The following is a 144,179-nucleotide window of genomic DNA, read 5'->3' as shown; positions in this document are numbered from 1 at the left end:
TCACTGCCATTCGTCCTCCATACCGATGCCTCAAACCAAGGGCTCGGGGCAGTTCTATATCAACGACAGGATGATAAACTCCGTGTGATAGCCTACGGTTCCCGGACACTGACTGCCTCTGAACGGAATTACCATCTCCACTCAGGAAAACTGGAATTTCTCGCTTTAAAATGGGCAGTCACAGAAAAATTCAGAGATTACCTGTATTATGCACCTACTTTCACTGTGTTTAGCGATAATAATCCGCTCACTTATGTCCTGTCAAGCGCCAAGCTCAACGCAACCGGATGCAGATGGGTAGCGGAGCTTGCAGATTTCCATTTTACCATCCGATATCGGCCAGGAAAAGAAAATGTGGATGCTGACAGTCTGTCAAGAATGCCCGTAAATATCGAGATGATAATGGGACAGTGTACCGAAGAGTTGGCATCAGATTGTGTGGCAGCGACAACTCAAGCTGTTGAGACTCAAGACTCCAGCTCACCATGGGTCTGTCCAGTACTTACCTCTCTCCAATGTACAGCAGTGAGTGAAGAGACGCACAAACCATTTTCAGGGGCTGAGATTCGACAAGCACAGCAAGATGACAAGAACATTGGTCCAGTAATGCAGTGCAAGTTGAGGGACCAAAAACCAACAGGACGTGGACTGAACAGCTTCAGTATGCAAAGCAAGTGTCTACTGCGTGGATGGGAAAGACTTCATATTGATGAAGATGGCATTCTCCGCAGGAAGACAACAAACAAAACACAGCTGGTATTACCTGAGAGCTATAAGACCACTGTACTGAAAGAGTTGCATGATGAGATGGGCCATCAAGGCATTGATCGAACAACATCACTGATAAGAGATAGGTTCTTTTGGCCTTACATGCAAAAAGAAATTGAACATTATGTGGCAAGGACTTGTACTTGCCTGAAACAAAAGACACCATGCAAAGAAACACGGGCACCCCTTACCAGTATCGTCACAACGCAACCCTTTGAACTTGTGTCGATAGATTTTCTTCACTTGGACAAATGTCAAGGTGGATACGAGTATATATTGGTAATCATTGATCACTTCACTCGTTTTGCACAGGCTTACGCCACCACCTCAAAGTCTGCCAAAACAGTCGCGGATCGAATCTTCAATGATTATGCCCTGAAGTTTGGACTGCCGACACGGATACACCACGATCAAGGCGGCGAATTTGAGAACCAGCTCTTCGCCCAGCTGAAAAAGAACTGTGGTGTACTAGGATCGCGAACGACACCTTATCACCCGCAAGGAAATGGGCAGGTCGAGCGCTTCAACCGAACATTGCTGCAAATGCTAAAGACACTTACCGATAAACAGAAGACAAACTGGAAAGAATCCTTGAACAAGCTGCTCTATGCATATAACTGCACACGATGCGAGGTAACAGGTTTCTCCCCTTTTTACCTTCTATTCGGAAGGTCACCAAGGTTACCGATTGATCTCCTGTTTGGCATCACCTCTGAAACAGGGAAAGCAGACCATCGAACATACATGGAGAAATGGAAACGAGAAATGCAGGAGGCATATGGCATAGTACAAGAGAATGCAAAGAAGTCAACAGAGAGAAGTAAAAGACATTATGACGGAAAAGTGAGAAGCTCAGTGTTGCATGCTGGTGATCGTGTCCTTGTTAGAAATATGACACCTAGAGGAGGCACTGGAAAGCTCCGTAATCATTGGGAAGAGAATATCCATGTTGTGATCCGCCAGGTTGGAGAAGACATTCCAGTCTATGAAGTGAAGCCTGAGCAGGGAAGAGGAAGATCAAGAATCTTACATCGCAACCTGTTGCTACCGTGTGATCACTTACCCTTGGAATTACAGCCAAAAGCAGCGTCTAAGCAAAAGAAAAGGATGCCGGAAACAGCTGCAGAAAATGCAAATCAAGAAGATGACGAAGATGAATGTGGGTACTATTACAAGCCAGTAGTACAGCCTCAAGTGCCCAGTGTGGACAGGGCCACTGAACATGCTGACACACAAGAGGACAGGGATCGAGAGACACCAGTGTTAAACTCTGATGAGCCAGTGGTTGAAGAAAGGTCCACAACAAACACAAATGAGTCTGAGACACAGCAAGAGAATGAGCTACTGGAAGATGATAATCAGAGTGAAAATGCACAACCAGTTGGAGAAGCACAGGACGAGATCCAGGATCTTCCGTATTCAGATTCAGGCGAGGATGACAGAGAACAAGGACATTACTTAGGGAGGAGAGAAAGACGAGCCCCTAAATTCTTCACCTATGACCAACTCGGGACTCCAGCATGCTATAGTGCAGCACGTGCAAATGAAACGCTCTACCAGTATCAGCCCATACTATATAGAGAAGTTCAACCAGTGACCATGTGGACGAACCCATTGCAAGTTTACCAACCTTTATTCATGCAGTGATACTAAGTATAAAACAGATCTAGGCTGTTCAGTACATAGAGGGACTGTTTGACTAAAAAGAAAAGATCACTAGACATAGTAGAGTCATGTATAGGCAGTACATTCATATTTATCGTTAGGCCAAAAACAGTCACTACATTGCTATCACCCTCAAGACACAGTGAAGATAACTAAAACATACCAAGTTGGGAACCCTTAGTTCATAAACGCTGTAATGTCGGGACGACATCTAATTTTGCAGGGGAGTGTGTGATAGATTGATTTTATTAGGAAGCTGATTATTGATATAAATTCAATAGGCCATAAAAGCAGTTATAGGGACATAAAAGCAAATGGAATTCATTTATTGTCGAACAAAGGGTTAAAATGTTTAAACTATAAGAACCAAAGTCCTGTGAAAAAGGCTAAAGTGTTAAACAAAAAGGGTTAACAGAGTTAAAAACCTTTTTGTTAGAAGAATAAGGATTTCCACCTAGATGAGCTAATCTGTGATCGACTAGTATAGCCTGTTAAAGATTCTCAATTTGGTGATTGATTAGTCATACCTGTAGAGGCCGGATAGGGGAGCTCTCGGCCACGGTGCCATTCTGAATGAAGCTGCCACAGAGGAAACATCGTGTCCGAGCAACTTTATTAATATCTCCCCTTTCCAGGTACAGAATGAATGTTTATGCTCTGTGAACATTGGAACATGTTTGCTAAGTTGTTTTGTTGCCATGTTACTATTATTTTGATCGTTGGATCCATAATTGTATACTGTTATGTAGCTAGTTAAACCATACTGTTATGCAGCTAGCTAAACTCCGTTCTTCCAGTGGCCGGCACGGAGCGGCACAAGGTTAGCGCAAGTGCAACAGATGTTGTGAGCATTGTGACCGTGTTTAGTTTAGTAAAACACACAAACCGAGTATGAGGTTGTTAATGTGTATGTGTGTGGATTATTTTCACTATGTTTATGGGTGTGAATAAGTACAAATGTATTTGTGTATTCATTTCTACAGCAACTGTAAATAATAAGAAAAGGCATAACATTGTTTAAATATTGTATACTGATGTACTGTTGTAAATTACTAATTATAAAGATTTCTGAATGAAGCTGCCACAGAGGAAACATCGTGTCCGAGCAACTTTATTAATATCTCCCCTTTCCAGGGCGCAACATGTGCAGCTCTGTCGTACAAGATGGATGTGAATGTGAGGTGCACCCTGTTATCATGGCTCTCCCTCTCTCTCTCTCTCTCTCTCACACACACACACACACACACACACACACACACACACACACACACACACACACACGTGCTTGCCGGAGGTGTGAGAACCATCATAATGGTGTGTCTTGCAAACCCAGTCATCACGTGTCACTTCTGACAGTCGCTGCTTACCTCCTCTGCTGGCGCACACAGGCGTACATGCACCCGCAGTCATTGTGTGCGATTGTTGTCACAAAGGAGTGAGGAGAAGCCTGACAGGTTGTGATGCCAAAACATGACGTGTTCTCACGCAAAGCTGCAAAACACAGAAGCACGTGTGACATTTAGAATACCTGGAACATGATACAGCCACACTGAGAAATTATTTGTTTTAATCTCCCTCTCCTTGTATTTAGAACACGTGCCGCATCTTTCACAGAAACACATACAATATTTTCACATCTGTGGATAACACTCAGCGTATCTCAGGTGTTTGGAGCAGCTTTCCATGCTGGCATCTGCGGAGCCCGTGTCTGGCATTGTGCGTTTGGTTAGAATGGCGTTTTCTCTGCCATCATCCCCAGTCATCCCTAATCCTGTGACTGCAGCTGTACACACAATGGGTAATCCCATCATGACTCAATTGTGTGAGGAAATAAAGACACACGTTGGCTAAGTAGGGGAAAGTTATTTGTTGGAGCTCAAAGGGGATGGGGTCCGTTGTTGTGTTCTCGCCGGGGAGGAGTGAATGGCATTAAACGTTTCACCTGCCAGTGCGTCCTCTTCTTGGACGGGCTCCAACATGCCTCCTGCTGCTGCTACAGGCGTAGGGAAGGTTGTTTTTTTTCTTTCTTGCCATGAATAAAAGGTGTTACTCTTTTCAAAGAATTCCAGTTGCCGGATAATACAGACTAATGCGCGCGGCGTAACGCTAACAATACGCCTCACATTGCAAACATTGGCTTTCCTCTGCGTGAAAGGGCTTTTTCATCTGGGCCTTTTGCAAAATGCATCATTTCAGGCGTCAGACAAAAGTGAAACAGAATATTGTCGCTAGCAGGTTATGTACTCTGGAAAGAAAACTCCAAACCGTAGCCAGTAATTGCAGCACTGCAGCCGACAATTTCACAGAGGGACTTCTTGTTTACAGAGGGGAAACCACGCACAGCTTGCAAGTTCGGTACAACCACAGGCTGTCTGCACTGATGCCTGTTTGTGCTTTACAGAGCCACTGACCATGCTTGTATGTGTCAGCCTGCCATGGCCTCTATTTCTGCTCCTGCTTCACTGAGTCCTGTGCACTGGCTCAGATAATGAACAGTCCAACCCAAGGGGGACAATTAGCGTCTTAATGTGTCTGATCTGATAGACGCTTGCTCTGGTGAGTGGAAATCCTGCGGAGGAGTGAGCGCTGCCATTGCTAAGGCCGTCGCAGCCGGCGTCGTGACACAGAGAGGATCAGACTTAAAACACGAGCCCCTTGTCGGACCCTGCTGCGCCTCTCAGCTCGACATGGATCATGAACCCCGCTTTGCCTTTTGGGATTTGCTGTCTGAAGTTTATGTTTTTTTTGCTCACTTCACCCCCTAAAAGATTCCTGCTGCAGTGAACACTCGAAGCTGGCATTTGCCTCAAGGAGCTGAATCCAGTGCGTTACCTTTTGTCTAAAGACACCCTCGACACACCAGCCGGGCGAGGAGGCCGGGCAGACGCTCGGAATTTTAATCAAAAAGAGAATATTGAATTTGTAGAATTTTAAAATGCGCCTCTCAAACAAAATGCTCCCAATCCTCTTTGATATGGAAAGCTACTACTCCTCCCCACCCTCATGAATTAAATTATTTTTCCTGTCTGTGCAGTGGAGTAGCCCAGGGCACTATGACCCTCATTACATGAGTTGCACATATAAGAGAAAAGACGCCGCATCTCTTTATTTGCCATTTCATTTTGATTCTATTTATTTTCTCCTGAGTCTCGGCTGCACAATGAGTCCCCAGCGGGGCAGTGACAAGTGGTGCTCACTGCTGACAGCATGTTAAATAGGTTGTGAGGAGGTCCTGACATATTAAAAAGTATATAATATATTCATATAATTATATATTAGAATGGAGCTACTTGAAAATCATACCAGCCACATTTTGTGTTGGAATCTGAGATATTATTATACTACTATTATACTACTATAACTCCATTTGTCTTTTAGATTGGTTCCCTGTGAGCCTTACTATCATTTTCCATTTCTCTCTGCCAGCAGGTGAAGACCCAGCCAAAATGAAGACTTGATTTACAGCACAAGCAAAGGTTGTCTGCCACTGTGTAAGAAAAACAGAAAGAGGATAATGCATTTGATTTTTGTTGCTTTCTCCATGTGGTGAAAATGGTGGATGGTGCAACAGCCAGAGAAAATACGGAATCTCAACTCGCAGCAGAGGAACCCAGTCGTTGGAGAAGACTGAGACGGCGAAGAGGGAGAGAGATAGAAGAGGTCAAATAAGTGAGAACCATGGACGGACATTCACTTAGTGAAGATTGATCCAAGAATGCAGAGAGTTCAGTTCAGCATCATTGTTACTACATCAGAAAGTACCAAAAACCTGTCGACTTATCGATGTGACCAGGTGTCGTATCTCTGCCTCTATCATAGCATTGAAAACAGAAAGCCAGAAACCCAGAATGTGATGGTGCAGCCAGGTCTGTAGAGCTGAAGTGATCTCTCCTGTGGGGTTGTTACCACAAGTGACCCTTTTTATGCAAAAGTGGTAATTTGATCCACAGTTCTTATAAACTATTGATAGAGCAGCTTTAAATGAATTAATGCCGTGGGTTCTCAAATGGGGGTCTGAGGACGCCCAGGGATCCATGAAAGGTTGAAAATATCTGGGATACGGGTAATCTGTCTTGACATGGTGAAAATATTGGTAATACGTGTGTAATATATTTCTAAGACACTTCTCTTGTGCTGTTCGTTTACATAACAAAGTAAAGTGTAACATTTATCAAAGTATTCCAGGGGGCATAAGTGAGGGGTCCCCAGAATATGTTCCATCTTGTAGGAGGTCCTTGGCAGAGGAACAAATTGAGAACCTCTGTATTAATGTCAATATTAGCTTTAAAAGAGAGAAACAGGGCTTTCTTCAGCAACTCCCTCCGTCTGTCAGTGAATAACACATTAATTAGTGGATAGATAGTAACTGATTACACGTAATGTATAAGTCAACATAATCATGCCTTTAAAATCTGGATTTTAAACCAGTGAGAAATTCTAAAATCACAAACATATAAGAAACACAATTTAATTTTTCACAGTGAAAACACACATCACAGCATTTGGATGTTTCTCATTCTATGCACCATGGCACCATATTGGCCACATTTGAAAGATTTAGCGATTCTGTCTGTTACTTTGGGGCTCGGCGTGACCTGGTTTCTATTGCTCAGGCTTCTTTTGGTCCCTTATGAGCCTGTGAGCTCTCTCCAAGCCACAGCTCAGCGTCTCCTTGCTCTTCCTTAATCAGGACTAAAAATTAAAGGTGACCGGTGCTGTTGCCGCCAGCGCCCCTGTGGGCTGCTTTGCCTCAGGAGCTCAGTCTGCCAGAGTCAGGATCATGTTCTAAATCACTTCTTGTACCGCTGGATGGCTTTTGGTAATCTTTAATTTCCTATTGCTCATATTTGCTTCCTTGCCTGTAAGTCTTATTTAAATATTCTGGGTTCTTTTTTTCATTTTAACCTCAAATTCTCTTTTTAATAGTTTTTTTCTTCTTTTGCTCTGTCATGTGCTATTACATGAAATATCACCACTCATAATGATGTTGTCTAAAGTGGGATGCAGAGCAGGATAGCTATTTTAATGCTTTATAAAATCCCACTATGATGAACATTAAATTGTTATCGTTAGAGGAGATTGAAGGGGTTTAATGACATTGGACGAGGTGAGCAGAAGGCAGTTATGTTTTTTTTAGTCCAGTATGTCTGATCCTCCAGGTTGTGACACTGGAGTTTCTGTTGGCGGGAGCATATGGCGGCTCTTTACGCTGGTTTGTGGACCCTTTAATTAACCCAGTGGTCCAAATGAGGTTACTGCTGTGAAGGAGAGAAAAATAAAATGAAAAGAGCTGCAGAGAGCGATATAGTGTGTGTCGTGTGTGTGCGTGTGTGTGTGTGTGAGTGTGAGTGTAAGTGGGGAAAAATGGGGCAGTAGTGGGGGTGGGGTATCCTGCGTGAAAACAACGTTATGTAATCCAGTGGTTTATTATGTAAGGGATCAATAGTGTAACAGTAAGAGGACTGCGGTCCCCCCCCCACCCAATATCCGAGCAACACATGCTTATCATTGTTCTCCTCTGAAGTTCACGGCTAATTGTTTCTCAGGAGAGGTGCCCAGCATCCTCCGCCGCTCCTGCAGTGGAAACAGAGATGGTGTTGCAGGCTGTGTTGTCAGACAGGCACAGGAAGGACTGCACGGCTCCATGAGACAGGTTCCCCCCTGTGCTTTTTAACATTAAACAGATGGGTCACAGTGAATGTTCTAATGTCACTGAGATGAAGTAGCAATCTTTTTTCTTCACCTCTGCTCATTAAATCATGGCATGTGCTCTACGATTTATAAGCTTAATGATTGCAGCCCTTAGCCAGCTCGGAAAAAAAATGTCACGTGGGTGCGAGCTGAGTTTCCAGCTCCCAGACAGAAGCCGACATGTCGCAACATCGGATTTAACAATACGGCGACTTTACTGTTCAGCGTTGGCTCTAAGGTGGCAGGACGATAGCTCTTTTGTAATTCTTGGATGGCCCTTTATCGGCACGACGCTATCGTTGAGGTCACTCCATCAAAATAGCAGGGGCACCCGCACAAGGATCAAGCAAGCAATCGATTCTCTATCTACGTGGAAGACACTCTTGTTTTTATACAGCCAATCAAACTGATATTGATTGATTCAGCCTCGGGAGGCCGGTTTGAAACAAACACGAAAACAAGTGTAAGTGTACGTAATGCCTAGTTCAGAAAATTCAATCTTTACAAACGAGGACACACATTTTCCTTTGCCAAACAAACATTCATCTGGGTAAGCCCTTTACTAATATCAGTTTGTAGGCCAGTTATTATTATAATTATGACAGAGCATAAAAACTTTCCCGGGAAATGTGATTTTCAATTGGATTTGATGTTGCTTTGGTCAAAGTGACAACTCACTGTGTGAACTGACATTATGAAGCTTTGAGTTGGACATTTTTGTTTCAAACTAGACACCCTATAGACTCTGTATGAAAGTGTTTACTGAGGTTATAAATCAAGTGAGAAGTTTTCATTTTCTCATCGACTTCTATAGAAACAACTTGAAACGACCAGTGGAGTCTCCCCCTGCTGGTCATTTACAGTTTCCACATTGGCTTCACTCTCTGGACCTGGAGTCGACGGTGAGGTCCTTCTGTTTCACAGCTAACAAAGCATTGTTCCTGTGCTCAGGTTTAGCCCGTTAGCTTCCGCCAATTTTCCTCAAAGATGATTTGTCTTTATTTCAATAATAAAAACTAATTACACTAAGCATACAAATCATTTGGACATTTTTTTCTGTCTGCTGGAAGGGATGACTAATCATCACCTTGAGCTTAGACAGGATAAAAATACACAGTCTATACTTTCCAATGTATATAATTACCCCACATACTGGGTACAATGCAGCGAAGCACTGGCATTTGACTGCAGCTGAATGTCTATATACAGTAAGTGTGTCAGAAAGCCGACATGGTGCACTGTGGAACTCAACATGACACCTGTCAAGACGGGGAAATGGCTGTTCCATGTTTTCCAATTCCCCTGCTCCATCAGAACGGCCTTGTTCCTCTTCTCACTGTGGAGACAGCATCACAGGCTTTCCCTCTTCTTACGTTGCTCTTTCATTCTCACCCTCTCTTGTCTTATTTTCACTCCTTTGCTCTCTCTTTTTTAACATCTCTATTTCATTCCCCTTCTCTCTCTTTTTCAATTTCCTGGCTTTTTGCTCTGTCTTGCACTTTGTCTTGTTGCACTGTTTCCCCCTCTCTCTCTTTAGCCCGGGTTCACCTCCTCCCTCTCTGCTCGGCTGCTCCGGGATCGTCCCTGATCATTCAACATCAAAAATATCTTCCCCTCACTGTTGCCCTGTGTTCCCCTCATCTCGACCATGTAATATTAAAGTCAATGGGGGACGGCTCTGCTGTTTTCAATGAGCGCCCGTTTCGCGGGGAGAGGAAAAGAGACCGGGAGCAGGGGAGGGGAAAGCCATGTCACCCACAGCAGAGCCAGCGAGATGAATGCACTTTGACTAAATCTTCCCTTTAGCCACTTATTATTATTCACAAACTCCAAATCCGGCTCTACCACAGAGCTGCATATGAACTGCATATAAAATGTGAGGGACGCATTTAGATGGCTGACAAACACAGCTTTTTAAAGGAGAGTGAGAACAATGCCCCGGCCTTTCTGATTGATTATGCACATGATTAATGCTGAACATCTGCCATACATGCAACAGATTGCCAAAATGTGAATGACAATTGTATATTTTTTTTCTTCTTCTCCTGTTTCAATTTTGGATCGCTCATTGAATTTCACGCTCCTGCTTGACGGGTGACCAACTGTTTTTGGGACTAAATGAACCTGGTACATTCACCCGTTATAGAGAAAAGCATAAGGGGGGGCCGCCTGCTGGGAGAAGAAACACAGACTTTTATTATGGCTCCCTCTGTAGTGCGGCCCAGCGAGGCCACATAGCAGCACATGTGCAATTAACGCAGGACAGATGGTCCAAGTTCACATCAAATCAATGCTGAGGACGAAGTGATGGGGAGGGGAGCCTGGGGTTGCCCCATGGCAGCGCCACGGCTCCACTGTCACCGATGCATGGTTCAATTTGACATGTTTGATCAGGTGACTCCATGCAAGTGCATCCAATTTGAAATTGAAATGAATGCTGGAGAGTATTTACAGTTACCCCCTCTGTTTTTATCACGCAGGTGGATCTGCATTACAAAATCTATAATTCTATGCATTATACATGTGACAAGCCATTAGTGAAGACAGGTAGGGGTACAGCCAGGGGGGTTTAATGAATTTTTCAGATGATGTTGATAGGAGGATTTGCATCCGTGGGCGGTGACATTGTGTTTGTTCTAGAAAATTGGTTGAGATTAAGGTCCAAGGTCATGGTGCGCCTGTGCCAGCTGATACTGTTATAAAGAAGAAAAACATCTAGTTATTCTGTATGTGTTGTGATCCTGGTATGTCGTGGAATTAATTTGTCTCCGAACTAATCCTGAGCTTGTTAATTTCCATGCTAAAGAAAAACATAATACTGATTAAATGCAAATATGACAAGGTGAGTCCCACAGCGCGGCGTCACAGCAGTGAGATTGTACTGTATTGTTTTATTATAAGACCATACGTGAGCATACAGGGAAATGAACATGCAATAAGCAGGAGAGGGAAGATGCAGCTTTAGGTCGTGTCTTTAGTCCTTTAAGAGGCAGTGAGACCTCGAAAAATGCATCTTTTGAATCTGACAACTTTATGACCTCTTCATATGTCTCATGTCACTTATCATATAAAGTCAGATGATAGGGAATCATTTTCTGATCAATATAAGTTGTAGATTGTCTCTTTAACTCTATTATTTTCAGATATAAACATGTTTTATTGATTATATTTGTCTTGACTTTGACCCTTGGCTGATCCACTCCAAGATGTAAACACAAACGATCACACACACACGCACACACACACACACAGATATACAAACAAAACACACAGTAGATATATGTATCTTATACAAATATGAGATACATGAAACTGTACTCCCCTCTGCAGTATCAACCATTTACATGAATGATATATGGCCTCTTCCTCTCACACAAAACTAAATTATCAATCTAACTCAGAAACACATATTTAGCATCTAGTGCATGTGAGGCTTTGCCAGCTTGCTGTTATTCTCAGTACAGCCCTTGTCAGACATGGGACACGTAACATTGTTGGCTTCATACATTTATTTAAGTGACGGCTTCTTGTCACTCAGACATTGTTGACTTTTACAAAACAGGGCGCAAACTTGCACGATACTTTGCAACTGCTGGATGCAGCAGAGATGGAGCGATGAGGCGCCGTCAGGACATTATTTAGAGTTGTTGTGCATGCAGCCAAAGTAGAAAGCTTTTACATGCACAACTGCAACACACACACAAACAAGTTGAAAGCTGTAGCAGTGAAACCTTTTACACGCACGACTGAAAAGGTTTCACACATGCCAGAAAAATGACAATTTCCTCTCACACACATATGAGACCAAACTCGTTCACCTACTATACTGACAACCTCATATTTACAAGTGAAACTTTATACTGTTGTTAAACTTTCACAGTCTTGGTAGATCTAAAAATATTCATAAATTGTTCTAGTTGTAATCTACAGACAGCTTTATGTTGGGGCTACTGTTATTCAAGAAGACATGGAAAGCTTGTAGCTCTGGACACTGGAAAAATCATCCCCACAAGATAATGTGCTTCAGAAAATTATTTCTCGCAGACGAGGGTATATGACAACCCCTCTTTTGTTGGTTTAAATATTTTTTCCTAAAAAATAAAAAATATCATCTGTCAAAGCCTTTTCTAACAATGACAATAAGAAATCACTTAGTTCCATTCAAAATCCATAGTGACTGTATATGTCTCCTATATGTGCATTTGTTTTTCAGTTGATCTTGCTGAGCACAGCCGTGGCGTCCCGAACATAAACAAAAGGTAAGTGATCAATGCCAACTTTTTTTTTTACTGTAATAATGCATATTCTTAATGACGTCATGTTCTGTCATATGATGATGAGTTATTGGTTAATCTAAACAAGCTGTTAATCAGCCCTCTAATGTCATTGGTTGCAAAAGTAGATCCATATTGTGGCTACACTATATGAGGTAATCTGTGGCTGTGTACAATGATTTAAATACTTAAAAAGTGTCCTATGTGTGCGCATGTTTCTAATTTGCTGGATTTTGCTGAGCACAGCAGCACAGTCCTGAACTCAAAGAGAAATCGAGGGATACAAAAATAAAGGCGTTTTAACCTCAGGGTTTCACTGGATTGAATGTAATTGGTGGACAATTATTGACTCTTTTGATTTATTAAATAATATATGCAAATTTATTGCAAAAGTAACTTTACTCTATTAATATTTGATACTGACCTGCCACTGACGGCTGAACCAAAAACTTAATTCCAGACTCTGTCAGCGTTGGATTTGATTACGAGTCTGTTCCTTCCTCCGAAACAATGGGAAAGACATCGGAGGTCATAAACTGGTTTCTCCATTTGCCGCAGACTGTTAATATTCTCCCAGAGGCTGTAGTTTAAAATCAAACAGCCTTCACCGGGAAGAACAGAATATTTATATCTCACCCTCTGCCTGCGCTGCATCAATGCTGAGCAGCTGTGATTAGAACTGAAGTGTTGCGATAATGACCTTGCTTGGGGTACTCAACAAAATATTAATTAGAGGTTGCCATGTTTATGAGTCAGCTGTGGTCGTTATGCAACTCCGGCGAGCAAACACGGCCGACTGTTTTGGACGTGAATTCACCAAAACCACAAACGTGTGAGTTTTTTTCCATTTCTTTGCACACAGAATGGAGCTGCTGCTGCTACAGGAGCCAGATCACTATCAGCCGGTACAATGTTCTCTCAACACATATTCGTCAACCGTGTAAGGGCTTTGTGATGAAAAATCAATAGTGTAAAAAAAAGAAAATGTCTATTCACTGCAATAGGTTTAATAGCAAGCTCTCTGCCTGAGTCCATCATCCATGATTTCCTTCAGAGGAAGGGGTTTGCAGGGGGGAGGAGGGGATAACGAATAGGAACATCCTCGCTAATTAACTGTTTCTGTTTCCCTAACCGAAGCCTGCAGTCTCTCGCTCTCTCTCTCTCTCTTTCTCCATCATCCCTGCCCCTCCTTGCCTGTACGGCAGCCCGGTCTGATTTGTATTCCGGTGGCCTCCTCTCCTCCCTGTGTGTGACTCTGCAGAGCAGGTGTCCGTGGCTCGGGCTCAGACAATGATAGCCCACTGATAAGCTGCCTTGCACGGACTGGTAGATAGGCACAGACCGTGTGTTTGCCGCTGATGAGAGTGACGTGTTTTCAGTTGTGCAGGGTCATATGAATGCAGGGAAATAAACATGCAAACCCCCCATGGACGTGTATAGTACAAACACATACACGGCCATTTGTAGCAGTGCAGAACTTTAAAAATGTTGACCTAAATTCATACATACAAAGAAGAATTATGTCAGTCAGCTGCCCATTAATAGAAATGTCCCAAATCCCTTTAATGCCCTGCTGTAAAGAACTAGTTTGACTTTTTGGCAAATACATTATTGTGCTCGGTTACCAAGATTTCGATGATGCTGTTTTCATTCTTACCTCTTTATGACAAACATGAAGCTGCATCAGCCAGTTATCTTAGCTTAGCTTAGCATCAGGACAGGAAACAGATCCCATCAGCCCCAGTGGCAAGGAGGCGCCGCACTGAGGAGCTGTGTAATCGATTCCATCCCTGTCTTCGAGCAAGAGCTGGTGTTGTTTATAGCAGTCAGGGGATTTGTCTTTTCATGGGCGATTGTTTGTTTGTCAGCAGCATTACACAGAAACTACTGAACTTTTTTTTTTTTCACATTATCACAGATTTTTCATCAGGAACTGGCCCATTTGGGGAACTGATGTCTATGAGTGTGTGCGATTTTGGTGCAGCTTGATTCGATTTACGGAGACTGTTGGGCCTTAGCGGAGGTGTACGCTCTTCTGCCTTCTTTTTCTTTGGCCCGTCCCCTGTAGAATGGTCTTAGCTCGTCCCTTTGATCTTGTCACACGACCGTACGGCAGTTTCAGTTTCTTGACTGTGGTCGGTAGATCTTCACACGAGTGTTCTGCAGCACCTCATTTCAGCTGTTTAGATATTCTTGAATCCATCAGTGCCTACAAAGCTCACTAATTAACTAACTGAAGTATAAGTTGTTGTTGGCAGAACATATTGCTATATTCCAGTTGTTTCCTATTTCCAGTTTGTTTACGTGGCGGTCAAACCGTTAGTAAGAGACAGCAGGAGGTCCCAATCCTGTGCTTTGAATGTTTTTACATTTGAATCACGGACTGTACCTTTAACCCCTCTGACACCTTCGCCAGCAGCGGCGGTGTTATCTTTTAACAGATGTTGGACTTATGGACGGATCCCACAGGTCGAAGCGGACCAGCGTTCCTCAGGTGAACTGTTCTGTATGTGGTGATATTTTGCAGCCTGATCCAGGCATCCGGCATGATACCACGGCGATTATCTCCTGTAATCTTTAATAACATCCCAGGGAGGAAGACCGAGTGCAATAAGCTGCATCTGCTCTTACTGGCCCTGGCTGAGCAAGGTGAGGTAGAGGGAGAGAGAGAGATGTAGTGTTAGAGCTAATAGGAAGCGCCCTGTATGTTCTTCATTTTACAGACAAACTGACTAACACCACATTTACTCCGTTCGCTTTGACAGTTCAGCAGGTACAACCTCATGGTCCTTATTTCCCTCTAAATTGTATAGCTTTTTTGAACATTAGTCAAATCTTTGGGTGAACTAATGCTCAGAAATTAATTAACTTTGGTCGTAGATGTTTTTCTTTTCATTAAGATGTGAGGTCTGTGAATTGTAGCTTTAGGATGAATTATATTAAAACAAATTTAGTGTTTATTCCTAGGTTTATTTTCTCCCAGCTGAGCTTTACTATAGATGTCAGTGTGTATCTGAGTGTAAATGTGAAGGGCACCAAAGAAACGGAATATAGAAGAAAATGGGAGAAAAATCAATAAAATACGAGAAACTGCAGTGTAGTTACTGAACCTACAGTGAATTACAACATGTCTGAGACCATTTATCATCTTTAGAGAAGTTTAAAGTTGATAATTAATATCGGAGAGGTCCTGCTTCCATTCCCAAGACACGCATGAAGGTCACTGATATACTTACATTTTACCGATGTGAATGCACAGATAATGGCTGGACGATTGTTCACATACATGCGTCTCACATTGTCAAGTTGTGATTTCACGGCTCTCTGTGACTTTGATGCTGATCACTATAGAGGAGCAATGCAGAACTTCTGTGGAAACTTTTAAAAATAAATGACTTTGCCACAGTGACAAGAGTGAAATGTTCTGTAACAAAGACCGAATACCTACATAGATATAGTTACATTTTACATTGTCAGAGGGTAAAATTATTTTTCAACAAGGTAATCTAAACCTAATACAGTGAAGTACTATGTTACCAAATATAAGTGACGCACATTTATATTTTTATACAGAAGGAGTTTCAATTGTAGCTGTAAATTCATTGAGTAATTCCTTGTTAACTGAAATATTTTATTTTGCGACATTAAAAGTCAAAATTCAGATAAAAACAAAACACATGCGATGACATTATGAATAACCATTTCAGAAACAGAGCCTCCGTGGTGCATTAACACTGCATGCTTTCTCTAGCTAGATGATACAAATCTAAATATGTGCAGGTAAAGTAAGTTCAATTGAGTCTAAATTTGTTTGACTCAGAAATTGTAGTCTGAGCGTCCTATAGAAGACTACAATACCCCTTAACTTTATATAAGATGTTCTTTAAAATAGGTTCTGGGACTGAAAGTGTGTTTTCATCTACATAGGACCTATGTAAAACTTCCCATAATGCAGACTAGTGTGGCGTGTGCCATGACATGGCAGTCTGCATGCTGTCTGCATCATCAAGCACAAGTATTAAACTACTGGTATTGATTATGATTTTTTTGCAGAGTGGAGGGTGTGACTGGGGCGTTTGCAGGTGACAATAACGTTTCCGGTCTCACTGATGGGCTCATGTTTGTCTGCCTGTGAGCAAGGCTAGAGATTCATGGCGGCCATGGCTTCTCCATGTCCGCTGCATCCGGAGAGGATATTTATGTTGACAGCGCTCCCTCTCCCACCAAGCCCGGGAGGAGGATCACACAAGCTGTCACTCAGATTGATGTCTCCCCTGATGGCACAAGTTAAAAGGAAAAGGAGGAGAAGGTAATGACGACGGTATCGAGGATGGAGAATGCTCCCCAGGGTTAGAGACTTGTAAAGATGATATCTCGCCGCCGTCTCATTGGTATTCGATTCATCGCATTGATATTCACATACATACACAAAGCATTGCGGTATGTGTTGGGAGTTGCACCCAGAGCACTGTTGTGTAGGGCAAAGCTACTGGATCGCACGGAGGATTTGTTGGAACGTTCTTTGATGTATAACATGCTCAAGAGGAGAGGAACAACATGGTGTCGGGAAAAGCTCAGTCAGACACTGTGGATCAAAGGAAAGGGGAAATAAAACAATGCAATATGTGTGACCTCAATGTATATAGTTGGAATATGTATATTTGAGATGTGGCTTTACAGAGTGGGGGTCTTCCGGTCATATCTTCCAAATGGGACATTGTGTTTGTTTGCAGTTACATTAGGAATGAAATTTCCATCTCCGCCTGCTTTGACATCACTAATGATTTGTTTGGCCTTGCGTCGTGCAACAGGCAAGTGCCGCCACATGATCACGAGAGGAAAACCTAATCTAATTTCTGTGTTCATTTACAGGGCAGATTGTTCAAATGGAGTAATCAGTATCTCCTCTGCCCCCTCGCCGCTTCTCTCCCCCGTCTCGTTCCCATGCTCGCCCTCCTCGCCCTCCTCGCCCTCCTCGCTCTCCGTCTGTTTTCGGCCTTATTCATTACTTGAAGAATGCATTTGAAGCCATGCAAATGAGAACAAGTGAACAAATGAATGTTTCATGAATGCTTTTATGATGAGGAAATGCAAATGAGGATGAGTGAATGAATGAATGTTTAATGAACGCTTGTTTAATGAAAAGGACTTATTAACTAGAGCGCTGACTTAGCACTGCGCCACAGCCCGGGCCCACTACGCTTGAAAGGATCGCATTATATTTTGGCAAGGAGGTGATGCAGTGCATTTAGACGAACAAGCGATCGCTAATCAGTCGGACCTGATTGACAGGACAGAGACATATTGAATTAGACTTTAACTGTCAACCCCCCCCCCCTCCGCATGCCCTCCATTTGTTTTGGATGTTATTGCACAAACATAGAATCTGATGGAGTAAATTTGGATGGGCTGTTCCAACCGAGACACATTCTTTTGGCTTCTGTGGCTGAGCTGAGGAGAGAAACCCACGCGTGGCGGAGATCTATCATTTGCCTCATTAGATATTGTTGTCATATTTCCCTTCATCTAACACAGAGAGGAAGAGATAAATAATATTTAATTTCAAGCTCCGCAATAACATATGTGAGAGAGTAAGACTTGCGTGTGTGTGTGTGTGTGTGTGTGTGTGTCTAATGCTTCTTTTAACTCCGCATGTGTGATTGTGCAAAGGCATCCAACCCATGCATACAAGCGTGTGTATGCATGATGAATGTGAGTATAACTGTGCTGTCTCTGATTTTTCCTTAAATTACCTCTAATGATGAATTTTAAAGTCAATTTGGTGCAGCACGTCTCTTAATGGGATCCTCCTCCAGCCTCCATCACTCTCTCTGGACCAGTTGACTAAACCCAGCTGGAACTGGAACGACACTCAGTAGAACACACACCTCCGCCATGGCCCAACGGCCCTACACAATTGTCTTGTTCTTATACTAGACAAATTAAAGACACAAGGAAGTGCTCTGATAACTTAATGATATATTGGTCATGAAACATATTTAAAGAAATATTCATGGTCCTGACGCTAGAGCTGCATCTTCACTAAGATTGAATAGGTTCTTCCAAGGGCCCATCTCTTCACTAAGTTTAGCAGAAATCAGTTTAGTACATTTTTCATTATCCTGCTAACAAATAAACCAACAAACATACACAGATTAAAAAAACAAACATCCTGGCTGATTCCTATTAGTTTGACTTTAATAGGCTAGAGAGCGAACTGCAAATAGAGCAAAACAAGAATGCTTAGAATAATTTCACTTATCGCTAAATTGATTTATGAATACAACTGGTTTCCTTCTGATGTGTAAAGAAATTATGTTAAATCCATAAGACACAATGAAATGGCATTTTCTCAAATGCAATCCTTCCTGTTGGGGAACAGGGTTTGTCGGTGGGTGTATTTGTTCGAAGGGGCTGAAGCGTGATCTCACTTTAAAATGTTGCCCTTTCAAGGTTACAGGTTTGATATTTTTACTCGTACCACTCATACGAGCTCCACTGTCCACACGAATCCATTGCATCATGTCTTCGAGGGCTGTTCCTGTGTGTGGAGACGTGAAGCAGGGCTGCCAATGTCTTTATGATGGCAGCCTTGTAACCTCATCTTGGAGCGCGGCCGTTCTGCTCTATAAACATTTATGCCTTCGCGCATGGTTAAACGGCAAATCAGTTTGTTTCAAACATAGCAGTGCAACAGTTTCTTATCGAACATTAGGAGGGTTTAAATTGGTGCATTTTCAATTTTTCGCATAAATTTGAAAGGGAAAAAAAACTCTAAATGTTGGAAATAAAAGGCATTTGGCCAAGGTGGAAAATGTGGTTTTTCAATCAATGCAAAAAGCAACAAAGAGGAATAAAAAACGATTTGGTGATTAAAATGTGATGCACTGTACATGAATCACGTGACTTCACTCAGGTCTAAACATCTGTGTTTGTGTGAAACGGTACCCTTCCTCAATTAAATGCATGTAACACCTGACTGGAACAATTGTGTGACTGTATCTCGATTTACCAGCTGATAATTGCTTAACAGTAGATGTATAGATTTTCTATTGCTGAGTTTCCTGAACCTGAATTTGTGAAACACTTACTAAACCTAACTATCATCATTAACCTGCACTGTTGCCCCTGCACTCACAGCTATTATGCAGCCAAGCAGAAGGTCCCTCCCTCCTGCTGACCGAGAGCCAAAGATCCCGCGAATCCAAGGTCGATCGGATCCAAACCTTCACAACACAAAAGACGCGTGTTTGGTTCGCAACTTGGAATCAACTCTGCTTTGACCCTGACGACTGTTCACATCAATCCAGAGGTACAGGGTGTTTGTTGAAGGAACGATTACGATACGTCAGCATTTTGTAAAATTACCCGAAAACAGTTGGACGCTTCAACGTCCCGCCCTTTAGGTCAGCCAGCGGACGTCTAGTAGCAGGGTGGCACTGTTTTCTAATCCCTTAATGATTTTAAACCTTTTATCCATAAACACAACCCCATTATTCCAATAACTGTCATTATCCCTAAAATAAGCTTATAGCGGAGAGAACGCGCCGAACGGAGAGGACCACTCTGTCTCCTATTTGACCTTCCACACCCACAGCAACACTCCCCCTCCACCGCTCCAGCCCTCCCCATCCATCTCCCCATCTCCTCTCTCTCCCCCGTCGCTACAGTTGCATTAGGGGGAAATGGGGCTTAACAAAAATATTGTCAAACTGCCTGGAAAGCCGAGGGGAGGAAGCTGGGCGAGCATATCCAAATAGCCTCCATTTGAATTGCTAATTTGAGCTCCAAAATAAAAAAAAAAGAAATGTGTTGACAGAACTGAGAGCGGAGCAGTGGAGAGAGGGTCCTTAATAAAGCAACAGTGTTAACTCTTGGGTGAGTGGATTCAGAGCAAGATTAAAGCGTTTTAAAAGCGGGCAGACGCTGGCTTCTTCTGGGGACCACTCTCACCCATACACACCTCTCTCTCTCTCTCTCTCTCCCTCCGTGTCTCTCGGTTTCCCACTAATTCTGTCCCTTCAGTCGCCCGCACAATCCCCTTTTCTCACAGCTTGGGCTTTTGGATGAGACTCGCCACTTCCTCAAAGAGCATACAAATGTGTGAATGTATGCGCCGCAGAGACAGAGAGCAAGCGGGCAGGAGAGGGAGGGAAAGGGCGAGCTTTGTTAGAGATGTCTAAATTGGGTTGCCTTTGCGGAAATCCACTGATCTCTTTCAAATGAAAAGGAAAACATGTGCTTTTGTGCCACTAATAGGATGTCCACATACCATGAAAAGGTCTGCATTGTGTCTGCGTGTGTGTGCATGCACATGTGTGTTTGTGTGCGTTACGGTGTGTAGTGCTGTTCTGTGTGCTCACGTGTGCAGATCCTCCCGTGGATGCATGTGGGTCAGACAGGAGGGACCCGCACATCAAAACACATAGTTACTCATGTGGAATAGGAGTCAGTCACCAGTGGAGACACACAAACAAAACACACACACACACACACACACACACACACAAACACACCGTTAAAGTACCACACATGTCTGTACCTTCATGTTTACTTTACAAGTCATTGGTGCAGTTGTTTGAGGGGCCGTCGAGTATCGAGATGAGGGTTTTAGCTCCGTATCAGAAATTATCTCTGTCCATATTGAAAACACCCAAAAATGCATATCACATGACCATTCACGTACACACATTGTCATGCCAGTGTAAAGACGAAGCATATTGGCTATTCTGCAGTTGGTTGCTTAGTTACAGAAAATACTACGAACGAAAAACCGCAATGGTGAAAGGTGAGAGCCCGGATTTCTTTTTTAGGCGCGTCGATGAGGTGGAACTGATACTGATAATAAGTGTTAGCAACGGATAAGAAACAACCAGGAAGCGAACGTGCATGGCTGTGGCGTCCTTTACAAAGCGTCTCTTTTTGTCTGTCCATACAGCAAACCTTTCAATCTAAAATTGGGCCGACAGCGTTTCCAAACATCTCCATTCTTGCCGCTCGGAAACTCGTAATTGTGTATGGCAGGTGCGAACATAGCAGCAGCGATGACTTTTAAAACTAAAAACCGTGAGGTGTCTTGATATAACAAAATATGAATGCCTCTGTGTATTAACATTATTGCCACTTAACACATGAGCTGTGTTTAAATCATCGTTGTTTTTTCAAGTTAATTTCGTAACTGCCCACACACTTTCACGAGTCATTTACGTTGTCATTGTTGTTAAGCAACACATCCACCAGGGGGAAGCACTTGGTCGAGTGTTTCTGACAACAACAATCGTCGTAAACGGTGCTGATCCAACGTACAACTCGCAAATTTTCCCCTCAAAAAGTAAAGACATTGTTTAAATGTCTTTCTTGTCTCCTATCACCGTCTCGCTTGGACTATTGATTGAAAGAGTCGATGCAGTTTACAGATTTAACTTTGACCCACTGTACTTGCCATAGTCCTGTGCAGCCATGGTCTTTCCTGGGAGGGGTTATAAACCACATATGTGGTGATTACTTTCAGTTATAGCTCCAGATAAAGTGGCTCAGATGATTTAGCCCAACTGTTGACTTGTTTGCGGCCTGTCATCCGAATGTCGGCGTTTCCTGCCCCACTGGAGCCATTTTTAAAGACGCTGTCACAACATCTCACGATTCACTTTGCTGAGTCCGACGTTATCATAGGCAATAGAAAATAAGGCCCGAGCTGAAAAAAAAAAATCAAAGCTATGTTGAGGACAGCTTTGGTTAAACTGTCGCCTGGAAATCTGTTTCAGGTGCCTTGATGTGTCTTGAATAGGAACCTGTCAGCAGATCACACATGATTGATGGATGATTTTCCGCATCCGGTCTGTAATCACAGGTGTAATAGCATGGCAGAAAAACTGTCCACATTAAATGGACACACATGCTCCCTGACACGGGCAGAGTGACACGCTACTAAGTGACTTGCTGTCATGCCAGGAGTTTGATGGAGGGTTTGTATCAATCTTGCTGGCTCAGAAAGTGTTATTTTGGCACCAAAAAAAAGGAAGCGGCCTTTTCTGAAAAAGAGGAGTAACTCTAAAGTTCTACATGTTCTGTGTTCTCAGCCGGCTGGTGTGTCTTTATTCAGCGTCACCTTTCAACTCTGAGAGCTGTGTGAACCCTGCAGCTTCACTGTGACTTCTGGGGAAGCTGGGTGCACACCGGGGGGCCAGACGCATAAAAAAAAAAAAAAAACTATGTGTGCCCACAAAGACAGAAAGATCCAAACTCATTATTTTTTGTTGGAATTACAAAGCTGCATATATCTGCACATATAAATCTGAATCATTGTCGAGCTGAGTGCACATCACTTGTTTCCATATCAATATGCAGGTGCCTGCTCCAGCTACTCATTACACTGTCAGTAAAAGGAGCAAAGAAGTGACTGTGTCACTTCAGCATGGTTTTCCACCAACACCAGTGCAGCTGCTGTCATTACATCATGACCATTAAACACGGCTGCAGCTATTTATAGCCTCTCTACCACCAATACATCACATGTACCCGTAAACCCTCATCAGCGGTGATCCCTCATCATTATTCAACACCAGGAAGGTCAATGTTTTATTCACAGCACTCATGTCGAACTTCACAGATGAACTCCATAGACTTCACATGCAATGGAAACCTTCTTAACACCTGGATATGATGGATACAATGTAGATAAAGAGTATGATAATTCAGAAATATTCAGGGGACTGAGTGTGTGAAATTTAATTCAGATCCAAATAAAAATCTGGATCGAGTGAATTTAAATGTGGTTTCACAAGCTTGGGGACGGTTGGGGCTTTGGTGGTGATATGCTCTCTACTGAGTGCTACTCTAGTCTCCTTTAAAAGTAAATTTATAAATTCCCTTTTGTCTGATATTTTACAGAACTCTAAATAGACTGTAGTCTAACAATAGTAACACAGTGAAACATTTATAAGTCCCTCTTATCATATTGTGCAATTTCTAGTAAACCATGCTTACACCTGAAGTATGCCAGAGGTGCACATACTATACTTATACATCATTTATACATCTGGCCCTAAGTCAGGAAGACAATGACATTTACGTTTACATTGGACACCAACATTCAGCTATTAACCCAAACAATAGTCTGAATAACACACCATCATGTAAACACCTTTCTGATGACCATAACCTGAATAAGGTCATATTCGGGAATAAATAATAATCCAATTAGGAAATGTGGAGACTGATCTTAGTCACATTATGTAGACATGTAAATGTCTTATACGAATTATAATGTCGACAGCTACAGTCACCAACTGCTTGATGTCATAATCGTCAGACTATTATCTGTCATTTGGAATATTTGGAATATTCTTTAGCAACTCATGTAATAATCAATATAATGTCTTATTCAAAATGCAGTAGGTCGACAGTCAGATTTTGATTGTCCATGTAAACATAGTCAGTGTTACCACTTTGGTTCTTAATAAATATTACTTGTATCTGTAAGGATGTGAATGCTTGTAAGAAATGAAACATCCCCACATAGACCCGGACACATCCACTTTCTCTTCAGCTTCTCCCGTCTGGAGCCAAACAACAAGAGCGACATGCTAACCGCATCCAGCCGCTGACTCACATTCACCCTCACAACAAATTTCTCCACACTCACATATCCCATCTCTGACATATCACTACCAAATAAATATTTCTGCGATGGGATCAAACTGAATATTGTGTCCGATCACAACATCACTTGAAACTTACGTGGTCTGATCTTGGAATCTGTCTATGAATAAATCAGACTGCTCACATATCATTCTGTGTTGGTGCCAAATTGAGGAAGAGACGACCTGTGAATAAGTTAGCGAGAGTTTGATTTCACTTTTGGATCATGGCTTCGATGAAGATGATGATATTTAATTTAAAGATGTGGCAGAAGAGCAAGTCTATAAATGTGAGGAGAGTGAGTCTGACCATCTGTCCAAACCAGGAGACGAATAAATCGGAAGAAGTAACAGATGATGCAGAGGAGCCTGCTGATGGAAACTCAGTAGTGAAAGTAAATGAGACTTAGAAACAGAAAGATAGACGGGTTTACATGTGGTATTATTGAATTTGGTTTGATATTTGATTATTGGATTATATTAATTTAGACAGCAAAACAAAGACTGCAAACATTACCAAACCAAAACAAAAAAATGATGCAAAAATACATGTGTATTGCTTTTAAAACTCTAAACAAAGTCATTCACATTAATATCACTTATTGCAAGAGAAGGGTGAAGTCAAACACACATCATCAGTTATGTATTACACACTCAGTACAGCTGTAATGCAGCTTATGTGGCATTTTTTATTTAACTCTATCCAGAGCGTACTGTGTGGTGGCGTGCAGCTCATCCAGGCTAAAGTGGAATGTAATGTAGGTCAGGTGTGTGAGCTGCAGTGTCGGTTCACAGCGCTGACCCAGTAACAAGCCCTCCGTCCCATTTGCTGTCAGCCCGCCTTACCTGGCACACGAGGTTATGGCCGTGTCACTCAGCAGCCAGAGGTTGAACGAGGCAGGAGCGTCCAGATGCGTCTTCATCTGCATGATCAGCCAGTGAAGGCAGCTGGTTCTCAATGTAGGGTCCAGCAAACTTACAGGTCTTCTAAAGGTCTTACAGGGGATCAATAATGATTTTAAGATTTCTGTTTTTGCAGGGTGAAGCTGGTAGGTAGGTAGATAGGTGTTGTTTCCATGTGGTCTCACCATAGACTATTTAAAGATGGCAACACGTCTCCACCTTCTCCCTCTATCCAGATGTAACCAAATTATTCTAGATACGGACGTTAGCCGTCTTGCCTCGGTGATGTCATTTAGAGCCCGAGTGTGCATAGTAGTGATCAAGGATGTAGTCATAGTATCGAGGTCTCAGCTGTCAATCATGGAATTTCAGCCCATTTTTGTAACATCAAACAAGTTTATAAAACCAAACTCACCAGAAATAAAAGTGAACTTGTAAAAACATCAGTGTAATAAGAACTTCCTAAAATAACAGAAATCCTCTTTAAGAAACATTAATTTGGCTCATATCACATCCACTAACATGGAGGAGGCAGGATTTATGATGGTCTATACTGCAGCCAGCCACCAGGGGGTGGTTAAGATATTTTGGCTTCACTTTTGGGGAGCTGTCATATCGTCCATCTTTATAAACAGTCTATGGGTCACACACATCTTTCTTGACCCCATTTGTACAACATGATTGATGTTGGGGCTCTGAGACGACTTGTTTAACTTAACTGATACCAATTTGCCGACTATAACAACACAAGTTGAGATCATTGAAATACTTTTATTTTCTTTATTAAGTCTAATAATTTCACAACATAACCAAACAATTTGCTTTTCGATTGGTTTTGGAACATGAGACTAATTTACGGGAGCACATTGTACACATTTAGCTGAAATGAAGCCACGTTACGTATGATGTAGTTAAACATAACTCTTGTTACAGTGGCCTAATTGTTGCTATAGTAACCTAATTGGTTACTCAAGAAGAGTGCAAAGAGAAAAAAAACACATAAAATGTTTATGTTATTTTTGGAGCAACTAGCCTCTCTCTCGCCTCACACAGCATCTTTGTCTCCCTCTGTGACCAGTCTTCAACTCTCCATGCCTTTGACACATGTGTCTTTTTGAACTTTTTCTCACTTCCATCTTAACATTGAAAGACTTTCTTCAGTTTCTCTTTGTCTCTTTCACTTACTGCCCCATCTGTGGGGAGCAGGAGTAGCCGCATTGCGTGTTTCTGCTGATCATAACTTGGCACTTTTACTTATTCCAAACTGCTACTGCTCCTCTTGCAGTTGACTCAACCTGGCTGTGAAAATGTTATCTGCAAGATATGGGTTGAGAAAAGGTAAAATCAATTATAAATGTTACATTTGTATTGTGTTATAAACCGTCAGCAATTCAACCGAGCAAGATCAGGAAACGGTAAACTCTGTTCAAAGATAAGCAGCAGCCATTACAGAGCCGATTGTCCATGTATCCATCATCTGAGGATTGGAGCCAATCTCGGTGGACATTGAACAAGAGGCGGAATGCACCCTGGTCAACAGAACATCACAGGGTTGACATACAGAGTCAAACAACCATCCAAACCATCCAGTTTAGAGTCACATATTAATCTAACTCCAATCCGGAGAAAACAATTGGTCTATAGGTTCAAACCCAGAACCGTCTAACCTTACTACCAGGCCACACTGGATGCATGATCAGTGCATGTGCATCGTGGAACTTCTTGCTGGGCATTTCAGCGCCTATGGTATCGGGTTAGAGCAGCCACACTTCCTGTATGAGCCATGAGTCTCAGGTGTGCCTCTCACGTGAGCCACACTGCTCTTCTACAGAGTCGGAGTATCGTCTATTTGCTCTTCGTGCTGCGAAAGACTGTAAAAATTATCTTTGACCAAAGTTTTAATGTTTATCTGTTGAATATGTCACGAGCATAAATATATGCAACACTTCCTTTAACTGTTTCAAAGTAAAAGCACTCTCGGTCTTCTGGCGACTGAATTGATTTAACAAGGTTTGTATTGTTATTGCAGGGCTGCATAAACACAGCCGTGGTAGAGTACTTGCGTTTAGGCCAACGTTTATTCGAGGAAATACAGTAGTCATACCAGAAACCTCATGTAGCAGCCCTGGTGCAGGCACGCAGCAGACACACGCTCCACATGTAAGCAACAGACACGCACAAGACGCAGCAGATCAGCAGCACAGCCATCACGGGCTACACATGCACCCAGTATGGCCCAGGCATTACGCTAACCACTGCAACACTGTGCCACCCAGTACTATCTGTCATAAAGGTATTCTATCCAGTTAATCCATCTGTCCACATCCATTGTCTTCTGCCATTTAGTCCCTCTCCCCAGCCACACTCTCCAGGAAGAGGTACGATGGGATACGTAGTCCCTCCAGCGACTTTGGGGTCCACACTAAATACGGTCCAAACAAAATACGATCCACAACTCACATTTCTATGCTGCTTTTGTTTTACTCTTGTGCTTCTTAAAAGGTACATCAAATGATGGCCTGCATTTCCATCAAAGGCTGACTACATTCATATGTTATTACATGTCTATATGTAGCTTATTACATATGAATGTATTTCAATATAACATATATAGTAATTAAACTGTATTTCCCACATAACTGTTATGATGCAGACCATAAAATACCCATATTTCTGCTGTACGGGAGACAAAAGTAGATTTTTCAGATGAGCAGCAATCAAACCCAATGTCTTGCAAAAGGTCAACCTCTCTGAGCATCCCAGCATCAACGTGAAAAGGTAAACACGTGGGGGTTGTGTGTCCTTTTCCCCATACCTGTTTTTTCTCCTGTGAAAAATTGAATTAGCAGGTGGTACATTAAGCAGCTTATGTTTAGTTTATGATGATCCCCCCCCATCCCCATGTTTTTTTTTTTACTTCTGCTTCCCGCTCCCACTCTTCCTGATGGATGTCGAGCCTTTTCCCCGAGCTGCTCCACCTTACTCCTGTACCTGCCATCCCGGCTCTGTGTGTTTGTCGACTTAATGCTGGAGCAAGGCTCTAATCTGCCATTAAGACAGGGAGGGAGAGGCTTACTGGTGTTTCTCTTACAAATCCACTTCCAGAAAACCCCGGCAGAGATGCTGCACCGCATCCCGACGGATTAGTGATGGGGCTACCACTGACAGGAGGAGTGTAGAGGAGAGGAGATGAGAGAGGGGAGGGGGGTGGAAGGAATGATGTGATGGAGGAAAGGTGAGGATAAAAAGCGGTGGGTGGATAGAGGTCTACAAGGACAGCCAGAGATGAACGTGTGTGTTCAAACAATGCATTTGTGAGTGCTTATGTGGGAATACACAAGAGAGGGAAAGAGGCGTAAAGGAAATGACATAGGGAGGAAAAGCAGAGCAAGAAAGGAAGGACGAAAGGGAGAACAGGAAGATTGTGGTGCTGTGTGGGAGCAGGGGTTGTGGGCTGTAACATTCAATAGTATCCACACGGCGTTTACTTAATGTTGTGTGCAAATATCAGTTTTTGACATCCCCACTCTGCGTCTCAACCCCTTTCAACCTGTTCAAATATACAACAGATCTATCCCTGCGTTCTCCCTCAATCCGCCGCTCTCCACCTTCAGCCTTTGCTTTTAATGATAGCCAGACTGTGTGGCCCTCATAGTGTCACTGCGGTGAAGCCCAGGCATGACTAACACCTTTCTGAAGGCTGTCCATCTGTGCTGGGAACACCGCGGAGCCGGAGCAGGGGTCTGAAATGGAGCAGTCCTGACAGGCAGATGGCTCGGCTCCTCCGTGCCAGGACTGCTGCGCCCAGTATCCCTCCGCCCCCCCACACCTCACCCTCTCCTGGCTCGGCCCATCTGTGGACTGGCCTTGAGGGGAATGAATGTTGCCCACCTGGGCTGACCGGGGGCCCTGCTGCAGTGTCAATTCTGTTCTGGTTCTTTGTAACAAGTCAGAGGTCCATCGGAGCCTGAAACCAACTGAGTGAAGGAGAAGCTGCCCACGCTCATCCAAGAAGTTGCCCCTCTAAAGGTAAGTGAAGGGCTTTTTTATTTTTTCTTCTTCTCTGCCAAACACTCTTGGATTTTCATGGGCAGTTTCCATGGCTACGGAAAAGTAAGGGACCACCTGTAGGCTCGCCTCTGATGTAGAAAGAGGAAAAAAAGGCAAAAAGAGACAAATCACCAGATTGCAAACTGATTGACTGAGAGCACCCTGGAATAAATCCAACATTTTCAGATGCTCTGATGTTTCGGGGCATTTGCAGGCAGATAAAAAGCTCCTGATTCAGCAGACAGCAGCCTCTCTGGATCAGGCAGATAGGAGCTCAATCACAGCGGGCATGGGCAGCAGATTTTAGCCCAGGTCAGAGCAGCCTGAACCCCTCAAAGCAGCTCGCTCGGCAGACTCCTCTCCTGCCGGACATCAATCTTCAGAGCTTCTGTCTCGGCAAAGAGCAGATTTGATTTCTCCACTGAACAGAGCTCAACCCTTGACCTCCCTCCCCTCAAAGCCCTGGTAGTCCCAAGTAGTTGCTATGGTTACTGTAAATGGGGTGGTGGTGGTAGTTGCCGCTCCGCAGGATGCAGAGCTGCGGTGAACATTATAGGAATGGATATAAATTTGTACAAGCCCCTTGCGTGGTGTAATTGAATGTAGTCAGGAGAACCGCCCATGTCAATAAATCACCTATTTATTTCTGGCCTTGAACAAGGTGAGTGGGTGTTCTACGTACCAGCACAGTGTGCAGAGGTGGATCCTGTACACAGTCATGTCTGAGCACTCTCCAGTCATGTGCAGGCACAGTAGTGTGTGGGTGTGTGGGTGTGTGTGTGTGTGTGTGTGTGTGTGTGTGTGTGTGTGTGTGTGTGTGTGTGTGTGTGTGTTTGCTAGCGTGTACTGTATGTGTACGTACATGTGTCCGAGCATGTGAGTGTGTGTTGACTTGGTGCCAGTGGGTTCCTCGTGCCAGCGTCGCAGTCTGGTGAGGCAGAGGAGCATGTCGGCTGCACAGCTGCGCGCGGGCAGCTCCCATTGGCTGAGGTTAACGAGGTAGAGAGCACATCTGCATCGGAGCAGGCCACGGATGAGTGAGGCCACAGCCGAGGCTGTCATGCTCCCTCTCTCTCTGACTCGCCTGCATGTGTTTTTGTGTGAGTGAGACATGCACGACTGTGGCCCTTCCTTTCTTATGTCAGGAAGAGCGTCAGTATGTCAGTGGAAGAGAAATGTTAGTACAGATTGTTTGCGTGAGTCAAATATTCAGCATGGTCGGACTCTGCTTCTTGAAATATTATCATGAAATGCAAATACCTGTTAAATCTTCTTTACAATTAAATAAATAAAGCAAAAAATATAAATATAATATAATAAATATATAATAAATATAATTATATAATAAATATAGTTATATAATAAATATAATTATAATATATATATATATATATATTTATAATATATTATAAATATATAATAATATAATAAAATAACATTTTAATAATGTTGTTTCCTTTGACAAAACAATCCCAATTTAGGGTCCACCTTCTATTATTTTCCAGACTGTTGACCATTTAAACATTTAACAACAAAAAAACTTAAAATTAGGCTATGCCGGCTCATCACTATTATGACTTCTAAACTGCACTGTTGGATAATTAAGCATGAAACAATTTCTTGACCTTGGAAGTAACAAAATAATCTCAACTCAAGATCCACTTACTTGCTTTTCATCCACATCACATGGTCTGCATCGGTTGATTTCAGTGGCTGTGATGATTTCATCCATTTAGCCTGGTTTCAAATGATTCGTTTAGTGACCTCACCAAAACAATGCGCACTGGAACGTGTCTGAATGCTCATGTGGCCAAAATTAGCGAAACACTTCTAAAAAAAGAACCGCGTTTTTGTCTTATCAAAACCGCAATTACAAATCTTGTCTTCAGGCATCTCAAAATAATTGGTCTGTGTTAAGATGCACTGTAGTGACCCAGTTGTGAGGGTTTTTGTGTCAGCTGCTGTTTGTATTGTGCAGATAAACAGATTTGAAACCTGGAAATGCACCTGTCCAGGTTTTGATTAACCTTTATGTGAGGTACTCAGAGTGGTAGAAAGTAACTAAGTACATTAACTAAAGTACTGAACAATTTTGAGGTACTGTGCTTAACTTGAGTATATCCATTTTCTCTTTACTTCTTTTCCACTATGATTATCTGACTTGGTACTTTGCAGGCCTATAATTCTAAATAAAAAATGAGAGACAAAATCTAATGCTGCTGAATTGGTAGAATGAATAGATTCTGTTGAATCCTAAAATGCAAAGCCTATTTTAATGTACTTTTTTCTTATAAATGGGAATTTTTAGTTAAGGAAATCAAATTTTTAAATTCTGCTTACATATTAGTGCATCAGTAATAAATATCCAATAATATATGAAGTAAATGTATAATATGTGTAATATACCCTTTATTCACCCTTTATCTTATCTGATAATATGTCTGTACTTTAAAAACTATGAAAGCAGGACTTTTACTTGTATTTTTACACTGAAGTATTTACTTTAAAGTAAAGGATACTCCTTCCACCAATGGCTGTTTGGATAGAAACCAGAAGTTCTGTTCCGCCAGATCCACGTTAATGATAATTATTTTTTGTCTTTTACCTTTACATTTATCTTCATCTTCATCTGTGTCCTCAAGTAATTTGATAGTCACTCAAATCATAATGTGATGATGACCTACATGCTGATATGAACATGTACATTGACCTACTGACTAACAAAGTCTGCAAAGCCAGAGACGACAGTGGGTTCATCTTCAGGTAAAATGACCATTAGTGATGTTTTGCTGCTACTGTAAGAACTACTGAAGATTTGATGTTGCACGTCTCTCCTCTTGATGGTGGCAGGACGTGGTCAGTGCATGTGTGATGTTGGGAACTCTTCTGCATCTTCAGCAGGTATCTCAGCTTCTTGGACATTTCGCCCCTTGACCTGTATGTCTCACCTGAGTGGAGCAGCAGGGACTATATTAGCCTTCACCTGCAGAAGGGTTTAAACTGCTGGCTCCCCTCAGCCACAGCCATCTTGATCTGCTCCATCCCCCCCATGGCTTCCTTAAGTTGTTTGGGTTCCAAACACATCTTCTGCATAAAGTAGCTCACTGATGTTGCTGGGAGGCCCCGGTAGCTGACTTCGACAAAGGCTGCGTGCCATCCCTTGATATGCTCATCCTCATAGATTGTGGTACTTTGCTGTCTTCTGACAGAGAAATGTTGTACTTGTACTCCACTGTTCAAAAACACACCTGAATCGACATGGAGTCTGGGTAATATCTGAGTCATGTCCCAATGTGGCCTTTAACAGTAGATTCAAAACCTAATCTCTAAAAGACATTTGGAATCCCTACTTTTCCTGAATAGATTTTCAATGAAACAAACAGAAGCAATTATCTCGTGGCAATAAGGCGATAGATCCATGTGCAAACTGCATTGGCAGAGAGGGAGGAGTGATGATGTGATTCTTTCGAGTGGATTTATAAATAAACCTGGATTCAGTCACTTACCTATTTTTCCAAATTCAACATCGACCTAAGAGGTGATGTCTTTTTATTGTGGAAATTTTACCCAGTGGTGTGTGTTACAGCGTCAGATGCCTGAGCAGCATACGGTGGCTGTGTTCCTGGTCGAGTATTGTTCTGCGTCTAAATGAGGTTTCATGCTTGTTTATGCATGTGTCATCCTCGGCCCCACTACGCTCTGCTGCTAAGTATGAATGTGAGTGAACTCAGTCATGCATAAATATGTCTTTGTGCTTAATGGTGTTGCGGTGCATAGTGGTGTCTATCTAGGACAGCACTGCGTATTGATTGTTGTTTACACAGGGTATTTACATTAGAAAGCCCTGGAACAATAGCGGCCTCCAGCGGCCTCCACATGTAGATCCAGTAGCCACAGTTTTTTTTTTTTTTTTTAAATTGAAACCCGTCGTCCTTATTGTCTGTCTCAGCCAGTGAATGTAGAATTAACAGATTAGCCAACCATAGGGGAGAGGAGAGGGAAAAAAACGCCTACATCTTCTGTTTGATTTAGAGACGGAAAGACAGTGAGCGTGTATGAATTTGTATTAGTCTATTTGAGGATAATGACTGAAATCGTATGCACATGACCTGGTGAATGCGAGCCAGCCTCGGTGATGTGCGTCTCCTTTTTTTCTGTTGTTCCCCCTTTTATTTATTTCTTTACGTATGTCTACATGTGTGTGTGTGTGCGGCGAGAACTAAATGAACTGAGGCGTGTGTGGAGGACGAGACGGAGAGACAGGCAGACAGAGAGAGAGAGAGAGAGCTAGAGAGAGAGAGAGAGATAGCAGAGAGATGAGAGGAGAAAGAGAGAGAGAGGGCAAACATATTCCTCTTTACCTTGGATTCACTGGCTGAGTCACTGCAGACGGAGGGCATTTTTCATGCTGCATTGCTACACGGTTCTCTTTACTGCATTATTTTTTATGACACTCCTCCCCAAGGATGCTGGGATCTTAAGGAGGCCCCTGACTGTGATTAATATAACAGGCTATACTGCTACTGACTTACATTTGACTTATTCTCTTACGCCATTATGTTGCGTCCTCATCCTTCATCGGGGCGAGTTCTGGCGACAGCTGCACGTACCGCTACAGTACAGACGACTCAACCCTCTGTCTGGCTCTATTTCTCATTTCCCTCTCATTGTCTTCTCCCTCTGTCACTCACTGCCTCCCTCTGATCCTATTTCTCTCCTCCTCCCCTCAGACACACACACACACGCGGCGTCTCCCCCAATCTGGCTGATTCCTCACGTACACAATCTTTGTGTCTCCGTTCCAAGTAGGTTGCGACTATCGTACTTGGCTGGCCGGCTTGAATGAAATCCACCTATCCGTCATCAAACCTCGCTTGTGTGTGCGCGGTGAAAGTTTCTGGCATAATTACACAGCGGCAGATCCCTTCTTCATTAGGATTTAGAGTTTCGCTCTGAAACGATGTATCACAACACCCCCGTGGAAGACAAATCAAAACTGGGTCAGAGCCTCAAAATATCAGAAGAGGAGCCTTATTATCATTCCTGTGTATTGTCAGGATTCATATATTGCCAGATAAAAACTCTCTAAACAATAGGTTGGCATGTTGAGGATGCAGATGAGGATGTGGTGGGAGGAGAGTGCAGCAGCCTCTGTGCTGGTGTGTGCTTGTCCAGAGCTGCCTCCATCGTCTAAATAACCCATCATCAACGTTTTGAAGTTACTCCTGCTTGACGATCAAAGCCTCCGGCCTGGGCCCTGCACCACTTGAACTCCCCAAATCTCCAGTGAATATCTCGGGGGGGTAACCCCTGCACACGTGGAAGCGAGCGTGTGTCAGTGTGCCTCTATTTGCATCTTGCATGCATGTGTGCCATGTAAAGTACGTGTGGGTGGTTAAATATATATGTACGTTAGACACGGAGAGGTGTGCTGCAGCCGCACCCATCTGTCTGCAGGTGCACGGGAGTGCGATGATGTAAAGATGTGGATGTGTGTGTGTGCCTGTCAGGCCTGTGTGAACGGGAGGTCTGAAGGCATTTGGATGCTCTTGATGGAAAATCAAATGCTTCCCCGGCTCCCTCGCCTCGACTCCCAGCGCTAAAAGACAAGCTCCATCTGGGTGCCTTACCGCAAAATATACCCATCTCAGCGCATCACTTATCTGGGATTGAGTCTTAACATCTTGTTTCCCCACGAAAGGAAAAAAAAAGGGAATGCAAGGAACACGGAAATTTGACTTGTTTACAAAGATTGTTCCCCCTGTTTAAAAAATATGAGGTGAAATAAACTCCACACAAACAATGTTGTTTTTCATTTACCTTGACAATAAATATATTTTTTACCCTTGTTAAATTTCTATTTCTGGTCTATTATTATTGGATACATACCTATTGATTTACTTAGAATATATTATTACAAGTTAAATGATAATGTATTTAAAATCAGTGCACGCAGGATATATGTGCATATATCTATTTTACCCTGCTATTTAAATACACTTTAGTTTTATAAATTTGACATTTTATAGTTTGTATAAGCTATATCATACGACACGAATAGTGTAACTGCGTGCGTGTGTGTGGTCCAGTTTTTACTGAGGTCGTCGGGACCATAATCTGTGTCAGATTATAGGATCTTTTTTTATGGGGACAAAAACGGAGTCCACATCTAAAACATTTAATTTTAAGGTCAAGACATGGGTCAGGTTTTTTTGGTTAAGATCAGGGTTTGGTTAAATTTAGATTCGGATTACATTTGGGTTAGGTTAGGTTAGGTTACGGTAAGGGTTAGGGTTGGGGTTAGGCACATAGAAACTATGGTTATGGTTGGAATTAGTCTCCAGGAAATCAATGTAATACAATGTAATGTCCTCTAAAGTCATGTGTGTTTGTGTGTGTTTGTGGGTGTGCAGTGTCAGTGGAGCAATTGAAAGGATTGTGTTGCTGGATGATTTACCAAAAAGCCCTGGTACCTTCACACAGTGGTCAGCTAACGTTCTTCATTCAACTGATGTCAAAGGATCTGAGCTTTGGCCTTTTTCTGTTCAATAATTAAAAGCTGAATATCTAGAATAATGTAGGTTGAAGTTGCTCATTTTAGCTGTACTGGACGTGATTGAAAGGCCAACAACATTTGTAATAATATTACTAATCAATAACTGATGTGTGAACTGAATTGGAATAGTGTGAACCTTTCCTTCTCTTCCTTATCTACCAGTAAGGCGTGGACACAGCATCACTATATAAAGTCTTGTAGCACCACTGGAGTTTACAAATACCATGTAAGTGTATTTATGCAGCTCTTTTTCAGCGCTCCAAAAAAACTAAAAGTCCTCTCAAGATGGACAGTTTTGCTGTGTAGCCCGGAAGGACACGACAAAATTCGGAAGGCTTGTTTCTGAAAGTGAAGACGCACAGCCTAAGCCTGTGCCCCCCCCCCCCCCACCACCACCACCTCCCGTCCCAAGTGTACTGTCTTCAGTTTGTCCCTCTTTAATGGATCCCTTTAAAGAGCATCAGGGAAACCCGTTTCCTCCTCTCTGGATTCATTTGACACTTGTGTATGTGTCTTGGGATTTCATGCATTGAAATGTGCAGCACACACCCACACCAGCACACACATGCACACACGGAGGCGCATTGTGGTGAAACCAGCACACGTCTGCACACACACGCATACACAAACACACTCCCTCTATGCGGTGCAGTAAATACAGTGACTGTCTTTTTGGCTCCATTTTCTCCAGGGTGGTGACAAGTCTTTTTTCCCTCTCACATGGTTGAAATGAAATCCAATTATATCTGTAATGGCTCTCCAACTCCTCTTCTGCTTTGAAGGAGTCAGCCTGCTTGAGTCACCACTGTTGAACCCAAATGTGCTCAGCAAATCAGTGATGCGCAATGGTGCAAATGTGCAATGGAGACAGATGCAGTGTGTGTGTGTGTGTGTGTGTGTGTGTGTGTGTGTGTGTGTGTGTGTGTGTGTGTGTGTGTGTGTGTGTGTGTGTGTGTGTGTGTGTGTGTGTGTGTGTGTGTGTGTGTGTGTGCGTGTGTGTGTGGACTGATGCCACTTTTTTAGGGAGCTAGCATCCAGAAGTGACTGAACCCCAGTCAAACTTTGTTCCTCCGCTGAGTGTGATGCATGTTACGGCAATGGCTGTCTATTTGCATATTTTAATTAAATAGCTGGAATTTGGAATTAATCACTTCCTAAATTTATGGGGTAATTATATGGTGTTTGTCCTTGACGTGGCAGCATCACCCACCCATGAATAAATTCATCACAATCCTGTGATGGCAGACAAAGTTACTGACACTTGCAAACTTTGTTTCCTCCACTTACCCCTCAATTACCCTTTTTTTACTTTCTCTTCTGACACTGTAAATCATACACTGTCACAGTGTCATGTGTGGGTGGAAAGATCACGTACAATACTGTGCTTGTGTGTGTGTGTGTGTGTGTGTGTGTGTGTGTGTGTGTGTGTGTGTGTGTGTGTGTGTGTGTGTGCGCTGGGATTTCTAACTACCTACTGCACTCGCTAAAATAAAGGGCCCCTTTGACATCCTGGACGTGAGCGACGTGTCGTTTGTTTCCATAGCACCCTGAAGAAGCTGTGCTGTGCTCAGAGATGGTGATTGAACCGAGAGTTTGTCATCTCATTGTTTTTACATCTTCACATAAGAGCCTACCATCACTGGGTGATTGACAGCTTGGTCAGTTTTCCATAATAAAATGTGACATCTGATTCAAGCCATTACAATATAGCACGACAGCAGGAACGAACCAAAGAATGGAAATGGCCCATGGAGCTGCGACAACACGACAATGTTCAAGATGTTCAGACTGGCATGCGATATCTGTAAACTACTCTGTATCCAAACCGTGTGCAGGTGTAACCACACTGTGTCAGTGCTGTGTTCTAATTAAGAGTGAAAGTTCAGCAGATGGGTATAAATCCGTTGCTTTCACCCTCCCAGAATACAAACTGGCACCTGTCATTGTCCATCTGCTTTCTTTCCCCTCTCTTGTGATTTAATATCAGCCCCTAATAAAGCTTCATACCTTGGATTTAAGCTTGAACCACGTAAATAGAGTTATTCCATGCTGCAGTATGGATGACGTTAACCTGTTAAGCACGCACATTTTAACCTGTAGTTGCCCTTAGTGCACTGCATCTAACTATCTGAGTTGAGATGACTGGTCTGAGATGCATTGCAGTATTTGTCGTAAAAGCTCACAACCAACCTCCCAGTTCACTGCTGATGTTCACTGCATCATATCCTAGGTTAGTTAGAGGACACAGAAGCTTTGTTACACTCAACAACAGTGAATCTACTGTATGTACTGTACATGTTTCTCCCCGAACTGAAAAATGAAAGACAAATTCAGTCTCGTGGTTACTTCAATATTTCCATGGTTTGATTGAATTGAATTTTATGAGCCAGATTTTATCCAGATGAATAAACTGGTGTTGTGGCTTTCAACCTCAGACGAGTCACGAGTCACTGCAAAAGCAGAAAACAGAGAAAAACACAGCAAAGTGTGGCACAATTCACAAGCTAATTTTAAAACCCCAGTGAGTATCAGCCCTTTATATGTATTGTAGTAATATGACTGCATTATTCTTCTGCTCATTCCATTTTTGGGCTAATCCTTTCACCTTTGAGTGACAACCAAGTGGTAAAAAGAAAGGGCAAACAATACCACTCCTACTTGTATTGTTTGTTCTGTATTATTTGATGTTTCTGGGCTCTCTGTGCTATTTGAACAAGCGGTAAACACGTTCATCATTGATATAAAAAGGTGATGTGGTGAACATGTTAGCAAATGTTAACCTTGTTACACATCCAGCAGACTCACGCAACATTAGCTTTCATTTGCAGTCATATTTGAATCTACCACATGAAAGTTCATCCAATATTTACTTCCTATTACATCTATTTTTTTCTTCAAACATATCCAGAGGGAACTATCCAGCTTCACCATTTTCACCAGATTACTAGTTTGTCTGCTTTTGCTGTTGAAACTAATCTTGTGTCTTTTTGTGACTCTAAAGAATGGCAAGAGCAGTGAGAACAATAAAATGAAAACGTGAAATAATGGCTTTAAAATCTATTTGATGTTACACAGACGTAGAGGTGAAGAAAATGGGATCTCTCTCATTGTAAAGACCAGTTCATGCTTCTGTGTCGAAGCTACGCCGCAGCCTGCACGTAGAGGTGTACCCCACACGGAGCCCTACACAATACCCTGACGTGCACCTCCCCAGAAACCTATCAATGCGTAGAGGAGACGCGGACCGCAAGAGCTGTGATTGGTCCGCTGGGTAGGATTGCATTTCTGACAGTATCACAGCCCTTTTCTGAATTGAGTTGAAGGAACGAACACGATCGACGTCTTTCTTTTCCTCTTCGTTGCTGTTCTTTAAAAACATAATTGCTCTTCAACATCAATCGGCTCCAACTCCAACATGATCCGCTTAGTAACACTCGCCATTGTTCTGAAGTAAACAGAGACGCCAGGGAATTTTTCAATAAACGGACCAGAAACCGGAAACACCAGCATAGAAACTCTACCCACACTGTAGCACCTCAAAATGGCATCTTTTATTGTTGCATGAATACTCATCACTGGATGATTGTATACCAAAGTGTTAGTCTGGCACATCTGAGTGGATGAACTATGACAGTCAGAACAATATGTTTATTTCCTTTGATTATAACAATAATGTTTTTTACGAAAGGTGCTTTGTCCCCTCAGGAGTTTGGCCTGTTGGCTGAGTGCATCATGATTAACCGTGCTACAGGAAATGAAGAGGCCTGGGATGAGACTGATAAAAAGGAGAGGACCTTTTCAGCGGTTAGGGTCAAGGGTCACGTGGTATTTATTGATGTCAGGCTTCTCCTTGCCAAGCCTCTCTGAGCACTAATCACTCACACACTGCTATGACAATATGATCCAACTTGATTAAACAGTCCATTAGCATAAAACCCTGAGCAGGCTGAGCAAACAGTCTCCTCTCTCCGTGCTGATTCTGTTTCCTTGTGTCAAGAACACAGCTGAATGGCCTCATCGGTCTTTAGCAGGCTGCGGAGTGTGCTGAGGAGCAGGAAACACACACACATATCAGCATAGTGTGTGTAATAAACATGTTTTCTGCCAGTCAAGTCCATGTTGTGTTGTGATCCAGAAGCACACTCTGTCATTGGAACCAGGAACTAGTTATTGATCCGGCTTCAGTCCGAGGGGTTCTCAGAGGGGCCACCAGTTAACCATCTCTCCTCTGGGAGATGACTAATCATTCGCCCGGCTGTGGCGATGTGAATTTTGACTGCGCTAATCTCTGGATTGAATGGAGATTAAACGCCATGTGGGGTGATGACTCTCCCCTTTGTCTTTTTTGTCTGGATGGGGATCTGTTCGCATTATCTTATCGCTCTGCCTCATTTCTCCGGGGCAGTTCCCCTTCGTTATCAACGCGCCTCTATCTACATGGAAATCAAAGCCTTTGCAGAAGAGGAATACGATTAGGGGAGGGAGGGGCGAAAAGTCAAATCTTTCCCCTCTTGATTTATTCTAATAATACACCACAGCAGCAAACCTACGCAGAGCTGACAGACTGAACCACAACAAGCAGCGCTCCGGGTTGTCGTGAAGGTGGATGGATGGGCGAACAAGGTGGCAAAAGAGCGATGTGGTCATGTGTAACTTATGAACCATTTCATCTGCAAGACTTCGTTTTGTCTGTGGGCCTTGAAAATGAGGATTAACTCTCGCCTCACAGAACCCAGCTGCCTGATTCCTCTGCTGACACTGACCTCCTTTGTTTTTTTTAATGACCAAAGAGTAGATGCCTGCTTACATTTGTGTGCGTGTGTGTGTGTGTGTGTGTGTGTGTGTGTGTGTGTGTGTGTGTGTGTGCGTGTGTGTGTGTGTGTGTGCGTGTGTGTGTGTGTGTGTGTGTGTGTGTGTAAAAGGTAGCAGGGCGGGTTACATGCGGGGGATTAGAGCCCACACAGCAGCCACCCTCCCCAGTAAACAAATGTACATGGTACTGCACAGTGTGTGTGTGTGTGTGTGTGTGTGTGTGTGTGTGTGTGTGTGTGTGTGTGTGTGTGTGTGTGTGTGTGTGTGTAAATGTAAAACACGCCACTGCTGGTAACACCAGACAAAAAGAGAAAGACTGAGTCCATCTGTGAATGCGGCGGGATTAAGCTGCGCTCAAGCCAAGAGCTACACGTCAATCAGCCACTAAGTGTATGTGGGGGTGTGTGTGTGTGTGTGACATACACAACCTTACACCCACATTCACACACGTTTCTTGTCCAGCAGTGGGGGAGGGAGGACCCCAACACTGTTGTTTTCATTTGTAATCTGTGGGATGGAGCAAAGCCAGCGATACATCAATCACACTCAGAGGCTGCAACACACACACACACACACACACACACACACACACACACACACACACACACACACACACACACACACACACACAAACACACACACACGTACACACACATACACACACACAAGATTGAAAAACAACTTTTTATGGCATGTGAGCTGCTTTTGCACCCAAGTATGAATCACACATGTCTGACATCTTTTTTTTTTTTTTACCATTCTGAGACTGAATGTGTAAAATTCCCACCCGATAAGAAAAAAGAAAGAAAAGCTCCATCCTCACTATATTATGTGCTGGAATGGCGGTCCAGACACAAATGCCCCCAAAGCCCCTCGCCCTGGTGCTGTCTCTTTTTGAGACGCTTGTTGTCACACAATCAGGCCCCCCCGCTGTTCCCCATAATGCACCAGCACTTCTGCATGGCACCCTAGTGGGGGGGGCAAGTCTGCAACCACCAGCGTGTAGAGGCTGCAGCCATACAGTCACAATGAGGCCAAGGCTTTCATAGAGTTGTGTGTGTGTGTTTTGGGATGGTTGGGGGCTCGACCTGGATGTAGTACCCCTCCCTCAGTGGCCGAGCGTGAAGGTGGGGGGTCATTATGCCCCCACGCGCCATGTGTACAAGTGATTGAAGTTGACTCTCTCTCCCCTGCACCTTTCACCCTCATGGCTGGAGGGGGAAATTGAAATCAATACGGCCTATGATGAGGCGACTGGAGTGGGACACGGGCTGAGGAAGGAGGGGAGGGGGGCTTTGGCTTGACGGCTGGCTGGTTAAAGGGGGGGACGATCAATTCCCCCTGACGGATTGCTGTTTGGGGATGATCACATGACGAATCTCGGCTACTTATTTACGTCAAACTAAAACGGTCTCTGTCCACACGAGCGTTTTGGCTCCTTATGAGTTTTAATCCTCGTCCATACTAACAAGATTGAAAACGCATGTGATGTGTCCGCTCACGTGCACCGGGCATGCATGTGCAGGTGTAAACAGGAAGCATTTGGTTGTCAGCTGCAGAATTGTCACAGATTGCTTGAATAATAGGTTGTCTCCTACGACTAACAACAGCAGGGTCAGCAATGCTCGTAATTGAATAGTCTGGTAGCCGAGGCTAATGACAGTTGTTTTCTTCTGAATGGGGTCATTGATAGGAGCCTGACGAATCAGCGAAGGTTAATTTGTGACCAATCAGCAAGTGGTTGCAAGCTTCATCTTTTCCAAACATCTCGGTCTCTTCTCATCCGGATGAAAACGCAGCCCCGGAGTTTTCAAACTAAAACGGGGCCAAACTTCTCAATTTTAGCGGCTCTACAACTTCAGGGCAGTGTGGACGCCAGGAAGTAAATGTGTGGACGTAGCCTGGGACTTTGTCCAGTGATGGAGACTCGGCTCCGTTTGCAAAACATCCTCACACAAGCCTGGGACATCAACATCTTTGTTGTTGTGAGAAGTGGCAACTGGTTCCTCCTCCTCCTCTCCCACAATCCTTTATTTTTTTTTGAAAATGTTTAATCCCCCCCTCGTCCCCCTCCCCCCAATCCACGCATTCTCCCTCCAACGCCCCCCCCCCCCCCCCACCCCCTCCTCCTCCTCCTCTCTCATCCACATTATTCTCTCCGTGCATTTTAATTTTTTCTTTTTTCCCGTCACCGGGGGCCCAGTTTCCCCGCCCACTCCCCTCATTTTCTTTTTTTTTTTTAGCCTGGAACTAGAATAGTGGAGCCAAGAAATAGTTAATCTCTCCGGCTGCTGCTGCTGTGATTGGCCGCTGTACGCAGCGCTTCAGCCTCCTTGAATGAGAAACAGGGGTAACCAGGCAACTTCAGCGCCGGAGAGAAGAAGAAGAAGAAAAAGAAGAGAGAGAGAAAAAAAGGAGGACGAGAAGAAGAAGACAGTGCTTTTTATGCGGGATCTTAGAATTAAGGAGGAATTCCAAACATGTAACAGGCGGAGGCAAATGTGATTTCACCTTGTGTGTGTCCGGCAAATGGAATTAACAAATGGATTTTCTTAAACGCGCTCTCCCTCTGTCTCTCACTCTCTCTCTCTCCCTCCCTCCCTCCCTCACTCACTCACTCCTCTCATCCTCTCTCTCTCTCTCTCACTGGGGGGAATAGGGCGCTCAAATGAAGGAGACACAGATGTGGATTAAAACGCATAAATGGCACAGAAAAGCGTCCACTGAGAAAAGGTGAGTGTCTCACTTTCTGAGCTGTTGACGAGTTTTTGTCCTTTTCCCCCCCACAAACTGTAGAGATGTTTAAAGATTTGAAGCAGCTCAGCGACGTGACAGATTCGTGGATTTAGGATGCGTTACTGGCCGCTGAATGGAGATGGGCTGCGGACCGGTCTCCGTGTGGATGACTGAGACAGACATGTAGTGAAATAAACAGAAACGAGAGTGAGCCTGCGAGTGAGATCATCGATGCCGCTGTGCTGGGTTTGAACGTGCAGTCCTTTACCGAGCAAACGCCGGTCGCCTGTCAAATAACCCGCTGTCCCACATTGAATTGCGCACAAACCAGGGATGGTCATTTGGCTTTGAGGTGATATCGATGCATAACCTGCACCTTTATGTTATTTTGCCTCACAATCGTAAAGAGACGATTATCATGTTAAGGAGAGACTGAACCATGTCTGTGCCCCCCTCCTCCCTCCACACATATTCAAATGTCCTGCTGCAACAGCAGTAAATCATCTCCAAACGGCTGCGTGTGAACTCTGATGCTGGCTGAATGAGTGACTGGTGACACGATGGCATGTGTTGATAAATGTATTGATCTGTGCGGACAATCGGTTAGAAAATGTCCAGCAGTCTGCGCTGGCGGGGTAAGAACCTGTGGATGGACGCTTGGATGGGAGCGCGCAGCGCAGCGCAGCGGCACCGGTCTGACCGCGCTGAACCTCAGTCCGCCTCCGTCCGTGGTGTGTGAACAGAGGCCTGTGCACGAGTCCTCTCGGTTCAAGATCACGGGTCATCGTGGGGATAACACAATCCTGTTAATTGTGGAAGAGTCTAGTGCTGGAGAGGGAGGGGGGGGCGTCTAAACTGCGTCATGGTGTGCAGCTGTGATCATCTTTGGATTTTCCTGATTAGAAATGGTTGCATTGGAGCGGCCGGTGATCCGGTTTTTCGCTGTGGAAATACACTTTAGAGCCAGCACTGTGAAAAGACATGCATGTTATTGAGCCATATCATCCCAGTTGAATCTAATTTTTTAGAACACGGGATTCTCAAAGTGGGGTAAAGGGACCCCCAAGGGTCCTCGAGGGGTTGGAGGGGATCCCTGGCAGAAAAGGGGAATCTGTCATTTTCACTATATTTAATCCATATGTAACACACTGACAAAATGTTTGGTCCCATATTTCATAGAATTCCTTTCATAACACATTGAAAGTTAAAATTGTTAATGGGGGTTTGTGATGTAGTCTGAGGGGCTCTTGAAGTGCAAAAGTTTGAGAACCACTGTTTTAGTAAAAGTTAAAAAAAGAATGGAGTCAGAGCCTTGAACCATTTCCTAAATTAACTTCAGAATAAGCTATTCATTGACTTTCTCATCTGCATTTTTTTAACCTCTTCAAACCCAATATTGAGGCGATATCACCAGTTCAAATGCACTGTTTAGTTTTGGACCATATGTCTGTCATGATGCCTTGTGTTTTCTGCTTGAGCGCTCATGAGTGCAGGACTACATACAGTATCGCAGTGGCCTTGGCTATAGCCGTGGAAACAGCTTTTAAACAGTATCTGCTGAAAGGCCATGGCTCACCTACTTCCTGTTGGCCCAAATGACGAAAAGTCATGTTTGTGTTGTGTCTTGGCGGGACAGCATTAGCTTTGTGACATCCATGCCAAAGTTCACCGGCGACTTCTGCCAGTCGGCCAAACTGCCTTTAGTAATCTCCTTACAGAGGATGTTCTGCAACAGATCCTAAGCTGCACTCACTGGCTTGATTGTAGGACACATGTGTTGCGCGTGCAAACACACACACACACGCACACACAAACACACACACACGCACGCTCTCACAGCACGATTTCCAGTTGTCATCCCAAGACAGTTCTCTGCAGCCCAGTGTGAATTGTGGGGCTTAAGATGGAGCTGAACAAAACACTAGAGAGCATTAACTTCTCCTGTAAGGGCTGCTTTGTTAGGTCTCCCAGTGGATCCCAGACACTTAATTTAGCTCCTGACAGCAAACGCAGCGAGTGGATATGGAAGCTGCATCTTGTCTGATTAAGGGCACGATGCCTTTTTCCCCCTTTTACAATTACTATAAAATATTGAACGCTGTTGGAATATGTCCTTTTCGTGTTATCTCAGAACAGTTACAGCAACGCGGGGGACAACGTTTCAGCTGGTAGATGTTTTGCACTCCTTTAAAATCTTTGGGGTTGTCTCGCCCACTTGCTGTAGTGTTGCTTCTTGCCTTTTGTCTTGCTGAGAGCCTGGTGCGTTATCACAGTTGTTGTTTCCCCTTATATCGCTGTGGCACCACCTCGACTTGAACTCCCCGAGGGTTTCCCAAGTGCTCCGAGATAATGCCTCTACTGAACGGGGGGGGGTTACACTAACTTTAATGTAGCTTTTTCCACATATGACACACAATTGCTGGAGGGGTCTAAATCTTTTATAAATGTGTTTTTAATGAGCCTGAAACATTTATGTCTGAGTTTTCATTTGGCCTTATCACATCTAGTCTATTCATCAATGAAGACATGGCCCCTGGCAGAGGCAGGTCAGAGGTGAACTTGGTTCCTTTTTGGTGAACAAAAGGGGGAGATTGCTCAGATAGTGATGCTGTGTGGAGTGAAGAATGATGCACATCCTCCACCGGGGTCTAATCAACATGACAGGTGCATCTGAAGTTGAGAGTGCAGTGGGAGGGCTGTGGCAACTAAATGTGTCAGTAGCAAAAACTCAAGCTACAAAGACTCGCACTGCAAGCTGTGATCGTAGCTAAAGAAAAGGATCTCAGATCTCCCGCATCAGAGGCAAAGAAGTAGTTTGACATGTTGGGAAATACCAGTGTAAGATGGGACGATCTTAACAGACACCAAAGTGTAGAAACAACCCCTTGCTGTTTTATGGCGGCCATGTGACAGGCTTTTTCTTATCAATGTCTTCTTGGAGTCTTCGCTGGTTGTCTTGCAAAAAGTCCCAGCTAAGAATTATTCCAGCATATCATTTTGCAGTCAGGCCGAACACGAAATACATTTTCATGTTGCGTTTTGTGCTTGACTTTGGCCGCTGGATCAATATTTGCAATATTTACTTGAGTAAACACAACCTGCAAATATTCGCCCGCTCTTTGCTAGAAAAGATGAGAAGAGGAGGGGCTATCTCTTCCCACCATTTTTGTTCATTATCAACCATGGCTGAAGTGACTCTGCGTTGTACCAGTTGTGGAAACCCCAGAGAGGCGAGTGCCATTGTGTGTGGGTCCATAAGACCATCCGTAGGCACACACAGCTCAGGGAATTCAACAGTCTTCTCCAGGAGCTGCGTCTGAACGACTACCTCCGGCTGACCAGTTTGATAACCTGCTAGCTCGGAGTGGAGCCAGCATCTGTCGGGTGGATGTTGGGTGATCACGAAAATTTTGGGCTGAAGTTTACATTTTTTTTAAATCAAGCTGGTCAAGTGAATGACACAAATTTCACTTATGTCTAAACGCAGCATCATTTTCATAAAAAACATTTTTGTTTGGTCTACAGATTATACAAAGATATAAAGTGTTAGCTGCAGAAGTGTTGGTAGGTAGATTATTTTTAATCTTTTGCCATGCTAGCTGTTTCCCCTTGTTTACAGTATTTATGCTAAGCTAAGCTAACACACTGTTGGCTCCAGCTTCATATTTACGGCATCATGATGACGGTAATGGTCATCTCATTTAGCTAAAAAATTTGATTTCCCAAAATGTTATCATCCTTCACAGAAACAATATTTAGCTTGATGCACCTCAGACAAAGAAATATGGTGGAGACCATCTTCACTAATTACCCTTAGTCTCTGGAAACAACATCAACAGTTATGTAAGATAAAAAACCTGAAATGGCAAATAGTTGAATTATAATTTTCTCTCTATGTATTGGCCTGACCTTTTTAATTAATAAAATTGGAAACTTTTAAAACTGAGTACAGCCCCTCCACATAAATGACATTGTCTTGCACAATAAATTTAAACGTTTTTTTCACTTCATAATGAGAATGTAAATTGAGACTCAACCTTTAATTCTTGCTGCAAATTAATTCATTACATTTTATTTAATATCCACTGAGAAATTATGCAAGTAAAATGGACGTTTCTAAATGGTTTCTAAAAGTATCACACCTTATTAAAATGCAGTTCAATTAGTATCATTTAATTGTATGATGAAGTAAGGGAGACACAGTGAAAAAGTTCAAGTTATTTTAAAGGAGCACAATTGGTAGTTCTCAATTATCACTAATTGCCGCTAATTGCAGCCAATGCTTATTTGATGTTTCCATCAATCCATATCTAATTCAGTTAATTGTAGATGTATGTAGAGATTCTGCAAAAACAGCAGTCAAGCATCATTGACTTCAAGTGTTTTCCCACATTTATGTCCCTGATCGCGCTGACCCCGTTGAGTTGACAATGTGGCAGCGACCTCACCACCATACAGAGTGTTACTGGAATCAAATGGGCCTGTGAATTGCCAGGCGATCACACAATTACTTCCATTGTGTGGAGCTTGGTGGCTCGTAATCCCTGCGCCTTGGCCTGTAACATCTGGTGAGTGAGTGAAGTGTTCAGCGTGAAGCCAGCAGTGTCGGCCCGCCTCCCGTGTTCAACCGGAGCAGCCGTCACTGCCCGCTTCACTTCCAGAGGACTGGGCATCTTCAATGCATCAATGACACCAGCCATCACAAGGGACATGTAGCATGCCAAACCAATGATTCATTAGGACTCAATTAACTGGGAGGCATGGGGCGCCCTGCCATATGCCTCGAGCTTCTATGGCAATCTGTACCCACTGCCTACGACTGTACTCTCAACTGTCTTTGGCACTGTACAGCCTGTACATGTGCTGCACAGTAACGGCACAGTGGCTGTCTGCAGTCTGGTCCTTTACACACAGCCAGATTCTTTACTATTAAAACAAGTCGGTGAGGTTTAGCAGCTCTGTGTCCAGCCGCCCAGCTCCTGAGCTGGAAATGAGTCACAATGACCTTCAGCTCAACTCGTGGTGCGCCAGTTGGCACCGTATGAAATACTCATCCATCTACTGGAGTACGAGGCTGCGGAGCTCCAGATACTGTAAATCTTAGGAGGCAAGAAAGGCCCCCGCTCGATATCGACTTCACTTTGCTTGCCAAGAGGCGGCGTGCGCTGCCGACAAGATCTATCCACCCTCAAATCTAGTTTGTCTTCTTGTCTGTGCCAAGGTAAAGGACCCCCCCATCCTCACCCCCATCCTCTGTGCCCCCCACCACCTCATATCGCTGCTCCACAACCTGAGATTAATGAAATGAGATTCGAGTAATGAACAGGCCTAAACAGAACAAGGGCAGTGGACACACCCCACTGCAGAGATGTGATGTGATGTGATGTGGCGTCATATGCACATACATCGCTGTCCATGCATGTCTGCTGTATATAATATGCATTAATGATTGACACATGCACTTTCTTAAAGGTCAGTAGTTTCACTTTGACATCACGGCTGCCAATGGGTTTTATGTCACATCCATCCAGTCATCTATTCAGCTACACCACTTATTCCTTTGAGGGTCGCAGGAGGGGGGAGCTGGAGCCAATCCAAGCTGACATTGGGCGAGAGGTGGTGTACACTCTGGACAGGTCACCAGCACCATCACAGGGCCAACACACAGAGACAAACAAACATTCTCACTCACATTCGCAACTTTGGTCAATTTAGAGTTTTCATTTAACCCAGTCCCAGTCTGCATGAGTTTGGTCTGTGGGAGGAAACAGGAAAGAGCCCACGCTGACACAGGGAGGACATGCAAACTCCACGTAGAAAGGCCTGGGCCAAACCAGGATTTAAACTGGGATCCATTTGGCTGAGGCAATAGTGCTAACAACCACACTTCCTTGCTGACCCTTTATGTTACAATGACATTCAAATATTGGTTGTAGCTTGTCTTAACGTTCACGAAGCTTCATTTTCAGATAGATTTGATGAAATAGTTCAGATATATTATTGCAATCGCTAAACATTGGCCGCAGCTTGATTCCTACAGAGGACTGATGGCTCCTCCCCACACATCCCTCTCCAGCATTGTTAGATAAAGAATTGGGGGATGAAGGAGACATAAATCAATTAGAAATCAACCACTCATCTCTGACCATTGTTATAAAGTGTTAGCTATAGCAAGCTAGCCACAAGCTAGCAGGCTAACATGTCAAGTGCAGATGGGATTGCTCTTCAGGTCATCCCAAATCCCATTTGATTGGATAAATTCATGTGAACGACCCCAAGTGCAACATGAGTCATCTGATACATTTAACAGAAAGCTACAAAAAAAGCGATACATGGCGATATTTAAAAATAATTATTTCTAATTTTGTATTTGAAATGCACGAAGATATAATAACACAGACACATAAAATAAAAACTTATGAATTTTAAATAAAATATATACATGAAAAAATAAGTATTTGATGGACCATTTAAACTTTCATTTGTACCAAGAAATCTAACATCTGAAACTAACTATTGAAATAATTTTATAGAGGGAATACAAATTTTTAATTGAAATAGAAATAAATGTTTTAGTCTGTGGTCGTAATCATGATCAGGACAACATATCATGATTCTGTCCTTTGACTTTTGAGAGACTTTGTGTTTTGATATTTTGGGGAAGACCTTTGTGGACTTGCGGTTTCCTAGCGTTTGGACATTGTGTTTCCTTACTTTACTTCCTGTCTGTCTGACCTTCCCGATCATGTCATTGACCTCACCTGCTCTAATGTGTCACACCTGAGTACTATTAGCTCCGCCTCCTTTTGTGAATGAAGTCTCTGTGCTCCACACTCTCCTCTGTCAGTCCGTTCACCCTCATGGATTTACTCTGTTTTTCTGTTGACTTCTCTGTCTCCTGCGTTCTCTCGCCTGCCTTCAGAGAGTAAGTCTAGTTTTTGTGTTTCTTTACTCAATAAATAATGCCAAGAAATGATAGGTCAAATGTCAATATACAGTGTTTATCAGCAAGCCACTATAGTGTTCATCAATATCAATTATCTGTTTGTGCATAAATGTATACATTAATCCAGAATTTGTGTGTATAGTTTTAATTAAGGAAAAAAGGACAAACACCGTTTAACAAGTTATTAGAAATATAAATCATAATCTTCAAATGCTTCAAACAAATAAATTGAGTTCACGTTTCCATTTTAAGTGGCTTGTTTTGAATTTGTGGCTTCAAGAAATGAAGAGTCAAAGCATGTTTTTTTTTGCAAATTAAAAGCAGAACTTTTCCAAAAAGATTAGTGCCAGCAGAACCAGAGAGAGGAAATCAAGTCAGGTTGGAGCAGCTCTTGCCCCAGTTGTAGGCACGTGCAGCCACCCAGCTGCACTCCTCCAGCATTTTCACCGCATTACCCAGAAACGCTAACGTTCCTGTGACCCAATTTATCAGCCTCTCCTCCCCATTCATCTGCTCTCACAGATGCTCTACAGGAGGCTGCGTAGCATTCATCACCTTTTGAGTGGTGAGGTCCTCCGGTCTCATCCCGCCGGCCCGTTCTACAACCCTATTCCCCACAGGGAGGACAGCAGCTCCATATGCGGCTGACGATTATAACAGTGTGGCAGGCTGGCAGCAGCAGGCACTACAGTGGCTCGGAATGCATTTGTGCATGCATTTCTGTTTGTGCTCCATAAAATATGCAATCAAATATGGGCTCAGCAAGGTTTTTCCTCTTCTGACAGTCAATTTAAATATTGTTTCTGCCACATCTCCTTCCCTCAGTACTTCTTCAACCCCCTGGAGGTAATTGAGATGTTTAGTTTAGCCTAGAGGAACTATCAGACTCAATTCTCATGTGATTTCATATCCCCTGATTCATGTTTTTTTTTTTTCTTACCGAGCACTGTGCCTTTCCCATGTTTCCACCATTTACAGTTTTCAGTAATCAAACTTAAAATGACAGCAAAACTTTGCTTGCTCCCACGCAAACGACAACTCTTTTTAATGAAGCTTAAAAGAGGTTTCTAATATTCACTATTAGTCCAGCATCACACATATAAAAGCCCTATATCACAATACAGTTGAATAGTTGAATAAACACCTATTTTCAACATAAACTAAACATCATAACATTCCCAGAGGAAGGATTGTTGGATTTGAGTTTTGTGTGACAGATATTTTAGTTACCAAGTGCATACTGAATGAGATTAGGCCAGTTGGTGGTCACTGTTAGTATTTATTTTAGCCAACATTGAAGATAAGGAGAATGGAGCAGCAAAGTCAGTTTTCTTGAAACTTTCTTGAAAACACTGAAAAGATGTAGAAAAAAACATGAATAGTATGAAAATATACAGTGGAGTTGCCTTTGGTGAGCCCTCAGACACCGAAGTCATCGCTCCTTAAACCTGTCAGCTGTATGCTGCTGATTGGAAAAAAAGCAAAGTTAGTTTTGTGCGAAACATAATGAAACCAGAGATTCATTTTTGATCAATATAATAAATGTGTTAAGGAACATGTCTGCCTGGGACACTGAAAGTTAGTCATAGTTATTGGCGCTGAGAGAAAGATCATATAATGACGTTGTATTAAATGCAGTGCAGCAGCGCAGTATTTGTGATTTTAGTATTAATATGAATTACCGACTATATTCTATATCTGTTTATACATTTTACACTACAACAGACAAACACCAACTCACTAAATGTGTCTTCATCCATAACATAGACATGGCATCACTTTGAGTAATGTTTACAATGCAGGTCCTCAACATTAGGTGTAGCAAATAAGTAATTTATTGCTGTTAAACCTTGTTCACACATGCAAGAAGAGATGATCCAAATCTTTCCCTGTCATATTATAATAGTAGTGATTATTTCACACATAAATCTTGTAACTCCAGCCTCCTACAAAAAAAAATAATGATGAGCCTTTCTTTTGAACAGCTCTCAGAGAGGAAGGGAGTCATGAGTTCCGGCTTCCTCCAAAGAGCCGCAATTCTCATCACTATTTCATTTGTTCTAACATAATCACCTGTAGTGACTAAAGCACCATGAACTTGTGTTTAGGTGATCAAAGCTTATGTTCGACTAAAGTGATGAAAAGATAATGATTCTAGTTAAAGAGGTGAACTGAAGCTCAAGACACAAACAGTTTACAGCCAAAAATGTGGTGTGCAGTATAAAATAGCACATTCTCCATTTGAAAAAATCTCACAGCTCTCATAATGTATGTGGCAAAACCATTTAGTATACATCTGATTTCTAAGGAATAGGACTAATATCACCATATCTATTAACTAACTAACACTGATTTTTTTTATTGCTGCATATATTTATTAGCGATCTCTTGTGTAGAAAATAATTTAAATAGAGTAAAAATTAACCCAGAGCAGAGCTGGGTGAACCTTGGAGGAGACCCTGAGGCAAAATTAAGTTGACTGAGTAATCAGTTAGGAGCAGCGCTTCTCAAACCGGAGAGTTCAGGCCTCATGCTGGAGGGACGAGGATGACCAGAGGAGAAACATGGAGTGAAGCTAAGTTGAATGAATATGGTTTATGTCGGGAAAACAAACAAACACGAGTCAGTTGATGATGCTATCGTGCTGACATTTCACTAAAATTCCACTCGGATCCTTTTGGACAATTCGTTTTTTTATAAGTATTTCCTCTATCATTGTTAATGATTGATTAAAAAAATTTGAGAACTCATATGTGGCATTTTGACCTCGTAAAAATGTGATAAAGAACTAGAATAACTCCACCAAGGACCAACAGTCCCCTTACATTCAGTCAAGCTGCAATAAATTGCATACACCCCACAATATATGTTCCCTAAATATACCAGATTTTTTTTCATGAAGATTCATGAGTTATTCACTGGGAAATCAGTTTAAAAAATCAATATCTCGCAATGTTAAAGAAAGTGGAAAGAAATTCCTGAACCAACCCCCTTAATCGAATTCGCTTCAAAATTTAATGGCTTCTCTCTTGGCCCATTGCCCACCATTCCACTAAGTTTCGAAGGAATCCGATTGGTTTATTTTTTTTTAATCAAACAAACATACAAACTAACCATTAAACAAACAGACAGAGCTGAAAACATTAACGCTTTGCCGGAGGTAACAAGCAATACATGCACACAACATCATCCTACATTAGAGCAGATTCTAATCCCTTTACAAAATGAGGCCTCGAGATTAGGTAAGGATCCAGGTGTCACTTTAACAGCCTTATTATTTCAGTTTATAATGTGAAACAATGAACCTGGGGCCCCTTAACTAAAGAGCCCAGCCACGTCCCTGAGTCATAAGCAGCTCCTCGGGGAGCTGACCCTTGCCTTGACCTCCATTGAGGAAACCATATATCTCTGGATTCGGTTTGTTAATGCGTCATTATTATTTCCCATTTATAAATGTCATTAGGAGAAAATGTCGAGGGGAGGCTATATTTATCTGTATGAGCTATAGAATCTGGCATGTAAGCAAAATGTAGGGTGAATAGTGAAGTGTTAGTGGCTGATGGCATTTGATTTCTTTCTTCCCAGACTGACTAACTGCTGTTGTTCTCATTTGGAGCGCTCTACTTTTATTTTAATTAAAACGTGCCTGCAGGTAACAGATTCCGTATTTTTGTGATGTGGAGCTGCGCTGAGCGTCAAGCATCTGGCACAGCACCAGCGGTCAGCATGACGTCTCCTGATGAGACCCTTTAGATCGCTCCTCATCAGAGCGTCACAGTTGGAGTTCAGCCTGATGTTTTACTCTAATCAGACATCAAGTGTCAGATTCAGAAGGCTTCACTCAGGCTCGCGTGCGGCCCTCGCTTCAGGTTTACGCCAAACAACGCGAGCGGCTGAAGAGACAACATTTGGCGCCGCTCGTGTGCGTCTCCGCGATCTTTGCGAGTTCTTGACCTTGCGTTGCCATTGTTATGAGAGTCAGTCGAATATTTCACTTATCATTAGCGGCATGATTAGCTGCCAATGGGCTGTGCCTGGCATGGTTTAATCCTCCGGGTCTCCAGAGTGCGATAACATATGAGATGACAACAGTTTCACACCCAGTTTCACACCTCCTGTGGTTCCATACGTCGCAGCAGCCTAATCACTCATGTGAGATTAATGAGAGACGTTGGGGTGTGGTGGGACATTCACTAATCACACCCACACACATTTTATTGTAGTCTGGGAATAGACGGCTTGTGTGTGTGTGTGTGAGAGTGTGTGAGATTCGTTTAAACTACAGTTTTACAAGGTACTTGGTTCACAGTGGGAGACGTGGAGCTACAACAAAGGTGTTCTCAGGAGAAAAGAAGAAATGGTACTTTGTGGAAACCGTGATATCTACAGAATACTCCAAAATCAAAATGCCACTAATCAGGATGTTGTCATGCAGCTTATTTTTGCTGTGCTTTGAGAAGCTTCTACAGCTGCATTTAAAACCCGTCTGAATTATCACAGAATAGACTATTGGATATGTTAACTTTTCTTTGTATGTAATGCCAGTCTCTCCTGTAAGTATTTACATTTTAAATGGATTCATAATTTTCACAATGTCTGCTACATTGCAAATTATGTCAAACATAGAAAAGGGCATTTATCAATGTCATGTACCATCAATAGAAACAATAGCTACTAATACTCCTTTTATACCAAACTCAGCTGGTGCACGCAGGTTTTTTAAAAGTAGGTAAACTCACAAAAGAAAAGCAGTTGACTCCTTTCATGTTGCCGGTCGGGGAGTTTGCCTGAACAATATAAAGAAAAATATCAATGTTGTATGATGTTCACAAAATGTCAAAAACAATGAATTCACAAATTCATGGCTATTTACACACCAATGCCAGAAAGTCAAATAAACAAGTTCACAGGGGTGAACGCTGCCGATATGAGCCGTAGCCGACGAAAAACATAATTTCACCTGTGAGTGAATGCCAATTGTAACATTCCCATTGCAGACAAAAGCCAGATGTTAGTGGTGTTTTTTTGACCAGTGAAAAGGGGCTTAACCAAACAGTTTCCACCACTATCAGTGAAAAAACACAGGCTGCCTCACCGTGATGTTCAAAAATACAAATCCACTCCTATCCCCCTCCCCTTGATTGTCCTCCAAAAATATATTTCTCTCTCCAGCAAATTGAATCAAACAAAGCACTCGCTCTTTTTTTCAAACCCTTCTGCATAATTTTCACACAGTCCCTTAGTCGGCTCAAAGTGACAACAATAAAGGGAATAAAGAGTAAAGCTTGATTTAAGTGACTCCAAAATATGTCACACTGCTTTCTCATTGTCATTAAGTGAAACTACTCCCAACAGTGTGTGCGTTTGGCGTGTCACATCACGACAACATCGATAAAGCAGTTTGACAGTGGGAAGGCAAACAAAAAGACGCTTGTTTCGGTGCTTCCCTTCAGCTTCATTACTGCCGTCTTGCCGGCTGCAGGTTGTGTTGTTGTGCTCAGCGGTTTTGATCATGGCAACTTTCATCTCAGCCACGCTGGATCTTTGTCTCGTTTGATAGTCCCGTTGCCAGTCCACGGTGCAGTCTCTTAAGACATGAATGCAGTCAGAACAACAAACAGTTACTCACAGTCAAGTTTCATAAAGAGGCTGCCTTCATATCTTAATTATATCCATGACCCACGTGCAATTAAAGAGCAGTCCTTTTGGCTGTTGGTTTAGTTCAAAGTGAGCACAAAGAGAGGGAAAAAGCTAATTGTCTCATTAATTACTCTCTGCATGAAATAATGTCCAAACCAAGGTATCCACTGTTCTTTTGTAACTCACAAAAGAAGGCCGGGAAGGGGGTGGCAGCGAGATAAAGCATGCTTCAACCTCTTTTCACAAACAGGCATCATGTTGGAAGAGAGGGAGACAAAGGGAAAAAAAGGAGGACAGGGGAGATCAGGGGTGGGAGGGAGAGGAAAAAAAAGAAATGAAGATGGAGGTTCTTTATATAAAAGGCTGGAGAGATTAAAAATGATAAACGCAGAACAAATCAAATCGGAAGAAAAGACTAAAAGGCTGTGAGGTAACATGGTGTTTCTGCAGCCTGCTCAGTTCTCTCTCTCTCTCTCTCTCCCACTGAATGTGGTAAATAGCCTGTTTTTACACACTGTTCAGACACTGAGACGCAGCACAACAACAAACCAAATCAGCAGCGAATAAAAGACTCGTCAGGGACGCCACAGAGGAACATCAGAGGAGGTGTTTTGGAGAGCCACATCCACCAATTAACTGTTCTGAGAGGGGTCCAGCAGTCTCACGCTGGTTTCCAGTCCGGCACTATGGGCTAGGTGGAATCAGATGAATAAAAGAGAATATGTAGCCGATCTTGTTTTCGTGCTATTGTTTACTGTCACCACAGGGAAGTAGTGACACTTTATTAGCCTGAATACGTCTGTCAGAGCGGCAGAAACAGCCTGAGAAGTGCAAACTTCCAAAATAAACCCCATTAATATTTGCATCTTGAGACCTCTGCTGTGCAAATGCAAATGTATTTCTTCATTTATGTCATGTATCTCAAACTTGAAGATACCCCCCCCCCTCCCCAACCCACCACACAGACAGCACCATCACAACACACTGCAGGGCCCAGTTATCCTGCAGCTGAGCTGGTAAAAAGGATAATGTCGGAGCACTTCAGAGGGCGCCGCCCTCTCACTTGCGATGCCCGGCCATGCTGGAGCCACGCCTAACTGAGTGCACAGCTCCGAGGCCTTTACTGACATAAATCTGCGCAGCAAAGCAACTGTGTGGCAACGCTTATTTAGTTTACCAGCTGTAGCTGCTGAACCCGAAGCAACCAGGCCTCTCTCTCCCTCAGAAAGTAAATGAGCTTCAAATGCCCAAACTGATTTTTTTTTTCTTCTTCGTATGTATTTTCTCCCTCCTTCCACCCTGCTTGCACACTTGACTGTTCCATCGTCAGAGGCCCTCCATCTTGTCAGAATGAGGTGAACTAATGGGCCGTGGCTGAACAGCCTGAGCTCAGAGGCTATCAGTTCCCCCTGGAAGGCCAGAGAGGCGATGGAAAGGAAGAGAAGAAAGGAGAGCTTCCTTCTCTTCTTTGGCTGCCATATTTCAGTCCTGCCTCAAATAAATCCCTGCAGAAATCAAAAGGAATAGCTGAGTTTATAGCACTATGCTAATATGGTGCAGTTGTCCCCATTTCTTCTGCGTCTATTTTATGTAAATGTTATTCGTATTTGCACTTGCTAAAAGAAATCTTGGTAATTTCCTCAGTTTCATCACAGACTTTCATCAGGGCGTCCTCTTTAGCTTTATTCCTACTAAAATCCTCTGGTTTTTAGCCACACCAGCAGTGGAGCGATGTCAGTGTGTTGCCGCCCCTTAGGTCAGGCTGAAATATCTCAGCAGCCAGTAAATGGATTGTCTTGAAATCTTGAAAATTCTTATTTTTCATCAAACAACAATAGCATACCTAACCTACTGGTCTCCATACCTCTACCACTGATCCCCAGATTTCCTCTACTACCTCCACAAGACACATTTATGTGTTTTTGTCTGAAATATGGATGGATTGCCATGAAATATGGTGAAAACTTCTATATTACCATTAGAATGAATTTCAAACATGTTAGTGTTCAACTAATTGTTAATTAGCCCCATCAGATCAAAATTTCCAATTGACTAATAATTTGGTTGATGACTAAATGCCTGCAAAACTGATGACTACTTCTGATTAGCCTCAGCTGCACTTTGTGCGTCGTTCTAAATAACAAATGTTAGCATGCTAAACATGCTTAACAAAGATGATGAACATGGTGAATATAGTACCTGCATGTTCATTTTAACAGTGTCAGTGCAGTCTTGTTACTGTATGTTTGCATATTTCCTATATCGCCGTGGTCGTACAGGCTGCCATGACTGTGAGTAACACGATTAACCCTCTGAATCATATGGTCAGAAGTGTTAATAGATGCAAAATTACCCCCAAAGATCCATATGCCAGTCAACCACTTCCTAGTCAGGACTCTAATTAGTCCAACAAAAGCAAATTAACCTTATCTTAGATTCAAGGGCTATCAGCCACTTGTAAGGCCACATGAGACAACCGTATTCCTGATTGCAAGCCTGTGATAATGGCTGATAGATTAAAAAAAACTCAGAAAAACCTTTCACAACAACACAATATATATATATATATACCTGTAGGTGTAGGCAGGATATAGCAGGAGCTGCTCGGCCCTCCTTGCTATAGGAGACACAAGGTAACACAGCAGGGCAGTTTAGAGGAGCTTTGCTAGGCCACGTTGTGACAGTCATGTCCCACTACATAAGCTGTGGGGGCATTTTGTAACAAAGATAACCAGCGCAAGGTGCCAAAGCCAGTCTGTCGAACAAGCGTTCCACCAGCCCCGGGCCATGCCAGCCTTGGCCAGGAAGACACGGAGATGGTCCGGGGACGGGGGCCTCCCTGCTCCTCTGCAGCCACATGCAATCTGGAGAGCACAGACTGCGCTTTCCGTCGGGACCTGAGTGAATGGAGGTGTAATTGGCCGTATCCAGTGATAGATGGCTGTTCAACCTTTGTTACTCATCGGCGACAGGATGCAGGAGGCTTGTCTCACAATATGAGGTTGATTGTGGAGTCTATTAAACACCAGTCTCAGGAGGAAATGTTGCTCAGTGGAATGCAGGAGCTGAGAAGAATCTCGAGAATGATCTGATTTGAGCGCGTGTTCAGTGATTGCCCATTATATCTCTGAGACGTAAACATGATTGAAAATCTGATCAGAGAGTTAGAGCTCAGTATAATTGTTGGAAATTACAACCCTTTGTCTCTGCAACATAAATCACAGATCTAAATTACAGTTTTTATTTCATTGGAAACCAATTACCATGTCAAAGAAATTCCTTATTGTGTTATGTGCATTAATAACATAATTAAGAAGAACTGAAAGCTGTATAAAAAAACTACATTTGTTGTGTTTTGATTGACCTGTACTTCAGCTCAGTAAAGGTTGTAGACAGCTTTTTGACATAGAGATCAAAACAACACCGTTCCCTTGATGAGAAAGATTCAGATCACATCTCATCCCGATGCAGTGACGCTGCTTGACGAGATGCATGTACCTGCATGTTGCCTTGGGGGCCTAGTTCACCTTGCGAAGGTACACACTCAAACTCGCCCCCTGAAAAATCAATGGCTTGCATGATTGATGTGCTTAATGTGAAGGAAGGCAGAGTTGTCATACATCAGCTGCTCTCACGGCATGTCTGTTTTTGTTCAATAATCCGGTTACGTAGGTAAAGACATAAACAGGAACCAACACGTCTCCGGAGATGATTCGTGAAATTCAGGCAGAGACAGAGACAGAGACAAAGGCAGCGGCAGAGTTGACGGAGGGAAATAAAGAAATACAAGCAGAAATGAAATTGACTTCCCTCAAGGAAGTTTTTCTTTGCACTTGAGAGAGGTGGGAATGAAATGAACAAATTAATAAATAAAGGGCGGCTTTTGTCAAGGGCTTTTGACATCGTCTAACGGATGAGAGTAGCTGGAGAAATGAGTGATGCTCTTTAACGCTGACCCAAATCATAAGAGACACTGGGAGTTGTTAAAACACGGAGCAGATTGGGGAGTCTGAGTGACCTAGATAGCATTGGTTTTGAAAAGCAGCCATACATCACATTAAATCGCTCTTCTGTCTAATACAATGAGGCATATCTCCCTCGCTGGTAATGAAAATTACATTCTGATAAGGTTCATTGTGACATGGAAAATACCTCTACCATCACTGACACTCCAGGGCTCTGTCGGAGACGCACTTATGGGGAGATTTCCCCTCTGCCTGGACCTGGGTGACATTATCTGCCTCATAAACTCATATGAAGGGTGACACATGGTCTAGACAGCCATGCACAAGGAGAACAGGAGGTGATGAGGTGACCAGTTGTTCACGGAAATTAAATTTGTCTTTTTTCTTTTTAAGGGGAGGCAGATATACTGTAGCCGTAGAAAGACTATTTTATAGATCCTTTTGTTTTACGCGTATATATATATATGAATTGAAGCTCAGCATGATGATGCTAAAAAATCCACCTCAACAACTGCAATGTATTCTCTCACTTCAAGTAATAAATATATACTCATCTAGCTCAGTAGCTTTACTTCCTCCCACTTTATGGAAAAGAAGCCAAAATATCCTGGGTATAAATGCGGCCATCTTGCGCATTTGGAGCCAGAGTTTGTGCACTAGCGATCAAGGGATAGAGCCGTGGGAGTGAAGTCCCACCCATACACACACTTGGCCAATCAGGAGTCAATCTCAGCTGACATTCATGGCGTTTCTACTCATTTGTATAACAGCAAATAATTAGACAAAACCCAACGTAAAAAAATTAGCACTTGAACATCGGTTTGATAAGAATTAGCTAAAACGTTCAGTCAATGTCCCATCAGTTAACATAGAGGAGACCGGGTTTATGACCTATACTGCAGCCAGCCACCAGGTGGAGATCAAGATGCTTTGGCTTCACCTTTGGGGAACTGTCGGTTTTCATCTTTATATCCAGTCTATGCCACAGCTCTTCATACAGGCTGCACACACACACACATGCATGCTACACACACACACTGCTGTGTGTTTGATGTCAGCAAGCTACAGGTAATTTTCTTCTTTAGCAAATAAACAAGCAGTGCAAAAATAGTACAAGAGTCTAATTTGTATAAATGATGCTGAAAATTAGCTTTGTGTTCGCTCACAACATCAAAGAATGATGGCTCAACCTTATTTGTTTTATCATTATTATCCTACTATAATCATTATTATTGTAATTTGGGTGGACTAATGCACCTTAAAAGCCTCATATTGAAATGTTTCAAGATTTAGTTTGGAAACAAATCAATGGATTAATGTAGAACACCCATATAACGGTACTTTATTAAAACGAGGGCACTTGAAATTCTTTTTTAAATGACACTTAGACACTCTCATTACAGACACTCACAATGTCACACAATGTCACACAGGATAATGTGTGCCCGAGCTCGATGTGCGGCGGCTCTTTTCAGGCCAGGGTCGGTTAAAGGCCTCTCTCTCCAACAATGGCCCGTCACCATGCCAACAGAAGCAGTGCCAGCCACTGTGCCAGCTTGGCATGGCCCCCTGTGTTAGCAGTAGCTGATTCAAGGGCATTAAAGCACAATGTGTGGGGGTCCTAGTTTATAGAGGGCTGTGCCAGGATTCCCACCACAGTTTGCTTTGAAACAGTCTGTCATTCATCGCTCCCTGCCACTTCCCCTCCTCTCGTGCTGTTGATCTGAGCTGGGAGCATTAACAATCCATCTTCTGAAAAATTTGCCTCGCACGCACAGAAGCGGCAGTCATGCTCTAATGTGCGATATTTACTCACATACAAGCGGCACGTAAAACAACAGCGTCAAATATTCCGCCACAGGTCTCCTTCAAGGGTGGGCGCCGAACAGTTTCTGCACTCTCATTAAGGATTGATGATCCAGAAGAGACAATAACGTCTTTGTTGATTTGTTAGATTGCTGCCTGCCAATTTGAATGTTAGATTAATGTTGTAATGAGTGATAGAGGCGGATGTGTTTGTCATTTAAAATGTTACCACCTCCACATTAACCGTTTCTCCCTGTCTCCTCATCCTGCAGCGCTCGGAGCAAGTGACTGTGATGGGCTGTCGGACTACATCTGAAGTGCTCGACCAAAGAATAATATCCACTCCTGACCTACTCTGAAGAACAATATTTGATTCAATCAATGGTGCAGTCTCTCCGGGGGGGGAATTACACCTGAGCCATAGGTGGGACCTCAGAAAAGATCAACAGTGGAACATGTGGTACTTGACCTTCAGGGAGAGAACTCAGATACACTCCAGAAGATGTCAAATCTGATCTGAAGCCGCTCTCGAGAGGGTCGCCCAGCTCGTAATTCAGCTCTCTCTGCACGTGTGTTGTTAAGCAATACTCAGACACCATGGGCCATCAGTGAAGGAGCACAGTAATCAATGCTGGATCTTCATTTATTGAGGAGTACCAGACATCTCACCATGGATGTGAAGGAGGTTTTCTCCACCAAAGAGCGACTGTGAGAGAGACGGACCTGGGGGGAATTGGACACTGGGAGTAAGGAGGATCAGCTAGTGTGCTGCTAGCCCATGGTGCATCTGCTGTGAGCAGGACAAGGGACTCAGCGGTGGAGGATGTCAGCAGAGGCCGAGCTCCAGCCGGGTGTCAAAACCAGCCAGCGAAGGGAGTCCAGGAGGATTAAAAGTACGTGAGATTCTAACAAATATTTCTGCGAATGTAGATATACGTATGTTTAATATCAGGTTCCTTACAGGGACGGATCCAGGGGTGGGCACTGGCAATAAATATGATGTTAAGAATTTTTTTCAAAGCTTTTCGAAGAGCACAAGGAACAATTTTCAAAATATATTCAATGATGTGTGTTTTTGCTCAAAGCTATTGAGATAATAATAAACAAGGTATGACTTAAATGTGCACCTTACTGTATCAGGAAAATTTCATGGATATTAGACATTTAATTGGCCCCTCTGTGTAAATTGTGGCCCCTTTATGGCCCCTGAAAAATCTGAGATTTGCCACTGGCTCATATTTTACTGTATGTATTTTGTTGTGGATTGAGAAGAGCATGATAGATACATAGCCCATAGTGCTCAGAGGTACTCTCAAAGACAACAAGAAACACGAAGAACAGGGAGACAAAATGGAGAAATGGCAGCTTTCCTGTGTTTGGCAGGCAGTGAACATAACTTTAAGCCAAGTTTGGATAAATAATGCTGAACTACATGGAGAAAAGCTTCAGTCAGACAAGCTCGCCGAGAGGCTCCCTGTCTCATCCCAGGGATCCAGACGTAGTAACAGCTATTCCGTGTAGCCCCGGGGTTTGGTGCTGCCATGATTTAGGTGTCATGGACAGGGTAATTCACACCCTGTTGCTTTGATGAACAGCATAAGTGATGTAATAGGACAAGTCATTCTCCGAACGTTCACCAGGAGACTGAAATGGGAGTGAATTGGCTGAGAGGAGGAAAGAGATGGAGAGAGAGAGAGGCAGAAAGAGTGAAAATCACAAGGAGGGGATAGAAAGTGTGTAAGAGGAGGAGGACATTTCTTCTTTTCCTTTCCTCTCCTTTTCCCTTTTCTCCTCTCATTTCTCCATCCATGAATAAAGCCACTCCAGCCAGTCCAGTAAATCTAGCTTCTGTGGGCTGGCTGTAACGAGGCCACAGGGCCAGGTCCTCTGTGGCTGTTTCACTGGCTCTGTCAGCTTGCTCAGATAAATGGCCGGGCTGGAGGAGGGCCCATCGATTTGAGTTAAGTGGAGGGGGGAGAGCGTAGCGAGGGGGCTATTACACACGTGGCTATGCGGCTCATCAGAGGGGGGTATCAGCGCAGGCTATCAGCCCCTGACTTTACCATGTTAATCACATGTGCTGCAGGGGCCGTTGTCACAATCGGCAAAGATGCTATTTAGGTCCATATAAATGGAAATGGGGCAACATAAATGCATGCAGAGTGTCAAGAAGCACAGACAGGGGTGGATATGAGCCGGCTGGGGACAGGTGAAGGACACCATCAAGGATCAGGTCGACGATTTATATTGAGATTAAGTTCTGTTTATATTCATGTGAATTGAAGGGAACAGCAGATATTAATGACATTTAAAGGATAAGGTGGCTCTTATTTTATATTTTTCATCGCGTCAACAAATCCTCATCTTAACTATATGTAAATCTGCCTCTTATTCCTTAAGTGACTTCTCTTCTCTATATAAGTAACACTCACAACACATTGCCAGCATTCACAGCCGCTGCTTCGTCCAATGTTTCTCGGACCACAACGTTCTTCTCTGGTATTTGACGGAGCGGTTTTGTGTTCTCGTCTGTTTGGATATATTTTGAAAAACAAAGGTTGTTTGGATGGAGATACATTTTTTAACAGAGGGGGAAAATAGTGTAGACAAGGCATAAATTAGACATCTTTGGGATAATCTGAAGAGTTTGGCTCCGGCTAGCTCCATCTCCATTGAAAATAAATCACAATACTGTAATGTGCTGCTCATTATAACCCAGTTGGGGTTTCTGAGGCAAAACTTGCTATTAGGATGAATTTTTTTCCGTTTTTTTGTTATTTTTGGAGAGATTTGATGACTAAATGAAAAACATAATCTATCATTAGTGTCATCCATTAATGAATTCTCTTTTGTATTTATATATTTTCAGACAATAATATAAGATTTATTGTAACAAAAAACAAACATATAACCCAATATTACAGTAAAAGGACATACTGGTCACATCATCCTATGCTTGGTTTTAAAGATGCCATATTGATATGGATGTCACATTTGATAACATCAAATGTTACTGCAGCAAACTCCGACTCCCATTCTGAAGCCAGAGCTTCCCTCTACCAATCGAAAGAAATGCTTTACATGCGTGACTTTACTCCATCTCCATAGCAACTGTTGCTCTCCCACTATAATCTGAGCACAAAAAAAAATATTCTTTTCAAAACGAGAGAGACAAGGAATGAGGACATCGAGACATTGAAAGAGGGGCCAGAAGGACAGAGACACGGCAAACAGAGAAAAAGAGACAGAGCGAGGCAAACAGCAGCCTGAATCACCAGTGTCCACTGAATGAATGGCATTGAAAAAATTGTAAGAGGCAGTACAAATACGAACCATTTCACCCTGTGCAAACCCACATTTCACCAAATCAGTTGCTTATCCAGCTGTTACATCATACTGCTTCACCATCAGGGTGATGAGTGGAGCCCCCTACCCAAACAACTCTCCCACAGCACGCATCAATACCTGCATGGAACTCTGCAGTGAGTCAATGGTCTTTCCACATTGATGATGTGCACAATACCCCTCATTAACTGTGCAACTGCTTTAACGATCCGTCATTTGACCAAACCCTCGATCTCCTGTTTGGTGCCAAAGTTGGGTAGAGGCATTTTGATCCGTGTGGTCTCGGACAAGGGAACGCATGCTCGTAAATGTGTATCTGCGAGTTTGCTGAGGCTTATGAAGAGTATTTTGTGCGCACGAGGGAGACAGATGGCGGGGACAGATTTGCCTTCCTCAGACGCCCATTCTCTTTACAACTGCTTAAAGTCGTCAGTCTCCCGCACTGACAGAACATACCTTCAGTTTTCATTTCTGCGACGTCAAATGTTCTGTTCAGAGACACATCAAACTAAACAAAGCTAACAAAACAAAACAAACACTACACACTGCACGTAGGTGAAAGTAGAAGCTCGGTAAGCATCACAATTTATTCACATTATGGTTAAATGGATGGCGTGTGTGTGTGTGACAAACACTGACAAACAGAGACAAGAAGACACAGATACACACTCAGAAAGGTTCAAAGGTTAAGCTGCCTCGATGCCGGCTCCCCAACAAAAAGTTTCCTGTTGCCAAGTCCTTATATCTGGAGGGGCACTTCTGACTCTCCATCTGTGGCCATCTGTCCCCTCACTGTCCCCATTCTAGTGTGGCAAGCGGGAGGACGCAACACTGTGATCAGTGACAAGCCCTGAAACAGTATGGAGCAGCGCTAACAGTAATTGTTCTCTCCATGGTCCTGGTGCAAGGCCCTGCGTCAGGTGGGGGATCGCAGCGTTTGATTTGAAGCCCTCTTACATCCTGCGTGTTGATTCCCAGCTCTTTTTTGAAGACTCTGCTATTGCTTTTCTTATTTTATAGTGTTTATTTGAAGGGAAATGGGAGGAGAATTGGGAGGAGAGACGTGACAAGCATTCTAAAGCCCCTTTTCCACTGGTCAAAAAACCCACTTCATCTTGGCTTATGTCTGTAATGGGAGCGGGTACAATCAACATTCACTCCCAGGTCAAATGACTCTGAGGTAGACACAGATTTTAATCGGCCGCGATGGAAACAAGACACCTAGGTCACCGCGCTAATTTAGCAAGACAGCGACGAGACAGACCACCTAATTTGGTCGTTCATGACATTAAATATGAGAGAAAGGCAAAACCCTCTACAGGCAATGGGAAAAACCTGCGTATACGTGCTAATTTTGGTGTAAAAGAGGTATAACACAGGGCGTACATGCACCCGAGATTACCAGGTCTCCCAAATGGCGTGTTGTGCAATATGTAGGATACCTTTAGATAGAGATACAAATAGTAGAAAATACTTTAGGCAACTCTCTGTCAGACAAATTAAGAGCATCGGGCTCATGGGCCAGAAATATTGTGAGGGCCACTCAACCTTGGGTAATTGTAAATCCAGAAAAGCAAAGGAATATGTGTCATCCCCCTCTTCACACACACACACACACACACACACCTTCTCCCTCTCTCCTCTCCTTCCGTACAGTGTGTAACAACATGAAACAGCATGCCCTGCAGCTCTTTAGTTTCATACAGCACACGCGCTTGTCTTGATCTGAACCCAGAGCACGTAGTGTACGAGTTATGCCGCTGTGTTAAGACTCTCATTCGGTATGCAAGGCCTACTTTTTTTTTTTTTTTTTAGTATCTGTGCATAAACCTCTAAATCTCTCCTGAAGTGTTATTAGGGGAAATGGTACGCTGTATGTAAAGAAACAAATGGCACAGAACATCTGGTTAAAGCTCATCTGAGAGTGCTGCACTGAATTGGACCGATCATGTTTAAAATGCAACTGGAGCAGCATGCATTTTACATTACATTACAGAGTGTATGAGTCAGTAAAATCAGGATGGAATGCATAATACTGTATGAATAGACTGGAGTCGCTGCATGAGGGATGGTTTTAAGAAGGTAGAGCAATAATTATTGCAGGAGTCCATCTCCTTTCACATCCGTCACGCAGGGTTTAGGCATCAGCACGACTGCAATCAAGTACAGTACATACTGTATGTCAAAGTAACGTCCACAGTTGGTCTCCAGTCTGTCATCAAAGTCTGAATGTCCATTTCTCCACATGGGAGCTGTTTGCATGCCAAGCTGCGGCTGCTTAATGTTCAGAGGTACATCGTGGCCGTATGTAAGACTCATTTTCCTCTGGCAGGAAAGCAAGTCTGAATCAGACCCAGATTTGACATTCACTTGCTCAGAGACTTTAATGACTTTAGCATCGTCAAGCCCTCCCCCCCTTTTAGAGGATTCTGCCCTCATGAATTAGTAAGAGGGTGTGCATAGCCAAGACAAGCGCTTGCATTAGGGCCAAGACCCTTTTTTTCTCGATTTGCACAAGCCATTTAATTTGCTTGTTTTCCCCCTGAATTTCCAATTTGCTTTTTGATATATTTTTTTTCTTGGAAATTGCAGGGGTGAAAAGAGGGGGTAGATTTGACATGGATGGCAATTCCATGTGTTTCTGGGTGGAATAAGTTCATTTTTGGTTTGATATGGTCTTTGATGGCAGCCTGACAGTCCCTGTTAGGGATATTAAGCCTCATCCTCTTCTCATGCACAGCTTAAGCCAGCCACTTAAATGTGCCATTAACTGATGCACTGTACGGGCTCGTGACCTAGAATTGAGCGACCGAAGGGGCTGAAAAACTGTGAAATTCTCCAAGGTGCTGGTGACCTTGATTTGGAATCCTGCTATCTCTTTGTGTGAATGCAGCAGGAGTGTTGAAGCTGAGAAACCCTGCGCAGATTACGAGGGGATGGTTTATACATCGTTGCACGCACGAGACGGCAATCAAGAGTCTCACCCACATAATCAAAACAGGAGGACAGCGAGCATGCACAAAGACAATATGACAAAGGTGTCCCTGTCCAGGTGGGTGTCAGGGCAGCTACAGAATAATCAGCAGTTGGGATGGGAACAAAAAAGGGAATGGATGACAAAACACGTCATCTTCCTGCCGCCACCCAACATCCATCACCCAGGAAGGGCCTTGTGGATTGTGGGTGAGCGCTGGACCGAGATGATTCCTCTCAAAAGCAGCCATTCAAGCTGGTTTGTCCCCACCAATAGCACCCATGGGGACTTTGGGCATGGGTGCAACGTAGGAATAAGCGTCCCCCCCACTCAACCACCCCATAACCTTTCACCCTAGAGCTTTGTGTGTGAATAGCTCACAATGCTGTGCAATAGGTGACGTGGAAGTGGTCTCATTGTTCCTCTTGTTTTCTCCTTTGGTCCACTGGCTTTAACCAACTTCCTTTTCAATTTTCTTTCAATCTTTTCTTGCCGCTGATAATTTATTATTCAATCCAAATGTTCTATTCCATAAATATTTATACCATCGAGTGCACACACACACACACACACACACACACACACACACACACACACACACACACACACACACACACACACACTAGCCTCTGTACCTTAAACAGGGCACAATACTGAAGTTGTAGGAGCTCGCACATCCTTTTTCTGTAATAACACAAAATTAATTTTCTTCCCCGTTATTTTTGTTCTCTTTCACGCCGCAGGTCAGGACCGCACTGAGGCGGGGCTTATTAAGCGTTTCCGTGGAGATGGCATGCGGTACAAGGCCAAGCTGATCGGGATTGATGAGGTGACAGCGGCGCGCGGGGACAAGCTGTGCCAGGACTCCATGATGAAGCTGAAGGTGCAGACTTCTGTGTGTGTGGGTGTGTGCATGTGGGTGTGTGTGTGTGTGTGTATCTGCGGGGACAGCATTGAGCCTCTTCATTCATCTCAGACAGATTTTGAAAAAGTATGACTGTATTGTGTGTTGAGTCATAGGAGCTGTCCTCTCCTGTATATGACTCACTGGAACTCTGTAAAGAAGTGACCAAACGGAACAAATAACAGTCCAGTTATATTATTCTGCAGCTCTTTGTCATGAAGGAAGCTTTTGTAAGGTTGGTTTTATATCTTGTGCAAAATGGTAGAACCTGTGTACCTTATTTTCCCTCTAATAGGCTGCTATATTTTTAGTCTTGCTCAAAGCTCTCCACATTTATTCATACAGATATTTATTGACCTTGAAGGCAAGCTGTCTTCCTTTTTTGAGTATTATACCAGCTAGGCAGAAGATTCTCACTTTTTAACCTACGACTGCAAGAACATTACTCGCCCCCACCCCCACTTGTTGTATGTCTTCTCGTGTCAGTCACAGTTTTCTATTTTTACAACAAAGTCCATACTTGTAGCACATATGCAAACTGGGATAATGTGACCCAGATAATATAATAGTGAATGTCGAAAGTAAATTAGGTCAAATTCAGTCGCACACTAAGGCTGGAAGGAAAAAAATCAGCACTGGTTCATTTGGAAGAATGGGTTGAAGATTGACTAATTTGTACTATGATGTTCTCTAAATTCACTATTTCTAAAGCCCCGCAACCCCTTGTTTCTGTGAACCTTTCTTTTTTCGCACATGCATTTTACAGTCATAATGGTCCCTCGCGGAAGAAGGTTGCCGGCACTGGTTCCTGGCACAGGTTCAAATCCAGACTGGGCCAGTGGAGTTTGAATGTTCTCCCCATGTTTGTGGGTAATCTGGTTCCCTCCCACAGTCTAAGTACATGCAGGGTCAGGTTAATTGGAGAGTTTGAATTGACCGTAGGAGTGAAGAGGGTAGGTAGGTGTTGGCCCTGCAGTCCAGCGGGGATCTGTCCAGGGGATTGGATTATCTTTCGCGCCTCAAAGAAGAGGCACTATAGATAAAGGACTGCTGGACATAAGCTCCTCATTTCTAGCTGGTGTGACTTGTGTCAGTTACAGTAACACTAGATGCTATCAGGGCTTGCTAAAGAGCTGATTCAGCTAAATTAGCTCCATGATTTGGTTAAAATAGCTGTTTGTATTTAACATTTTAGCTGTTTCCAGCTGACCTGAGTAAAAGGGGTCTTAAATATACACTTCCTGGTTACACATGTTAATGTGTGAAAACTACAGTGATGATCCCCATAGAAACATGACAATGACAAACATGACAATTTCACTGTTAAGACATTACATTTCTTCCATGGATAAGCAAGAGATAAGGTTTTGTTTTTCTTTCTCCAACACTTTGTGTGAGATAAGGCTTTAGAATCAGTAACAACACTGTCTCAGATAACAAGTGGTGGCCAGAGAAGAGACTAAACATCTCTGTACATCCAAGTAACAATAGAACCACAAACATTCACCTCCCTTACTGGAGTAGTGTCCAGGATCAGCCTCTACACAGTGACAAATACAGACTGTATATAGAGATCGACAACATGTGCTGCTCCTCAAAACTTAAGCCAAAGCTTCCTGATCACCACCTGGTAGCTGGCGGCAGTATAGGTTATAAACCTTGCCGCTTCCATGTTAACGTATGGGACATGGACCAAACTAAAAAGTCAAAGCGAATGTCATTCAATATGATTTCTGTCATTTTATTTAGGTCTTATCACACTGATGTATGTTCAAGTGTTTATGTTTCTGGTCAGTTTAGTTTTAAGTCGTTGATTGATGCTGTGGCTGCTTATGGCTTCTAAGCTATACGGTTCAGGGGAGGGTTTTAGCAAATGGTCAGTTATCAACATACAGTATATTAAATTACATCTTAATGAGGAATAACATGCTTCCTCCTCTCAAAAGTGTATTCTGTATCATCCTGACTGTTTCACTGTTACTAAAGTAAAAGGCAAGGAATACTTATCACTTTCTTTGTTCTTAAGAAAAAAAGCAGCACGTCTTTGCAGTTGGTGGCTATAGGATAAATCCTTCTCCAATAGAAGACATATATGTGTTGCTTTTTAAGTTTCTTCTCACAGATTTTTCCGGAGCTTAAATGTGTGGGCGGGCCTACAAAGAGAGCAGTATAGCCAGGAGGCAAAGCCTCTCATCGCCCATATCCATTCACAGGGATATGTTCAATAAAACAACTTTTTGCCTTGATCTGACATGTCGGCAGTGTCCTCGGCGTGACTCCAGTAGTCACCAGCCACCAGCCAGTTACAGTCAATGGAGCAGTCGATACAGGCTTGCTATTATCTGGACAGGGGATAGAAGAGGGGACAGGGTTTCTATTGAGCTGCCTCTCACTGCCTTGAGGACTAATCCACCAAATGGAGAAGCCGATGGCTGATTGACATCATCCATCGACTCCCCCTGCCCGCCTGCCTCTTTCTCACTTACTTCATTTCTTTCCTGTTGCTGGCTCTGCTCTGTATCCTCTTCCCCTCTTTATATACTGCTTCATCACCTCCTTTTCTCATATGAACCTACTTTTTTTTTTTGTGAAGATGCATGTATTTCTTCTTCACCCTGCAGGAACGACTTGTTCTGCGCGTAGTTTTGAATACAGCTCTGCTTTAACAAGAAAGGTCTGAGGTGGAGGTTAGCTGATGTACAGGAGAGGTCAAGCGTGTGTCTGTGTAACTGCGATTGCAGTTTTGTCAGACACATTCAGCACAGCAGGCAGGTCTTTCTTATCTCCTCTGGTTTTCCTTCTTCTCTCTTCTCTCATGTCGCAGGCTTTGTTCTAGGAACGGCACGTCGAACACACAGGTCGCATTAACTGGAACAGGGTGGAGATGTTAATTGTCTTCTTTATTAGACTTGAGAATAAAAGCAAAAAGGGGGCTGCCGAGAACCATGGGAAATACATACTTCAAAGGCCTGATTGTTCAGTCAGCACTATGTGAACAGCGAGCTGGTCGGTCAGCATGAGCGATGCATTCTGTCAGCAAATCTCACCCTATTGTTGTTAGCTCGCACTTGTGCATGTCACGTTGAAGTGCAGTGGAGCTACTTCAAGAAAGGGAAGAAGAAAAAAAGGGAAATAATAACAAGACTCGCTGCACAAGGTGACGTTTGAATTCCTGTGAGAGTGAAGCTTCAAGAAAAGGCACATGAAAGAACATTCTGTCCTATCACACCTTACGTAACTCCTGCCTTCTTACCCCCCCAAACTTTCTCTTGAATCTGCCCGTCAACCACCCACCCACCCCCTCATCTCCCACTGTCACACTTACCTGAGTCGGAAGAGAGATCGGCTCATGGTCTTTAACGCCAAGTTCATATCCTTTCATCTCCTCATGTCATTTCCTTTAATCTCCTGCAGGGAATGGCTTCCTCGGCACGTTCCAAAGGGGAGCACAAGCAGAGAGTCTTCCTGACGGTGTCTTTCGGCGGGATCAAGATTTACTGCGAAAGATCAGGGGTGAGTAGCGTGTCAGCAAGGGAGTCCGCCGCGGCAGAGCTGCACCGTGAGGCCACTGCCAGCTGCCACTCTGTGAACCTATATGGTGTAGGACATCCAGAGGGCATACACTTGCACAGTTCAGTTCACAGCGGCTGCCAAGGCTGCCATCTTGTAAGCCTGGCCTGCACGGTTGATATGTTTGTACAGTGGCAATACCTGCACGCAAGTAACATGATTCATGAGGTTGCGCTCAAGTAGCAAGAGCAAAAATATACACAACTGTCTTTCCACAGGACAGTTTACCCTTTAGTTCATAAATATTTAACATGGCAGCAGTAATTTGCAGGCCTTGCATTTGATATTTGACTCTGAGTAACATACTTTATACACTACAAGATGAGGGGTATGCTGCAGGACCTACTTAAGATCACTCAGACCCTGTCTGCGTGCTAATGATAGCGCAGTGAGCAATGTTTGGCTGTTTCCGTCTCCATCCTGGCTCTCACCCCCGCGGACTCGGAGGCCTGCTGTTCCATTACAGGATGATCGAGGGGCCCGGTTCTTCCCCGTCCTGGGGCGTAGTGTTGGCTAGATAGGCCCACTCTGCTCATCAGCGCTAACCGATAATTAGCACTCAGTTCCACCCCTTAATGATCATTGCCGCTAATGCTAATTACACCAAGGCTCCACCTCAACTGTCGTTAGGGCTAAACCGATAATTATGCAACAGCGTTGGTCTCGTGGTTGCCGACCCCCACCCCAGTGCCAACCATTTATTCCCAGAAAAAACCACCCATCTTTGATGATATCTCTTTTCAATATGACTGGTGGCGATAGTGGCGCGTCTTTCGCCTGTAATGAAAAAGAACATTAGGCCTTGGCCGCCACCACCAACCAGCTCACCAGCTTTTGACAAGCTCATTTGTTGTTTCGGAAATCATGCCCCGTAATGCTCTTCATTTTATTTACTGATTACTGGCAGCAAATAACACTCCACACTTAATATCCCTCTTGAGTGATTATGGGGGAAACGGGGATCACTCCAGCGCAGGCAGAGTCAGCAAGCGTTTAGATGGAAATACTTTATGTAAAGCTGACATGATTCTCTGCTGGATCGAGTCCACTAGTCATATTAGTTTTGTACATTAATCTGGGGCGTTACCAACGTCTGAGTATCGGCTAATATTCAAATAAAAGCTCCTCCCCAGTGCCCTAAGCTTATCTCCGCGTACAGAGAAGCAGCAGGTAGATGTGCTTGAGTGACAGCCTAATTAATCTGCGTGCGGTTATATTTCCTAAGCTTTTTGGCTCCTTCTTTTTCCACCTGGTATTTCATAGCTTGCTTATTAATATGGTGTTTCTCGATGATAACAGCATCTGAAATCCTGCTGGACTTAAGAATAAAAGACCCGATCAAACAAAAACCTCATGTTATTTGATTCTTATTTTAAATGAGAGAACTAGTTTTATCGTTAGAATTTTATCTATACCATGTTGCGTAAGAGAAATTAAAACATCCTTGAATCTTTCCTCTTTCTGTCACAGACATTTAGGCTCACAACGTGTTGGCTGGTCGTGTTTGGCTTAACAATTTGCAAAGATGTTTTAAGTAGGTTTGACCTACTTTTTCTGCCAACACAGTGTACCGGGCTCCTTTTTAAAACATTATATCAAAAGGAAGATTTTCAAATGAAAGAGGACATGTTATAATGCCTCTATAAAAATAAAAAAAGACATTCAGCAGTGCCCACATGGTCTTTCCTATGTGAACACTTTACACTTCTGCTGTCTGTAGGTTCTCCTGCATCAGCACTCAGTCCACGAGATCAGCTACATCGCCAAGGACACCAGGGACCACCGGGCCTTTGGCTATGTCTGCGGGAAGGAGGGCCACCACAGGTTTGTGGCCATCAAGACTTCACAGTCGGTGAGTACTTCTCCATTCTGCTGGGGAGAGATTTGAAGTCTTTTAATTCAGATTTTAAGCCAAGTCTCATTAACTCAACTGCCAGTTTACATGTTGAGATGCAAGTCAATTTAAATCTCTAAATTCTGTGAAGATTTTAACATTGTCCTGTTAAAGCTGTAAGGTAATAGTGTTTTTACCTACAGAGACCAACTCCTTTTATTCCATTTGTCTGGCAATTAAATATTCAAGCTGTGTGGCTATGGGAGACCGCCTGGCACTGTCGGAAAAAACACTTCTTTTGGTTAAATTTTGAGATTTCACTTTTTCTTTTTGCCAAGCCTCACTTTAAATATCGAGGGAGTCAAAAGCAAATTTTCTGAAGAGTGACTCAAATTCTCTTCTCAAGAGTCACGTCCACAGATCTTCAAACTTGAGTGAGGAAGTGGAAAAGTGCGGAATATCAAATCGGTCTTTTAAAGTGTAGGAAGGGAAGAACATTTTCTAAAAATTGCTGTGGTGTGAATTCATGTTATACTGGATATTGCAGGTCAACACCCCCACTCCCTGCTGTGCTGAGCTCGCTGTTTGTTTTTGACTAAATCAAAGCCAGACACCAGACAGCCACGTTCTGCATTCACATGATGTATTCTAAGAGGATTGACTGACCAGAATAACAGAAAATACATAAATGCCATGAAAACACACAAATTAAATACATAATATACACATAAGTTACTTCCCATAACAAAAATATATTTATTAAGTTTAAAGAAAAAAAATTCAAAGATTAAAAGATGCTTGAAACTTCACAACCTTTTGGACAGGAGAAGTTAAAACATGAATAGCAATTCAATTTCTTAATTTTGACATCCTCTTCTTCCTCCTCCTTCCCTGTCCACCTCTCCCATCCAGGCTGAGCCCCTCATCATCGACCTGCGCGACCTCTTCACACTCATCTACGACATTAAGCAGCGGGAGGAGATGGAGAAGAAGGCTCAGAAGGACAAACAGTGTGAGCAGGCGGTGTATCAGGTAGGACACTTAGAGCCCCTCTTTATTTGTTATGTTTTTTTTCTCATTTTCATTTCCCATTTGGAGGCGAGATCGCACATTATAACTCGGCCAGGGATGCATTCACACACCAGAAATCTTAACACTTTCAAGCTCCCTCCGAAGTGCATCGCAAACTGTGTTTGTCTGCACGACTGATTTCCGCGCTGAATATCTGAATAGAATGGAAGTGTGACACGTTTAGATGAGATGTGTGTGACAGGGAATGTATGCGTCGGTGTGTTTGTGATACAGCAAATCGCTGCTTCATTAAAACTCAATGCAATGTCAGTTTCTTACTCTGCTTGGTTGCAGACTACGATTTTTGCAGTTGATGCGTCTCCTTCGTCCATTTATTTCCTAACGAGAGATTGAATTCTCCAAGTGACTGATGAAAGAAACAAAATGTGTTGTCTGCCTTCTGTCCCAAACCCCCACAGACCATCCTGGAGGACGAAGTGGACGATCCAGTTTACCAGGTAGGTCCACAGATACACAGATACGGAACACGAACCCTGCTGATTCTGATGCTTTTCTAGCTTCACTGGTGCTGTTTTCACTCTCAAAGCTCGGGATAGAGAACAACAAATAATCCTCAATTCAAATATCTTCTCCAGTCACTGATCCGCTTGAATTAATGATTCATGATATTCCACCATTCCAGTAATACACAGTAGACCATCCGAGTGGACAGTTTTGTTCAACCATTCAACTCCCATTTGCCAGTGCAGTGTCGTAAAACCATATTTTTTAAGTTGATCTGTGTCAATGTTCTGATTTCTTCCAAAGATATGCCCCCCCACCCCCGGACTGGTTGTTACCCCTCTCTTCTTTATTTTTTGCCCTGTGCATTTATTTGGCTGAACATGATTTTCTTTTTTTCTCTGTGTTTGCTCACACTGAATACAGACAACACTAACTCTTACTCTGAATGCTATGTTCAGCAGTACATCTAACCACCCCCCAGATCACCTCTGTTGTTTGCTCTAGCCTGAAGTGTGTTTTTGCATAAAGTCATTTCCATTTTGCAGTTTTCAATTTAAGTTGATGTTGGTTGACAAAACTCCAGAGACTGGCCAGAGTCTTAAAAAGGAATAATGTGACATTTTGGTAAATGCGCTTAATCTCTTTCTGTGTGAGGGTTGGATGAGAGGATCAATATGTCATTATGTTAAACCTGTAGAACCTAGTTAGCTTAGCATAAAGAGAAGAAAACAGTTAGCCTGGCTATTTTCAAATGTAACCAAATCCACCTGTTAGCACACAAGTTTCACTGATTAATACGTTAAATAATTGAATCTATTCAAAAACCAAAGGGTCAAATTTACAATTTGTATTATTTATGGGGGATTATGTGGAGGACTATTTTTTGGTTGGGTCCAGCGACTTTCTGGAGTCTGCTGCCAAACAATAGTTCAGCACATTAACCCCTGCAAACATTCAGTCTTTGTTTAGGTTAAACAATAAAGTGTAAATTAACTGTAATCACAGTTTGAAAAAGCCAGGCCGGCTGTTTTTTGTCTTAATGGGAAGCTGAACTAACAGGCTTCTCCACCTGAGAAGAAATGAAAAAGGTCTCAATCCTCTCATCTGACTCTCTGCAACTCTCAGTTTTGGTTTTGCGACGCAATTTAGGGTCTTTCCATATGAATAGAAAAAATGAATCAACCCATTAATTTCGTTAATTCCGTTGCCATTGTGATACCATTATGGTATTACTACCAGCAAAATGAACGTCCTTGTCGTTTAAACATTATATCGTCAGTTGGGAAGACTGCAAACAATCCTGCAAGCTGCTTCCTCTTATTTCCTCTTCTATTGTTAAACGCTGTCTCGACTTCCTCCAAAGTCCGAATTATCCTTCACACTGCAAACAATCCGAACCAAGCTTCAGTGTGATCTGGACCGAGAGCATCTCTTTTGGTCGGACTGAGATTTTGTGCATCGCTCCAGACCATGATCCGACGCACCTTCCAAACCTGTTATTTTGCTTCAGAAGTCCGAACCAAACAAGGCGGGTGTGAAAGCACCTTGAGTAAAGTGTGTGTCCCAAAATGCCAAACTATTCCTTTAATCAGAGATCCATAAATGCATTGATCTTTATCAACGTGAGAGGAGATAACGACAGATTTAAGGACTTGTGAGACGTCAGTCATGGATCTCAAGCCTAAGACCTGCGGGTCTGTTTTCTCTCGAAGAGGTGGAGCATCACGCTGCTAATGTTGAAGGCAGAACCTCGACCTAAGACCTCCACATTGCCTTGAACTACTGCCTGACCTATGATACTTGTGCTCTTTCCTCCTCCCACCTCACTCCTTTTCTTTCTCTCTTCATCACCCCATTCCTCTTTCATGTGCCCCAATTTCACATCCTTTATGTTCCTGATCTCATTTCATTCCTCACTTGACGCCACCCTCACTCCCCTGTGCTTTCATTTATTCTCATCATGTATCACCCTCCTGTTGTAACTCTCTGTTTTATACACCAACCTCTCTCTCTCTCGCTCTGTCTCCGTCTTCTCATCTCATTATTCTCTGCACCTCTATGCCTTGCCAACTACTTCTATTCTGTAGTACATAGTGTTTGAGGCTGGACACGAACCCCTCCGTGGCCCCCACTCAGAGGAGAGCGTTTATCAGGTACAAATACAAGCATTGCCCCCTTTCTTTTCCTCCCTCTTGAAACCCTGTGAGAGATGATAATAGTAGCATTACTAACAACTGTATGACACCCTTTAACAAAGGAGTTACAAAGTGCAGATTGTTGGTTCGGGGATTCAGGTGTAGATCATACTGAGGTTTCTGTTGTGATGTGGCTGTCTCCTGTAGCTTCATTATAATAAAAGAAGCCCTTTTTGTCGGTGAAGGACTTTTGATGTGCAGCAGCAGCAGCAGCAGCAGCAGCTGTATCCTCGTTTTGCATCAGTAGTAACTGTACGCAGCTCTGGTATGAGTTTAGGAAAAGTGAAGAGTAAGCAGAGAGGTTGTCATCAATGAAATAACACTATAAACAATGCTGGATTAGACATAGTTATCATTTCCTACGTATCCATGATGAATTTGGAAGCATTTTAAATGAAATAATAAAATCTACCACGACTAGAATGGCATTCATTAGAGCGCATACCTCCGCCAACAGTTTCCTTAAATTCTAATTGCACCAAATCACAACAACATATAAAAATCAGATTTCTAAATGTGTTTGAATTTTTAAATCAAGATCCATTAATTATTCCATGAGAAAACTGTGAAAGCGTCATCTCGCAATGTTAAAGAAAGTCCTGGATGTTTCCCCCTGATCCAGATCCGCACCCACACTTTAATGGGATCTTTCCGGACCCATACCTCATCCTTCCAATAAGTTTCATGGTCATCCGTTTAGTTTGTGCTTAATCAACAAACCAACCAACGGACAGGGGTGAAAACCTGACCTCTTTGGCGGAGGTAATTACGGAATGTAATACATTGAATGGGTATAAACAATCACTGACCGTAATTGGTGTGAAAAATAAGATTTTCTCTTCTGAAAATCTTAATGCTTATAATTTTAGAAGTGCTTAAAATATAGGCAGCATCTTAATGTTTAAAACATAAGATTCCTTATATAGCATGTGAAACAGCTGCAGCAGAGTCAAGGTCAGCCTGAGTAGTTTACCTGCAGTCTGTACACCAGGCTCCTTTTATACAACACTTTGACCTTTTGATTTGAGACCATTTGAAGGACCAGCTAGGACTCCAGGGACCTGTCGTATGATTTAATCCTGCCCCCCCGCCTCCTTGCCTTTCTCTCCCTCTCCTCCTCCTCCTACTGGTCTTCTTTTTTTTGCCTCTCTGTATCTTGCCTTCCTCTGAAGATGAAAGATTCAGAGAGGGAGATTAATCACTTGCCATGCCATTTGATCTCAGAATGAAACAAGATCAATAGACTTTGGCAAAACGTAACTGAAAGTTAACCAGTCAAGGGAGCGATAGGGCAGACAGGCGGAGAGGTTAAGAGCAACAGATAGTTTTGGATGTGAGGCAAATGTGCAGAGAGGGCCAGAGCCCAGGCATTTTCCTATTATCCTACAAACTAGTGGAGACATGCTGTTGCAGAATAACAATAGGCCTTTCTTAAAATCCCCTGTATCGTTAGCAATCAATATTGATTTAAGTAGAATTGATTCAACACTCCAACTATAGAATTTGCATAACCCCATTGCACTGAAAGATAAAATTTCACCGTAGACATGTTTCAGTTCTTGTAAGCTCCTGTTTTAAATACACAGACTGCTCTGTTACTTACGTTTGAATCGACCTCCGATCCAATGCAGGTCCCATCCAGTCAGCAGAAGGAAGGGATCTATGATGTCCCAAAACGCCATTTCATGACTGTAGGTGTTTTTTAATTTCTATTATTTGTTTCTTTACTCTTCTACTTGCAAACCTCTCTTTGAGATCCTCTGGGAGTCAGTGCCTTAAGCCCCCTATGACAGTGTCCATTTGTAATATTTTCGCTCCTCTTCTATTCAGTTGCTTTATATTACAGCCAACAGGCTCAAAAACATTCCCACGCTGCCAAGGACAAGTCAGACAGGGGTCTTTGCCTGCGTCCGCTCCCTGTGACGACGGCGATGATGATGATGAAACAAAGCTGCATTAGTCATGCCGAGCCTGCTCGAAGAGATAGGACTAACTGATTGTGAGACCAAGATCAGACATGTCAGCAATTTCACAGAACATTAGAGAGGCAGGCCTCGCTTCCAAAATCCAATCCTGTGCAGAATCTCAAGCATGTCATGACCAGATGGTCGAGATAAGATCGGTTTGGAAACTGTGTTCGCCGGTCCCGTCAGACCTGTGCGACTAAATAAAGGGGTGGCTTGTTCCGTCTTCCTCAGAGGATGAGGACGAGAGGTTTGTAGGTGGAGTGGGTGTTGGGTTGAGCTGCATGCAGTGAAGTCATGGCTACATACAACTAAGGCCACCAAAGCTTAATGAATAGCAATTTGTTTTTCCTCCTGGTCAGAAAACGGCACCAAAAAAATATCCCCTCCTGTCATCTGCAAATTTATTTCATCTCATTTTGGTAGGTTTTATGAGTTCTTCACCATCATGCTGCAACGACGCTGTAACATCTCTCAAGTCGCTTAGAAAGAAACATTTATTTAAGCCTATTTCGCCCCAAAAACATTCACCCAGAGAGAATTTACGCACAACTCTTGAAAAGAGCCGTAGCAAACTGTGTCTCTGTGCTCTTCACCGTTTGTGTGCTTGTTGCTCGGCATATCGAACAGATAAACTGTCCCCGGCCCCCCGCGTTATCTCGCCCAAACAGCCCATGCCAGTATAAGTAGCGGCGCTTCCATATCTCCAAGTGTTACTGCTTGTCTGTTCATTCAGTTGGAGCTTTTTGAGAGAGCCTCGAACTCCCTCGGTGTGTCAGTGCCTGCGGGGGAGACACCTCTGTGTACAATGTTTACCTTTTTTTTCCCCTCCAAATTCTGACTCATTCTGTGCCCCTCAATGGATCCAAAGTGCTGTACAGACTGTGCGATCCTTTATGTCCCGGCTTATTCAAGAAAGACATAAACACCCTGTTTATGTGCAACACGGATTGCCTTTTCTTTCTTTTGTCGAACGTGTTGCGCGTGTGTGTGTGTGTGTGTGTGTGTGTGTGTGTGTGTGTGTGTGTGTATTTATGGCATGCAAATCCTGTGTGTTCCGTGTGTTTTCTGTGCTTTTAATGTGATCCATTGTCTGCTTGTGCATGGCCCCAGAGACATTTCATGCAACTTAGCCATCCCATGGTCTGTTTCATAGCCGCGTCCCCCTCTCCTTTAAGTAGTGCGAATGGATCACGGAGGGAGACTAGTGCAGGGGTCACGTCTGCCTATAGGGTGAGGTGGCGTCATTGTCTCGGCTGGGTAGGTCTCAGGAGCTTCTTCTTTCATTCATTTGATGAAACAAACACACTCCTCTGTGTGTATGTCTGCTCATACAGTAGAGCCATGCATTTAAAAGCGTCCCAGGCTCTCACAGGCGCCCCTCTTGATTGGCAGACATAAGAATATCTAATCAGAGCCTTTTTTATGGGACTGAATAGCCTTTTACCCACTCAATTATAGCGAGCCGTGAAAGATTCATTTTAGATCCATTTTCTGATAATGAAACAAGGGGATAGTTGTTTCTCGCCCTCCACAGCACAGGCTGCTTTTGTGAATAGATTTCTCTCCCCACACCTACCCACCCTTGCAGCCACCATAGCCTATTTGGAGATGGATTCAAGATTTCATAACTATGCAAATCTCATTGTTGTGATGTATCACTGGACTTTGTCTCTCTCTCTCTCTCTCTCCCTCTCCCTCATCCCCTTGGTTTGACTCACAGAATATCAACCACTTCGATCTTTTCGGCGACATGTCCACGCCTCCCTCGGTGAGTCTTTAAGTTTGCAAAGTTGATACAAGTAAGAGATAGTACAATTCGTTATCTTTAATTGTGCAATTTCATTAGAACTGATTTTCCACAGTACTTAAGATTAAAGTTTAAATGTGCAGCACAGGGAATTTTTGTTGACTTCGACGTGTGTGCGTGTGTGCGTGTGTGTGTGTGTGTGTTTGTGTGTGCGTGCGTGCGCGTGTGTGTGCTTTGCCTCCCAGATGCCTCCATCACCTGCCAACACACTGGACCCGAGCAGGAGCAGCCGCCAGCAGCAGCACAGTCCTGCTGACATGTACGCCCCGTTCAGCCCCACTTCCATGCCGTCAGGTAGCGACCCAGACTGAAACTCTGCATCTTTTCCACCACAAAGAATATAAAAGAGAGAAAGACAATGCTGGAGGGGATGATTTTATTTGATGTATTGTTAGTGGACAAATGTTGCCAGGATTTAGCAGGATGTGGATTTACGGAGTGTTTATAAGGACGAGCAAACACCATGCAGTGGTGTTATTATACTGTGAGCAAAAACAGAGGTTTGTTAACAGACAATCCCAGTTGTTTAATAAAACCCTTGACATTGTAGTAACCCCCAGCATCCCTCACAGGATAAGCGATATAGACGATGGATGGATGGATGGATGGATGGAAATTGCAGAGACTTAAAATACCCTCGAAACATAAAGTCAATGGTGCCATCATCTTCATGGCATGTAAAAAAGTACACTTACTGTTTTACTGTACTTAAGTACATTTTTCTTGTATCTGTACTTTACGTAAGTAGATTTCTTTCCAGGTACTTTTTACTTTTACCCCATTACATACATCAGCAAATATCTGTCCTTTCTCCGCTAAATTTTCACAATTCATTGCGTCACATCTTCACATTGTTTTCTACATTGTTAAAAGTAATCAATAACTAGAGGGAAATTAGTCCATTGACCCAATCAGGGCGGGGGGCGGGGTAACATTTAGACCCCGCCTCCTGCAGCAGCAGCATCACTGGTGAAGAACAAACACCTGAAATGGATTCAGAAGAGGCGGAGACTCAGCCCTTGTGCAGGTGTTTTCAGTAACATCATCTGCAGCATTAATGTGTTATGAGTCTGTATTATTCTTGTATTAAACAAAATATACAGTTGACACAGTTAATGAGGCTACATTCTCCAAGTACTTTTACGTTTAATACTTCAAGTACTTTGAAAAGCACTTACTTTTACTCAAGCGGGAAACTTTTACGTGAGCTTGACATTCTGTCTATTTATTTGTACTTTTACTTCTGTACCACCACTTGTCAGCAGCCGTTGTTTATGTGTTGAACACATTTTCCAGCATTTTCTCATTACAGCAGTCTAACAAAATAGTGACTTCTTCACTGCATATAACAGCCAAACTTTACCCTGTGATAATAACACGTATGAAGTCAGTGCTTTCCAGCAGCAGACTCTCAAAGCACAGTTGTTGTCCTGGAACACTCCAAGGAGAAGCCTTCCCCTCCCCATTCAGCGGCGTTACCAAGCCATATTAACATCAATTGGACTGAAACAATTCAGTAAAGAAATGTGGGGGTGATTTGTCTTTATATTGTTTTTCACTTTTTAACTATCTTGAAGTAAAATTGTGGGATTCCCATGGCTCTTTGAAAGGCAGGAAAGAATATAGAAACTTATATAACTGTAAATGGTCAGCAAAAATGAAAAGTGTGTGAAATTTGTAGGTAATAAGAAGCATCGTTCAGGACCACCAGTGTGGTCTATTCATTTAAGATTCGACAAAGATTGAAAGACAGTAATTTCCTTTTCTTATTAACCATTAATCATTTCCTTCCTTCTCTTCTTTCCCTCTCAGGTTATATGACCATGGGCCCGGTGCAGGCGGCCCAGTGGGCACAGCAGCCGTTCTCTGCTCAGGCTCAGACCCTGGCCTTCCCCGTGCAGGGCCCCCTCCAGGTGGCTCAGGTCCTCCCTGGTGGTCAGCCGGTCATCTGGAGCCAGGCCAACATTTTCCCAGCCACTCAGCAGCAGTGGGCGGCCATGGCAGCCTATATGCCGGCCCAGACCGTGGGCGTGGGGGGCCATGCAATCCCAGCTGCCATGCTCCAAGGCCTGGTTCCCATCACTACCATGTGCCCGCAGGCCTGCGACCTGTCAGCCCCGTCCTCGGCTATTACCAGCCCCCAACACACAGCCGACCCCACCCTGCTCCAGAGGCAGCTGAGCCTGGGTAAAGAGGGCCTCAACATGGACTCAGACGCAGGCGAGGGCCCCTCTACTTTTGGAGCCGGAGCAGCAGGTGTGGGAGCTGGCATTGCGTCAGCAGTGGTGAGCAGGTGTGGGACCCCAGGCCTCATGAGCGAACCGGACACTCTGGCCTGCAGTCAGCCGCTGTCACCTTCATCTGCCACGACCCAGGAAGAGGAAGGGAGCTGTAGTGACCTTGATCTCTCGAGGTTGACCTTGAGCCCAGGTACATCCACATCACCATCCACGGAATCCCGTAAGTCCTCTTGCTTATTTTCCTCCTACATAAACACATCTGATTAAACCAACATCTTAACAACTTCACATATATGCTTTCTGCCATATATATATATAAGCATTATTAAATGTCTTAAATCTTACTTGTGACATTTTTAGCCTTACAGGCATTGGTCTTTGCTGATATTCATGGTCCTCAGAGGATGAAGCCCACTAACATTGTTTGACATTAAATGTTGTACAGATATTCCCAATACTGAGAGGATTAATATGAATGACTTTGGTTATCCTCTGACTATTCAGTGCCAGCGGTTGGACGAAAATTCAATTTATTCAATGAAATATGTAAAGATCTACAAAATGGATTGGTACAAAATTACCCATTCATGATTCCCAGATGGTGTACCCAAATTAATTTGGATATCCTCTGACATATCAGCTAGTGCTGCCAGCAGACTGACATTTGTCCTTTTGAGTAATAAACCTGCACATTCTGGACTGGATCAATTGTAATAACTTCCCCTGCATCATCATAAGGTCAAATGTTTAATTTGTCCGTCACTTTGATTTATGACCAAACACCTGTATAACGAATTTGATTCCTACAACATAGTGCCTCACAACAAGAAATACAACTGACCTGTTCGTGTTTTATTTGACAGAATGCAGAATGTCAGGTGTAATAAAAAAAAGTAGACGGGATGACACACAATAAAGGTCATGATCTAGATTTGAATCCACAACTTCTGAGTATTTCATATTCGTGTTAACAGTGTGATGCTAAATTATATTCATAGGACATATGTTCTCTCATGAATATTGTCATTTACTGTTTCTTATTGTATGTCTTAACAGCATCCACACCAGCGCCTCAGCGAAGCTGTTCTTCTGACTGCCCCCCATCCCAGGCCAGCGACCCCCCCACAGATCACTCCCCTGTCGACCTGGAGGACCAAGCAAGCAACGCCAAGGAGGAACAATCGGTGAGCGCCGCCTCCCTGCGTCACATCCCAGTCGTTACGTTTCAGAGATTTGATTTAACAACTTGCTGGCACGATGTTATAATCTATTATTGTCATATGGATGATCGGCTCTCGACTACATCACATGTAATTACATCGAGTAGATTTCCATGTGATTAATATGACCAAACAGGATTTATTCTACCAGTTTTTCAGAAAAATGTCAGGTCAATTAAGCATGAAAGGTCAAATATGATTCAAGTGTCCTGATTAGATCATATATAATAAGGTAAAATTATGTTTTGGATAATTATAGAGCTGCTGTCATTTTGCTAAATGTTACGCTGATGTTTTTCCCGACTAAATGGAAGGAAAAGATTTACATTGAGCTCATTAAATATATCAACCTCTAGATTGAAATTTTACAGCTTTCTCTCTCACGCTCTCTCTCTCCATCTTAGGGCTCTCCTGTTGCACGGTCGGTCTCTCCGCAGCTCAGTGGAGCTCCTGATCCAACGCAGGATCAGACCTGTCCACAGGAGGACAGCTAGACAACAACAAACTGAGTGGGTATATCACAGCTCCCTCCTCTCCGATTTGCCTGACCCTATTCATATTGTTGCATTTCATGTCTTTTCTACCCTGTTTTTTCACCTCCAGTGTCCAACTACTCCTCCTCTCTTGTGTTTATTCACTTCACATTTTCATTTGTCTCCTTCGCGTGTCTTTCTTTTCTTTGTGGAGGAGTGGTAGGCTGCCATTTGAAAAAGAGATTTATTTTAGTTCAACATCTCAGTCGTTGTGCCTCTCTGCTCTGCGCCACCTTAATGAAAGATAAGGAAGGCACAACGTTGCCCCTCAGTGGTCAGATTTGTAACTGCATCCTTCCTGATTGTTTTCTCTTTAGGGGATGGAAGCTCTCAAGGCCAAGACAGAAGCTCATGAGAAAGAGAAAACGAGAGATGAGATGACTCTGAACAGAAGCATCTCTCACAGCTGTGTTACGCAGCTGTAACTGTTATTTCAACCTTTAAAGGATATTTTGGCAGGTCTGTAATAAGCTGGCTATCCAAGGATCTGCTTTCCTCCAGAGGCCGCATACTGTACTGCACTCCTCAGCATGACAACCAGACTTTGGCTTTACTGTCCAATCAAATAAACTATCAACCAGGAAGTGACCTTTGATCTTTGACCGAAACCTGCGACAGGAGGAGACTGCGTCCCCCTGTGATGGATTTATATCTGTGAGGATACATTACAAGGCCATGGTGACACTGATGATGCAAATTATTTTTTGGAGGTGTTCAAGAGGAGCAGCGTTCTGCCGTATGTGGTTGACCCTCGGTTTGTCAACTGCCACCAGCAAAGACTGTGCGTAGCAGATGGATTTGCCAAATGTTCTCATAGTGTTACTCCACCTCTCGTCCATTTGCATGAACAGACTCGATGTGGATTCAGCTGGCTCAGCTGTGAGCAAAACTGTTCTCTGCAGCTTCATCCTAGGTCTGAAGCTAATAAAAAAAATATGATTTTTCTTTTTCTCATTTTATAAGCTGTGAATTCTTAATTGATGACACCGAGTCGTTAAAGGATATCTAAATGACTTGGAGGCATCAATGTCAAAATCGAAATTTGCCAAACATCTATTTTGTAAATAAGAAACTTCCCAGCCCCAATACCTGAGCCTCTGTGCCATAAGATAGCTCTCTGCCTCTTGGATGCCAACTACCTGTGTTTCTCTCAAGCAATGCCCTACCAGCACCTCTATTTTTGACGTCTGGACATTTGTTTCGCTTTTGCAGCCTTTTTTTATTAGTTCTGAAAACGTCTTTGTTTCTGTTGGGTCGGTGAGATATGAACTGTGAATATGTGTTACATGGTCATTGAAAATAAAGCCTGCTGAACCTGTCTCGCTCATTAAGAACTTGAGGTGAAAGAAATGAAAGGGTCGAGACAAAAAAATCGTACTACTACTGAAAGGTCACAGACTTTTTTTTAGTACTAGGAGGCAGATTTCCCTGCATCTCTTTGTTTTTTAGATATTCTACATTTACTAAGGTCACATTGTTTACAATTTGCCTCTCATAACCATATCTCTGTTTGGTTCCTTGGATAACTGGGCAGAATAAATCCGTTCTGATATGACAAGGCTTAACAACCACAAGTGCAGACAGTCAAATGCATTTCTATGCCTTACCAGGTTTATTTTTGTTTTCCGCTCACTGCTCCTCTGATCAGGCCATTGTTGTTTTACAAAGCACTTGGCCATATCGTAGTTCCACTCTACCAAATCAAAAACCGTCAACAGTAAAGGTTTATATAACATGAACAAAAGAGATATCACTATAAACTGCTAGACTTACAGTAACAAATGGTATTCTAAATGTACCCCCGCTCGTGTAAGAAAAATGAGAAATAGTCCAAAATATTTTGTAAATTTTATTTATGGAGTTAAGAACTGTCATGAAAAAGAGAAAAAAGGGACTTTTGTACGTCTATGACTTCCCCCATACACTGTACCCATGCCACTGTTCAGTCACAAATAAAATATCATGTGATTCCCACTTTTCTGCTTGGTTTGTTTGTATTCTTTCTTTGACCTGGCCAGCATCACTTCTAATGATCTACTCTCAGAAGGTCACGAAAGCAGCCAACAGAGGTTGCTCTCATCACACAAACACTTTAGAAATCCTGTGTGAACTCAGTCGCAGTAAGTGTCATTGGGACCTCTTATGTAATATATGAGCATTATCATTGCCTGCTTATTGTGTTGATTACGTGAAGAATAGCTGTGTCCTGGATTACAGCATCTACCTTAAATCATGACCTTAAAAATGATTAACTGTCCTTCAGTGGAGGAGAAGTACTGAGAGCTGTTTCTTAAAGTCTCCCTCCAGTGAAAGTCAAGTTTTTAAACCTGTTATCATGTCCCCCTTGGGCCTTTATAAGAAACAAAATTTGGGGGAAAAAATCAGCCAACAACTTAAGGTGCGGTTGCACATTTCACAAATGTATCAGTGGCCAACTTTTGCCTCCTGTTCACCCCCAATAAGGCGAATAAAATAAATGTGCTTCCTGTGGCAAGTCAGATCACAGCGTGGCTTCACGTGAAGTTCAACTTCGCTATAGTTTAAACCACAATATTCACTTTGTATTCAAGTATGTGTGCCCAGGCCTGTCAAGGTCTGTGATGTCACAAACCTAAGACACCAATCCCGTCAACTTGTGGGCGGGGCTCAGTAGTGTTAGTAATTTAGGGCCATGAGGGACATTTTTAGGGGGGTGTAAAAAGCTATGGGAGAAGAAGTTGAAGTAAAGGCACCTATGCGAAGGTGAGGAAAACATATATTTGCTGATTTTATCAAGTAAAATGCTGCATTCAAAATCTTACACAAGTGCAAGTGAGAAGCAAAATCACTTTTCACCACTACTGTCTTCACAGACATGAATTTACCGGCCTCATCCCATGTGCACTTACTGCAGTGATAACAGATCTTATTATAGCGTTAACTACATTATTAGTGATATCAGTAGTAGCATATTAGTACCGGTTATACAGTTTCAGTTTATTTATTTGACATGGACATAACGATAGCTCTGGAGCTGCAACATACAAAACAATAATAAGATAAGTAGATCAGAATCAGAATCAGAATCAGAATTCTTTTTATTGCCAAGTATATTTACACATACAGGAAATTGCCTTGGTGTGGTTGGTGCATTTGGACATAAAAACAACAATCGGACATAAAACAACAATATATACAGAAAGAACAATAAGTTATGGGCACGTGCGGTGCTAAGGTGCAGTGATTGATTTCAGGATAGTGCCAATAATATATAAATTATGTGCGGCCATGGGGAAAAAACTGTTCAGGTGGCGCGAGGTTTTGGTCTTGATGTTAGTTGTTATTACTATGTTGCTCTTCCCTGACTTAGTAAACAGTTGAGTCATGGAATTGTGTCATCCGGTAAAATCCATAGCAGAGCAGAACAAAGTGTAAAGGTCATGAATATCCAAACATGACACAAATGATTTGACCACACAAGGTTTTTAACAGGAATTTACTTGACTATTGCAAAGCTTCAGTTTTTTCCACAACACTTTATTTGATATATTTTTTTGTCATTTCAGGTTAATCACATAACTGCTGATATCTATTTTGTAATTATTTATTATATAAAAGTGTATGATTTGATCAAAAGACTGTCGGGCTTAAAATGCTGCTGTTGTAGAATCAACATAGTTTTTGAGTTTTGTTTGCAGGTGAACCAACAGTGTCCCATAGCTGAGTTTTTGATGTCTTCAGTGTTGTGTGTACAGATCCACCTCTCAGTCAGTTTAGATTCAGGCCAGTATTGATCAGTGTGTGTTGACATAGAGAGACGAACAGTCTCGTCTCTTCTTTCACAGTCAGGACACACAACCATGTTTTCTGTGGCGATACCAAGGAGTGCGCTCAATTTGCACAGCTGCCTACTCCATGTCACTTTGAGCTTGGTGCTTATAAGGTATGAGCTTGATTAGTCTGTTTAATGGATTGTCTGTATTTCTTTATTGTCTCTATCACAGTTCCATTAAGGATTGTCTTTCAGCTCCATACTTGTTGTTCTGTCAGTATGCAAGATATCGAAAGTGGTGAAATATCGGTTACTGTCAATTTGTCTCAAGTTGGTTTTCATCTGCATGTCACAGTAAAGCTGCCGTCACAACAGCGAGCAATGAGGAGCCCGGTGTTCGTGAAGCTCGGTCAGTGAGTGCTCAGCTGGGAGTTGATCCTGTGGACTGTGTTTTATCGGAGTGGAGCGCGTGGTCACGCTGCGACAATTGTCAGAAGAAAAGAGTAAGTATGATGATGCTACGTTGCAGCTACAATTCATAGTCTGAGCTTGCGGGCCCAGAATGCAACAGTGCTTGCAACCTAGTTGATTGTTTGTTCTGGAGTTTAGCATATTTATTCATAGCAACAAATTTGGCATTTATGAAAAATAATAATTGGCGGATATGCTCTTTGAAGGAGCTCTCAAAGAATCCAAGCTGCAATCAGGATCCTTTAATGAACCTATTGACCAACTGTCTTTCGTTCAATCAATGATACTAAACATGTAGCAGATATAGTATTGATTGTTATAATTTATCACATAATTTATTTTGACCAAGAAAGATTAGTTGGTCGATGTATTTTGTTAGGCACACTAGCTGTCTCTCCATGGCCATCTTTGTGCTAAGCTAAGTTAGCTGGTTGCTGGCTCGCTTTAGTGTACAGACATAAATGGTTGCCAGTCCTCTCTGCTAACTCTCAGCAAGTAAGAAAAAATATATATTTCCCACAATTTCCTTTAACCAAGAAATGACCCTATCAGTAATTAATATTTACATACGAAACAAAATACTGGTTATATGAACTGCAGCGAACCAAATATATGGCTAACATCCAAAACTACAGACCAGATAAATTGATCTAATAAACAGTAATGTGGCAGTTAAGGAGATTCAATTTGGATACAATCAGATTTGGATAAATAAATCATCTTATACCGCAGGCTGTGAAAAAGTTAAACTTGTTCTGACCCCTGTGAGCTGTTTTTCTGTGAGGAGGAGACAGTGAAGGTCTCTATGGATGTACTGAGTGCTCTATCTCATCCACTTTACAAGGGGGGAGATTAATAATCCTGACATGACAAAGTGAAAAAACCCCACTAATGTGATTTTGGCTATTACAGTTCCCTGGGAGCAGTTTCCGAGCTCTTTCACGCACCTTTATTCTGTGTTGGCGAGCCTACCTCTCTGTTTTTTCTGACTGTCTATGTGTTTGTTCCTCTCAACCTTCCAGTATCGCTATGCTAAACTTGACCGGCCTTCGCAGTTTGGAGGGGAGCCATGCAATTTTCATGACAGGGAGGACGAGGCCTGTGAGGTTCCAGCCCGCTACACCTGTGACAATATTCCCCTGTGTGAAGGATTCCTCTGCACACAAACAGGTATCTTGTAAACCCGTCTTCATCTAGTGCACTTTATATTGTAGAAAATCATAAAAAAAACATGTGTAAGAATTCAAGTCACACAAAGAAGAATATTAATATTCTGTGTCTGATGTGAGTGAGTCATCTTGCAATTTCAGAAGGTTTCCAACTACTTTGCATTTGCGAGATTTGTTCTCAAAAGAAAGATGATATCATCCATATGCTAAATATGCACACACCAACAGTGGTTGATTAGATTAGCATAGAAACTAAAAGCAAATGAAACAGTTAATATTGTCTTATCAACACCCCTAAAGTACACTGCAGTCAATACTGCAACACATAAAAACCTTCAAACTGTATCCCATCACCTCTAAAGCTCACAAATTAACACGTCGCAGATCTATTTCTCTAATCTGCACAAAAATCCAAATAGAAACACAATGTTGAGCTTTTGTGTTTCTCGGCCCAATGCAGTGACTTTGTGAAGTCTTTACCTCTGACTACTTGTTTCCCACTGATTCCAGCAAATCTGCTTTATATTCAAATTTGCTGTGATGCTAATAACCGTATTTCCAAAAACAGCATTCAATATTTCTTAAAGATTTTACTCCAAGCAAACGCCGTCTCCCCTCCATCAGGCCGCTGCATTCACAGAACTCTACAGTGTAATGGGGAGGATGATTGCGGGGACATGTCAGATGAAGTCGGCTGTAAGAAGGTTCCCAAGCCCTGCAGACAGGAAGCTGAGGAGTACTGGGGAATCGAAAACCTTGCCAAAGGGTCAGTCAAATTCCTATTAGTCTACAATGGTAGTTTTTGGGGCAAATTCTTATGTAAACATGTGCCTCTCCTCAAATCAGTGTACTCATTGTTGATGCTGATGCTTTTCTTTCAGAATCAACATCTTGAACAGTAACCTGGAGGGAATGGTGCTTGATAACCGATACTATGCAGGCAGCTGCTCGCCCCAATACATTCAGGATGTCAGGTTCAGGAAGCCTCACAACTTGCAGCAGTACACTCTCCAGGTGGGAATGACCAACAGACAAGTACCGATTTCTACTTGATACATAAACACTTTATTCTAATTCATTGACTTACCACAAAGTTTGGGTTGCAGAATTGTGGAAAATCCAATCACTGCCTTTCAGAGCTTAAAGGGATAGTTCGCCGAAAAATGGTTGAGTGAGTGGTCGATAAAAAAACAGCATATATATATATACACAGTCCATTTAATATCCATTCACATTAAGGTTTTAGCACTGCCCGACAAAGCATTACAAATGGATACATCAACAATAATCAAACCAATAGTTACAAGTAATAATTCCTTCATGAGGAGAGCTAATTAGAAATGTATCCTTGTGTTGGTTGTTTCAGCTTGGTTTAATTTAAAACCTGGAAAAATCCTTGTTTATCTTATTTCCCTACATCATTCTGTTCTGTTTTATCTGTTTTTCCATGTTATGCACAGTTTACTGTAAATTAAACATGTTATTAACATGGTGCTGCTCATTTCACACTAAAAGCTAAATTTGTGTTCTCCACTCATCTACAGACAAGAGGCTCGTATGATTTCAATGTTCAGTCTTTTGAGTCATACTCTGACTACATGGAAAACACCATAAGGGAGACTATGACAAAAACCACTGTTTCCTTTGGCTTTGCCATTCCTGGCATATTTGAATTTGGCTACAACTACAATAATGCCAAATTCACCACATCGATTCAGAAGATTCGCCGTGCCTCTGGCAAGGTGAGCTGCTCTTTGTTTTTCCTTTTCTTCTGAAAAACCACTGGTGCCTCTACTTTTCTGAAAATGTTCTACGTCACCGTCACTTTCCCATTATGATTTAAAATAAATGACAATGTGCATGTCAGTCTTTCATCTTTCACCTGCCTCCCACTGATTCTCTCCTCAGATCAACAGCTTTGTGAGGGCCAAAGCAGAGCTGGAGTTGGCCCAGTACATGCTGAAGTCAGACGATTTGATGCTTCACCCTGAGTTCCTGCAGCGCCTGCGCTCCTTGCCACAGTCCTATGTTTATGGAGACTACAGGCAGATATACAGAGACTACGGCACCCACTACATCACAGAGGCCGCCCTCGGAGGAGAATATGAGCACACCATCATTCTGAACAAGGAGAACCTGGAGAAGACAGGTAACAGGGCACCATCCGTAAAATCGAATTTATTTCAATTTCTCAGCTCCTTCATTTAAAGGATGTTCCACACAGATAATTATTTGGATCAGACACTGGGGTTTGCCAATGCTAATGATATCATATTATCCTTTACATTGAGTGTGTAAGCTGTTAAACTAAATAAATGTTGCTCAGCGGCCAGTTTTGTGAACTATAGCATAATAATCTAAAAAGGAAAAAGCACTCCATGACAGAGGTTTGTCATCCTAGATTATTCTTTGGAAGACTACAAGTCCTGCACCCAGTCAGGCCTGAAGATTGGAGCCAACATTTATGGTGTTTACGTGTCAGTGGGGGCTCAGGGTGGATCCTGCAATGCCCTGTTGAATGAGATGGGAGGTGAGGATTCGTAGTCTGCAAAATACATAAGAACTGATGCTAGAACACTGAAGTCACTCCTTCTCTTTCCAGAGGACACTGCAATCGGCAGCACCGTGGAGGACTTTGTTGCTGTCGTGCGAGGTGGCAGTAGTGAGTCCATCACCGGCTTGGTGTCTAAAAAGCTTCCCACCCCACAGCTGATGACGCTTTGGGGTGAGGGAGTGCGCTTCAACCCTGACTTCATTCGCAAAACAGTGAGTTTCTCTATCGCCAGTGGCCGGAGGCCTAATGTTTACTGGTTGTCTGTCCGTCCCATTCTTATGAACACGATATCTCAGGATCTCCTTAAGGGAATTTCTTCAAACAAGACACAAATTATTCACTTGGACTCAAGGATGACCTGATTAGAATTTGGAGGTCAAAGGTCAATGTTCCTGTGGCCTCAAAAAAACATTTTTCCATTCCAACACCTTGAGAGGATCCTTTCAAATTTGGCACATATAACTCAAGGATTAAGAGACCATATTTGGGATGGTCAAACATCGAAGGCCAAGGTCATGTCTCAAAACAGGTTTTTGTCCAGTTGTCACTTGGACTCAAACATTAACTGATTTGGTTCCAGTGCTCAAAGGTCACAGGTCACGGGACCTCATATGAGTCTGGAAAAAAATTATATAGACTGAAACTGCACTGGTTGGAGGAGGCATAAAACAACAGTAATTGTAGTTCCTTCAGACAACTGACATTCAAATGCTGATTGCAAAAGAAGAAAATGTTAGTGTTTGGCGTCTATGCTCCGACTTAATCATTCCCCCAGATATGATTACATAGATATAATGGGAGTGATGAGCAAATACTTCTAACCTCTCCCCCGGAGCCTACAGGTGGATGCTGGAGTGATGCAGGAGCTGAAGCAACTGGCAGCAATACTGACGCAGCAGTGGGGCAAGCAAAGGGGGTGATAGGAAATTTTCTCTTCTTAAATAGACAGCCTAATAGGGTGGGTCTGTATTCAAGATGATTGTGGAGAGTGAGGTATGACACATGATGTGCAGTATGTGACATGATTGGAGCAGCGCAGCTCGAGTTGGCTGCCTCAACTAGCTCACAAGCGTCGCTCCATTTGTGCATGCTACATGCCACAGTCCGACTTGTATCGCTCTTTAATCTGTTCCCTGTCTCCCACACGCTCTTGATTTTCCTCCTCATATCTCCATCTTAGTATAAAGCTTTAATAAAATTGTCTTGAGTGGATATGACTTGAATAATCGAGCCAGAATCATTTCCAAAAGAGTTGCAGAGAGGTGAAGTAGCCTACGGCTAAACCAATCAATAGCAAGCTGGAGAACAAACAGCAAATGATGCCAGATAGCAACAGTGCCAAATACAACTGGGCTGTCTAACAACCTCATAGTCACGTGTCAGCACACTAGGGACTTTCCAGTTGACTCTGTCTAAAAACAATTCAATCCAATACGACCAACTTTTAATAGGTTTAATCATGAATAGGTTTAATCATGACACTTGCTTCTCATTAGACTCGGCCGCTGTATGAGCTGGTGACTTCAAGAGACTTCTCCCATGATGCTTCACTGAAGAGGAACCTGAAGAGAGCATTGTCAGAGTACCTGGCGGAGAGTAGTTCATGTCGTTGTGCTCCCTGCAAAAACAATGGAGTGGCCGTTTTGAGAGGTAAGTCAGTGGATATTACAGGCTACAGACATTCTACAGTTTAAATCCCCCTCCATACTTACTTACCTGAAAACGCATATCACCTGACCACTCACACACAATGGGCATGCACGTGCTGGTGTAGATTCCATAGCTCTTCTCCTGCGCATGTAAGTTGCAGCTTATAAAATGTGGAATTTGACATCACAACAGCAAAGACAACAGGGTCTGCAACGCTTGTAACTGATTGGCCATGTTGTGTTATACACTAATAGCCGAGGATAGTTCCAGAAGTTGTCTTCTGTAGGGAGTCATGTGATAGGAGTGTCTACGTCATCATTTCCAAACACCTCCGTTTCTGCCCGTCCAGACTGAAACGTAGCCCCAGAGTTTTCTAACTAAAACAGGAGCGTTTCCAAACTTCTCCATTTTAGCGGCTCTAAAATTCCAGAGCAGTGTGAGCACCAGGCCCATCCGCCGCAGAGTTGATGCATATTCAAATGAAAACGTAGTGATGTGGATGTAGCCCTAGTCTGTGTTTGCAACTGAAGTTATAGCTGTTTCTATTTCCATCTGAAATTCACAGCTAGCTCAGTAGCTTAACTTGTGTACTTTGTGAGTATTTATATGGGTATTCGTTTTTTCCTTCTTATTCTTCGGCTTTAGTTTTAGATTAAGTTGTAATTAAAATGACATTAAGTGACCTCTGACAGATGTTGGAAAACTAAACGATGCAGCGGTAATGAAGATAATGAAGGAATTATTGTTGTCTTCGTCACTAGGCACAAGGTGTGACTGTGTGTGTCCCATTGGCTACACCGGACGGGGCTGTGAGATCACTCAGAGGCAAAAAGGTGAGAACTACGGATTCAAAATACAAAAAAACCTCATACAACACATTATTTCTTTTTAATATATATATATATATATATATATATTTTTTTTATTACTTTTGTACCAAACCTACTGAGACACTGACATGACGAAACTTGATGTGACCCTTTCCGACAGAAATAGCCACTGACGGCAGTTGGAGCTGCTGGGGTGCGTGGTCGACCTGCAGTGAAAGAACCATGTCAAGGACTCGACAGTGTAACAACCCAGCACCCACCGATGGAGGCCTGGCATGCACAGGACTGCAGCAAGAGTCGACTGACTGCTTTTAAAAGCCTGCTCATGTCAACACTGATTTATATACATAAGAAAGCCAACTTTAAAATAGGAGAGTAGTCTGTGGTGTGTTTAGTCATTGGACTAATGTGTAATAATGATTCACATTTGAATAAAATAAAACTAAACAACCAGCATGGTTTGTCGTCTAGGAATATTTTATAAGAACTGTGAAACCATGTGGGCAGTGGTGGGATGTAAAAAAGTGCATTTACTTTGTTAGAGTATATAAGGACATTTTTCATGGATTTATACTTATTTAACTAGAGTTATTTTCAGGTACTTTTACTTTTACTCCACTACATATACTGTATCAGCCCATATATGTACATTATACTCAACTTTATTTTTTACAATGCATTGTGTTAAATGTTCACAGTGTTTTATCGTATTTTTAAAGATAATTAATAACGAGATGGGAACTGACCAATCAGAAGAGGAAGGTGACATTAGACACCGCCTCCTGCAGCAGTAGAATCATTGTTGAAGAAAACCTAAGAACTAAACCAACGCCGCGAGTCAGCCATTTCTATGACAATGTATTTTCAGTAGTGTCATCTGCATTTTTCTTTATTATTATGAGAGTCTATATTATTCATACAACTCAAATAATATACTATAATTATAATTAACTGGACTTGCTTCAGACACCAAAGTGGATTCAGCATCTGTTGTTCTATATTTAACCTTAATATTGGAGGCAATTCAAAAACAAAGTCACACACAGTGAAAATAATAGTTTAAATCAAAATTACTTAATGAAAAAAATACTGACACAAACACAATATGCACGACACACATTTATTTCCACTTTGACATGTCACACAGTGTGACCTGAGACAGGCAGATGCTATTTTTGTTTACACAATCGTTTTTTATCATTAGAAAAAACCTTTATTCTCTCTAATCACTCAACATCATCTTCACACTACAATTTGGGAGGAGCTTCACTTCAGCAACGTTGCGTCTGAGAGGGAGAGCCCAGGCAGGCTGCTCCGCCCCCGTCAGGTGGGGGATGATTACAGGCTCTCGTCCGAGTTTTCCTCCCAGATGTGCAGGAGGACCAGGCCCCCCAGCACGACCACGACCCATCTGTCTTGGCATCTGTCGAGTAACATTAAGAGGATTTTGTGTTGGATATGTATTGGGTGAGAGGAAATGTCTGCACACTGGAGGCTCTTGAAGTACAGTTTAGTATATTTTAACCTCGTTGTTATTCATAATCCAGTTACAGTAATGTTAGATGTAGTGATATTACATATTTATATCAACAACCTTCTTGATCATTGTATTCCTCCCCTACAGAACTCTTTTTAAGTCCTCAGTTGTGAGTTGGCCCTGCAGGATGTTGCATAAAATCAAAGAATGCAAGAGTTGCAAAACTCCACAGCCTTGAAGTCCAAGCTGTTATGGATACGGTGGTCAATGGATATTTAACAGCTGCACCAAAAGTTTGACTCTACAATATAATTGTCTGGTATTTAGAGGATGAAAAACTACAAAAGCATTTACAAGTGCCTGAATAAATAGCAGCCAGTCCTCCAGTGGATAAAGCTGCAGTCTGGACGGGATGCTTCAAGAGACCAGATCTGAAATTGAACTGTAGACTAAACTGTCGGCAGAGTTGTCTGGAGCACCTTGGAATCAGTATCTTGCCCAAGGAGACATCAGAATGGAGACTGTAGAAACTAGATATTGAACCATCGACTGTCAGATAAGTGCACAGCCCTCCCGTTCCCCTGAGCCACAGCTACCCGCTAAAATTTAATCTAGTTTGTGTTCATTAATAAACTCTCTTATATTAAAGCAATTATTTTTAGGAATTGAGTTAATAGCCCTGTATATCTTCTTTTCATGTGTGAGCTTTTATTTCAGGAGGCACTAAAATCAGTTCAGCTACCTCTTCCATTGTTTCTGTGCTGTGATATTTATCAGAAATGATAGTTTCAATGTTAAAAGCATTGCAGGCAGAAATAGCATTTTCAATATCAGAGGCATTGTGGTCCAACTTAAAGAACCTGCTTTTGAATAAGTTGAGGTTTTTCTTATCATGAATCCTCACCTCTTCTGAGCGTCGTTTCACAGGAGTCTCCCAGGTAGCCGGACTTACAGATGCACTCACAGGAGGTGCCCTTGAGGACAGGGATCCCATTGTGCCTGCAGGGAGCACAGCGACAGGAGTCGAACTGCTGCAGATACTCATCCCAGCCCCTCTGCAGGTTGGCCAGTCTTGCACCTACATGGCCGGCGGCCGTGCTGAGGCGCACCAGCTCATAGATCGGCATGGTCTGGGAAACAGATGATCACACCAGCATAAAAGCACGAAAGCAGTGTGAGGTCATCACGAGTGACACTGAGCAACAATTTCCCTCATTCTTTGTTTAAGAAGTTATTCTGTTTATCTGAAGTTTTATGTCACCTCATATTCGATGAGAGTTGGGTTGTACTGCAGAGTTGCTCCCCAGTTCTTGTAGGTCTGTGGATTCCTGATAGCCAACAGACCACTGCTGCTCTCCGTGATTCCTCCCTTCACTAGAGTCACAATGTCCTCAATCATAACCGAACTGGAGTCCTTTGCTATACGTGTTAAAAACAGAATGAAAAATCACAACACATTACAATAACAGTCATTCATAGGATTTCTTAGTTATACAAAACTGAGACAGTTGAAACTTTAGCTAATGAACTGAAATTCAAGATCATTATAATGCACATTTATAATTTATGTAAAACAAATATGTATATTATATTACATTGTTATTATTAGGTATTGTGCGGTATTATTATATAAAGTGTTATGACAACCGCCTCATAACTTAGGTGTGACCATTATTGGTAATTGTATTTCTCATCTGTTATTAGTTGAGTATAAATTCAGGGGCTTCATTGTTCAGAGGCTGCATTTGAAGACAGATTGTGTCACAGCGGTGCAACTAGACGGTCCCATTTCGAAGGCTCCTTCAAATGCGTCCTTTCATTCCGAGAAATGAAGGCTCCAAGGGTTGGATGCCTCCTCTCTCAACCTATCCCAGGATTCATTGCACTTCGGTGACAAACCGATTTTCAAAGAGGGAAATGGCACAGGCATGCTTGAGTATCAGGCTTCAACTCAACCGAGCACATGTTACATAACCAAGGACTACTAAAACGTTCTCATCATGTCCAACTTCATCTCTGTTTCTTTGGCTACAGCAATAAGGGTGAGAGGAGCGGGGGGTTTTTTTCAGTTCAGCCTTCATAGTCTATGCGGTCCTCTGAAGGATGCAGCCCCTGAATTGAGACACAGTTACTGTCTCACCTTGACTGAACTTCCCCTTTTTCTTGCATTCATTCCCACCCACTGTGAGATCTAATTGTCCATAGGCCCCCATTGGATTGCTTAATCCAATAGAGCCACCAAAGCATTTCCCGACTTGTTCACCCTCCATGTCTGTGAGCATTAGGGAAAATAATTAAATAAAGGTTACTTACATAACATGTAATTATTATATTGCATCAATTGACTCATTGTAAAGTTCACAGTACTTGATGAAGCCATGGAGTTTTTGTTAATAACCACAACATATTCGAGGGTTCCTCCCATAGTTCCCTCCGTGACGTAGTGAGTGCCAAATGTGTTGAAGAAGCGGGAGTACATCCCAAAGTCATACTGCTCCGGGAGCTCCATTAGTGACACATAGAAATCTTCATGAAGCATCAGCTTATTGGTTCTCATCTTGAATTGGGCTGTTTGCACTTTGGACCGAAGCCTGACAAACCCAAAGTCCTGAGGACAAAATAATATAATATCAATGATTAGCAATATATTTTTATTATCTTCAAGAAAGATAAGTAAAACTATAGCTACAACTTATTAATACTTATGTCCACCCTCGTGTTTAACTATATGATGTCCATCAGTCATCAATTTAACTTTGTTTATTGTGTGTTTTGTCTGTTGTTGTTTTTTTGCAGAAGTAGGGATGATTTTAGAGGTGTTTGATTAATTACACAATATGATTATACATAATCCATTCGTACATACATTAGCTATACCACTTATCCTTTGAGAGTCCTGGGGAGCTGGAGCCATTGGGTCAGAGGCGGGGTAAACTCTGGAAAGGTCGCCAGCATAGTGCAGGACCAACAAACATTGACTGACAACCATTTACACTCACAGTCACACCCACAACCAATTTAGAGTCTCCAATGAACCTAAATCCAATCAGTATGTATTTGGACTATGGATGGATGGATGGATGGATGGATGGATGGATGGATGGATGGATGCAATTATCCTCGCTTCATTTATTTTGCAACACCACTAAATTATATATTCAAAACAAAAAAAACAAGAGTAATTGTACTTTTTATCTTGTAAAGCATGTTGATCTGTGGGTCAGTTGATTATACCTGGCTCTTATACTTTGTTATGTTGCTGAGAAACTCCGACTCTTTGCTTCCACTGAGTCCCACTTGCACGTAATAGACCGCTACCGTGACACCACCATTGAAAGACCTCATAGTTTTCCTCGCTTGAAGCAGACTCGCCATATCCTCGAAGTACTCATTAGAGCCCTCCGATGTAGCTTGAGCCTGTAACAGATCATATCTTATGTCACAACGTCTCAGTTCAAACTGTACAATTATTAAGTTGCACAAAGAAATGAATCTCAACATGACATTACCACAAAACGGTAGCTATGGTAGTTGTAAGGTTTCCGGTAGTTTTTATCCTCCTCGTTGTAGTGCAGGTTCTCACAGAATGAGTCATAGGTGAATTTCCTCCATTCGCCATTATAGACATATTCACACATTCCCCCAAAATAATTTGGGTCAATGACACGATCCACAAATTCTCCAGTCAAGACGTTGTAGCTGGGTCAAAATACAACACTGTCAATTAGTCGTGCATATCTTACAGCTGCACATGTACATTATACCTTATAAGGTTTTCTTTCATGTGATACAGAAAGCGGGGGGTAAGAGTAACAGCAGTGAAAGCTACCGTATATGCAGTATTTACCCCTGAGTGCCGCGCTCAGCTCCAGGGATTGGCAGGAGGATGGAACACTTGTCGTCTCTCAAGTTGAGATTCTCACACTCATTTTCATCAGAGGAATCATCGCAGTCTGATTCTCCATTGCAGCGAAGTGACTGGCTGATACAGCGCCCTGCAAAGACACGCTCACATAAACATACTCTATGTCCTCCATGTGCACACACCAACTGATAAAACAGCTCTTAGAGAGAATGTGCTGTCTGAGTGGGATGTTGACGGGTCATGCCTGTGTCTACGCAGGTGAAGCTCTCTCCACAGTGATCCGGCACCACACACTGGGAGGTGGCTGTCGGACATGCCAGCTGCTCCCACAGCGTCTCCATGCACTCTGTGCCTCCAAACTGTGAGGGTTGTTCCATGTAACGGAAACGGAACTAAGACAAAGTTTTTAAAAAAGTTAGCATCTAAACCCCACTCGCTATGTCCGTTCTGTTATTCTATCACTGATATAAACAGTAGCTTCATTTAGAAGCACTCAGAAGTAGGTCACATGTTATTGTATGACACACATGTGGTGCAATCCATGTGTTCAAATTTAAAAACACGCACAGCTAATGAATGTGCATTTCTACATCCTATATGGATAATTAGCTATGACATGATTTATATTTAGTTTAGTATTATTGACCTGATTGGAGCAGGAGAGTGCTCCCTTTGGACATATTGAACATTTCATCCATATTGTATTGATCTGAGCTACATGAGGAAAACTGTCCAGTTTCAGCCACAAGCCACAGATATTAAAAGATGGAATCATTATTTTCAATCTGAGTCTTTTAAAAAAAACTGTGTTGTGTAAATGGCCATTGCCTTGTTGTCTGTGCAGGAGTTACAGGGAGTCCATGGTGACCATCTCGCCAGCCTACAGTTGACTGGTGTCGGACTGTTTGCAGCTCTGGCCGTCCTCGTCCCAGCCCCCCTGACCCCAGGAAACACATATCATCATCTCAATTCCAGTTCTATCACTTATACAGCAGGACGTGTATTAAATCAGAGTCATCAATGTGTTGCTAAATTCATAAAAGATAGTGAAGCCATACGAGTACTGTACCTATAATCAGCAGGTCTCCATGGTCGTCTGGAAGCATCCACAGATTCGCTCAAATGGATAAACTGATGCAGTGCACATAAACCCAGGAGCAAATGAATAAATACACTCATGTTGATGATTGAGTATAGCTATGCCTTCAGATTAAAAAGCCACATCACACAAACAGCTGATGTGATCCTCTGCGAAGTTGTACCACTGCACTCTTGAACATCCACAGTGAATGATTGATTGAAGAGTAAACACATGCTATTACAACAGTTGGGTTTTTTTTTTATTCTATTTACTCTCACTCTCCACCCCCACAAACACTGCAGTCCATCAGAACATGTCCCAAAACACAAACACTTCTGACACCCGACGGCTCAAACTAAAACACAGGCATTTTCTCTCAGACACATGAAATAAAATGATCCACCGAATAAAAAATATATACACATTTGTAATACTATATCTATTAGTAGTTTCATTAAAAATTGTAGCCTAGCAGTAGGTTATTATTGTTATTATTATTATTATTGTTGTTGTTGTTGTTGTTATTATTATTATTGTTGTTGTTGTTGTTGTTATCATGATTATTAGTGGTGGTAGTAGTAGTAGTAGTAGTAGTGTCAGTAATAGTGGTAGTTGTATAGTATCATTAGTAATATTAGTATTATTAGTAGTACTGTTATTATTATTCAATCACACTTTATTTGTACAGCACAGTTAGTACAGGTTAGGGAATTAAAGTCATTTATTATTCACTTTGTCAAGGAGTTTTGCTTGTTTGTTTGATTTGTTTGTTTGTGTGTCCCAATCTGTTCTTTCTTCTTTTCTTCTTCTTCTTCTTCTTCTTCTTCTTCTTCTTCTTCTTCTTCTTCTTCTTCTTCTTCTGTTTCTTCTTCTTCTTATAGTAGTTCAAAGAGTTTCACAGTTGACTGTGTATTATCAATAAATCACTATTGTTATTTATACCTAGCTCACAAAGTGGCTGTGGACGCTTCTGATTCGTCGGCCAGACGAGGTGAGCGCGCACGTAGGTCACGCGCGCCACACGAGTGCGTCACGCGCACGGCGGCGCTCTCAAATTGTTTGTTGTGGCCTCATCGTCCGTGACAAACTGGTGAGGTTCAGAGAGACCGAACGGATCTGGTCCCAGGAGGTGAGAGCTCTCCCCCGGCGCGCAGTCTGAACAGGGATGAACTCAAGGAGCCACGATGGAAGAGGTAAAGGTCTGCAGAGTCTCTGAGGAAACTTTCTGCTGATTGAGCTTTAGCTACATGTCCCCTCACCCTGTGCCAGCTACTGCTCTGGTTTTACTTGTCCTGTGCCATTAAAGCTCATAATTCAAGTTAACCATCCCTCACCTGTTCTTAGTACTTGTTAGTTCTTAGAATATTAAAGGCTCTATCTACTAATCGTCGTTTATGGCCATGGTAGGTAGTTGTAGTTTTACTTGCTTTCAGCCTCAGTACAATGGATGGCGCTCACAGCAAAAATGGACTGTGACTGTGGATTAAAAAGGATAGTTCACCCAAAATTTAAAAATGTACTCATTGTCTAATGAGTCACCACTGTGCCGATAATGGAGGGGTTGCTGAAGTGCACCAAACACTTTTGGAGTTACAGGGGAAATGAGCGTTGCAGTCAAATCCAAATCAATTTGGACAATTTAAGCCCCAACATTCAAATTTGACCTGAAACAAGGGCATTTACACACAGCATTCACTCAACACGGAGGAGGATCACAGCATTTAGAACATTAAGGCTAAAAACATGGTTTGAATGACCACTTTGAGTCGAATTTGAATGTCTGGGCTTACGGACACTTTGATGAGTAGTTAAGTATGGAGGCTTTTTTTACGTCTTTTTCACTAATGTATTGGAATTTTGCTGCAACGCTGTTTAACACCTGAAACTCCGGTAGTGTTTTGTGGACTCAAAGACCACCGTTCCCTCCTTCGGCACTGTGGTGAGTAGATAATGAGAGGGTTTTAATTTAACAGCCAGCAGTTCACATTATGTTATGAAGCCTAATGATTATTTTAATTTTTTATTAATCTGGTAAATGTGTTCTTGGTAAATCAGCTAATTGTGAATGTTTTAACATGATAATCGGTACAAATTTCAGATTAAGGACACCAGCAAACAGGATTTAGTTATTTTTTATTTAAAAAGTAGCTAAAAACAATACATTTATTAAATGTATCAATATTTTGGTGCTTAATTTTGGTCGACCAACTTATCAACCAGACAATGAATAGTTGCAGCTGTACCAGTTTTCTAGAGAGAGATTTACCAAAGACTAATCTCACTCAGCTCAGTTGTGTTGGTTGTAAAAACAAAACTAGATACCTGTAGGGAGTGTTGAAAGTTCTCAGTAATTTTGATAACTCAACCCTTAAATTATGTTGTGTCAGAATCAGGGTTTTGATGTCAAAAACTTCTCCCTTAAGTAAATTGTCTGTGAAAGTTGTAGCTATTTGTGATATTCTGCTTAAATCAGATTCTCACTTCAATGTTCAAAAAGGACATTTCAGGAAATATGGGGAGCTTTTTAAATACATTAAACACATTGAAAGTAAATTCCAGCCACTTTAGGTTTGATTATTAACTTCAGTTAAGCTACATTGAATAGGATTCACAAATTTTCCCCATCTCCTTGGTGTGGCAGGTAGATTTAAAGGTTGTAGCTGTTTCTGTTAACGTAATGATTCATGATTATTTTTTTAGGAGGGGGCAATCAACTTCAAAGCTCTGAGGGCCAAGTTTCAGGAAGAGGCCCGTCTGGCTCAATCCAACAACAGACGGCCAGCTGTTGCTGAGAAACCCAAACATCTTCCACCTCCCGGAGGACACTGCAGCTCCATGGTTAGCAGTATCAGTATTGCTGTGGAAAGCAAGATACCGGTGGTTCCCCGGGTCTTTTTCCGAGATGGGCTGCAGGCATCTGGAGGCAAGCGACCAATTTCCTTTTCACCACAACCTCGGCAGACATCCCCCTCGTCCCAGCTCACTAACGGAGAAAGCACAACAAGGCAGTCCCTCAAAGAGCGACACATGCCTCAGGTGCTTCCTGCCTTGCCTGTAAAAGAGCAGAAATTAGAAGCACCAGTCAGAAAGGAGCACAAACCGGACCCAGAGTCACGAAAAGAAGTCCCGCCGCAAACTAAAATCAAGAAGAAGGGTTTGCTGCTTCCTTTCAAGTTAGTCAAAGCATCAAAAGTCGGTGCAGAAAATGGAGAGGAGCCCACTTATGCTGATTTGACCATGAGACCCTCTAGTGCTCCTGGCGAGTTGCCCTCAATGGAGAGACAAACCACAGAAGGCGGTGTTTCAGTCCAAAGTGATCACTCAACTGTCGAGTGGCCCCTGTCAAGCCCAGATATGGGGATCACCCCTCCGTCTTCAGAGACGAGCGTCGACTCCGACAACAGAATCATTAGCACCTTGGAGAGGGCCAAGAGAAAGTTCTCACGCCGGCAGATGTTGTTTTCCATAAAACCCAAGAGCCTGCATTCCCCTGACTACGCATCAAGAGACAAGGCGTTCCCTTTGCCACCGAAGTACGTACAAAGTTTTGAGCCTGACCTCCCTATACCCCCACCGGTCTGTTTGCCACCCCTGGCTTGTATTTCAGCGCGGCCTTTCTTCAAAGCCACCAACTCTACACGTAGTAAGCTCTACTCAAGAACAAAAAACACTTTTACATACCTCTTACACTGTTTTTATTCAGCCAAATTTTCTTATGCATTTGCAATATTTGTTTTCCAAATGTCCAGAGCCTGCATTCGCTAAGCAGTTGGGCAGGGATCAAGCTGCATGTCCCTTTGTGAGGACGACTGAACCTCATTCACCGTCTGCTCCTCCAAAGAAACCTCTACCTGACCTGAGCTCTCTGGGAAGACGGCCAGCAAAGCCCCCCAGACCTCCATTAGTAGACCTTAGCTGCCACCATCAACCCACAGCCCACGGTACTGTATGTGAACTTAGCATTTTTTTTCCATTTCCCCAGCTCTTCTCTGTATTTCACTTTTGTGGCCACAGACTGAAGGATATTAAGGCAAACGTTGTGTTTTACTTGGACATCAGTGACTGTGTTTTAGCATTAATGCAGTTTACATTATCCTTATTTTTAGAAAGGACGAGCATCTGTTCAAGTGCTGATTTTGGTTTCTTTTTGTAGCTGTGCCACCAGGTCTTAGCCAAGCTGCAACTGAAGAGCCAGAGTGTGAGCTCCCATCCATCCCCAACCCTGTGCTGGACGCTCCAGAGTTTCCAGAGTTTGAGATTTCAGAAATTGAAGCAGCAGAGGGAGAAGCTGTCGATATCGCTGCGCTCGAATTGGAGGCTTTAGACTTTCTCAGCTCTGACCTGCCCTTACCAGTTGACTTTGATGTCCCAGATTTTGAGGCTTCCCAGCCTGATTTGTTAGGGTGTGATCCCACAGAGCCCAGCGTGAGCTCCGTCACCCAAGATCTGAACATCGGCAGTCAAAATATTATACTGCTCGATCCAGCCAGCTTCCCTGAACCAATAAACTTTTCAGATTTCATAGAGCCTGCTGCGCCAGACCAGTGGTCTCAGAGTGAGGAGGCGATCGCAGCCCCTCTTTCTCACTCTCACACTGATGAGACTGATCTGGGAGCTGCTGAGTGCCACTCGGTCCCAGAGGAAACGGAGCTTAGTAACCATGCAGAAATGAATGATGGCATTCAGCCACATCCGAGGTGAGTTTAGCTGTAACTGGAATCACAATTTCTACCTCTGCCGAGGAGGTTATGTTATCACCTTTGTTCCATTTGTTAAGGTTACACAAAAAAAACTGCACAGATTATCAGTAAACTTTCTCATCACTTTCTTTAGCATTGCTAGATATTTTTTTTGTTTTTTTTTACATTTTCACCGATATCCCTGGGAATAATTCATGGGTCTTGATAGAATAAAATCAGGAAAAATAAGGGAACTGATATTTATGAGTGAGTACAACTTGGTGCAGGTTGATTCTACAATTTACGGGTACTCTTGGGCCTTGGTGAAGGTATTCGCTCTACTCTTTGCCATTCTAGTTCTCCACGTTTTTTCACATCACTAATTTGATTGATTTCCTCCCTTCCAGTGCTCATCAACAGGACAGTTACTATGAAGCATGTGACAATGTGTACGAAGATGTTGAAAACCTCAACAAAGCGATCTTTGGCCAGAACTCTCGTAAACGCAGAGCTGGTCTGAAGAGTAAGAGAATTATCTTTTTTAAATAGATTCTTTGTTGTGGCAGAGATTTATTTTTCTATTTTGACTACAGTGTTAATATTTTTTTACAGATCCATATGCTGACCAACAACAAATGGTAACTCCTATTTAAATCTATTTGTGTTTATTATCATCTTAGTGGGAAATATGAGGTTTATGGTCACAATGTGCAATGGATAAATCTGTTTTGCTTTTTTAACAATCATCTGTGGTATATTAAAAATCTGTTTATTTCAAGAAGGAGGAGGCGTCTCTAAACATATGGCCGCGGAATCCATGGTATGTCTTTTTTCTCCAAACATATAAGTCCTGTGTTGTGTCATTGACATTGATTTTTGCCAGATGAGAGGCAGCCATTGATTTTTCTCCTACTGTGGTAATCAAACTGCAGGGCCACTGTATCAGGAGAACATGCCCACTCGGCCTATAATCATGTCCACAGGTATGTTAGACATGTCACCCGTCACTCACTGATGTTGTGATTAAAAACAGACCGGTCCAAAACCTGATCCCTGTGTTTTCATGTCCAAATTTGCTTTTGTTTCCTTTTTATTCAGTTATTTTGCTCACATGTGGTTCCACTTATATTTCAGGTGGTAAATGTAAACATTATGGAAAATGTGCTCCACTTTTTTGCCAATGAATAGTTTGATTTGTTTTCAGTAAGGAACGCCAAAGCCCCAACACTGCTGACTGTAAAGAACAGAAGAAGAGGGAGAAGCAGCTTTTGGGGAAGGAGAAAAAGGAGCAAAAAGAGAGGGAGAAAAAGGAAAATGAAATGAAAAAGAAGTTCAAGGTGAGTCAGGAATAGTTTTGCCTTGTTGTGAATAAATTATTCGTGTGGAGCTGTGTCTTTGTCAGTCTTTTGTCATAGTATCATAATGATTTGTCATAGTATCAAAAGGCAGTAAAATTTTCAAGGCTATAATTATATTCCCCTGATTAGAATTGGGCCAATTGAACTGCGCAGCTGCTCTGAAATCAGTCCACGGCCACTCTTTTCTTTATTCAATGTTAAATTTCACTCTGTAGGTGACAGGCGAGGAGGAGCCCATGTACCACGCCAAGGTGATGGTGGCCAGTAAAGTCCGCAAGAATGACCTGCCTGTGAAGAGCGGGGACACGGTCGGCATCATCCGCACCACTAACTGCCCCAAAGGCAAGTGGTTGGCTCGAGATGAAGACCACAAGTGTGAGTTTGGACGTATTGTGTATTTTATTATTATTTTAATGTGATCACTTCCCTAAAAAATTTGTTATATACATATCTGTAAATATTTGAATAAGATAAAGGAAAAAAAAGCATGTCTTAGTTGTTGATTTGAAGCTGTTTTATAGACAGCATGTCCCCCAGAATGAATTCAATCTATGGCGGTTATGACAGGTCACTCTCATGCGTGTCAAAGTTACACGTACACAGTCTAAAAGAGTTAGAGTATGAGAGCATTATAGTATAGAGAGCATTGTATGCCTTTTGTAGGTACATGCACAACTGCAGCGGAAGCTATGAGGTCTGACTGTCTGCGTGGGCAGTAGAAACGTTATGGATAGCATGAGCAAGCACACAGCAAAAAGCGCTGCACGCAGCTATACAATGCAGCAGCGGAGCAAAATACCTAGTCAGAGATCTCTGATGTTATTATGAGAAGTGTGGAAATGTTAATGGTTCATTATGAAACTGTGAAAGGGCAAATTGGAATATGGCCGGCTGCCTCAGTGTAGATAATTAATGGGAAACAGTGATAGAATTGATTAGTTCCATGTTTTCAAATTTACACCACAGTGGTAATAACTTCTCAGCTGTTTTCTGTTACTGCTCCACTCTGGCTTTTTCAGATGGTTATATTTCAGTCATGAATGTGGAGCTAAATATCAAGGAGATGCTGGAACTTGGGAAGAAGGCCCAAGCTGCAGGACGAGGAGGAAACCAAGACGGAGACACCATCAGCAATGACAGCAGGTACTGGGCAGGTCACTGATTTAACCCGTAGAGCTCCTAAAACAAATTTAAAAAAAACATCTGGGACAAAAATGTCACTAACAATAAATATGTCAATTTTGTTATTTTTCAAGCTTTTTTGATGAACACAATGAGCTTGAATTAGAAGTAATTTTCAAAATATATTTAATGATGTGTGGCTTTGCTCAAAGCTGTAGAACTAACAGTAAACAAGGGATGAATATGTGCCTTATTGTACCAGGAGTCGTCCATGTTGGACATATAATTGGCACCTCAGTGAAAATTGTGGCCCCTTTATGGCCCCCGATTTAGGAAAAATCCTAGATTTGCCACAGCCTAAAACTACTATAAAACACTTTATATATTCATATTATCTTTCACTTTCATTTACATCTTTTTTTTAACATACACAAAAATATCAAATGTCAATTAAAATATTTTAACCATTTTAAAAGACAGCTTTTTTTAATGTAATTCCTCATTCTTTTTATCTCATAAACACAAAACATGAATTATTTTCCATAAACTGAATGAGATTTAGCTTGGAGGGTTAACGCAGCCTGGCATGTGTCACTGATTAAACTTAACATTGACCTTTTTTTGCTTATTATTATTTTCAGTGTAGTGTCAAGTTTCTCCCTCTCAGCATCTTGAAAGGAAATTGTTATTTTAATCTCCTACCTTTTTGTAAGATTTACAACCCAACTCGCTTGTCAGTCCATCAGTATGTGTCAATATGTTTGTCACAATTTGTTTGTCTTTGTTTTGCAGATCCTCCAGTCACCCTGTGCTAACAAGTAGCTGTAAGTGTCAATAGGCTCTGCTGCACAGTGGGTGTTTGCACTGTCACCTCCAACCCTGTAAACCTTGCATGCGCTGCTTGATCATTTCAACGTGATAAATGCGGAACAAAGAATTTGACTAGCTGTTATTATGTATAGACGTGTTGACAAGTTGCCATGTGTTTGACAGCAATGTGTTATTTCGCGATTGTAAAGGAATTCCATGTAGGCTGAGGGTTTCAGCTGCCAACCCTCTATCATCAGCAAGCACACTGTGTTTAATCAAACTAATTTGTTTCCCACAGTCACAGATGACAGCGAGGAGTGGGCTTGTGAAGACGAGACTCTCTCGCCCTCCAACGAAAGCCAGTAAGACTGAAGTTTATCTTCCTTTACTGTGGCTCAGCGCTGCTTTTTCTTTGAAGAATGACAAACCATAATCCACATGAAAGTAGTTTTAAGTTATTCCATCTGAGATTGAATTTTCATGATGCACAATATGTTTAATTGTTTTCTTTCTCTTTATTTTGTATAGCAGTTTTCCCCAGCAGACCTCGTCCATGTCTGAGATGTGTAAGTAGTGGTTTAAAGGGAAATGCCAGCTCTGCCTGTGGTTGCTTTGTTATACATTGACATATGGAACACTGTAACATGCTTTTGATGTGCCCATGCCATTTCCTCACCCGCTCCCCCTCCATCTTACTGTCATTGCATAACTCACCCCTCCAACCGCTCTCCAGCTTGTAGCCATGTCAGCGCCCAGCACACTCTGAGCGATGCCAACCTGGAGGACCTACACACACAGTAAGTCTCCATACACACAGGTGTCAAAGCAGATACCATGGCAGGTTTGTCTTTTATGTCCACATTTACAAATATGTCTACATTCACCCCTTAACATGATAATAATTATGAATATATGGGTATTCGAGGGGCAATAACATTTTAGATAGTTTTCCTTGAGTCTTGCACTGTAGAGGCCAAAGACAATAGTTTGGGATGTAATGAAACAAACAAAGAAGCCACTTCAAAGAAAATCCCAGATATCATATATAATGAAGAAAAGCAGCACTAATTGCAGTAATGAACCTTGACGTTGTTTGCCACCTGCCAAACAAATAATAATAAACTGAACAAAGAAGTAAAAGCGCTTTTATAAAGCTCAAACAAGCAGATGTTTCGATTCTTGCATGGAAAATGTCGTATTATTTTTTTGTTTGCAAAAATGATGCAGAATAACTTTGTATTTGACGAATTGATTTCTCATAATCTGTTCACAAATGGAAATTACCAGATATGACTGATGCCACAAAAGCCCAACCAGAGTCCAAACCCATTCACTCGTCATAAAATTGGATGTATGAAATTATTTTTAAATCTGATGTCGGATATGATGATATTTGGTTAAAACAAAATACATCCTTACAGTGTTATTTAACACTATGCCTGCATCTACAAAACGCAAATATCTGAAAGACAATGAGATTCAAGAGCTTTTGTTGATGAAGGTCGAAGTCTGTGTCAATGTGGTGCAAACAAAGACGTGATTCCTGATGGAATTTATACATCATGTCCTGCCTCCTGCATGCACTACCCAGGCGCCACGCCTCACCTGAATGTCCCGGACATTATTCAGTTGTTGCGAATGTGAAACAAACAGAAAATGTCCAAACCCAATTTTCTTGACCTTTTCCCATCTGAGCTTTAGAAACACTGATCGTCATAAGCTTTATAAATCTAGAATTTTAAATCAGGAGCACTGTACTGGATTGTAAAGGTGTTCCTCGCCCCCTGCAGGTCATTCACAAGTACGAAATAAGTTGTAGGAATATAGAATGAGTTTGTTGTCTTGATTCTTTTAGGACCAGACATGAGGCCCTGCAGAAACTGGCCATCTTCTTCCAACACACCAAAGATGAATTTGTTGAAGCTGATGTTGAAGGAAAAACACCCACAAAGTACAGTCTTCTCTTTTCATGAAACATTAGTTTGTTTAAAAACCCTGTAAGTAATAGAAACCTCTTTTCTTTTTCTGTCCTGTTTAAAGTGCTGAACCACCAGGTGAGTTTACAGACTTAAACCTTTTTTTTTTTTTTTCATGACTGCACTGTTGTCACCACTTCTGTCGCACTCACTGATACTGGTGAAGCTAAGAGGACACCCCTCACAGATCACTTTGAGGACACTGGAGTCTAAGCACTGGTTGGCGTCTCGCCTGTCATGGAAAATAAACTGTGAGGAACATTTATCTGTTTAATGTGACCTGGAGACATGATGTTGGACATTTTGCAGGGACAGTGGTTCAAAGTTCATGTTACCTTTGTACCTTCTTGTCTTTGCCCAGATTTATTGTGTGCTGTTGAGGAGCCTCCATATCCGTAAGTGTTGAGTCTCCTTCTAATCAACGGGTGAAGCTCGGCTCCGTTTGATCTCTATTTGTATTCGTGGAGTACTCGTAGATTTTGGCAAAGAAGCGCTCACAGTACTTGAGGTTATCTGGCATCCCCTGACATGAACTGTAATGTTCTACTTTGTTTTGTACGACAGTGAAAAGGAGGTCGACTTCACCGAGCTGGAACTCCTTCCTCCCCCACCACTATACGCTGACACCTTCTGATTACCTCATCAGCTAAAACTTCAACTGGACTCCTGGGATTGATGCTGTGAAGAAGATCTGCCATTGGGACGTGTTTACCATGAATTTCAACATGTTTTTTTAACTTCAGTGGGCAGAGAAAAGAGAAAACAATATCGTGTATGAGAAATGAAGCTGCTGATGTGACTGCATTACACTCCAAATGTCACTTTGTTGTCACTTTTGTGTTCCGCACTTTTTCTTTTTCTAAAGTTGCTGTTAAAAAGAGCAAACTGTGCACAAAAGAAGTCACTGGGCTTCCATCACAACTGTTCACTTGTCGCTCGTGTTTAGGAATATGTTCTTTGCATTTGGATTTTCTCTGGTTTGTCCGTTACATCTAATAAATATTTCTCATTGATTTATGCTTCTGATACATTTTTACCACATGGTTTGCGTTTTCCCTCTGGTAAAGTTGCTACACAACTCAAACTGCCATAGACCTACATTATGTATAGTTATCCACTCTTAACTAATGCAAAATGATAGAAACCCTTCTTTTAATCTTGTTTCTTGTAATTACAATTCACTCACCCTTTCTTTTGTAGAATTAGGTACAGAATCTGAGTCTTACTTGTATTTTTTAATTATGGGATGTAACAAAGTGCATTTACTTTGCTACTGGTACTTTTCACTTACCTACAAATATCTGTGTTTTCTACACTGCATTTTTACAAAGCATTCAAGAATGGATTTGGAAGAGGCCACCGCAGAGACTCGGCCATTATATAATATGACTGCAAGTTTTCAATGGCATCATCTGCAACTGCATTTTTTTATTAATATGACAGGCTGTACTATTGTTTGTATTAAACAAAATATACTGTAGGCAGAGTTCATTGCTATAGATTGTTACATCGGGGAATATAGAACTCTCAAGTACTTTTACTTTTAGTACTTGAAGCATATTTAAAAGCAAGTACTTATTTAAAGTAAAAAAGAATAATGGATACTTTTACTGAAGTACATTTGTACCTCTGCTCGGGATGTGATGTTTTCATCTATGATTGTTTGTCTTGGTCAGCAGTATTACACAAGACGGTTATCACTTTTTTTTTTTACTTTGTGAGTTTGACATTTTCAGAAATTTGCAAGGGAATATTTCATGGATTTATGATGAAGAAAAATCCAGAATATCTAGGGAACTGATGTTTTATATTTGAGTGTGCGATTTGGTGCAGCATGATTGAATTAAGGAGACTGTTGGGTCTCGTGTGCTCTACTGAATTCCATTCTAATTATCTATTTATTTGTACTTTAACTTAAAATGTCTTAAAATGAGTAACTTCTCCACCACTGATATTTTGTTGCTTAAACTTTAAGTGATGTAAGATTAATGTATAATGTATATTCTAGACTTAATGTCTAGACATAATGCTGGGGATTTACTTTTCCAGACTGTTTATTTTATTGAATGGTAAGTTCTCATCTACATAACAAAAACAAATTCCCTGATCCGGATCTACAACAAAATGTAAACGGTTCTTCCCTTACCCAAAACATATCCTCCCACCAAGTTCCAGTCCAGTCCAGTACAACAACACGGCAACAAACAAACAAACAGACAGCTAACCTTGGCAGAGGTACATTTACAGTACAGTCACAGTAATGATGTAGTTGACTGATGCATTCGGGAAAGAGCCTACACACTGCAAGCACTTTTACTTTTGATACTTTTTTAAAAAGCAATTACTTTCTTATTTCCCTCAAGTAGAAAAGTTATTTGTGTACATTTTGTCCATTTATTTGTCCATTTACTTAAAAAAGCTTCCTCCACTACTGATATTTTGAAATGTAAGTGCTGTGCAGGGACATTAAAAACAACACAGAGAAAATATTAAAAGAAACAAATTCGAAATCAGAAAGGACAGTTTAAAACTATTTAAAAGCGAGAAAGAAAAAGTGATTTACGTGATGTTGGAAGCCCAAAGTTCAGTTCAAGGATTTTCCCTTCATCATACCGTACATCAGAGAGGGCAGGACTGAATAGTGGTGGGAATTTTACTTTACCAGACTGTTTACATTACGGCACAGTAAGACATGACACAGCAGTCGTCTGCATAATTTAGAAAAACCTGTCTTAAATATGTAAAACATACAAGTTGTGGTGCAGATCCTGGGAAAGGCCCTTTTTTATCTGGTGCCTTTGAGCCTGGTGGAATCCCCCTGCTTACAGTGTGTGCGTGCGTGCGTGTGTGTGTGTGTGTGTGTGGGAAGGAGCTGGCATATGGCATTAATTGAAGGGGGGAGGTCTCTGGAGGAGGGGCTTTCTTGGAAGGCCGTCACAGGACTCTCTCTACCCCCATGGAAAGCAGCGGAGGACGGTCAGAAGTCAGAGGAAAGCGGGGGTCTGTTGCGGTGGTGGAGCCTTTTTCTCTCAGTCTAACGCGCACTAGCATGACTACTCCTCCTCAGGACACACGTAGGAGCGTTAGCCGCTCGTAGCTAGTTTCAAAACAAAGTAAAGGCAGCGCAGTGAGAGCTTACAGCTAAACTTTTTTTTAACTGATTTATTTTTTTATTTTGAAAAGACTCAGCGCGTTTTTAAATGCAACGCTGTTTGATATATGAGAAAACGATGGCAGCCGAGACGAGGAACGGCGGGAGTTCGCTGAACAACAACAACAACTGCAAAGACCACCGCAGGAGAAAGCTGCTGGTCGGCGTGGACCTCTTCTGCTTGTTCCTAGGTGAGTGTCCATCTTCACGTCAGAGCCACTTCCTCCATCACCGACGTACTGTAATGCTGAGAACTGCGTGTGCGTGTGTGTGTGTGTGTGTGTGTGTCTGCTTTTCATCTCCCTGTTGTTTCATTCAACATTGTTCACTTTGAAGGAGGCTTGAGGTGTGTTCAGCTTATCTTGTTTAGCTTAAACTACTCATGTCTTAAACTACTCATGTCTTCAACTACCAGTTGATTAACATTTCTTTTAATTGATTTGAAATAGTTAAATATTGTCTTTTATATGATTATAATACTTAAATTCAGGGGGAAAGTTTTTTACCAACATTGCCATTAACACCAAAGTCAAGCTAGTTTAGAATATTTAATTATATCACATTGCTTAACCTAATTTGAACTACTATTTTTTGGGGGAAAAAGATAAATGTATTTAAATAATTATCATATTTAATAACAACGATATTTGTTTTATGTAGCACCTTTCATGACAGCTTTTACAAAGTGTTTCACAAATAAGACTAATAAAAGCAAGAACACAAAACATCAAAGACAACAAGCAAAATAATCCAATCAAATAAAAAAACGGCAAATGGTGTACAGTAATACAAAATCTATACGAAAAGGAAAGACCACAAATTAAGCGATGACAAAAGAAACAAATAAAAGTAAAAAGACATTTGGTAGAAGTACGTTTTGAGAGATGAATCACGAGCAGACACTTTCAAGTCTGAGTTCCTCACGTAAACTATTCCAGAGGGTTGGGGGCCCTGACAGCAAAGACCCCGTCACCCTTGATCTTCAGTCTTCGTTTACACCTTTTGTTCGCCAGCTCCGCAAGCTGATTTAATAAAGCAGAGAGTGATTCCCCATCAGCAGCTGTAGCCTACACAGTTGGCTGCTATTAATATAGCTACAAATTTTGACTTTAGCTTAGCTAGCGAGTCTCCTTTTTCCTCTGCCAAAAAATGCTGTGAAGGGGGAAAACTAATTAATCAATTGCCCCAGGAGGGGTACGTCTCTTTGGTCTCCACCCACACCTGTACTGTATACCTCTGCCATTACTCCTCGTTATGTTTTCCAGAATGGTTCACATTCCACACCAGCTGGAATTCTTCTGATCTCAACATCTGGCACAATATATGCGCGTGTTAGTGTCGAGTAATTAAGGGAAGTGGTGAAAAGGTCAGACCTGTGTGTGTGTGTGTGTGTGTGTGTGTGTGTTCATCAGAGAAGGTCCTGTGATGTTCGACAGCTGCAGTCATTGGGTTAAGGTTGTTATTGCAGGTGAAACATGTTTTCACACTGAAGTTTGAAGTCCTACAAAAGCTTTGCCGCTCTCCTTAAACCTTTGACTGTTCACCAATGTCACTTTCCAGTATGCTGTTCTGTGGAACATTGATGTATGGTCATGATCGCAAACAGCAAAGCAGCATCCTTCAATGACTAAATTAAAACTGATGAAAAAAAATCAGGCCTATTGTTAAAACAATTCCATGAAAGCTTAATCAGTCATTTTCTGACAATCCATAGTTAGATTCAGTGTAGTCTTTGTCTCTGTGGAGGGTAAATCCACCACGATTTTCTCCTTGTTTGATCTTGTTCCTTCCCAAAGAGAAGCTTGTCAACAAAAACCAGAAGGGGCTTTTCTGCCAAAGATGTGGTTTAAAGGGAAAGACCACAGGCAGGAAATGGTGGACCAGTAACGTTAATCACCGCTCCTCCTCTCACAGATTACGCTTCTACTATTGCTACATCCAGGGATTTCTCTCTCCCATTATCGTATGCACGTGAACCATCTCTAGTCGCTGCGATCCCATTAAACTACACCATCAGTGCCAGTAAAGATAGCAATTGTCAGTGTTAGTGGCAGTGACGTAGATTCAGAGGTGATTGGAACTAAATGCTGTGGAGAGCAGAGGGCCAGTGTGCAGTTTAGTATTGTTTTTTTGTGTCAACCTCTGTTGAGGTGATCAGGTTCAGTTTACTGTAAACTGTAGCAGGTGGCTTTCATGTTTTCCAGATTAATCGTCTTATAGTGTTTTTGTGGGCTTTTGCCGTTGCTCAGCGCTAAATAGAAATCGGTTAATTGGCCACCCTGGCCCCTTTATTTTCAGTTTTGTGAAGACAGATCATTAAACACAAAGGGAAACAAGAGAATGATGTTGAAAGTAAAAGAAAGTAACTTATTTTTTGAGGCTATATGATCCCCATGAGTGAGTGGTATTTAGTTGATATTTAACAAAAAAAACCAAAAAACCTCAGCAATTGAAATTGAAAGAATGATTTGGCTCAATGGAACCTCCAGAAATAATAAACATTAGCTGGATCTCAAAGTGCTGCCCAGTCAAACAGCAATTATAGACCTCAAATTGTGAGAGGAGTCAAATCATAGACATATTGAAATGCCACTGGGGCGTCACTGATAGGTCCAGATTCAAGGAATATTAAAATGTAGGGGCACTAAATTTGTCATATTGAGCAAACAATAAAAGAAACATCTGGAAGTGGGATTAATTTGTAATTTATCACTTGTAAGACAAAGGGAAATTAATGTACTGTAGTTGCTGTTTAATTTAATTGTTAAAATGAAAAGAAGTTACAATGAACACAGAAAGAACTGAATAATGTCTGCATAACAATTATTTTGTTTATACAGCTGTACAGATAACTGGTATAGCTATATATGTGTGTACAAATGGTGTGAGTATCTGTATATATTGTGTATGTGATATTGTTATGCATAATTTATGTACATGCATGAATTGTTTGTGCAACTGTATTGTCCTTGTACTTTGTCTGTTTGTGTGTTTGCCTTTAGTTTATGGCATAGACTGTATAAAAGGATGGATGACAGCTCTCCAAAGGGGAAGCCAAAACGTCTTGATCACCACCTGGTGGCAGGCTGCAGTATAGGTCATAAACCCCACCTCCTCCATGTTAATTGAGTGGACATGGACCAAACTAAAAAGTACATTTCAAATAAATTCTTCACAAAGATGAGTTTGGTTTTAATTAGTTATTTGATGCTATAAAATGGGGTAAAACGTCATGATGCAGACTCTGGATCCAAATGCGAAAGATGCTGACATTATATTTTAGCTTCATTTCTGGATAGTGGGAGAAGGTGGAGACACGTCGTCCATCTTAATACATTCTATGGATTATTGGGGTTGTAGCTACTAAGGAGGAACAGATGTAGAATGTGAACTGTTAAACCACTGTGTGTCTAAAAACCACTCCCTTTAAAGAAATATGAATAGTACTATAAATGTGGGTTCTAAAGGAAGGTGATCAGCCATTTTAACCCCTGGGACTTCAATGCTAATGTGATTTTTATCAAACCCCAGCAGCAGGCAGACCATTTTCTTTACTCCAGTGGAACTATGAACTACGTTTTGCAGGAGGCCCGACTGACTGATAGACAGTCGGACGGACAAGGTGAAGGTTGTGAGGGGGCTGCTGCGAGTAAAAACAACTGCATCTGTGTATACACCACAACTACCTCAGACATGTATATATTTGTATGCCAGACAGTGAGAGATCCCTGCAAGTGGAAAATGTGCGTCTGTTTGTTTTAACAGTCGCACTTGGTGTTTTGGCGAATGCCTCCAAAGTATGGTAGGGCTTTAACTCTACATTGATTCTAGTTTCCACAAACTGCAGCTACATGGAGCTGCCAGGACTGAACTGGGAGAAAGGCTAAATAGACAAACATAGGAAACTCTAACTAGCAGGTCTTAATAGTAAGTTTTCGACCATATTTTGATGTGCTCAGTTTTATGCTGAAAAAGTCATCATCGTCATCATTTACTGACTGTGTTTGCTTATTTTCAATTAGAAATTCCCCAGTTGATTAAGCAAGCTGCTTAACGACAAAACCAAGTAGAAGACACCTGCTGTTTACATTAGGAACTGAAGAAAAATCTCCTCCACCTTTTTTGTTTGTTTCTGTTGAGCTAATGTAAAAGAAATACCCTCGCTTGCTGACTGGTGTTGTTGTTGGCAGGACAGCTTTGAGAAACAGGAAGGGAGGAAGAGGGTAGGAGGGCGAAATCCCAAGGTGCCGTATACGCAGTGCTGATGCTGCACTGCTAAGACGGATGGACGGGGTCGAGAGGGGCAAGAGAATAAAAAACCCCAGCTGAGTGTCTGGAAGATGTGACCTGACTCACAGGGCCTCATTGTGTTTTCCTCCGTCTTTCCAATCAGCTGTTTGAGGCGCTTGACCTCGTGCAGGGTCATTTACAATCTGTGGACACAATATTTCATCAATCTATGTTGCCACCCCTCTGAGTCTGCCTATCAGCCTCTGACCTTGTGGTTGGTATCAGGTCTGTGAATGTGTTTAGAGCTGCTTGGAGGGGTCAGGACTTTGGAGGTTAACAGGCTTCAAATCCAGCACTTTCAGCCCCTGCATGCTTTTGTTTTGCTCCGATTGCTTTATATCAGCATTTCGGGCAGCCTTTATTAAGTCTCCTGTACGGTCTGTGTGGGTCTGTCCTTGGCCAGACTAAGCAAACCGAGGATCAGACTTTGAGGATAAAAAGTGCGGTATGTTTTTACTGTTACAGAACTCTCTAAGACGTATCACCCTCCTCTTTTCTTTTGCCACCGGAGTTGCTTCGGCGCCGACTGTAGCTCTGTTCGGGTATTTGTTTTAAGAGAGCGAAGGAAAACATGAAAGTTAATAACGTGAATCCTGCTGAATGTGGAGGGAAGGCCGGTGTTCTGAAGTTCCCATCGAGCGTCCGAGCCCTGTCTGTAACCAGAGCTCAACCCAGCTGGACCTTCAAAGGCCAGTCAGCTGTGAGTGTGTGCGTGTGGAGGGGGATGCTGAGGGACTCAGCAACAACTGAAGACTGTTGACATGTGGTTTAAGAAATCATGCCCCACCACCACCACCCCCGCCACCATCCTGCCTTCAGCAGCCCCTCTTGGCGCTGACCTCTTCACCCCGGTGGCTTTTTTCACTTTTTTGAGGCAGAGAGTGAGAGACGGAGGAAGAGAACGTGTGTGTGAGCGAGAGAGCTGGTGTTTGCTTTTCTTTGTATTGGCAGATTGCAGATTTATTCAAAGGGCGACTGGAATGCTCCGACATCACTTAAATGCCACTTTGATGTGATTTGAAAGTGTGTTTTCCAAAATTCTGCCAGAGATTGGAGGCATCTCCTGGGTACCACACATCCACACTCAGATTTCAAAGTCCTCCTGTGAATAAGCTGTCCTTGCATCTGAGTCACGCCCACTCTCTGTTTGTTGTTAGGAGATAAATAAGATCTTTTTTGCCACTTTAACACACTAAACTGATCAGACGGAGACAACCGCCCACCCCCCACCATCCTACTGGCCCCCCCAAGGCATCTTAGTGGGCCTTTTTAAGTGCACTTGAAAGCCTCGGCAGGAAAGGAAGGACTGATACTGTTTGTGTGTTTAATTTTTTTCTTCTTGTCAGTCAGCAGCGATGGTCTCTCTTAAGAGCGTGACACATCTAAACCTTTTTGCACAATCTCAGCCTCTTAGAAATGAATTGATGCTATTCTAAGCATTAAGGTTCACTTAAATCTTAAACTTTGATTTAAGCATTTATGCCAACTGATTTTATTTTGTTTATTTTATTTTGACAGCATTTTGTCAGTTTAGAAAACTGGATGAGATTAATAACTTATGTCTGTTGAGAGTTTTTATCTGTTTGTATGACTGTCCTATTTCTATTTGTCTGTGCCTTTCATGTGCTTCTGTGTTTGTCTTGGTGCTGATGTTGTTGTCCTCTGTTTTGCTTCATACTGGTCTGACCTGCGCTCATCATATATCTGTCCAACCATGCAGTGTTGCTCGTTGCCGTGTTTTTGCACAAATCTCCCTTTCCACCTTACCAAAGAGGATTCTTCTGCAACGACGACAGCATCAGGCTTCCCTATAAGAGCAGCACAGTGTCCAACACCGTGCTCACAGCCGTGGGCGTCACGGTGCCTGTGGCCTCAGTAAGTCCTGGTTTGGTGCAGCGAGAGAACCAGGGAGCATTTGCTGGGACGCTCTCAATTCATCCAATGGTTGGCTTGAGACACCTCGGAAGTTATGATTGATGTGACAGGATCTGACTCGCACGCAGTGGTGCATACATTTTGTACCTCACTTGCTGTAAATCATGTGTGCTGCCCATTGTCTGCCAACCATTTCCAAAGCACATCTTTGTAAGTTTCAGTCTCATTTTTGTACCTCTTGTAATCTTAGGGCTTTAAGTTCAGGCCTTATGCTTTGCTTTTGACATCTGTCGTTAGTAACTTGTATTCCTGCAAGACAGTATTTGAGATATAAGGTCAATATAGACGTTTTCAGACATAAACTAATTAATTATAAAATTAATTGAAACATTGGCAGTCTGAAGAGGCAGTATTTAGGTATTAAGATAAATGATGTGCTCTGGAAAATGGTTGGCAGTAAAGTAAATCATACATGGCTGAAACGTAGGAATGGTCCTTTAATACCTATAAAGATGTGCTCACAAGGCCCAGTTGATACTGACTACAGAAAAAAACCTGGAGTCATTATTTCTTGATTAGTCTCAGATAACAGCCACACAATGAATTGAGCCGGTCCCAGGTGTTCCCTTGTTACCTCCCGCTTGTACCTGTGACCCCAGTAATTTGCATTTCATTAACCCACCACCTCCATCTCTCTCTCTCTCTCTCTCCCTCACCCATCAATCCCCACCCTCCACCACCCCCACCCCATTCTCTCTGTGCCGCTCACTGCTTCTTCACACCAGCCGGCCTGCCTTTCTTGGTCATTGAGACCAGCGCGGTTCAGCCTTACCGTAGAGGGTTTTACTGCGATGATGAGTCCATCAAGTACCCGGCGAAAAACGGAGACACCATTAGCGACGGTGTGCTTAGCGCTGCTGGCATTCTTATCACCATCCTCTCTGTAAGTCACCTCACTTTGTTCCCTAATGCCATCACTTCTTGTTGTTTCAGCAGCCTTCACCTTTACTAGCAGCACACACTGACGCCTTAAATCATGTCTCATCCTGAGTGCACGGTGCATCATAGTATTTCTCAGACACTCCAATAGGTGGCTCTGATCTGGTTATGATAATTGTAAGATTTCAAACAATGAAGATATTTGACAACTGTATAATAATGGTAATGATTAAGTACAATAGCAGCATGTGTTCATGTTTTTCTCAACCAAACCGCGCACCTTACCACCGCACGCAGGATCAGAGAAATACACTTGTGCACTATCCATCACACTTAACTTACTGTTGGAGTAAACTGAGATTATCTCTCACGATTGCTGTAACAACACCTCTCCATACCTGTGTTATCAGCCGATGTGATTGGCTCCAGCGCAGATAACAACCAGTCTACAACATTTGTTTGAGGCATCTCTTCAGGGGCTTTAGATGACTCCGCTGATAAAAACACACTTTTACACAGTGTTCGAGGCGAGAATGCTGCAGCTTTATTTCACCTTGCTATTCTGTGTAAAAGGTATGAACGTGGAATAGGGGGGCATTGTTGTTCCACTTTTAATTCCGGCACTAGAGGAGATTACAGAGCTGGATTGATGTCTGTGTAAAAGGGAGAGCCGTGAAGCAAAGGTGGCATAACAAGGGTACTTAACAAGGGGTCTAAAGAGAAATGAAGAAATTAAGTGTTGAAATGTTTCTCTGTTTCAAATCTCCTGGGTGAAAACAGTGAGGATATGTCCACAACCTGCACACTTAACCATTAGGCTAAACAGTTAAAATAATCATTCTGAATATGCTACTGCTCAGAGGTGGAACTTGAACCCCCCCGACTACACCAGACTGCTCACAACCTTAGTTAACAACTGGCTTCCACAAACATAGCTCTAGAAACCCTGAAAAATAATTTTGAAAATAACTATTTTATGGCTTGGCAATACAACTATATCAATAAACATTGCAATAAAATTTCCATGAATATCAATATAACAAAAGTTCAATATAGAGATGTATTGCTTATGCATTGCATCTCTATGTTCCTATTTAACACCCACATTCAGCAATGTCTCACTCTCAACAGGTACTAGCACATTAGCTACCACATATTGGTAATGTGTTAGCAGTGGATGAGCAAAGGTAGATTCTAGATACATCACGCTGAAGTCACTTTGCCCTGTGGCGTGACTCAGCACTGCCATAGCATGTGCAGTTATCACCTGGCAGATCCGCAGTTGGACAGTGTCTCTTCTCATGGGAAGGCTTCTCCATCAGCTCTCTCCTCCCAGGGAGCAGACTACTCTGCGGGCTCAGGGCCACAGGGGTTTTCATGGTGAGAAGGAGTCCCGGCCCCATGTAATTATGGTTGACGCAATGGTTGTTGGGTTAAATGCTGTAATTGGTGGGGTGGAATTGTGGTGAAGGCCCCAAACAAGAAGAATTTGCCAAATATCTCATTTTCCCCTGGTAAAACGTGACTTTACAACACATCACACCCCCTGGGAGCATTGTGCCAACCTTTTTGTTTCCTGAACCAGAAAACAACCTCATTAGGTCATTAAGAGCCTCATTTTATTCCTGAATAGAGCTGAGAAACTCAAAAGGCCACAACCTCTATAATTCACGCAAATATTTTTAAAAGAAAGACAAACGGCATGGTGTCAAATACAAGACTTTTGACATAAGTCAGCGTCTAGCCGTCATGATTATGTCTGAGGTTTCAGTGTAACAGCGACTTATCCTACAATGCCAGTTAATTCATTCGTTCACATGGTTTGATTTTCACACAAGGGAAACCAGATCTGTTTTCTTCCCATTCTCCCTCTCTCACTCGCCTGAAAGCAGCTGGGCCGTATCTAGCTGGCTCTAAAGGCCTGGATGGTGGAAACAAAATACTCTATCAGCTTGTTAAATCTCCTTAAGGGCTATCCCTCTGCAGAGTATTTCCAAGAATGAGACTTATTCCTGCGCCCCCTCGCAGGAATGTCTGATGAAACCAAGATACTAACATGAAAACAGCCAGACGTCCCTTGTGAAACCGGAGACGTTTTGGAGAGGGAGCCGGAGCGGTGAAAAACAAACGTGCCCCCCGACGTGGGCCTGGTGGAGTCTGGCCACCAAAATCCGACACGTTGCCTAGCTCAGCGCTTCTGCTGATTAGAACCAGTGGTGCCTCCCCCACTCCCTCCCGACTCTCTCTCCGACTCAAATCTTCATTCCTCCTCTCACCTTCCTCTTTCGTCTCCTTTCTCCTCATTTCCATTCCTCTTGTACTACTCTTTTTTTTGCTCTCTATCCTCCCTTCCTTTCACTGTCCCTCCATTTTCTACCTGGAACTCTCCCTAATACTTCTATTCTCTCCTTTCTACTCCTGTCACTTGTGAGCAACTGAAAGACAACAGTGGAGAGATGGGAGGTTGGGAAGGCGTCTTTGAGCTTGAACAGCTGTTGCGAGTTATGTCTTTCCATCTCCCCCTAAGTGAGCCTCACCTTTCAATCGTCGGTTGTAGACGGTGGTTTATTTACACTCTTACAGAAAACTATACATGGCGGACAGTTTGAGTTGCCTCCCACGTCGCCTCACTGTTTTGCACCAGAAGTCAAATGGCTGAGGTGACTATTAAATATCCCTTTTTAAAACTACTTCAGAGGAAATCACATCTTTCCATTCTAACTGTCATAATAACATCTTGATCGTGAAAAAAAGTTATTTCGGTCATATAAATGAGTTATATTCTCCACTCTGAACATCAGAGCTCAGTATGGCCTCGTCCCAAATGTCCATCCCCACAGAATCATAGACTTTGATGCACATTTTTCAATATATCAGCAAGAGCTTAGTGCTGTCCCCCTGAAATTAGCAACAGCTTGAGGGTTTGTTCATGAATGTTGTGTCCTACACACTTTCTGTAATCCAGTTATACCTCAAGCAAAAACTGCATTCATATTCAACTCATGTTCTAACATTGAAAATGAAACATCAGGGGAAGTCTGAAATTAAAAAACCTATTTGGAATGGTCTGGTTTCTTGGCCTGTGGTGATGCTGGTTGCAGCTTTCTTTTGGAAACTGTAAAAGTGACCTGCAGTAATTGAGCCACTGACTCACAGAACCCTGAAGCTGCACCACCACCACTGCTGCCAAAGAGCTGTTCACCTGTTTATTCAATGTCCAGTGAAGCTTGACTCAGTGCACAGAACCCCAAACTGGAGAAACAGTTTCCATTTTCACGAACACGCAAGGGATAGACGTCATTCAGGTTGATGAGTCAGAGCCGCAGCTGCTCATCTGAATATATCGCTTGTCCAAATCGCACCAAATTCAACAATTCTCTTAACAATTCACACGCCAAAGTGTGAGAGCAATAAGATATTAGGTTCTTGAGGTTTCCAAGCTACATTCAGACGGACATTTCTGGAATTATTTGACAGAAATGGGGTTATTATTTAATTCACATTATTAGGAAAGAGGCCAGTTGTGTAATTAATTACACGTGAACCATAAGCACCGCACTAACTTTCCCATTCTTCATAAAGTTCTTTGGTCGTCCTGCACCAGCACATTCTCACTGAGCACTCAGGAGATGAGAAATAACTACTTAGGAATTAGGGTAATGATTGTTGGGAATGGGACTTTTTTCAAAACCATGACTTTCACTGACATCACTGTCTCTTCTGTCCCTTCAGATCATCATTGGAGAAAGCTACAGGATCTACTTTCTGAATGAGGGATCCAAGTCTTTTGTAGGGAACCCCTACATCTCTGCTCTCTATAAGCAGGTCGGCGTGTTTGTCTTCGGCTGTGCCATCAGTCAGTCCTTCACTGACATTGCCAAAGTGTCAGTGGGCCGCATGCGCCCACACTTCCTTGATGTGTGCAAACCAGACTTCTCCACTATCAACTGCTCCCTGGGCTATATCACTGACTATCAGTGTCAGGGGCCAGAGAGCAAAGTTCAAGAGGCCAGGTAGCGTAATATGTTCAAAAGTGTGTGATTTGAAGTGTATTGCTCATACTGTAGATTATAAGGTGTCGTAAAACTGACATAAACTTCTGTCCCTCAGGAAGTCCTTCTTCTCGGGACATGCATCATTCTCGATGTACACCATGCTTTATCTGGTGGTGAGTTACTCAATTGTTTTGAACACAAATACACGTGTATTGTGACTACACACTGTATGTATACACACTATATAAACTATTCTGTCTCTTCACCAGTTTTACCTGCAGTCTCGCTTCACTTGGCATGGAGCCCGCCTGCTGCGCCCTCTGACCCAGTTCACTCTCATCATGATGTCTTTCTACACTGGCTTGTCCCGTGTCTCTGATCACAAGCACCACCCCACTGATGTCCTTGTAGGTTTTGTACAAGGAGCCGTGGTGGCCTACTGCATAGTGAGTGCTTCCATTAAGTTTTATTTTCATTTTACTATATTAGATTAAAGACTGCCATTAAGAATTAATCTCATGTAAATGTTATTTTATTGTGTTCAGGCTAATTATAATAATGTTTATAACTTCATTCATGTAACCCTTTACATACGACAGGTTTTATAACTCAAAGACACAAAAGAGAGCAGCGCAGCTCTGTCAAAAGAAAGGAAAGAATAACTGATCTCAAAGCTGCATCTTAAAAAATCTATTCTAAACATCCATCAAGAGCCAGTGCTTGGATTAAAAGAAATATGGTCTGTCGTTTATTCATGTTAAAACACTGTGGTTGCAATCAGTGTAAAGACAGGAATGAGTATTCAGTAGAAGAGTATAGATTTTTAGAGGGAATAAAAGCTTGAGTACTCTTCTCTATATCGAAGAAGAATATGGTAGTTATTACTTTGTTGAAACAATACTGAATTATTAAATGTACTTGCCTGAAAATTTGCTGAAAGTTTGCTGAGATTTTTGATAGAGACACTGAAGCCCTTTGTCTTGATTTAACTGAGAAAAGTTTCTGAATTAACATTTTATGGCAGTTATTTGAATTTTAAAGGTAAACTGGCTCATACAATTGGCTGTTGTTGGCATAACAATGAAACAAAAGAAGAAATTAGAATGGAGAGAGGCTGCATGTAAATGGAAAAAAAGGAGGACCCAATACAGTATCTTGAAGAAAGGGAATTACCAACAGATAACTGGAGCAGGAGAATTCTGATGACTGAGAAGATCATTTATGTTTATTCTCTCCCTTCCACAGGTTTTCTGTGTATCAGACTTGTTTAAACCCAAAGGCAGGCGTTCAACCCAGCTGCCAACCCCAGTGAAGAAAGATCTTGTTCCTCCGGCAGACATCAGAGAACGAAGCAACCATCTCATCATGGCATAGAGAAGACTGCAAACTGACTGTATATAACCCTGACCTGTGCCATTCAAATCACTACTATAGCCACTGGGCAATACCGGATAAGGTAAACCCCAACCATCTGGATAATGCAGGCAGATATGGAATCTTGAACATGTCAAAGGACGAGAGGAGGCTACGGAAAAACAGTCAAGCCAGTTGTGCCTTCTCAATGGAAAAAGATCCTCTTTTTCCTCAGTCTCACCAGACATTTTAATGTGGAAAATGGAGAGAACCAGGGATATTTGTCCCTCTTCTCCTGTTGTGAAAGAGATCTGCCTTGTAGATACTCTGGAAGGGCCTTTCCATGGACCGACGCCTGAAGTGAAACTGAACTGAGAAATGGCAGCAGCTGTGTCGCGTCGCCCCTCAGCTGCATTCAGAATGGGAGCTACAGTCATATTCCTGCCACTCACTCACTGTGTAACTAATGCAAACAAATCATGCAACGAAAACAACAAATTCCTTGTTTTGAGGAAGGATTCTGTTTTAGTTTGGTTTTAATACAAACATAAGCATCGTACATGTGTGCGATTTATAGCACTATTTTAGCTAAACTTAGTACTGTTTGTCACCACTTGAATGATCCTGAAGTGAAGCTTTTGGAAAGCTTTGTAAGCTTTTATTATGTCCATAATGTAGGGCACATGAGTTATTGTAGGTGGAAAGTACAGTGAAGGTTTAAATGTTGGACGTGGGCCTCTTTCTGCTGGCTCGGACGAGCCCCCACTGAGCCATTTAATGAAATGACTGTGTTATATGTACCAGACGGGTGCTCGCAAGTGTAAGGTCAGAGCGTGCGAGCGCGTGAGCGTCGGGTGTGTCACTTGTGTGTACGTCTCTGTGTGCGTTTTGCCTTTCTGTGTGTGTGTGTGTGGGTGTGTGTGTGTACATGCCGATGTGTCTTAATGTCATGTCTCTGTACTTAAGTGTTTATAGCCTACAAGTGTGCCTCTCTCCAACCAGAGAACAGGCACCTGCTCCAACAGACACATGTAAACTCGAGACTGGAACACTGTGGAGAAAAAAAGCATCATCATCAGTACATTACTGTTATTAATCAAAGTGATCATTCACATCACTGAGAAATCCTCTGATATACTGTATGCTCTGCAGACATTTAGGCTACATCCTCACTGCTTTGTTTTCCTTTGAAACTGCATCAACTCGGTTGAGGATACTCTTGGCGTCCACGCTACTCCAGAGAGCCGCTGAAACTGAGAAGTGTGTAGATGCTGCTGGACACGTTTTAGTTTGAAGAGTCTGCTTCATTTTAGTCTGAACAGGCACAAACAGAGATGATTGGAAACAATGACGCACATGCCCAATGTATGTGACTGGTCACCTGATGTACGTTTTCAGGTGTGTTAGATACGATGCAGATTTAAACTGATACAGACAAAAAACGCTCGTGTGGACAGAGATCGTTTTAGCTTGAAAATGCTGTTTCAAATGAAAACATAAGGATGTAGCCTAACATGCTCCAAAGCAAGACAGGGACTAGAGCAGTGGTTCGGTACAATAGCTACCAAAGCACAATTTAGCAAAACTGTAAATATATATGAATATATATATATTATTTTGGTACAATTTAACTGCTTAATATTTCATTAAGTCTTGTAAACTAATCAGACGGGGCACACAATGAGGCTGTGTATATCAGACGAAAATATTTTCATTGAATTTTAGAGAAATAGTCATGCTAATGTGTTTGCATGATATTAATGAAATTTAGCCAAAAAATAAAACCACTGACTGAAAGCATCATCTGAGAAAAACTTTGATCTGACGTTGATAGGGAAACTAGTCCTTTCTTCCTACATGTCAAAAAGATCATGTACAGAATCAGAACATTCTGCATGCCCCCTAACATTGTAAAATACTGTGTTGTGTGTGTTTGTGTGTGTGTCAGTCTTATCTTTTGAAGAAACACCCACTATGACTTTGTGTCGAGACCTGTGTAAATGTCAAACATGCTGCTTTAAAGAGGTTCATCTTAGCAGACGTCATCCAGTATAGTTGACAACATGTGAATTTTAAGTGTAAAAAATCTAAACAAATAACGAAGTTGTCCACGTAGACAGCTTCAGTACATTTTTATTAAAAATGCCTTTCGATATTTTTGTAATGCCATGTGATATTTTGTACAACAAAACTGTAAGACGTATCAAAGATAAAGTGTCTTTAATAAAACAAAAAAGCTCCAGAGCAGCGTATTGTGATGTATATCTTAATTTTGTGTCATAGATGACTTGAAGTATTTCTGACTTTTCTTTTATAACTGAGTAGCCAGCCGACTGTAAGTGTGGTGCGGAGATCTGGGTGTGGGGTGATGGCAGACTTAGTGCTCAACTTCCTGTAGGGAAATAGTGTACATTCCAGGTTTTAACCCCTCTCCCCAATGGCCCTCTGGAATAATATAGACTCCACACAGAAACTATGCCAGAGTGGCGAAGTACATTCACATATGAGAATGCTTAGGACCAGCATAATTTACCATTAGTCCCTTGCATGATTCTTTTTGGGTGCTTTATATCTACAAACTATATATATCATACTGAATATAGTGCCGTGCATCCACAGGTTGTATCATAGAACACAAGGTTCTGTGCCCGCATATTATGAGCTGGGTTTTAGGCCTGTGTGCACATGGGCCATGGTATCCTAATCTGATTGGTTTCACTGTGGATCAGCCACGTTGCCCAGAAGGAGATTAGAGCTGATTAGTTCAATAAGCTGCAAGATGTATTTAGTTTTTATGGCCATAAAGTTCTATTGTGTAGTAGCAGCCTTTTTTTTTGATGACTACTCAATGACTCAATGACTACTCAATGTTTCCAGTATCTTAACTGGGCACAAAACTGCACCCTACAGAATGTGTCAGCCCTGTGAGGTCAGTGTCTTTTAAAGCCACATTTAGCAGAACAGCCACTCTTAAGATCACCACAGGATGATGACTGACTGGACCAGACACTACTGTGTAGCGTTTTCTTGTGTTGTGATGAGAGATTTTACTACTACTTAACAAATGTTTCCAGTGGGGACAATATTACAGCATAGGGTGTATGTCACTTGGATATTTTGGTTATTATTTAACTCAGTAAAGTTCTCCAACTCTTTCGGCCTCTTCCTCGTCCCAAACCAAACATCGAGAGTTTGATCTGAGTGTTTGAATGAAGGTGTAAAGACGTCCCTGCTACCAAACATGGCAGTGCCCTTAATTCCCTGAGTAGTGGTTTCCCTGTCCAACAAACATCCACATCCAGTGCCAAAGGCTTGACATAATGTTTGTCTTTGTGAACCAGTCTTGACCCACTCCATTAAACCATCGCCGCTCAAAGATTTTCTCAAAGATATAGTCAGCTGCAATTGAAAGTGATCGAGGCTGCGTGAGTGTATTTTTAGTGTTCACCAGACCGACAAATGGCTCAACCATGTTTCTTCATGTTTTCAGCTGGACCCATTTTTCTCATTGGGATTCAAAGAGGCTTTCTTGATCAGCGGAGCTTAACATTCTTATAGTGGGATCCTTTTCATGTGGTTTGGAGGAAAAAACAGTTGTTGTGTTTTCCCACTGCAGTTTATCCCCTATTATTTGTGTAGTAATTACCCTGTGTGATTTACAAATTCCCCTCATGAACTCTGTAGCACAGTTGTGGTTGATCTGTAGTGATCAGTTATTCTCTTTCTTCCTCAACCTCTACACACAAACAAACAAACACACACACACACACACACACACACACACACACACACACACACACAAACACAAACACACACACACACACACACACAAACACACTCACTCTCTTTCTCTTAAGTTCCGATCCCTTCTCTCACCAAAGCCTTTTTTCAAACATGAACTAGAAAATTGGGTCCAAACATTTTCCTCAGTTTGCCTTTCACATATGAAGAACACAGCAGGAGACTGTTCAGGTCAGACACTTTAACAATGACAGGAAAATGTCCAGAACATTCAGGCAAGTGGCGATACCTGGGTAGAGCCTGCAGGAGGCAGGACATGACATATACATTTTTGTTTACAGCGCCGGCATTGGCCAGTATAAACTCCAATCTCGTCTTTCCAAGTTGACATTGTTGGCGTCTTCTTCATGTGTGGCACCTCTTTTTCATCCGAGATATATGTATACTTTTTATTTTCACTTTTGCGCCCCTCACGTGTTAGAAACATCATCCACTTATTGCTCACTGTGAGTTTCCAAGATGTTTCCCACATTCAGCAGGATAAGTTATGGAAAATGTCTGGAGCAACTTACTTTGACATTTGCGTTCTTACACATAACCGCTCCAGAAAATTCCAGAAAGCAGCTTAAGATTGTTGTCGGGCCCACATTTTTATTCGCTCTTCATACAAACACAATGGACCACTTCCTAGTGCATCTTAGAATTATTATTGTCTAGCTTTTTTTGGGGCTTTTCCATTTTTTGCTTTGGTGTGGATATGAAGGAAAAACAACAATAATAAATATACAGTTTTCTTTTTAAATCATTTTATAGTTAAATCAGTTCGAAGACAAAGACTCGACCTGGTTCCTTCTACTATAAAGGCTGCATGCATCAGAAAGTTTGCCCTGTCTACTCCAACAGTGAAATTGAAGCCTGTCATTGAGTCTGACGCCACATGACATTATTGGCAGTAGTTGCTGAGGTCATTTGTGTTCTGCCTGACAGATGGAGGGCTGCTGAGAGGAAGTAAGTCACACCCTCCAAATACCCTCGCTGATAAGTGACCTCATTACAGCTCCACTGGGCTTTTTTTTTACTTACTCACGGAGCCCCATGATGATGACTGGCTTCTCGGGAGACCTCCGATTTTGAGCCGTGCCAAGCTCTTGGAGTTTCTGAGAGTTTTCCTTTACTTGGCTCATGGCACACAATCAGCAGGACTAACACTATCTGGCTGAAACACTTACACACAGAAATGAACCACATCTTGTTTCCCTCTAGCTGTTTACATGCACATTCATCGCTTGTAAATGTTTTTGTTGGAGTGGACTGAAACAAAGGCAAAGTGGAGACAGCAGGCCTTTAGCATCTTATTGTCTGCCCCTCACTCATCCACATGAAATATATGCAAACACCCCTCATAAAAAGTACTCTAAACCCCAAATGTTAGCCATAATATGTTGTGTCCGTGCCCAGAAGTGTTCAGGCTTGGGGGACTTTGGGCTGCAGAGCCACAGCTGTAAGTAATTCTCTCCCTCGGTTTCCATCTTTCCCTCGTTCTCTCTTCATCCTCCCCTGTGTCTGGAGAATGTAAACATCAAGAGGGAGGCCAAATCTCTGCCATCACAACCTTTCCTACAGCAGAGATGGAGACAGGGCTTGCTCGGACCGGGATTCGGAGCCTGCAGCAGTCTAGTGTACACAGAGGGTAAATGTGTATTTCGGGTTCGGATTTAAATGACAAACATTTTGTTGGCAGTCACACTCTCTCCTGGAGGTTTTCCAGCTCTACATCAACACCTCAACCATCCATCTCATCCTGGGCGTCCCTTGCTGTGCTGGTCGTGAAAGTCACAGCATGGATGCAAAGCTAACAATCAAAATCATTCCTTCTTTATAGCATCTTTTATTGCTGGTGACGGGGCCTCGGGGTGGTGATCTCGGCCGGTCTGTTGTCCTGGGCACAATATCTCAGTAACAACTCCTGGGAACCATTACTGCCGTGAACTTTGTTGAAAATATTCCTGGTCCTTAAAACACCATTCCTTACAACCACCACGACCTTTTGTCTGGTGAAGGGATTTTCTTGATTAGCTTTACTTCAGATGTTTAAAAAATCGAATGATTGGATTTCCTAAAACATTTTGTGGAGTTTGAATAATGACACATTGACACATTCATGTTCCACAGAGGATGAACTCTTTTAGTTTGTCTTCCCTCTTGTGATGCCACTTGGTAATATTTTAAGACAAGAATGAAGAAGATATCCATTACATTCTTTTGTGTTTGTTCATGATTCCCTTCCTACCTTTGGTTCAAAGCTGCCAACAATCAAAAATCCTAACATTTCCCCCTATAGCAGCAGAAGTCTAAGAATAGTAAAATGCTGTGGAGCTCATCCAACAACTATTCTGGGGAGTTATGGACATTGGAGGGTTGGGGGGGGGGGGGGGGCCACAGATCAGTGGGACTTTTGCATTGTTTTCATTTTGATGGCACAATCATGCACACAGCTATCATGTTACCTGAAGCTATTTAAAAGTCGTTTGTCACAGAAACCCCGGTTCTCTGCTGCCACTAAAGATGTGCACCCCCGCTGAGGCCAAACCTCTCGAACTGCTTTCCAGCCCCAAAATCCCAAGGCCATTTTCCCTCTCTTATTTCTTTTTCTGCGGAAGAATGTGAACAAATTACCCCCATATGTGTCTGAAGGAGCCCCATGGGAAAGGGGCCAAGAAGGATATACTGCTGACAGAACACAAACATTGACTTCATCAAACATCGCGAGCAGCGTGCTCTGATGCAGTCCATATGGTCACCTGGCACCGGCAGCCATTTGCTGACAGTACAGCAACATCTCACCAGCGAGGCTCTTTATCTTCTCGTGCCACATGTTGTTCGGTATCTGACATGAGGAGGTGACTGGAGGTTGGTCACGGTGGTTGCTATCACCAGTGAGGCAACATGTCAGCGTCTACAGAGGAGGGTTTGTGTTTCCTCGGGCCCTCAAATGATAAGGCAGTGGAGCGATAACAAAGATTTAATGTGTCAATCAAATGTAAATGTTTTGCGTGTACCGTACACTGTAATGTGGTTTGCAAGGTCCCAGAACCCTCGTATAGGGCCTTGTGTGTTTTCAGCCAGTAACCAGAGTAACAGCATGGGACAGGACAGAAAAATGGAGCAAAGAAAATAAAGGAGCAAAGAGCAACATGGGGTATAACTTTACCTCAGTGATTAACTTTAAATTTCAAGCGTACCACATGCACTCATTCTCACTAAAGCTGTATTTCCTTTGGCAAAAGGCCAGAGGCTTTTGACCTTGTTCGCTTTCCTTCTCATGTAATTCAGCAGGCATTTGGTTGTGACCTTTCAGGCAATGAACTCTAAGAAAGATCGCTTACAGAATGCCTCCCCATGCCTTAAAGTGAAGAATCACCCAATCAAGTACGGCAATATATTGCAGACAAACATCAATGTGTCTGGAGCCGTACTCCTTCTCCTCCTTAATGCTGACCTCCAGCATCAGGAATGTATGATTCACCAGAGGAGGGAACGGGTGGACTCTGGTCCTATCTGGCGAGCTGGAGTATAACGGAGCCGCAGGCTGATCCAGAGGAATCCTGTCAGTAGGTTCTGCCTCCTCCCCCAGGCGTCTCGGACACCACAACACGCACACAGAGAGTGAGGGGGAGAGAACATCAGGGATTTGACAATAACAGACTCCGAGAAGAAGTGGAGCTATTAAATTGCAGGGGCTTTCGTTTAGATCCACATCATCCTAGCTGTTTGCTGGGTTGTTTAATGGTGATGAGCAAATTAATTAACAAATTGAATATACACATAACGCACTATGTGAGTGCTTAGTAAATGTCTTCTGCTGCTGTTTCTCTGCAACAGCCGCAAATAAACATGAGTTAGTGCATGCAGAAGTGACCACACCAATGCAACAGCCACAACCGCAAAAGCCTCACAACTGAAACACAACCACAACGCAAAGTGAGCGACAGTGGATGTTGACAATAAAATGAGCAGTGTTACTTACTGCAGTCCAGTCATGGATATATGGGTCAATTGACCAGACATTTGTGAAAAATTATGCTGCTACTTAAAATTTGATGGTTCTCAATTTGAGATATTACGGTACAGGTGCTTGGAGCGGCCAAAGAAGAAAACATGTGTGACCTTCACCCGACATTCAAACAACAACAAAAAAACACTGCAGAAAGAAACTCTGCTCGCTTCATTGTCAACTTCTGTTGTTTTTCAATTTCATTGTATTGTGTTTCCGTTGTGTGGTTTTTGCAGTTCTGTTTTCTGTTAATGCACTAATGTTAATCCATAAAAAGTGACACTTGCTAGTTGGTAGTTTGAATGTAAGTATATTAACACATTAACCTATAAATTTAATGATGTGTTTATAGTTGTAAAAATACTAATGAAACTCTAAATACTGACTTAGTAACATTTGATTAAGTTTGAATATGAAAGTAATGGCCTCAGCATCAAGGACACAACGACATGTGAAGGTCTGTTCTGTAAATAATATCTGAAGCTGCTCTGATCAATATTTTGAACAATGGATCAAATCACTACGTATAACGTGACTTGCACTGTCAATCCCACAGGGGATCGCCCATCTCTGTAGTCCCCACTCAGCACTGGAAGGCGATTTAGCCTCTTTTAGCTCCCAATCATGACTTTTTACTGTACTCCACCTGATTCAAGGTTTCACTTCTCCTCAGTCAAGAACTGAACAGCTGACGGACAAAGTTAGCAACAAGCTGGTGGACATAGAGAATAGAGCGTTTACCAACTGAAGCACCAGCTATCTCCCTCAGAACTTGATGGAGACACAGGTAGAGAATGGAGGAAAATTGATGGTTATTGTTAAAATGAGATGCAGCATCAATTGATACACTTATATTCTCTCCCTGTAGAATCATTATTGATTCAGATTTGAATCAATATTGCGGTTGTTGTACATCTATCAATGTAGCATATATGTAGTTCAGGCATGTAGTATTGATTATAATCAATGTAATATGACATGCTTAATGTAGTTTCTGTATGTATTGATTGCATCATGGCCCCATGGACAGTGTATTGATACAGTATGTGTTATCTGTTGATGTTAATGAGGCAGCCTGAGTAGTAATAATCAATATATATAATTAATAACGTGAAAGTTAAATGTAATTTGGTCTGAGATGTCATTCGGGGGTTATATTGGCTCTTGTTTCACCTCATCTGTATCAACGATGGTCTAAATACAATAGAAACATTTCTGACCAGGCTTCGTCCCACTGTAACAAAATGTGTGGTGACACTTAACAATAATAATATTTGTTGCAGGCTGTTGTATTAGACTGCATTAGTTTTATGTGTGTTAGTGTTTATTCTTGGAGCGTATGTACCTTTCAAATGCAAAAAAACTAACGAGGCCCGGAAGTGCAAATCCCAACAATAAATCACAAAATAATAATCATAATCATAATAATTGCACTTTTCTTTTTTGTATAGCACCTTTCATACTAGAAATACACTCAAATTGCTTTATAAAGCATATAAATGATTTCAAAATGAGAACAGAACAGATTTTAAGAACCGTAAGAATGTCTTAAAATGACATTTAAAGGACAAGGAAATAAAAAAGTATTTTCAGTCACTGACTAAATGTCACAACATAAAAAGAGAATTATATGTGAATTCGATAATTTCCCAGAAAACCTGCTTGAATTTAACCTCTTCACACTATTGGTCATTGTGAAGGTCTATAGTAACAACCCATGATGTGTTAAAAAAATAAGTGTGAACCCCATTGTGTGGTCAAGATTGCAGGATTAATAAAGATACAGTTCTATGCATCTTCTGAGTAAATGTATAAAAATTTGCCAAGTTGGAATATATTGCATCATTTTTAAAGTGGTTTTGCTGTTGACGGATTCACTGTGGGTCAAAGATTCGGATGCGTTTGTAAATGCACGGAAAGAATGATGAACAATAAAATGAAAATGAGAATCAAGCACGCCCTGTTCCAAAGGAAGATTAAACCACAATTGCCAATTGAATTCATGCACTTAAATTTCTATCATTTTTAGAAAGGATGGGACGTATACAGGGTTTAAAAAAAATCTTCTTATTGGCACCGGGGTCCTTGAGCTCCTCCTCACCCGGGGCGATGGAAACGCCAGAGTGATTCCTGGCCATTCTCCTGGGCTCTAGGAGGAAAATCCTGTTTAACGTCTCCACAATAACATTCCCTGGGGTTATTTATTCAGGAATGTTAATGTGCTTAGAATCTACTGGCCCCTGTGGCCTCTGACACGGGCTCCTCTGGGCTTTCCTATCAAGCGTTCGATCAGGCACAGCACAAGCTCTCCGGTGCCACTGCCATCTGTTTAAACAACAAAGATTGATGCAGCAGGAATCTATTGATGAGCCTGTAGTCAGACAGCACGCGTTATTTGTTTGTGTTGAATCCTGCCTTACAGCATACACACAGTGTGCATCCCTGCTTGTGTTCTCGTTGCAGTTTCACATTGCAGTACATGCCAGCTTTTGCAATTGATGTAATTAAAATGTTTGTGGGCCTTCTCAGTAGAAAATCATGGATTGTTGGTGTTCCTCCTGTGAACTGTAAATACTGTTTTTATGGCTCTTCTCAGCTCCAGGATCTGTGGTTTATGTTACAGCCTGAATAAACACAACACAATTACAGGATGTAAATGGGCCTCTCCATACATGTGAGATCCATTACTTTTCCACACTCATTTAATCTCTCTGCAGGTTCCCTAACCGGAAACAGATGCACAGAGCAGCGGGATCACCTAACTAAAAATTCATGAGCAGTGGGAGTTCATAGCTATTTCTCTTTTAATCTCGTGCCTTTTTCTTACGCATTAATAAGATGTCAGTTAGATCCTTAAAGGTAAAGTTCCACATTTTGGGGAATGTGCTTATTTGCTTATTCTTGCTGGGTAAAAAATGAGAAAATAGAGTTACTTCCAGCAAGCTGGTTTGCTTAGCATAGAGCAGTCACTGGAAACACGGGGAAACTGCTGCCTGGCTCATGCCAAACAGCATGATATGCACGCAAGTACCTTTAAAGCTCAGCAATGAAAATGTTATAGTTTGTTTGTCTCTCAGTAGAAAAACCAAACTGTTAAAAACAGATTTAAAAAGACCCCCCTCTTTATGTGTGGGACAATTTCTTAATGAGAGCCAGACTTCCTTGAGACACTGCTGGTCAGGACCAACATACAGTGCCCATAACATACCTCAACAAATCATCTGTTGTTTCATACTTCTTATTATTTTTTCGTTTTTTTTGTTTTTACTGACCATTGACCATTGTTAATAAAGACGGACGAGGCACCTCCCCTTCCTCCCTCTATAAAGATATGAAGCCCAAATACCCCAGATTTGAACGCTGCCATCTTGTGTATTTGAAGCCAGAGTTTGCACAGTAGTGATCAGGGGATAGAACTGTGGTATCAAGGTCCCGCCCATACACGGGCTTGACCAATCGTGAGTCCGTGTTAGCTGTCAGTCATGACATTTCAACACCTATTTTTATGGCATCAAATAAGTAATTGAATCCAAACTTGCTAAGAAAATGAACATGTGAACAAAAATCTGTGTAATAAGAACTAGCTCAGAGACCGAAACCATTTATGAGGAACAATGTATTTGACGTATACTTTAACATTTTAGTTTGATCCATCCACTAACATGGAGGAGACAGGGTTTATGACCCGTACTACAATCAGCCACCAGGGGGTGATCCAGATGATTTGGCCTCACTTGTGTGGAGCTGTCGTGTCGTACATCTTTATATACAGTCTATGGATTAAACAGATGAGAAAAACAGTGCTAGTTTTAGAGTTCTGGAACTGCTCAGAAGCAGATTTTGTTGCCTTTGGAATTGAGCCAGACTGTTTCACCAGTTTCTAAACTTTATGCTAAGCTAATTTGCCGGCTAATGGAGCGTGCAAACAGGGATCTGTTGCCAGTCTAAATCTAAATCCCAGCTAGAAAGTGAAATGTTCCTCAAAATGTGGAACCTTTCCTTTAAACTCATCTCTGAGGGCAGATCAAGTCTGCTCAACGCTGTGATTTAAAAAAATAAAAAATGTTCTCAAACTCCCCATGTACTGTATATTTGACGTGTAGATTTCCACTCTGGAGAGCTTATTTTTCTTGGGAAACTTTTTTCCTAATTGTGCTTTAAAAATCCAGGGGTCCTGGCCCTCCCTGATTGGCTTTGTTTGCATGTGCGGACCTTCCACAGACCATGTGAACCTGAAGGATTTCCTGGCCCACTGGCCTCATTTGTAACGTAATGCTGTTTTTCTGACCCTCGACTGCGTGCATGCAAACACACAAGTCACGCTTCAGGCTTACTCACAGGGGACTCAGGCTGTACCACGAGGATTTCAAAATATCTATTAAGCTTTACTCAAGACTTGACCCGACGCAGTCCACATCACTGGTTGTGGTTTCATGTCCGTCACCCTGCTCGTCACGTTTCACAGGGTTTGGCAAAAATTCAGAAGAACTCCCACCCCACATCCTCTTTATGACACACGGTAAATCACGTTTAATTCCACTGACAGATGCAGTAAAATCTTATCTACTCATAATGCTGGCCTTTCAATGACTTTCACATTTTTTCCATATTTTCATGTTTGCGTAAGTTTATGATTTCCCTAAAACTGGAAGTTGGAGGCCCTGACTCATAAAAAACATAACTCTTTCTGTGTGAAAGGTTTTTACGATTAGCCTCCGCCTCATGTAACACTGACCCCGGGGTCTGAGCTGCCCCGAAAACACTTGTTTTAAATGTGGGCAATATTTTACAGCACCCTCTGGGCTTGCACGAACCAATTTTTTTTTTAATCCACTTCTCCTTTCAGCTTCTCACTTGCTTTTTCAGTCAAAGAAATTACAAGAATGCAGAGTCAAGTATGAAAAATTATCTTTCTCTATTAGGCTTCTCTCTAAAGGAATCACGGAACGTGTTCGCCGCAGAGGTGAGCGTATTTTTCAATAAATCTGGACAATTAATGGCCCAGACTCCTATAAAATTAAAGAAAGCATATTCTTTATGATTCTCCAACAGATGAGATGACCTCAGAGTATTGACTTTGGCTCAGTTTTCAGGGTAGCTGTGAGTTAGACTGCCTCGCTGGTGAAACCTGATCTGTATATGCTTAAGCAAACAGATTTAATGAATGAGTTCCCAGAGGTTCAGAAATGATGGCTCGATTGTTCAACTGTCTGAGAAAGTCATCAAACACTCGGGTGCCCGGAAACTTTAAATGTCTGCTGCCATCTACAGGCCATTATAGAGAAGAACAAGCCATTTGAATTTAGCTGGCAAATATGTTTCTGCAACATCGAGTGTGAAGGGAACGATAAGTTTAAGTTTAGATTTTAAACTTAAAAATAATAAGATGCTGTGACAATGATCATTACTTCAAACCAAATGTATATAATCTCTTCAGATATCATGGCTTTGTTACTCATCTTGTGTGCATGCCTTTGCTTCTTGGGTTTGTCTTATTTAAGTTTAGTCAGTTTTGTAATTACCCTATTATACACGATTAAACGATTATCTTCCTGTTTTTTTTAATATAAATAACAATGCAAATTTGTTTATATTTGATTTTGGGAATGTAGGTATGTGAGTATCTATATATGTATAAATATATATATATATATAAAGCCTTTTTTTATTATGACCTATATTTTTTCTACACTATATACAATATAGAGATAAAGAGAATATATAGAAAAACCTGTCTATATAACGATAGAGGTTCCTGGTTCTTCACAGGTCTGAGATGGATGCTGCGGTGTTTCCCTCACACTACAGTGACAAGTGGTAACATCCTTTATCAGGTTTTCTGCAGCTAAAAAGTCTCCTCCCACCTTCTTACTGGTGAAGCATCATAAATGTATTTTCAGACAAAGTCTTAACCTCCGTCATGAGGATGCAGGAAGCTCCCATAACTGCTGCCCTGATTTTACAGGAATTAATATGGGGCAAGATGACAGGCGATAAAAATAAATAATCTATTTGAGTGGATGGCAGATGTCAGCTGCTTATTTGACCCATCTCTGTGTCTAAAATCGGAGTCTTTCCACTTAAAGAATTAAAATTGAAGCATATCTCACTTCAACAAATTTTGTACAAGGGAGACACCGGGGGGCTATTCCCAGGGGTCTCCTCCCAGTTGAGCGTGCCCAGTAAACTTCCAATATAGGCACCAGGAGGCATCCTGACTAGAGGCCCAAACTTCTTCAACTGTCCCCTTTAGATGTGAAGGAGCAGCGGTTCTACTCCAAGCCTCAGTCTGATCTCCTCAGTCTGATCTCCTCACCCTGTTTGAGGCTGACCCCAGACACCCGGCGGAGAAAAACTCGTTCTTCCTCTCACATTCAATATCCCTTTTACAAAAGGAATAAATAATCTGTCTCTTCATGTTCTCTTCACTACAAATGATGTGGACATGTTGTAGAAATAAGTGATGATCCCAGGATAAAATACTTAGATTTAGCCCTGCTAACATTGTAAAGTAGGATATGGGATGTCCATATCATAGCCTCCATTACATTGTACCTTCATTACTATTGTTTGATTTGATGTTTTAATCAGTAACATGATACAATAAAAATTCTAATCTTATCAAAGTAAGTAAATAAGTAACAAGGCAATAAAGAATTAGAACATAAAACATAGACTACAGTCTGACTAAGCCATTAGTCAAACTACTGGTCACCAAATTTTTCTCTCTTCCACATTTCTCTGTTGTTGCCCTGCTTTAGAGAGGCGTTAATATGAGGCCAGGTAATATGTGACCCCACCGGACGAGGCAGATTCCCTTGAATTGCAGGTTTTTTTTGTCTTCTGTCAACAAGTGCATGAACTGCTACGTTTCTCTATGTTGTGATTTGGCCCAAAACAAACACAACTGACTTGCACGGATTTAAACGTGATCAGCAGCAGCGGCTCGGTGCGCACAGGTGCCACTGAAGCCTCTCCATGTGACCTGCTGGAGTGATACTCCCTCCATTGTTCCGCACAAAGAGTGTTTCCACTTTCCAGCATCATGTTGTACATGGTTACACACCAGCAATTCCTCTGTAGCAGCGTGAATGATCCCAGCAGTCAGCAGGACGCACGAGTCGCGCGTTCACGCTTCCAGCGTTTTCACTGCTCGTCCTGCGCTTCTCTGGCAAGTCTGATCGAGATCGTGCTTTATTGTGGCGTGTTCATGTGTGTGTGTGTGTGTGTGTGTTTGTGTGTGCGTGCGCGTGCGCGTGCGCGTGCGCGTGCGTGCGAGTGCCTCTTTAAGTTAAAGGTGAAGTGACTTTACGCACAAACTCTTCTCCATCCAAAAGCATCTCCACTGGATTACCTGGAGGTGAAAAGGCTGCCATGGCAGAGGAGAGCCTCCGGGATTTCTTTCCAGAGATGAGGGAGGTGGAAAATAAGGTCGGGAGGAAAACACCGGAGAGTCTTCTGATGTGGATGAGGGATGCTGCGGACTGTGGAGACGGCTGCAGGTGTGATGTGGGGGACAGGGGAGACCACAGCTCTGCCTCCAGTGGAAGCTTCTCTGACAGGATCAGCTGTTTGAAACAAGAGATGGTAAAACTCCCAGCTTTTCACTTTTCACATAATAAATACTATATTAATACATACTAGATGGCAAAGCTGTGAGTGTGTAGTTTTTGAGTTGCATGTACCTGTTCATCTCCCCATGTTTTCACTGTGACAAAACCTGTGCAGCTTGTTTCAGTGATCACGGCTCAGTTTTTTTTTAGGCATGTCTCCACCACTGAGTTTCATTGTGAGCCACTTCACCTGCTCTGGATTTTTATTTCTAATGACAGACACTGTCTCTCCGCCACACCCCTCACCTGGCTCCTCTCCCATTCACCTCTGTTCATTCTGCACATTCTGACTGGATTCCTCTGCTCATTCTCTCCCCATGTGCCTCTCAGTTACAGTATTTCCATGATGTGTAATGAGTACACTAGCAGGGGCCTCACTAGTGGTGGGGATAGACTGCATTCTGTCAGGGGGGCCCAGAGATAAAAGGGGCCCCATGAGAAGGACCAGGCACCCCACTAAAAACCCCAAACACACATCCAGCGGTGGAGGAAGTACTCAATCATTTTGCTTACGTAAAATACAAATAATTAGACGAAGAATTGTACACACATGAGCTTTTCTACTTGAGTAAACATAGGCAATCGTTTACAGTATTAAATGTACTTGTGCAGTGTAACCTGTTCCTTAATGAAACAATCCACTACATTATTATGGCTGAGTCTCCGCCTCTTCCGAATCCATTTCAGGTGTTTCTTCTTCACTAGTCATGCGGCTGCAGGAGGCGGGGTTTACCTCCCTGCTCAGATTGGATCTTTGGATCAATTCTTACTTCTAAAAATATAAAAGTCAATGTTAAGA

At 42.3% G+C, this 144,179-nt stretch overlaps 5 protein-coding genes across 12 annotated transcripts in view; 4 read left to right on the top strand and 1 right to left on the bottom strand.

Moving 5' to 3' along the window:
• The first annotated feature begins 42,746 nt into the window (after positions 1–42,746).
• LOC117778333 lies at positions 42,747–96,455 on the top strand. The gene is made up of 26 exons (XM_034613834.1): positions 42,747–43,091; positions 61,724–62,344; positions 68,514–68,653; positions 72,089–72,187; positions 73,965–74,096; positions 74,991–75,110; positions 75,569–75,607; positions 77,702–77,767; positions 79,441–79,500; positions 81,497–81,544; positions 81,769–81,877; positions 83,396–84,043; positions 84,880–85,007; positions 85,448–85,534; positions 89,350–89,498; positions 89,683–89,830; positions 90,821–90,968; positions 91,592–91,733; positions 91,849–91,981; positions 92,512–92,709; positions 92,876–93,116; positions 93,369–93,497; positions 93,570–93,733; positions 95,018–95,171; positions 95,933–96,004; positions 96,162–96,455. The coding sequence occupies exons 2-26, from the start codon at positions 62,275–62,277 to the stop codon at positions 96,314–96,316; spliced, it is 3,579 nt and encodes a 1,192-aa protein (XP_034469725.1). The 5' UTR covers positions 42,747–43,091; positions 61,724–62,274; the 3' UTR covers positions 96,317–96,455.
• A 736-nt stretch (positions 96,456–97,191) lies between these two features.
• On the bottom strand, positions 97,192–102,629 carry c8a (complement component 8, alpha polypeptide). The gene is made up of 11 exons (XM_034614434.1): positions 102,413–102,629; positions 102,172–102,280; positions 101,588–101,735; positions 101,326–101,473; positions 100,988–101,177; positions 100,713–100,895; positions 99,846–100,086; positions 99,619–99,750; positions 98,740–98,897; positions 98,383–98,608; positions 97,192–97,424 (listed from the first exon to the last, which is right to left on the bottom strand). The coding sequence occupies exons 1-11, from the start codon at positions 102,520–102,522 to the stop codon at positions 97,273–97,275; spliced, it is 1,797 nt and encodes a 598-aa protein (XP_034470325.1). The 5' UTR covers positions 102,523–102,629; the 3' UTR covers positions 97,192–97,272.
• Positions 102,630–103,386: 757 nt separating this feature from the next.
• si:ch211-188c16.1 (uncharacterized protein LOC562677 homolog) lies at positions 103,387–113,640 on the top strand. 7 transcript variants are annotated; one of them, XR_004616756.1, is made up of 19 exons: positions 103,387–103,617; positions 105,125–106,067; positions 106,174–106,365; positions 106,578–107,121; positions 107,511–107,626; positions 107,716–107,741; positions 107,883–107,923; positions 108,036–108,086; positions 108,308–108,440; positions 108,677–108,836; positions 109,481–109,604; positions 110,376–110,407; positions 110,692–110,755; positions 110,922–110,959; positions 111,127–111,190; positions 112,249–112,344; positions 112,536–112,620; positions 112,731–112,764; positions 112,934–113,640. XR_004616756.1 is itself a non-coding variant. In XM_034613604.1 (19 exons), exons 1-19 carry the CDS (start codon positions 103,609–103,611, stop codon positions 113,001–113,003), a joined length of 2,748 nt encoding a protein of 915 aa, XP_034469495.1. In that variant the 5' UTR covers positions 103,387–103,608; the 3' UTR covers positions 113,004–113,640. The 7 variants fall into 7 exon arrangements, 5 of the variants coding, with proteins under 5 accessions (XP_034469495.1, XP_034469493.1, XP_034469496.1 ...); XR_004616755.1 differs by having other exon boundaries at positions 112,434–112,620; XM_034613604.1 differs by lacking the exon at positions 112,536–112,620 and adding an exon at positions 112,434–112,447 and having other exon boundaries at positions 110,925–110,959.
• A 1,688-nt stretch (positions 113,641–115,328) lies between these two features.
• On the top strand, positions 115,329–130,214 carry LOC117778217 (phospholipid phosphatase 3-like). Of its 2 annotated transcripts, none has more exons than XM_034613607.1 (6): positions 115,329–115,711; positions 122,471–122,628; positions 126,357–126,637; positions 126,735–126,792; positions 126,889–127,065; positions 127,865–130,214. In XM_034613607.1, exons 1-6 carry the CDS (start codon positions 115,570–115,572, stop codon positions 127,991–127,993), a joined length of 945 nt encoding a protein of 314 aa, XP_034469498.1. In that variant the 5' UTR covers positions 115,329–115,569; the 3' UTR covers positions 127,994–130,214. The 2 variants fall into 2 exon arrangements, with proteins under 2 accessions (XP_034469498.1, XP_034469499.1); XM_034613608.1 differs by lacking the exon at positions 122,471–122,628 and adding an exon at positions 121,531–121,685.
• Positions 130,215–142,634: 12,420 nt separating this feature from the next.
• The window catches only part of LOC117778764 (leucine rich adaptor protein 1-like), a 3,093-nt gene continuing 1,548 nt past the window's right edge, over positions 142,635–144,179 (top strand). Inside the window, exons 1-2 of the mRNA XM_034614545.1 lie at positions 142,635–142,938; positions 143,105–143,354. Coding sequence (XP_034470436.1) covers positions 142,859–142,938; positions 143,105–143,354 — 330 coding nt within the window. The 5' untranslated portion in view covers positions 142,635–142,858. The remainder of the gene's footprint in view (positions 142,939–143,104; positions 143,355–144,179) is intronic.

The sequence above is a fragment of the Hippoglossus hippoglossus genome, chromosome 17, assembly GCF_009819705.1.
Source record: "Hippoglossus hippoglossus isolate fHipHip1 chromosome 17, fHipHip1.pri, whole genome shotgun sequence".
Classification (NCBI taxonomy): domain Eukaryota; kingdom Metazoa; phylum Chordata; class Actinopteri; order Pleuronectiformes; family Pleuronectidae; genus Hippoglossus; species Hippoglossus hippoglossus.
The sequence above is the reverse complement of the archived record's forward strand: the minus strand, read 5'-3'. Positions and strand labels throughout refer to the sequence as shown.

What these genes read in the sequence shown, in the direction of transcription:
- LOC117778333 (XM_034613834.1), top strand. Translation starts at nt 62,275, where the DNA reads ATGTCAGCAGAGGCCGAGCTCCAGCCGGGTGTCAAAACCAGCCAGCGA. An exon ending in CCATCAAGACTTCACAGTCG is followed by an intron (nt 74,097 to 74,990) that starts GTGAGTACTTCT and finishes TCTCCCATCCAG; the next exon opens with GCTGAGCCCCTCATCATCGA. An exon ending in ACATGTCCACGCCTCCCTCG is followed by an intron (nt 81,545 to 81,768) that starts GTGAGTCTTTAA and finishes TTTGCCTCCCAG; the next exon opens with ATGCCTCCATCACCTGCCAA.
- c8a (XM_034614434.1), bottom strand. Translation starts at nt 102,522, where the DNA reads ATGAGTGTATTTATTCATTTGCTCCTGGGTTTATGTGCACTGCATCAG. An exon ending in ACTCCTGCACAGACAACAAG is followed by an intron (nt 101,736 to 102,171) that starts GCAATGGCCATT and finishes ACTTTGTCTTAG; the next exon opens with TTCCGTTTCCGTTACATGGA. An exon ending in AAACTCCATGGCTTCATCAA is followed by an intron (nt 99,751 to 99,845) that starts GTACTGTGAACT and finishes TAATGCTCACAG; the next exon opens with ACATGGAGGGTGAACAAGTC.
- si:ch211-188c16.1 (XM_034613602.1), top strand. An exon ending in AGCCACCAACTCTACACGTA is followed by an intron (nt 106,068 to 106,173) that starts GTAAGCTCTACT and finishes CCAAATGTCCAG; the next exon opens with AGCCTGCATTCGCTAAGCAG. An exon ending in CCCTGTGCTAACAAGTAGCT is followed by an intron (nt 110,408 to 110,691) that starts GTAAGTGTCAAT and finishes TGTTTCCCACAG; the next exon opens with TCACAGATGACAGCGAGGAG.
- LOC117778217 (XM_034613607.1), top strand. Translation starts at nt 115,570, where the DNA reads ATGCAACGCTGTTTGATATATGAGAAAACGATGGCAGCCGAGACGAGG. An exon ending in TTCTTATCACCATCCTCTCT is followed by an intron (nt 122,629 to 126,356) that starts GTAAGTCACCTC and finishes CTGTCCCTTCAG; the next exon opens with ATCATCATTGGAGAAAGCTA. An exon ending in CCGTGGTGGCCTACTGCATA is followed by an intron (nt 127,066 to 127,864) that starts GTGAGTGCTTCC and finishes TCCCTTCCACAG; the next exon opens with GTTTTCTGTGTATCAGACTT.